The sequence below is a fragment of the Callithrix jacchus genome, chromosome 12, assembly GCF_049354715.1.
Source record: "Callithrix jacchus isolate 240 chromosome 12, calJac240_pri, whole genome shotgun sequence".
NCBI lineage: Eukaryota > Metazoa > Chordata > Mammalia > Primates > Cebidae > Callithrix > Callithrix jacchus.
This window is the reverse complement of record NC_133513.1, coordinates 114,239,946-114,384,124: the sequence shown is the minus strand read 5'-3', so window position 1 is coordinate 114,384,124 and position 144,179 is coordinate 114,239,946. Positions and strand designations below refer to the sequence as shown.

The window sequence follows — 144,179 nt, the reverse complement described above, 5'->3', positions numbered from 1 at the left end:
AGGAAAGGGTGAAGAAGGGCCCAGAAGGGGTCAAAGCCTGTGCTGGCCATGTTTTCTGCTCCTCCTCCTCCTCCTCAGGTTTGGAGGGGCATTGGAAAGGAAATCACTTTCTCACTGTGAGATGCCAGGCTTTGTTCAAGCAGTTGGGAAAACACTGAGGAGACAGCTTATTCACAGCTCCAGGTAAATGATTAACATGAGATAAGAGTGAGGGATGGGCAGGGGCGGGTGGGAGGCAGCAGCAGGTGTCAGAGTCGGATCCCTCAGTGCTGGGGTTGAATGGGGTGGGAGGGGCGTTCCAAAGAGCGGGAAGATGCCCCTGTCACAGCCCTGGCAGAAGGAGGAAGCGTTGCGAAAACCCACGTTCGCAGAGGACCACAGGTGCACGTGGATTTCGTGGTTTACTCACTCAGGTCTCAGGTCGGGCCTAGAAAATAAGCTAATGCTTTCACCTTCCCAGGGAAAGGGGGAGACGGTGGGAGGGATTCAGTTCCCCAGTTCGGTGCCGCCTCGGAGACCACCCCCTCCTTTCTCAGGCTCCCACCCTGAGCTTCAGCAGAAAGCCCCTTCCAGCAAGGAGGGGCCCGGAGCCCCAATGCCATAGCCACCCACGAGCGCCCTGAACCCGTCCAACGTCCATTGGGCCCATCAGCCCCCAGGGGCTGAGCCAGGGCCTCTCGGGTACCCTCTGCACCCCCCTCAGCCTGGTCTCCTCTGGGAGGGTTTAATATTAGCGTTAATGATTAAATGGGCGTTCTCCATTAACCCTGCAGAGGGCCTTTGTCTCTGGCCTGCCTAGGCCTCCTTCTTTGAAATGCCACATAAAAATGATAGATGCCCTTCTCTCCCTGCCGGGATCAGCGGGTCCTGTTTCCCTTTAAAGTTCTTTTTTTTTTTTTTTTTTTTTTTTTGAGACGGAGTTTCGCTCTTGTTGCCCAGGCTGGAGCACAATGGGGCGATCTCGGCTCACCTCAACCTCCCCCTCCTAGGTTCAGGCAATTCTCCTGCCTCAGCCTACTGAGTAGCTGGGATTACAGGCACGCGCCACCATGCCCAGCTAATTTTTTGTATTTTTAGTAGAGACGGGGTTTCACCATGTTGACCAGGATGGTCTTGATCTCTTGACCTCGTGATCCACCTGCCTTGGCCTCCCAAAGTGCTGGGATTACAGGCTTGAGCCACCACGCCTGGCCTCCCTTTGAAGTTGAAGTGGGCAACACAAGGGCGAGCCTTGTTTAAACCCAGAAGCGCGAGGCCGACTTGAGGCTGCGCAGGAACCAGCCAGCCGGGCCGGCGGGCAGAGATAAGCGCGCCGCGGTTGCAGGGACGCGGGGGTCGGCCCGCGGGAGGGACACGGGGACCGCGTGGGCTGCACCCGGGTGGGGGCCTGGCGCTTGGCGCCTGAGAGGATTCAGAGACCGGCGGGATCCATCTCTTTGCCAGGGTTCGCGTTGATGGCGAATAATGGCATCGACTAGGAGAGTGCCGAACCTGTCCACGTGGCGAAAGGAGTTGCAATGGGAAATGAACAAGAAAGGGCGTGGGCGTGGCCTGTGCATTCGGATAGCTGCACATCTGCGCTACTCAACGCGCGGTTGGGCCCTGGCAGCATCAGCACCTCCTGGCGGAGTGCTGGAAAGGCGGGTCTCAGGCGGCGGCATCAGAGCTGCATGTTAATTCAGTTCCTAGGTGACTTGTGTGAGTAGTAGTTTGAGAAGCCGGGTCTACATAACCAGTGGTTCTAGTAACAATAGGAATAATACAGGCTAATATATGTTGAATGCCTAACCTGAGTCCAGCACTGTTTTAAGCATCTTACAAAATGGTCCTATTTAATCCTTATGACATGCCAGGTGCACCATTTTGCAGATGAGAAGGTTGAGGTTGAGGTTTGGTGCTTTGTCAGAGGTTACACAGCTAACGATTAGAAGCCCAGGCTACAATAGGCTCACCAACAAGCACGAGTGCAGAAGCTCCTTGTAGGTTAGCCCTGGTTTGTGTGTGTCACTGCAAGTTGGAGATCATCCTTTGAAATAACCAGGGACCAAATCTTGTCTGCTTAAGGCACACCCAGCTAAGATGGATCAGTAGGACACTCCCTTGGCTCAAGAGAAGACACCCTTCCTGTCTCCCACCTTAGTCTGCTGGAGATAAACATGTGGCATGTCTCCCCTCCACCCTGCAGTGTTTAGAAAGGAATACCAGTCCTGGATGGAACCCACCCCCACCATACATAAACCCTCTGGTCTGCTATCGCCCCATGAAAGGGTTAACTTAGGGCTCCATCACTACATAAATCTGTGTTTATCTGGTGCAAAGTAAGCTATTTAGGTTTCTGATTTACAGTCCTTGGTTTTCATAAAAGTCAGTCATTCCCAGTAAAAGAATGTGGGTTAGATTTATAGGATCTGCGTTAGTCTTTAAAGCCCAAAAGCCGGCCTATGACTCACCCTCCATAATGTTTTTGCTCTAGTCCAGAGATGTTCATGTGTAAAGAGAAAGGGTCAGATCTCTGCTCTGAAAAAGACTTTTGGGGGGAACTAATTATAATGGCGTCAATTGTACTATGCTTGTAAATTTGCCGTCAGCGGGCCCCCCTGGAGCCTGTTTTCCAGGGGTTTTATTCCTCAGTAAAATGTGCTCTGGTTTGCAGCTTGGCATATACGACCTCCACTGGTATGAGCCAATGTTTTTTCCTCCCAAATTATTAGAAATAAACAGCCCACCAGTGGAAAGGCAGAAGAATTATAAGCAAGAAAAATAAATCTTGGAATGTTTGCATTTGGTGATTTTAATAAAGTCAGTCACTTAGCCTAGCAACCCAACTGGCTAAATGGAGCTGGCCTGGTATTTTTATTTTAATTGGAGTTTGTTTTGCCAGTGTGAAATGGGGTCAAGGCAAGATACCATGGAAAAACGCTTTGATGTCTCCTGGAAAAATATTGTGCGCTGTGACTTCATGATATTTAGTGTCCTCTCCCCTTCCCCACCCCCAGCCTCCAGCTTGATGAGCTGGACATCTAACCCATGACCATCACACGTAATAAAATATCGCCATCATCAACAATCCTCTTTCCAACTCCCTCCCCTCCCCCAACGAAGTCAGAATTCAGGGCAGAATGTCTTGCAACGTAAAATGCAAATGCTGATCAAGATAACAGAATATTAAAGGGGACTAAGGAGACCAGCCTTTTAAACTTTTTCCAAAGTAAAGCCAAGGTGAGAGCCCCAAGTGCAAGAGGGGGGAAGGGAGGGAAGGTTGCGTGGATTGGGCTGATGGCCAGTTCAAACAGAACTGGTTTAGGAGGTGAGGATTTAGCAGTGGGTGGACAAATGGAGAGCGATGGGTGAGAAGGATGGCAGAGACCAGTGATCCCAGAATAGAAGCCAGTTCTCCCTCACCAAATGTATGAAAGGGAAAGATGTGATTATATTTGCAAGAGGCTTAGTTTAGTCTCAACAAGAATAATGTGAAAGACTGGCATTTTTGCTCTTGGTTGGGGTCAGGAAATGTTTACTGCAGACCTACAAGGTATAGCTCAAGCCCCAGGACACATAGACTAATGTGACCTACCTTAACTTTTTCCCAGACCAATGAGAAAGCAGATGAGTTGACAGAGGACTTTAGAACAAGTACGCGATGCACACAGAATGATTCAAATCTACCGTGTGTGGCCCATTCATGTTTTAATGTACACAACCAAATCCTGTTGGGCCTTTTAACTCACCTTCCTCTTCACCTCAGTGCGAGGTATTATAGTAGGTAGATCCTTTGGGAGCCCTCAAAGATGAACCACATATACCTGACCCTACTGAGCTCAGTGGGACAAGATATATGCAATACGCCACGTAAAAAATGATAAGCGCAATGCACAGAGAAATTATGTGTGAGTCTGGAGAACAGGGAAGGCTTCAGGGAAGAGATGGTGTTTCTACTGGCTCTCGAAGGCTCAGTAGGAGTTTGACATATAAAGGTGAGGAGCAAAGATAATGCAGAGAAGAATAAATAAAAATGTTTAGAAGTAGGAGGGTGCTGGCTTCTTTAGAAAGCGACAGGAGGACCTCTTTGCGGGTGCTTCATGAGATATGTGAGGAGTCTAGAGGCCAGATAAGGGAATCTAGACCAGATGTGGGTATCCTTGCACCCTTGTTGAGGAATCTAGACTTTATCTTGAGAGTAGCAGGGGCCTTCCCTGACCTACTGAGTCTGGGGTTGGTACCTTCTTTGTGGTCCCAGAGTATACTCACTTCCTCACTCTCTTTCACCCTATAGTACAATGTCATACTTATCTTACCTATTGGATTGTGAGCCCCTGAGAGTCTTGTTCACTCTTATAATACTAGTCCCTAACACCATGCCCAGCACAAATAGATATGCAAGAAACTTCTGATGCGAAATGATGGAAACGAGTTTTCAACATTTCTATGATAATGAATTGAAGGCTTGTAGCAGGGGACAGGTAGCTTGCAGCCAGGGTTCAGAGAACTTGGGCATTGGGTCCAAGGGTAGACCAGAATAGGGAGAGCCAGGAAGCAGAGATTCACTGGCATTGGCAGGCAATAGGGGTTGGGTATATGGTGTTAGATGCCTCACTTCCCATTTGCTAGGAAATGTGAAGGCTGAATTGTGACAGTCCCTGTTAAATGCTGAGCACAGTGCAGCTGCGAGGCTGTGGTTCCAGGAGATGAAAGGGATGTGGATGCCAGAGACCAGGAGGTTCACAGCCAGGGTAAGGGGAAGTGGCAGTGCCGGCATCACAGATAGGGAGGCCAGGGTGCAGAGTAGTTTGGAGATGATGGTGACAAGAGGAGCGTAGTGAATGAAGGAAGGAAGGAGGAGTTCAGTTTGGAATATGCTGCCTTGGAAATGTGCTGTGACTTCCAGCAGAGGGTTTGTAGCAGGTAGAAATATTTAGCACAGAAATGTCTAAGAGTGAGTTCCAAAAGAGACAAGGCAAAGAGAAAGCCAAGGTCAGAGCCCGGGAGGTTGCCTATTTTTAGGAGTTGGAGCATCACACACTAAATCTGAAATTTCCTTTTTTATCATCTCCATCTTCTCTTTCTGTTTTAGTTGAAATCACTTTGGACTCACAGTGGGTCAGCCAATTTTCCTCTGACCTTGTTTTCTTCTTAAAGCCCTATAAATCAGGGGACTCTCTAGGCATGTGAAGGGCGCCCCCCCTCCAGCATACTGAGAAGTAACCCGGCTGGCAGAAACCCTGAACTTCGTGTCACATTGTGATAAGCACTCCTGGACAATGATCCGTCCTCCCCTCTCTACGCTCCACACGTTTGCTTCTTGCAATGACATCCATTGTCTGCTGTGAGAGTGCATAAAAGCAAAAGTGTTCTGCTCTTCGTTGGAGCTGGCTGGGAGGATCCATGGCTGATGGACTGGAACGTAAATGTACAAGTTTTAATTTGAACACCTGTTTTCCATTATATGGGGTATATACCTAGGAGTGGAATTGCTGGATCACATGGCCATTTTACACTGAATTTACTGAGGAACTGCCAAACTATTTTCCACAGCAGCCACACCACTCTACCTTCCTACCTGCAGTGTGTGAAGGTTCCACCCTCTCCACATCCTCACCAACCCACTTGTTGTTTTGTTTTGATTATGGCCATCCTAGAATGTGTGACGTGGTATCTCCTTGTGTTTTGATTTGCATCTCCCTAATGACTAATGATGGGAATATCTTTTCACGTGCTTCTTGGCCATGGGTGTGTCTTCTTTGGAGAAATACCTGTCCAAGGTCTTTGCTCATTTGTTAATTGAATTGTCTGTCTTTTTTGTGTGGTTTTGTAAGAGTTCTTTTTATATTCTAGATACAAGACCCTTGTGAGATCTGTCATTCTATGAATTGTCTTTTGCACTTTCTTGCTAGTGTTCTTTTATGAAAAAGTTTTAAATTTTGATGAAATTCAGTGTCTCTATTTTTTCTTTGGTTGACTGTGCTTTTTTTTGTGTCATATTTAAGAATCCACCCAAGGTCATGAATATTCATCCCTATGTTGTATTCTAGGTGTTTTATAGTTTTAGCTGTTACATTTATGCCAAACAAGAACTTTTACAGAGATGTGTACAGGTTAAAGGAAACTAACAAGGAATGTTGCAGTACCTTGGCCCTAGCCAGGCAGGGAGGCTGTTACCATCCTTAGGCCTGAGGGGCAAGAAATGGAAACAGACCAAGTGGAGCTGGAGCTGTGTAGAAAGGGTTCGCCACCAGGAGTGTGTCCTTTGATAGAGGGATGCATCCGATCTGCAGGCAGGAAACCAGGGACTCCTCTGTTCTCTGATCTTTGCTGGTGCCCCCAATTGGCTAAACCCTACCAGAAGCAAGAAGGCAAGTGAGCTGGTAAATGCAGATCATATAGGTCAGTCCCTCAGGGCACTGAACAGCAGGGAGGAAGTAAAGAGAGTGGATCTAGAGAGGCAGTCAGCTCAACAATAGTCCCTAAAATGCGCAAGTCCTAATACTCAAAATCTGCAAATATGCCACTTTATGGAAAATGGTACTTTGCAGATGGGGAAATTATCCTGTATTATCCAAGTGAGGCCAGAATAATGACAAGACTCCTTAGAGAGGGTCCTGAGAGTCATTTTAAGAAAGTGAGAGATTTGAAGATGCTTACCTACTGGTTTTGATGATGGAGAAAGAGGCCACAAGCCAAAGAATGCAGGCAGCTTCTGCATCTCAGAGCCAAAAATGGCATCTGGGAAGTCAATGAGACTGGAGAAAGTAGATATTTTGGAGGCCAATATTTCTATACAGGGTGATTTTATTTTTCAGAGGAGGATGGAGGGAAAGGAAGAAGAGAGAGAGAGAGAGAGAGAATGGAAGGCCATGAATTGTGAGTCATGTTGGCCAGAGGTATGGCGGAGGCCAGGCGAGAGACCCATTTGAGGGAAGTTGTGTTGAAGATAAGAGGAATGGACAAGGTTTGTAGAAACTACTCGGAGAAAGCAAATTGTTCACTAGCTGAGTTCATCACCTTCCTGGGGTTTCCAGGATGACTTGCTTCATAGTCAAGTGTAATCCTTCAGAGAAAGAGAATTTCAGTGAACTTGAGGTGACATCAGTTCTCTGGGGCTTCTTTTTGACAAACTAATCTGAACAAGCATGGAAAGCACCCAGCAGTGGAGGTTAAATTTCAATCTTTTTGTGCTGTTACATCTTTGTTCCCTTTACCTTCTCCTTGAAATGGAAATGATTGATGCTTAAGTAACTCCAGCTATTGAGTAATGTTTATTCAGACTGCAGGGGAACAAGATAGGGCTTAAAAATAAGGTGGAAATTTTTCCTTCGAAAGGTACAAGTTGAGCCTTTGAGAGTCAAGTGTATTCCCAACTGCACAGTATAATAAAGATAAAGGAGCCAGCAGGCAAAAGGGCTTCTGCAGATGATCAATGTGCAGTAGTTAAGTGGAGCTCAAATAGTCTCATGAAGCCACCTGAGCTAAAGCCCTGGGTTATAAATATTGACTGGGTCTTGGATTGTTTTCAGAACATCTTACGTCTTTCTGTGAGCCCTTTCAACCTGGGACCTGGAGGGCTTTGTAAATAAGCTTCTAAGGCTCTGAAGAAGGAGACAAATCATGTTCCCATATCCCAGCGTCTGTCTAGATAGTGCCAGCCAACCCCTAGAAGGTAAGTGGGGACTGATGAGGAAAAGCAAACATTCCTCCGCCCCACTGGTGATGACCGTTCCTGGAGGGGCCCCAAGGTCCTACCCATTCACTCTCTTGCATGTGGGGGAGTTCACCTATCAGCTCAAGCTGGTCATGTAGCAGTGGCCAACAGGACTCAGACCAATCCAAAACACATGCGAAGATTATTTGATCTTAAAATCTAAAATCATCCAAGTGAGAAACAGAAGAGTAATTATTTCTCTCCGTTTTGCTAGGATACTCTGACAATTGAGTTGGTGATCATTGGAACTGCAGATTGAAGATGGGAGTGAGGGGCTGACAGTGTTCTGTGAAGCAAGAAGTTATGTTTTCTGGGTCCTTTGGCAATGGGTCCATCAAGAAGTGTTGGTGGGGCACCGTAAGGAAATACCCTTCCTTCTCTTGCAGAGGGAAGAATGGGGAATGGAAGGAAGAACTGAGAGTCTTCATAAATGCCCCCCTCCCCCACTCACCAGTGCCTTAGTTCCTGGATCTTCAGGGGAAGAAAGTGGTATTCTATACTGGGAGGACCACCAACCCATTGCCACCCATTCCCTCTAGACCATGACCAGTGAGGGCTCAGGCCCAGCACAAAAGGGAAGGAGAACAGAGGAAATTGTCCAGAGCTTACACCTGGGGACTCCAAGGCCCATTCCCCTAGACTGGGCTGAGGGGGTGGGAACGACATAAGACCCAGAGTTGGCCTGTGCTTGTGGCCACTTCAGTGTAAGGAATATGATCTCCAGAACACTTCCATCTTCTTATATTTTTATTCCCTAACCTCTTTATTTTTTTTCAAGATGGAGTCTTGGCTCTGTTGTCCAGGTTGGAGTGCAGTGGCGTGATCTCAGCTCACTGCAACCTCCGTCCTCTGGGTTCAAGCAATTCTCCTGCCTCAGCCTCTCAAGTAGCTAGGATTATAGGCATGCGCCACCACGCCTGGCTAATTTGTGTATTTTTAGTAGAGATGGGGTTTCATCATGTTGGCAAGGCTGGTCTCAAGCCTCTGACCTCAGGTGATCTGGCCACCTTGGCTTCCCAAAGTGCTAAGGCTACAGGCGTGACCCACCATGCCTGGCCCCTTTAAAAATTTTAATAAAATGATCTTTGAAAGGTCCTAACCATTTCCTTTGAGCTAAGCAACAAGAGAACCTTCCCTTTTCTGGGGCATCAACATCAACAGCAGAGAAGAGAGATGTGGGAGGAGAACAAAGTAAGATCAAACTGACAAGTCTGAGAAGCTGCCTTGGCAATGCCCCTCCGCCCAAGCTAGCAGCCCCTGGGACTCATCCCTTCGCATTCCTCTGAGGTCTTTGGATTTTTTTCAATTTAAGATATAATTTACACGCCACACATTTCACACTTTAAAAGAATATGATTAAAAAAATAAGCAATGTATACAATTCAGTGGTTTTTAGTATATTTACGAAGTTTCACAATCATCACCACTAACCTCAGAAGGAAACCTTATACCCATTAGCTGCCAACCCTCACACCCCCACTCAACCCCTCCATACTCTCCAGTCTCCCAGTTAATTACATAATCACAGATCTACCGTCTATCCCTCTGGGCTTACCTATCTTGGGCATTTAACATAAATAGAATCATATAGTGTTTGGCCACTTGCAACTGTCTTCTTTCCTCTAGCATAACCTCTTCAAGGCTCATCTATGTTGTAGCACAAACCAGTACCTTATTCCTTTCTTTGGCTTAAATAGCATTCCCTTTGTGTTGTTTTTACTTTGGGGCTATTAGAAGTAATGCTGCTATGAAAATCTGTGTATGTTTCTGTGCATTTTTATCCAGGGATTTTCACCCCCTGCCTCAAGGCACCCAAGTTTAGGGTGTACAAGATGCAAAAAAAGTACACCTGGCTGGGCGCAGTGGCTCAAGCCTGTAATCCCAGCACTTTGGGAGGCCGAGGCGGGTGTATCACAAGGTGAATAGATCGAGACCATCCTTGTCAATATGGTGAAACCCCATCGCTACTAAAAATACAAAAAATTAGCTGGGCATGGTGGCGCGTGCCTGTAATCCCAGCTACTCAGGAGGCTGAGGCAGGAGAATTGCCTGAACCCAGGAGGCGGAGGTTGCAGTGAGCCAAGATTGCACCATTGCACTCCAGCCTGGGTAACAAGAGGGAAACTCCATCTCAAAAAAAAAAAAAAAAGTGCATCTGAAAATATGTAATCTGATCGAGTAGCTAAGGGAAAGAGGAGGACCCCTACATTTATTAAGTACATACCATGAGCTGGGTGACATACCTTGACACTGTGTGATAAATGTCCCTTTTACAGATAAGAAGACTTTTACAAACAAAAAGGCAAAAAAGTTTGCCCAAGAATATGTAACTGTCATACTAAAAATGTGGGGCAACTTCCCTGGCACTACATACCATCTGCAGATAACTCACGGAAGACAGTCAAGTGTTGAATAGTAGGCTAGCTCTGCAGAATAGCTGATTCTGAAGCCGGAGGAAGCTTTTATCTATTGATATAAAACTCTGAAACCAAAGATGTGATGTGACTTTCTCAAAATCACACAGCTTGTGAGTGGCAGGGCCAGGGCTGTAACTGGGTCACCACTGGGGAGGAAGGAAAGCTGGATGTGGCCTTCGATGTCCAGTAATGACTTCTGTATTTGTCAGAATTTGCTAAGTCATGCTGCAATAACAAAAACCTCCTAATCATATTGGCTTATAGCAACAATAGCTTCAATCTCACGTGTATTGAGAGCTGCAAGGTGGACGTGATGGCTCCACTCCTTAATGTCTTATCATTCTGGGACACATGCCAAATAAGCGTCCTATAGTTTGGTTACTGTATTCTCTTGGGAAAGGGAAAAGAACAAGAGGCAGAGCCAAGCCATGGAAATGCTCTAGACGCTGCGCAGACGAGGCTTCTATTGTATTCACATTCACACTCCATTGGCCAAAGCCAGTCACGTGGCCAAGCCCGGCAGTGGAGCAGGAAGCAGTTCCTGCAGTCACGGGCCAATGAATGGGATGTGTAATCTTCCTACAGGAAGTGAGTAGGTGGGAACACTAGAGCAATCAGCCACAGCTTCTACAAGGCAAAGTTGCTTGTAATCTGTAAGGCTTTGACTGCTGGCAAACATTCATTCATTTTTATTAAACATCCACACTCGCTCTACAAAGTGCTGAGTTCAAAAGCAAGTATGTATTCTGTTCTCACGGAATTTACTCTTGAAAGGGAAAGGCTGAGATCAATGACAGAGGTACATAAACAATGGTAGAATCCTGACAAACGCCACGAGGGAGAATTGTGTGGTAATTATTTGTGTGTAAAGGTACATAGACCTAGTCAAGGAGATCAGAGACGTCCAGAATAACGGGCACCAACCCAGAGAGAGAACCTGACTTCCTGGGCCCGTGGCGATGCCTGGGCCACACCCAACCTGGTGGCAGTAATTTTGTATCAGTAACTGGGTACCCACAAAGCTGTCCAACAACAGTGTGTGGGAAGAACTACCCCACGGGAGGGCAGGGCAACAACCAGGTGGGAATAACAAGAATTTGGTTTCACCTTTGCTCTCTAAAACCTAGGTCTCTGGCTGTCGGTTTTCTCATCTGCCAAATGGGTGTAATAACACAGCTGACTCAAGTGGCACATTGTCAGGGCATAGAGATGGAGTCATGGCTCCCCCAAAGATGTCTGTATCCTAATCCCTAGAACATGTGAATGTGACTTTCCATGGCAAAAGGGACTTTGCAGGTATGACTAAGTGAAGGGTCCTCAGATGGGAAGATTATCCTGGTGGGTATGCTGTAAACACGAGGGGCCTTGGAAGGCAGAAACAGGAGGGTCAGAGCAGGAGATGGGGACAGAGCAGAGGTCAGAGTGATTCAAGGAAGGGGATCTCCAGCAGCGGAACACAACACCCTCTAGAAGACAGAGGGAAGGGGATCTCCAGCAGCGGAACACAACACCCTCTAGAAGACAGAGAAGTAGAGGAACCCGATTCTCCCCAACAGGCTTCAGGAATAATGTAACCTGCTGACACCTTGATTTTAGTGCCCCAGAACTGTAAGGCAGTAAGTTTGTGTCTCAAGCCATGACTTTGGCAGTAACTTGTTCCATCAGCAATAGAAAACTAATACACAAGATAAAATAAGATCATTGGTGTACACGTTCTCTGAGAAATAAAAAGCACATCTTGGTGGAGATCACAAGTGTCCATAGCAAGTGTTCGGAGGCTAGCAGAGACAGGGCAACTGCTGAGGAATTGACTCCGCAGCCCTGCAGATGGATTGGTCAGACTCACTGTCCGAATCTATAGTTTGGTAAAATTTCCAAGGAGTTGAATGCTAGAAATCACTCTTTCTGCACCCACTGAGGACTGTGTGTATGCCTGCCTGGTAGAGGGAAAGACCTACCCTAGAGCAGAAACAAACGGCCTGTCTGCTCTCTTCCAGCCTGGAGGCTTTGGCCTCAGCCAGTGATTCTTAACCCTGGCATCACATTAAAATCACCAGGAGAGTTTTAAAAAGCTTTCAGTCACCAGGCCCCAATCCCAGCAATTCAGATTTACTGTATCTATAGTGTGGCCCAGTCATCAGCATTTTTTAAATGCTCTCCCAGGAGCATCCAATGTACAATCAGAGCTGGGAGTGGCTGGCCCAGAGGGCCCACCACACAGGTCTATGGGAGAGTCATCCCTCCTCACTTACAGCGTTGCTGGTGTCCAATTTCTTCCAGCCCCTGTAGCCTGGCTGGCGTCAGCCTTGCCCACTAAGCCGGCTCCTCCCAGACAGGCAGACTCAATCATAAATTTTAATTCAAACTGTTTCATTTTATTATTTTCAAATGCTTAAAGCCCTAAACATGATGAGAAAGTTATTCTCACACTGTGAACCACAGATCGGCAAAGTAGAGAGCGTCTCTGCAAGTTCCCTTTAGGGTACATCATATTTCAGCAGCCCTGAGGTCTGACCAGATGTCTCCTATACATGAACACACACACACACACACACACACACACACACACACACACACACACACACTATTAGACTGGTTATTCTTTACATCTGTGGATACTGCTCTATCCAAGAGGAAGGTCAGTGACTTCGTTCTGCTGAACTCTTTGTGTGGCGGCTCCTTCTCTGGGGCCAAATGGAAAGAAAATCCAGATAATCATGGATAATGTAAGTGCTGACAGGTACGGGTGCATGACTCCACCTGTACAGGCGTCCTCCTCTATGAAACACATGTAACTTGCTGCAGCATGAATTACTGCTGCTCGGCGGCGTGAGCTCACCTGCATTCCTGGGTTGTTTTGCTTCTTGACAGTGTGTTTGATGCCCATGTGCCTGAGACTGACTGAGCCCTTTCTGGCTGGCCTCCCACCTAGAATATCAAAAAATCGAAGCTGAAGCTTTGCTCAGAACCTGGAAGGAATTTCTGGTTTTGCTCCTGCCCTGTCCACTGTGGCCTGAACCTGAGAGTGGAGGGTCCATCCTTCAGGTCACAGTGCTCCAGGCAGTGGCCACTGTTGGTCCAGGAATCCTCAGAAAGTCACATCTGGCTCTGGAGAGCTGGCGAAATCTGACTTGGTGGGTCTGGGGTGGGGCCTGGGGTTCTGCATTTCTCACAAGCTCCAGGTGATGGTGATGCTGTGGAGTCCTCAGGCCACACTGTGAGTAGCAAGGCCTGGGGCTTCCAGCTGGCTCTGGAGCTAGATCCAGCCCCATCTCTGGCCTTCATGAAAACATGGCTGGTTTTTAGACAGAAAAGCTACAAAGAAAGGCAGCGGTACACTGGAAGGGTGAAACAGCCGTGTGACCCTGTCATGGCTGTGACCCAGGCTGGAGAGGTGGATCGCTTTTTAGCAGTCAGTGGAAGAAGCCTCTTTTCCTTCCATTTTCTACTCTTCAGCCCAGAAACAAACAGGTATCTTCTTCAGTAGTGCCCATAGACTAGGAGCTGCTCTCCCAAGTGCTCAGGGCGGCATGAAGGTTCCCTGCCTTGAACTGCAATCCGCCTCTCCAGCCTGAGTCCTGCCCAGAACCTCAGTCCCTCCCCACTAAGTCCCCACCGTCTTTCAGGCCTGGTGCCAGGGACACCCATGCCATCGTTGGAGGCATAGCTTGGTGGTCGCCTTCTCCGTGAAGTCTTCCTACCTTCAGGTAGAATTAATCATACATTCTCCAGGCCTCTCCACACTCTGTGCCTTCCCCTGCTCTAGGGAATCTTGTGCAAAAACTATCTCCCCACTGGCCTCTGAGCACCTCAAAACTAGCACCTGTCAGGCGCATGGTAGCCATTCAGTCAATGCCTGTTGAAGATATAAATATGGAAAGTGTTTTGTCTCTCTGGCTTTATCATGTGCCCAGGAGCCATGGTTTCCTAACAATATAACCAAAATGCAGCATGGTTCAGAGCCCAAGGAAGCAGAAAGGGCACTTCTCAGTAAAGGACTGCAATCAGCACAGAGAACTCTTACTCCAGCGTAGGGGGACATGGATGGAGTTCTTTTTCTCCCTCGAATGCTCCTGCTTAATCATCCTTCCTAAAGAAGGAAGCCCAAAGTCTACGGCACCAGCCTCTCCGTGCATGGGCCACTGGGCTTTCTCACCAGGTTTTGACCATGAACCTGGCAGGTGGGTGCAGTTTTGAGGATGAGAGTGCTGAGGATCTCTTTGACAATGAAGTGTTTTCCTGGAGGCATGGGGCTGGCCCCTGACCAGGGCTGTGGTCCCTGTGAGGCCTCAGTGCTCTTGTGACTGGACAGATTCATGTTTCTTTCATCTCTGCAGGTTTCTTTTGGGAGGGGTAGATCTATATTAAGAGGTTTGCAGGCCTCAGGAACTTGATTTTGGGAAATGACTCCCTATTACTCTGATAACCTACCTTTTTTTAGCCTAACTGATTCTCCCTCTCTCGGGTCCTGGCAATAAAAGGACTCATAACTCACTCTCAGAGTGTGGAGCATTCCTTGACTTGCTCGGGTATAAATTATATCAAACAGATGAAAAATGAAAATACATCTTTGGCTAACATGAGGATGGTTTTATGTAATGATTGAAGTAGAGCAACCTTGACTTTCAGAGATAATCCTATGTTTGGAGACATTCACGTCAACATTATTGCAGTTTTATTTTTTCACTTTCTGTCTCCGAGGAAGGCTGAAACCCTTCTGCAGGGTCTTGGGTCTGATAAACCTAGGCAGAGCCACCTGGCAGGGAGGGGGCGTGGGAGTGGCCCAGCTTGGGAGCAGGCAGCACTGCTATTTCTCCCTTTGACTTCTTGGATAGGCATTATTGCCCAGCTAATGAGCTTTCTTTTTGCACTTTGGGAGACTGAGGTGGGTGGATCACGGGGTCTAAAGATTGAAACCATCCTGGCCAACACGATGAAACTCTGTCTCTCCTAAAAATACCAAAATTAGCTGGGCATGGTGGCACACACCTGTAGTCCCAGCTACTCTAGAGGATGAGACAGGAGAATCACTTGAACCTGAAAGGCAGAGGTTACAGTGAGCCGAGATCGTGCCATTGCACTCCAACCTGGCCACAGAGTGAGACTCAGTCTTTAAAAAAAAAAAAAAAAGATTCTTCCTCCAAGCTTCCTCCTCTCCAGGACAGAGTTCCCTCTAGGGTAGAGTCACAGACTGCAAGCTGGAAACTCATTGACAGCCCAAGCCTTAAGCCACCAGGTCGTCTTGAGGACCAAGAAATCAGCTTACAGGTTTGCACTTTTCCTTGAGAGGGACCCTCAAGGCACAATGGTAGTTTCTTCCTTTTGGTGTTGCACAAGCCCAGAGTCCTGTCTAGGGTGCTGGCTGTGCTTAGAGGGAAGCTCCTGCTGCCCAGGGTGACTTCTGCCCAGGAGCCATCCCAGGCCTTACCTCTCCCGGTCCCCTCTCCCCGAGCTGGTACCGGACAGCACCCTTTAACTCTAGGTGCCTTCAATGCCCGGTCCCTGTCCTGTCAGATGCCCCCGGAAACACACCTGCAGCCAGCAGCCTTTTGACCTGGGCTGGGCCGAGCAGGTGCAGTGGCTGCAGCCGCTGCCACTCCACATTCCATGGTGCACCTCACCTCTGGGCCGGTCCAGACAAGCACCAACCCCCAGCCATCTCTGGATGCACAAACAGAGGCAGCGAGAGCTGCTCAGGACTCTCTGTGGCCTCAGCTGGGCCTAATTGCAGCCTAGTTGTGAGAGTCAGGAGGGACTGAGGAGAGCATGTTAACAAGCCAAGAGGCTTCTGTTCTGAATTCTTTGGCAGTCAGGACTCGGGCGCTGAGCTGAGCATGAGGCGAGCCATGGAGACAGTGCAGGGACGGGAGCTAATTAAGCTGTAAGCCATCCCCAGAGCCCTGATTCATTTGTAATTATGCTCTCTGATCTCAGAATCGCCTCAGGCTCTCAGGAGAACTGGGTGGAAAAGGGGGAGCAGGTGATTGAAAAGTTTATCGGGGCTTTTAGAATGGATTTTCATGAAACTGACATTTACGCCACTCTTGGAGAATTTGGCTGCCTGAAAAGAACCATAAACCATGTGTAATTCTGCCACGTGATCCCAGGAGCTCCAATCAGCCGGCCCCAGAGGGTAATGCCTCGTTCTATGTAGGTCAGGTGACCCCCTGCTCCTGCCCAAAGCCATGCCCTCTGGCTAAACTCATCGATGCTGAAATTGAGTAGCCCATTTTGTCCTCTGTGCGTCAACATGGCAAAATCGAAACCTGGGGTATTGCCGTAACAGACACACACCTCCACAGGCAGACGTATGATCCAGTCTCCAGGATGGGAGCTCATTGCTCTATGCCCAACCTGCATTTTTTTTAAGTCAACAAATCAAAACACGACCTAATTTTTCGAACCGATTTTCCAAATGGGTAACCCAAGGGCCAGAAAGGATTAGTGACTTAGTGAAGGTCACGTAGGCAAATGTGGCAGACTGACACCTGCATCCAAGTCCTCTGGCCTCAAATCCAGCAGACTCTGCAGTCTTTAAGTAATGAAGTAAAACACAAAAGCTGGAAAGTCAGGGATTCATCAGGTGTCCTGCGAAAGAGGCTGGTCCTAGGGAAGGTGCCATGTGGAAAGGGTGGGAGCCCAAACTTTGTCCCCATTGTCACCTTTGGTCATTTTTTGATTTGTTGACTGTTAGAAAAATACAAGTTGGGGTAGAGCAATGCTCCAAAGGATAAATTACAAGCAGAAACTCTCACGCCGATGGGCTGACATCTGTTAAGCTCATCTTCATGCAGTAATGGGCCCTGCTGATGACTGAGTCGTTTCTGGGCAGAGGACCTTTTCTCCCAGAAACCCCGTTCCCCAAACAGTCCTGCATAATTGAATAGAAGCAGCTTGTCTTTGCTCAGGCTTTGAAGAAAACCAGGTAACGCAAGGCTCAACACAGTTTAGGCAGTGGCTATTTCTTTTAAAAAGAGAGAAAGAGACCAAAATTCCTGCCTGAATCTGTTAGTCCTGTCCCTGTGGCCAAGCCCCAGGAATTCTGCCCTGGCTGGAAAGACTCAGACCTCAGCACTTTTCTGAGCAGTGGGGACTTGGGCCAGAGTCTCCACCTCTGATTCCGGTTCCCAGAATGGCAGCAAGATGTGTTGGGGGTGGGGGAGCTGGCCTTCAAAGGCCTTCCAAACCTGAGGAATGAGGCTAGGGAATCTTGAGACGTTTTCTATTTTTATTCTTAATAGTGAAATATAAATGATTGTTTCATAGAATTATAATAAAAATCCAAGAGTTAGGGAACTTAGCCCTGTGCCTGGCATAGAGTAAGAACCTTAAATATCTTCACTGTGAAACAATACACTTCGAAGGCAGTTCTTTCATTGTAAACAAATTTAGAAAACACGGAAAAGTACAAAGAAAAAAACTAAATTCATCTATAATCTCAACTCTCAGACATGGTACCTTGCTGATATATATCATTTCAGAATTTTTCTACTTGGAATATATCTAGATTATAAACTAATCTGTTTTATACATCATAAAATACACTGAGCACAAAAATGGGACTATGATGTGTATATTGTTTGACTGTATTTTCACTTTATGTTTTATAAACTTCATGTTAGTAAACATTCATCAGTTCATTTTTGTGGTTTATAGTGTTTCATTAAATTATAAATGAGCATCCTTGCACACAATCATTCACTCATTTGCCTGATAATTTTCTCTGATGAGTTTCCAAAGTTTAACTCCCAACAACAAAAATTTTAGGTGCTCACAGTCCAATTCCCCTTCCAAACAAGTGTACCAGTTTCCATTGTGAGCTCTTCTCTGATATCAAAAATACATATAATTGATCCTCATTGTTCATACATTCCATGTTGGCACATTCTTCTTGATACAATTAATTGTAACCCCCATCAAGGCTTGCTGCATGCTTACGGTCATTCACAGACAGGCTCAGAGCAGTGAAAACATATGTGCATGTTTCTCTCTGAGGTTGAACAAGGAGACTCTACCTTCTTGTTGCAGCTCTCACACTATAAGCAAGTGTCCTTTCCTTCTTTCTCTCTCTTTCTTTCTTTTTTAAATTTTTTTGAGATGGAGTTTCACTATTGTGGCTTAGGCTGGAGTGCAATGGCGCGATCTCGGCTCACCACAACCTCCACCTCCCAGATTCAAGCAGTTCTCCTGCCTCAGTCTCCTGAGTAGCTGGGATTACAGGCATACACCACCACATCCGGCTAATTTTTTGTATTTTTAGTAGAGATGGGGTTTCTCCATGTTGGTCAGGCTGGTCTCAAACTTCTTCCTCAGGTGATCCACCCACGCGGGCTCCCAAAATGCTGGATTACAGGCGTGAGCCACCACACCTGGCAAGCAAGTGTTCTTTCATGCTCTGTTTAGTGCCATATTTTTCCCATTTCTGTGCTTTTTCTTAGTGATTTCACTGCTTAAAATGGTTCCAAAAACAGTGCTGAAGTGCCGTCTGTTGTTCCTAAGTGCAAGAAGACCCTGATGTGCCTTACAGAGAGTGTTTATGTGTTAGACAAGCTTGTTCATGCATAAGTTATAGCGCCATGGACACTGAGTTCAATATCAGTGAATCAATGTACTCATGAAATAAGGGATCTTTAAACAGAAACACACATAAAACATGATTATGCATTGATCTGTTGACAAAAATAGTATGGGCTGGGCATGGTGGCTCATGCCTATAATCCCAGCACTTTGGGAGACCAAGATGGGTGGATCATGAGGTCAAAAGATTGAGAACATCCTGGCCAACATGGTGAATCTCTGTCTCTACTAAGAAAATACAAAAATTAGCCGGGCATGGTGGCACACACCTGTGGTCCCAGCTACTTGGGAGGCTGAGGCAGGAGAATCGCTTGAACCCAGGAGGCAGAGGTTGCAGTGAGCCAAGATTGCACCATTGCACTCCAGTCTGGTGACAGAGCAAGATTCCGTCTTAAAAAAAAAAAATAGTATGATCAGAGGCTCACAGGAACCAAAGCTTGTATTTCCCCTGGGAGCAATGGGTCAGGACGTGCTGATTCAGTGTATAGAGTGTCTGTATTGAACATAACCACCGCAGATGATGTGAACTGACTGTGTATGTCTTAGGTGTATGAATCTTTCAGACTGCAGAAGTCTTGCCTGTGGATTACTGACCTCTTCTATTCATGGACATCCTTTCCAAAAAGCTTTCCAGAAAATCTCTTTGGCAAATAGGATTCAAATTGTATCTTTTAACTGTTAATGCCCTGGTACATAGTAAGTGGTAAACATATTGTATGTTGAATGAGTGGGAAAATTGTTACACACTTTGGATCCTAGTTCAGCATAATGAATTTCTGGTTTCTTCTTTCATTAGCCCTGCCTTTGTCTGGGTTCTTTGTCGACGTCTCTGAGGCATAAGCACCCAGCTCACATGTCCCCTCCCAGAGGAGCAAACTTCTGATGACACCCTTGACCTTCACCACCCACTTAATCTAAAGGCCATTGATGGCATTGAGAAAAGCAGTGACGCGGTATGGAGAATCACATTTCCCACGTCAAAAAGTAGAAAACAAGGATGTTATCTGATTTACAGCTGTATTTATGTGGAAGAAGAAGATTTGCAGAAGAGTAACATTTTGTGAAATTATACAAAGTGAAAGTTAGAGTTCAAATTTCAGTGTTCTTAAATAATTTTATTGGAACATGGCCACACCCATTTATTGGCGATCATCTGTGTCTGATTTGGTGATACTACAGTAGGGCTGAGTGGTCCCTACAGAGACCAGACAGCCCTCAAAAGCCTGAAACATTTACTCTGCAGAAAATGTTTTTTCTGTCCTTTGCAGAAAAAGTTTGCAAATCCTTGGTCTGGAGGTATGAGAAGATATTTGGTCACAATATACTTGTAAGTGTTCATATGTGTGCACATATGTGTGCCTGTAATCCCAGTTAGGAGGCTGAGGCAGGAGAATCGCTTGAACCAGGGAGTCGGAGGTTGCAGTGAGCTGAGATCACGCCACTGCACTCCAGCCTGGGTAACAGAGCAAGACTCCATTTCAAAGAAAAAAAGAAAAGTAGGAAAACAGATATCAAAGAAAAGAAAAAGAAAAGTGGGAAAGCATACCTGCACAGCAACGCACACAAAAATTCTTTTGTTTAGGATAGTGGTTCTGAAACCCTTTGGTCTCCGAGCCCATTTTGAATCTTGAAAATTGAAGAGGACCCAAAAGAGCTTTTTAAAAATACAGATTCTGTTTATTGCCTCTTGCTGTATTTAGAAATTAAAACTATGAACATTTAAAATATTTACCTGATAGGTCGTTGGATGGGGGTCTAAAAAATAAAAATATTAATTTATTTAAGATAACAACCTGTTACATGTTAATATAAATAATGCATTTTGGTGAAAAACAGCTATATTTTTCAAAACAAAAATATCAGCTAAGAAGAGTGGGATTAATTTATGTCTTTGCCAATTTCCTTTAAGTCTGGGCTAACAGAACGCAGGTGTATGTTCACTCTGTTGTGACATTACATGCACAGCCACTGGAGAACGCTACCCTAACTTAATGAGAGAATGAGGGTGAAAAGACAAATAACAGTAATGATACGAAAATAATTTTGACCTAGTGAACCCTCTGGAAGTTTCTTGAAGATGCCTAGAGGTTCCAGAGCCATACTTTGAGAACCACTGGTTTAGAAACACAAGGATCCAAAACATTCCATAGGGCCAGACATGGTAGCTCACGCCTGTAATCCCAGCACTTTGTGAGGCCGAGTCAGGCAGATAGCCTGAGATCAGGAGTTCGAGACCAGCCTGGCCACATGGTGAGGCCCTGTCTCTACTAAAAGTTCAAAAATTAGCCAGGTGTGGTGGCAGTCACCTGTAATGCCAGCTACTCGGGAGGCTGAGACAGGAGAATCACTTGAATCCAGGAGGTGGAGGTTGCAGTGAGCTGAGATTGTGCCACTGCATTCCGGCCTGGGTGACAAGTGTGAAACTCTGTGTCAATCAATCAATCAATAAATTAATAAAAATAAAACATTCATAGGGTGAAGCCTCTAAAAGACAGCTGACTAACCTGGGGCAAAGAGGGCCTCTCCTGCCTCTGCTGCTTTCAGGAAGATAACCAGAGAGTCAGAGATGGAAGAGGTTAGAAAACCTCATTTGTTGTGCAAATCTAGGGTGGGGCCAGTGGCTCCCCTGCAGTCTTGGCAACCAAAGGCTTTGGGGACAAGGTCTGGGAGTGGCGGTTCTTCCCAGGTCCGAGCCTCTCTCCAAGTCTCATCTGTCTTCTATTTCCTCTTCTACTCTCCACCCTCACCCATGAGCTAGGGAAGAGAAGTTACCATGACATGTCACCTTATGTGTCCTTTAGAAGAAGCAGAGCAGTTCTCATTGCATTGCACTTGGCCACATCTGTCTGAAACCCTCCCACTAGCTGGAGGAGCATGTTCCCTGGGAGAGACCATAACTGCACCTGAATGATGCCAAGGGCATTGGTGCACTGGGGACCTGTGGCTGCAAGGGGAGCCCTGGGGGAGCAGTTGGTCAGGCCTCTTTAATTTAGTTTATGAAAATCTCTTATTATTTGATATCAGCTTCTATTGTAGAGCCATTGGGTTGCCAACTACAAAACGAGCAGATAAAAACTCCTATTTATTATATTCTCAACTCATCTGAACTTTGTAGATGTGTGGGAACACACACACACACACACACACACACACACACACACAATGGTGTTTACATATTCTTCTTAGAGTGAAATGCCATATGTTCACCTAGCTCATCAGACATTGGCTTTTAGACCCTCTACACATGATCATAATCCTGAACCCACAAATATATCCCATAATAATCATGTCAAATATCAAGTATTTATTGTGTCTAAGGGAAATGTCCTTTATTGGCCATTGAGAGTCTCATTTTAATTTTTCCTAACATAAAAGTTAGGTAGAATTTTTCCCACTAGCCAAGTGGCTTCTCACACCTGGACCAGCTGAGTGGTGTGCTTTGCAGAAAAGACCCCTCGGCTAGCCTCTCATGAGACCCTTGCCAGCTCCTGCTCCTGCTCTTTGGTTGTGGAGCATATGTATTAGTCAGGCTATGTGAGGCTACACTGCAAAAACTCCTTACCCCTAAAACTTCAGTGTCTTCATGTAACCTGGTATGGGTTACATTGAACATTCGAGAAGCTCATGGAAGTGCAGGGCCTGCAAAGTGAGAATGCAGCCATGTCTCCTACCAAGCTTGCTTTCACCACCACCTGGGAAAAACATCTGCCCCCAGCCAGCTGCCAACAGGGTCTGTGTGGGGAGTTCAGACAGAGATGCTCATGCTGTTTTCAGTAACTTGTTTTCTATCATACATTTATATATTTATTGTGGGAAAAAATGAGCACATAAAAAGAGAAGATTAAAATTATACCCAATTCTCACTAACCCCACTGAAAACTTTTAGTTTTTTTTTTTTTTCAGTCTTTTGCTATATACAATATGTACCTTTTTACATCCAAAGTCTTGCACTTAGCATGACATCACGTTCATGCCACCACATCCTTAAGTATTTAAAAAAATTAGGCCGGGCGTGGTGGCTCAAGCCTGTAATCCCAGCACTTTGGGAGGCCGAGGCAGGTGGATCACGTGGTCAAGAGATCGAGACCATCCTGGTCAACATGGTGAAACCCCATCTCTACTAAAAATACAAAAAATTAGCTGGGCATGGTGGTGCGTGCCTGTAATCCCAGCTACTCAGGAGGCTGCGACAGGAGAATTGCCTGAACCCAGGAGGCGGAGGTTGTGGTGAGCCGAGATCGCGCCATTGCACTCCAGCCTGGGTCACAAGAGCGAAACTCCATCTCAAAAAAAAATAATAATAATAATAATTAATGGCTGCATATTTTTCTAGCATTTGGATGATAGCAATTCTCCTTACTGGTTATATAGTTTATTTCTCAAAATATATAAGTAATCCCCAAAGTGGACATCCTTGAAAATAAGTCTCTGTACTTTTATCTGATTGTAGAGCATTTGTAGAAATAGAAAAAAAAATTACAAAAGAATATGGTCACTTTTAAGGCCCTCAATCAATTACAGAAAGTGTCTGTTGATGGAAACTCCCACCTGCAATGTGTAATGGTGCATATTACATAGGAATTTGATGGGCAAAATGAATTTTTATTTTATTTTTGATATTTGAATATCTTGCTTATTGAATATTTGTATTTTTATTATTTACTTGTGTTCTTTTTTTTTTTAATTTTTTATTGGATTATAGGTTTTGGGGTACATGAGCAGAGCATGCAAGACAGTTGCGTAGGTACACACATGGCAGTGTGCTTTGCTTTTCTTCTCCCCTTCACCCACATTTGGCATTTCTCCCCAGGCTATCCCTCCCCACCTCCCCCTCCCACTGGCCCTCCCCTTTTCCCCCCAATAGACCCCAGTGTTTAGTACTCCCCTTTCTGTGTCCATGTGTTCTCATTTTTCATCACCCACCTATGAGTGAGAATATGCGGTGTTTCATTTTCTGTTCTTGTGTCAGTTTGCTGAGGATGATGTTTTCCAGATTCATCCATGTCCCTACAAACGACACGAACTCATCATTTCTGATTGCTGCATAATATTCCATGGTGTATATGTGCCACATTTTTCCAATCCAGTCTATTATCAATGGGCATTTGGGTTGATTCCAGGTCTTTGCTATTGTAAACAGTGCTGCAATGAACATTCGTGTACATGTGTCCTTATAGTAGAACGATTTATAGTCTTTTGGATATATACCCAGTAATGGGATTGCTGGGTCAAATGGAATTTCTATTTCTAAGGCCTTGAGGAATCGCCACACTGTCTTCCACAATGGTTGAACTAATTTACACTCCCACCAACAGTGTAAAAATGTTCCTTTTTCTCCACATCCTCTCCAGCATCTGTTGTCTCCAGATTTTTTAATGATCGCCATTCTAACTGGCGTGAGATGGTATCTCAATGTGGTTTTGATTTGCATCTCTCTGATGACTAGTGACGATGAGCATTTTTTCATATGATTGTTGGCCTCATATATGTCTTCTTTCGTAAAGTATCTGTTCATATCCTTTGCCCACTTTTGAATGGGCTTGTTTGTTTTTTTCCTGTAAATCTGCTTGAGTTGTTTGTAAATTCTGGATATCAGCCCTTTGTCAGATGGGTAGACTGCGAAAATTTTTTCCCATTCTGTTGGTTGCCGATCCACTCTAGTGACTGTTTCTTTTGCCGTGCAGAAGCTGTGGAGTTTCATTAGGTCCCATTTGTCTATTTTGGCTTTTGTTGCCAATGCTCTTGGTGTTTTGTTCATGAAGTCCTTGCCTACTCCTATGTCCTGGATAGTTTTGCCTAGATTTCCTTCTAGGGTTTTTATGGTGCCAGGTCTTATGTTTAAGTCTTTAATCCATCTGGAGTTAATTTTAGTGTAAGGTGTCAGGAAGGGGTCCAGTTTCTGCTTTCTGCACATGGCCAGCCAGTTTTCCCAACACCATTTGTTAAACATGGAATCCTTGCCCCATTGCTTGTTTTTGTCAGGTTTATCAAAGATTGTATAGTTGTATGTATGTTGTGTTGCCTCCAGTGCCTCTGTTTTGTTCCATTGGTCTATATCTCTGTTTTGGTACCAGTACCATGCTGTTTTGATTACTGTAGCCTTGTAGTATAGTTTGAAATCCGGTAGTGTGATGCCCCCTGCTGTGTTCTTTTTGCTTAGAATTGACTTGGCTATGCGGGCTCTCTTTTGGTTCCATATGAAGTTCATGGTGGTTTTTTCCAGTTCTGTGAAGAAAGTCAATGGTAGCTTGATGGGGATAGCGTTGATTCTGTAAATTACTTTGGGCAGTATAGCCATTTTCACGATATTAATTCTTCCTAACCATGAACATGGAATGTTTCTCCATCTGTTTGTGTCCTCTCTGATTTCGTTGAGCAGTGGTTTGTAGTTCTCCTTGAAGAGGTCCCTTACGTTCCTTGTGAGTTGTATTCCAAGGTATTTTATTCTTTTTGTAGCAATTGCGAATGGCAGTTCGCTCTTGATTTGGCTTTCTTTAAGTCTGTTATTGGTGTAGACGAATGCCTGTGATTTTTGCACATTGATTTTATATCCTGAGACTTTGCTGAAGTTGTTTATCAGTTTCAGGAGTTTTTGGGCTGAGGCGATGGGGTCTTCTAGGTATACTATCATGTCGTCTGCAAATAGAGACAATTTGGCTTCCACCTTTCCTATTTGAATACCCTTTATTTCTTTTTCTTGCCTGATTGCTCTGGCTAGAACTTCCAGTACTATATTGAATAGGAGTGGTGAGAGAGGGCATCCTTGTCTAGTACCAGATTTCAAAGGGAATGCTTCCAGTTTTTGCCCATTCAGTATGATATTGGCTGTTGGTTTGTCATAAATAGCTTTTATTACTTTGAGATACGTTCCATCGATACCGAGTTTATTGAGGGTTTTTAGCATAAAGGGCTGTTGAATTTTGTCAAATGCCTTCTCTGCGTCAATTGAGATAATCATGTGGTTTTTGTTTTTGGTTCTGTTTATGTGGTGAATTACGTTGATAGACTTGCGTATGTTGAACCAGCCTTGCATCCCTGGGATGAATCCTACTTGATCATGATGAATAAGTTTTTTGATTTGCTGTTGCAATCGGCTTGCCAATATTTTATTGAAGATTTTTGTATCTATGTTCATCATGGATATTGGCCTGAAGTTTTCTTTTCTCGTTGGGTCTCTGCCGGGTTTTGGTATCAGGATGATGTTGGTCTCATAAAATGATTTGGGAAGGATTCCCTCTTTTTGGATTGTTTGAAATAGTTTTAGAAGGAATGGTACCAGCTCCTCCTTGTGTGTCTGGTAGAATTCGGCTGTGAACCCATCTGGACCTGGGCTTTTTTTTGTGAGGTAGGCTCTTAATTGCTGCCTCAACTTCAGACCTTGTTATTGGTCTATTCATAGTTTCAGCTTCCTCCTGGTTTAGGCTTGGGAGGACACAGGAGTCCAGGAATTTATCCATTTCTTCCAGGTTTACTAGTTTATGCGCATATAGTTGTTTGTAATATTCTCTGATGATGGTTTGAATTTCTGTGGAATCTGTGGTGATTTCCCCTTTATCATTTTTTATTGCATCTATTTGGTTGTTCTCTCTTTTATTTTTAATCAATCTGGCTAGTGGTCTGTCTATTTTGTTGATCTTTTCAAAAAACCAGCTCTTGGATTTATTGATTTTTTGAAGGGTTTTTCGTGTCTCAATCTCCTTCAGCTCAGCTCTGATCTTAGTAATTTCTTGTCTTCTGCTGGGTTTTGAGTTTTTTTGATCTTGCTCCTCTAGCTCTTTCAATTTTGACGATAGGGTGTCAATTTTGTATCTCTTCATTCTCCTCATATGGGCACTTATTGCTATATACTTTCCTCTAGAGACTGCTTTAAATGTGTCCCAGAGGTTCTGGCACGTTGTGTCTTCGTTCTCATTGGTTTCGAAGAACTTCTTTATTTCTGCCTTCATTTCGTTGTTTACCCAGTCAACATTCAAGAGCCACTTGTTCAGTTTCCATGAAGCTGTGCGGTTCTGGGTCGGTTTCTGAATTCTGAGTTCTAACTTGATTGCACTATGGTCTGAGAGGCTGTTTGTTATGATTTCAGTTGTTTTGCATTTGTTGAGCAGTGCTTTACTTCCAATTATGTGGTCAATTTTAGAGTAGGTGTGATGTGGTGCTGAGAAGAATGTGTATTCTGTGGATTTGGGGTGGAGAGTTCTGTAAATGTCCACCAGGTTTGCTTGCTCCAGGTCTGAGTTCAAGCCCTGGGTATCCTTGTTGATTTTCTGTCTGGTTGATCTGTCTAGTATTGACAGTGGAGTGTTAAAGTCTCCCACTATTATTGTGTGGGAGTCTAAGTCCTTCTGTAAGTCATTAAGAACTTGCCTTATGTATCTGGGTGCTCCTGTGTTGGGTCCATATATGTTTAGGATCGTTAGCTCTTCTTGTTGTATCAATCCTTTTACCATTATGTAATGGCCTTCTTTGTCTCTTTTGATCTTTGTTGCTTTAAAGTCTATTTTATCAGAGATGAGAATTGCAACTCCTGCTTTTTTTTGCTTTCCATTAGCTTGGTAAATCTTCCTCCATCCCTTTATTTTGAGCCTTTGTGTATCCTTGCATGTGAGATGGGTTTCCTGGATACAGCACACTGATGGGTTTTGGCTTTTTATCCAATTTGCCAGTCTGTGTCTTTTGATTGGTGCATTTAGTCCATTTACATTTAGGGTTAATATTGTTATGTGTGAATTTGATACTGCCATTTTGATTCTAAGTGGCTGTTTTGCCTGTTAGTTGTTGTAGACTCTTCATTATGTTGAAGCTCTTTAGCATTCAGTGTGATTTTGGACTGGCTGGTACTGATTGATCCTTTCTATGTGTAGTGCCTCTTTTAGGAGCTCTTGTAAAGCAGGCCTGGTGGTGACAAAATCTCTGAGTACTTGCTTGTTCGCAAAGGATTTTATTCTTCCTTCACTTCTGAAGCTCAGTTTGGCTGGATATGAAATTCTGGGTTGAAAGTTCTTTTCTTTAAGAATGTTGAATATTGGCCCCCACTCTCTTCTGGCTTGTAGTGTTTCTGCCGAGAGATCTGCTGTGAGTCTGATGGGCTTCCCTTTGTGGGTGACCCGACCTTTCTCTCTGGCTGCCCTTAGTATTCTCTCCTTTATTTCAACCCTGTTGAATCTGACGATTATGTGCCTTGGGGTTGCTCTTCTTGCGGAATATCTTTGTGGTGTTCTCTGTATTTCCTGCAATTGAGTGTTGGCTTGTCTTGCTAGGTGGGGGAAATTTTCCTGGATGATGTCCTGAAGAGTATTTTCCAGCTGGGATTCATTCTCTTCGTCCCCTTCTGGTACACCTATCAAACGTAGGTTAGGTCTTTTCACATAGTCCCACATTTCTTGGAGACTTTGTTCATTCCTTTTTGCGCTTTTTTCTCTGATCTTGGTTTCTCATTTTATTTCATTGAGTTGATCTTCGACTTCAGATATTCTTTCTTCTGCTTGGTCAATTCGGCTATTGAAACTTGCGTTTGCTTCGCGAAGTTCTCGTATTGTGTTTTTCAGCTCCTTTAATTCATTCATATTCCTCTCTAAGGTATCCATTCTTGTTATCATTTCCTCGAATCTTTTTTCAAATCTTTTTTCAAGGTTCTTAGTTTCTTTGCATTGATTTAATACATGATCTTTTAGCTCACAAAAGTTTCTCATTATCCATCTTCTGAAGTCTAATTCCGTCATTTCGTCACAGTCATTCTCCGTCCAGCTTTGTTCCCTTGCTGGTGAGGAGTCTTGGTCCTTTCTAGGAGGCGATGTGTTCTGGTTTCGGGTGTTTTCCTCCTTTTTGCGCTGGTTTCTTCCCATCTTTGTGGATTTGTCCGCTGGTCGTCTGCGTAGTTGCTGACTTTTCGTTTGGGTCTCTGAGTGGACACCCAGAATGTTGATGATGAAGTATTTCTGTTGCTTGGTTTTCCTTCTACCAGTCTAGCCCCTTCGCTGTACGACTGTTGAGGTCCGCTCCAGACCCTGCTTGTCTGGGGTGCACCTCTAGTAGCCGTGGCACAGCGAGGTATGCTACCAGTTTCTTTTTCTGCTCTCTTTGTCCCAGGATGATGCCTGCCTAATGACAGTCTTTTGGATATAGAGGGGTCAGGGAGCTGCTTGAGGAGACAGTTTGTACTTTATAGGGGTTTAATTGCTGAGCTGTGCACTCTGTTGTTCATTCAGGGCTGTTAGGCTGCTATGTTTGATTCTGCTGCAACACAGCTCATTAAACAACCCTTTTTTTTTTCTCAAATGCTCTGTGTTGAGGGGTTTGGGCTTTATTTTTGGATGTCCGATCAGGTGTCCTGCCCAGCTCAAAGGCAGACTAGCCACTGTTTGGCTGCCGAGGCTCCGCCCTGCTGTTGTGTAATTCGCGCTGTTCCTGCCGGCTCTGCTGTGGTCTCCGCCACGCCCTGCGGCGGAGTCTCTTCGTTGTAGCGTGTTGCCTCAGCAACGGCAGGCTGCGTCAGCAGTGGGCGTGTATCTCAGTTGGGGCGGGTTGCCTCGGCAACGGCTGGCTGCGTCAGCAGTGGGCGTGTATCTCAGTTGGGGCGGGTTGCCTCGGCAACGGCTGGCTGCCTCAGCAGTGGGCGTGTATATCAGTTGGGGCAGGTTGCCTCCGTAGTGGTGGACGCCCCTCCCCCACAGAGCGTCTCGGACCGTCTGCCCGGGATAGTTTGAAATCGCGGTTTTGTTCGTCCCACTGGGTATCCCAAACGATCTGTCCCTGCAATCCCCTGGGCTGGGCTACTGTGCAAGTCTCGTTCAGTCTCAAGTCCAGCCCTCTCAAGTCTCAGGTTGCCGGTTCAACAAGGCACCCGGACAAGCGCGCCCTGTGGGGATTGCTGGGTAGGGCCGGCCGCCGCCGTCCCGGCTGCCGGCTTCGCCAGGCAGACCTACTGCCTGGCGTCCCGTGTCTTTTTATACTTGGGAGTTTCCCCGTTCTGTGGGCAACAAAGATCAGTCTGGAAATGCAGCACTGACTCACCGTTTGCGAATTCAACGCGGGCTCCAATCCTGGGTTGTTCTCACAGCGCCATCTTGAGTCCCCTCCTCTTTACTTGTGTTCTTTGTCCAATTTAACAGTATTATGGTAGCACTTTTCTCATTGTTTTGCAATAAGCTTTCATATAAAAATAAGATTCGTTCTGATATTTATCCAGACATCTTTCCAGTGTTACCGATATCTAGAAGTTTTAATGTTTCTGACGTCAAACTCAACAATCATTTACATTTTAACCTATTCCTAAGCTTTTGTATCTACAAAGTCCTGCTCTCAAGATCTGAAGTGTACCTGTCTTCTATCTTTATGTTATTTTTGCACATAACTGTTAAATGCATGCAGCATTTACTCTGGTATAGAGATTATCTTTAATTTTTTCCACCTGATTGGTCTTGACATCATTTATCGACTAACCTCCCTTCCCTCACAGATTTCTACCACATACTAATTTTTTTGTCTATATTACCTCTATTAGGGCCTGTGTTTGAGACATTCCGTTATATTGATTCATCTGTTCACAGTTAGATTTGGCTATTGAAGTTTTATAATACCTTCCCTCCACCCTTTTCTCCCCATTGTGATAGAATACTTTTTTTTTTTTTTTTTTTTTTTTTTTGAGATGGAGTCTCATTCTTGTTGCCCAGGCTGGAGTGCAATGGCATGATCTCAGCTCACTGCAACCTCTGCCTCCCAGGTCCAAGCAGTTCTCCTGCCTCAGCCTCCCAAGTAGCTGAAATTACCAGGCACACACCACCACACCCAGCTAATTTTTGTATTTTTAGTAGAGATGGGGTTTCACTATGTTGGCCAGCCTGGTCTCGAATTCCTGACCTCAGGTGATCCACCCAACTCGGCCTCCCAAAATGCTAGGATTACAGCTGTGAGCCACCACGCCTGGCTGATAGAATACTTTTAGTATACTTCTTTCTCAAAATATTCTGGGCTGGATTGTGCCACCAAAAATCTCTAAAAAAGGCACAGTCCAGGCTACTGCAGGCCTGGTGTGTATCTAACTTTGGTCTTCCCCTAAGAGGCCAAGTTTACAACTTTCCTCCAAGAAACTGCTCTTTTGATTTTTCCTGGCTCACAGTGGCCTTCTGCTTTGGAATGGAGAAGCAAGAAGGGCTGAAGAGTGAAGGAACAGCTTGGGCCTTGCTGGGCCATGTTGACAAGAAATCAACATGTGTGGTCACCCTCTTTTTATTAAGAAAATCATGTGCTATTGGCCAGAAAGCAATAACTTGCACTTAGCTGTCTTCACTGGACCCTGGCAGAGGGGCACCCATAAGTGAGACTGGTAGCTGTCCATTAAGAAACACTCAGCAAAGAGTAAAGGCTCTATTTGCAATTTTATCAACGAATTATCGTGGGTATGCTGCTATCACACTGTGGAATTCCGCCATAACTACCCGTGACATCCTTCCAGCTCTAACGTAGGGCAGCCCTATCCAGATCTTGCAATGAAATCCTCAAAGTGTCTGCCTTTGTTTCCTGAAACTAGTGTTTGTCAGAGCTGTTTGACAGTGCTGAATTCAGACACCTTTTCATTTTCCTGAGCCTTCTTGCTTTGTGAATGCTCCTTGCAAGATCCCAGGGGTAAAAGTGTCCCCAAAGCATGAAACAGATAAAAAGCAATCGCTTTTCCACGAGCAGAAGAAACTTGAGTTTTCTTCCCTTCCCTCATTAGTTTAACTTGTAACTGATTTAGACATTTGTTACACTTTCTCTGGAAATGTAAAAGTTTAATTTGGAATGCAGTCACGGAGCAAAAATTCTGCTGAGCATATAATGCAAAAATATGGTTGCTAATGAGTGGCACTGATTTAACAGGAAATAGGGAAGAAAAATACAAATTTTGGAAGAAAATAAGCAATTTTATAATGTTTCCACTTGTTCCGAATCCAACTTCATTGCTTCATGGGGTAGCTTGGAAATTTTTCTCAAGAAAGCACAGTAAATATTCCTGAAGGCGATCTATTTTCTGGCCTGGAAGAAATGGGTAGAAATGACAAATTTCCTACGACAAACTCTGGGAAATTTGTGTTGATGACACCTCTGATTTTAAATTCTCCTTTCTTTCCTCCAGAAAAAAAAAAAAAAAATCAAATTGTGAACAACAAAGAAGAGGGCAGCAAATTCCTGCTTTTTTAATTAAAAAGAAAATCCTTTAAGTCCTTGAGGCTGCCGTGTTTGTGTGTGAATGTGTGTGTGTTTTAAAGACATTTTGAGATAGTTTAGGGAGATAGCACAAAAAAATCTTCTTCCTCCCTTTAGAAATTCTGATTTTGCACCGTTAATTGGCATTTTCAAAACACCAAGCGCCCAGTTTGAAGTCTGCAAATAAAACGCAAGCCCAGATGTTGCAGTTCACCCTAGCATGCGTTTAACACTTCATAAGTAGTTCATTAAACTGATAACGCTTTAAACAGCAACACTGGCTCTTTCAGACTCCCTCGGCTTGTAATTGTCCTGAGGCACCGAATGAACCCTTCCTAGCCTGAGAACCACAGGAATTTACATTCTTGACGTGCGTCTCTTAATTATCGACACTCCGGGGTCCCTGGCTGACTCAGGGAGGGCCGGCTCGGTCCTGCACGCCCCAGTAACCGCTCACAGGGACAGGCCGGAGGGCCGGTGGGCCAGGGACGCCGGGCAGGGACTCAGCCTTGGGACGCACGCAGGGCAGACGTCAGACACGGATCGGAGCGGTGGGAGCCTCCCCGCGTCCTCCAGCACCGCCGCTGGGTTTCCCAAGCAGCTTCTTTCTGACCAGAACACAGTTTTCCAGCAGTGCCTCTCCCCACGTTGAACGGCCTTAGGATGAACGTTCACCTCCCTCTTGCCTTTCCTTCCGAGGGTGGCATTCCCGGCTGCCCAGGCTCTCTCTAGAAAATGGGAGACCTTGGCTCGGGGTGGATCCCGTCTCCCGGGAATAAGCCTCTAGGCCCTGGGGTAACCGTAGTATTGGAGACGCAGCGGAGGCCCTGGGTGTCCTCCTGTCCACCCACGGGACGGGCGCAGAACAAGGGAAGGGACGGGTCGCTCGCGGTGTGCTAGGCACCGCGCGCAGCTCTGCAGGCGTTTCGTTCAGCTCCGCCACACGCCGCCGACGCAGCGAGTACAGGGCAGACCTCGTCCCTCCTGCGGCGATGAGCCCAGGTCCCTTTGCCCGAGCCCACGAGGCTGCAGACCATGCGCCCCGCAGGGCTGAGTGGGCGCGGAGCACCGTGCGTAGGAGCCCTGTGCGGCCCACCTCCTTCAATCCTACCCACCGCTCGGGACCTTTATCGTCTCATTTTGCAAAAGAGGGAGTGATGGCAGAAAGGCGGGCGCCACTGGGACTCGGGTGTGCCCGGCTGCCCTCTGACCGCGGGCGTGGGCCTCTGCACCCCGGCCCCCTCTGCAGACACCGGGTATACGTGGCGAGTTAGAGGGTCTCACAGCCCGGGTCCGGAGAGTTCACCCCAGGCCAGGGAGAACCCGCTCTGTTCGCCCCTGCAGCCGCGTCCAGACCCCGGGTGCCCTGCACTCCCACGCCCCCCGCCCCAGGCATGGTGTCCGGCTCCACGCAACTGATGGGGAACCCATGGGTGACTGAGCGGCTGCTGATTGACCTAGCTGGGCTGCAGCGAGGCCCAAGGCGGCCCGCGAGCTTCCTTCCCAGACAGGGAGCCCCGCGATCGGTCGCACGGAGCCGGGAACCGTAGCCCGAACCCCTGCTCCGAGCCTGGAGCCCGGAGCGGGATCAGAGTGCTAGCGGGAGCCTGACGCGCGGGGGCTCCGCGGTCGGACGCACAGCGCCATCGCGTGGCCATCCCGGGCAGGGCACCCGGGGCCGCGGCTCCGTCCGGAACTAGGACCAGGATGGAGGCGGTGATGGGTGGGACCAAGGCCTCCCTTTAGGATCAACCCCCTGTCTCCAGCTGTGGGCTGGGGGAGGCCCGCGTGGCTGCAGCAACAAAGGCGATGGGCTGGTGGAGTCTTTGCTTAGCCAGACGCCTTGGTCAGCTCTGAACTATTCATACTGTTCTTAGTGGAGGTAGCAAGACCCCCGTCTCTCATGGTGGGCAGCGGGGATGTCGCGGAGACAGAAGCTAAGGTGGCAGTGTGGTGGAGCCTTTTGCACCTTCCAGAACACATGGGTCCATGGACGTGGGCAAGGCCATGTGAAGGCTCATGTTCATTTGTTCGGTTCACTTATTTAATTCATTTGTTCAGTGGTTCCTTCATTAATTCAGTTAACAATATTGTTTAGAGCACTTAGTGTGTGCCAGAACCCAAGGTAGAAAAGTGAACACGGGAGGCAGGAGGATCACTTGAACCGGGGAGGCGGAGGTTGCAGTGAGCCGAGATCGCCACTGTACTCCTGCCTGGGCTACAGAGTCTCCATCAAAAAGAGAGAAAAAGAGAGAGAGAGAAGAAAGAAAAAGAAAGAGAGAAAGAAAGAAAAAGAAAGAAGGAAAGAAGGAAAGAAAATGATGGCTTACAGTCTCCCTTGCCAGTCTCATGACCAGAATATTTGAAAAAGCGTCAATTAAGATACACGGGATTACAAAGCAAACCGATTATACTGACATGGAGTTATAAAATATTTTTCAGTGGTGCTATAGTCATATATCTTCTTTGTTGATAGAGGATGTAACAAGATCTACAGACCAATCTATTCACTGCAGTCATTTCAAAATAGTGATGAGCCCAACTGATATTTTGAGATAACTGCATCAACTACGATGTGATAGGAAAATGGCTATGATTTCCGTCGGAGACAAGTCACAGACACTGCTATACACGGCGTCATGCTGCCTGTTTTCACAGTTGAGTAAAATGTTAAATCTCAGTTAGAGGTTAGTGAAAATAATGATATAAATGTTTCCCTGTCCAAGGTGATGGATCCCCCTCCTCCAGCTTTCATGCACAGGCCCCTTGGTTAGGAAGCCAGGTCGGTGAGCAGAAATAAACAGGGCGAGTGTGGACAGTGATGAGTGCTTGGAGGAAATCAACGAGGAGAGGGACTAACAATAAAACTGGAAGGGAAGCCCTGTGTGGGAGGCGATGGTCGGGAAGGCCTGGATGCTCATTTTAAGAGCCCCATACAGAGGTAGGAAATGGCCACCAGGGACTCTGATTTCACCCGTAAATCTGCACAGTCTTTTTGAAAATTTGGATCTGGTGTTCAGGCCTGGAATCACCTTTTGACTACAAGCCCTCCCACTCCCTAGAGTCCAGGTCAGCCATGGGCATCCAGAGATTTCACCCCAGGGCACTGAAGGGGAAAGCCCTGGCTGGGCCTGTAGGCACCTGATTTTGCAACTTTGCCACCTAAAGTTTCCTGGGTCACTCGTGGGGCAACCCATCCAGGGCAAGAGCAGTTTGCACGGCAAATGGAACGTCCCAAAGTTTAACCTGAAGAAGATGTTCAGCATCTGTGTCCTATTTAGAAACCAGAGTCCTTCCAGCTTACGGGTCCCCTGAATCTTCCAGATATTTATCCACCTGTCATTCAAGCTGTGATTCCCAGGGGCCTCTTCTAAGCCAGCAGCTGTGTGACATCTCTATTCTCCTCCATGCATTTCCAGGCAGCAGCGCGTTGGGGGTGGTTAGGGAGTGTAGTGCTGGGTCGCAGGCAGCCTTTGTGGCTGAGTATGAACCAGTGTAGCAAGCTTGTAGGATGATGTCAGAGCTGGCACCGGCAAAGAACAACTTTGTTGACAAGAAGATTAATTAGACAAATGTAGTGCCCATCAGCTATTGCCACCGCCTCCTCAGGGGTCAGCTCTAGTGAGGCCTTTGCTAGAGATTTTTTTTTTTTCATCTTTTTAGAGAAAGCTTAATCTCCTAACAAGGCAGCCAAGAAATGGTTCATGGCGTGCCAGAAGAGCAAGTGCATACAAGCATGCTCTGAAACGAGGGTGCCTGCAAACCGCCAGGCCGCAGGGCCGGGGCTGGCCCGGCCTTGCAGCCAACTGGGCCTCTTCCTTCTACCTGTACAGACCCAGCCCCAGGAAGCGTGTTGAGCCCTGAATCCTTCCTCACAAGGGAAGACACCCATTTGTGAGCAATCTTGGCCCCTCTTTCTCTCTTGCCTTCCTGGAGAGCTGCTCCTTTCTTGAAGGGGCGGGCAGACAGCCATGCGGGGTCTTCAGAGCTTGGAGGCTTCCGCCGCCTACATCTTCCCTCTTTCTCCAAAAGGCACCTGCCCCATTGTCCCACTGTGGGAAGAGGCGATGAATGATCTGCTGCTGAGTGGTAGTGGCCTCATTCACCATTCATCAAATACTCTGTAGGTTTATAGGCAAATTATATCCCAGCAACACTGCAGTAAAGGAATCAGTCCCACACATCAGGCCCTGGCCCTGGCCCTGGGAAGAGGGTATATTCTAGAGGTGGGGGCATGGCCATGAGTAAAATAAATATTCCAAGAAGCTCACCTGTATCTGTGGTAAAGGCCAAGAAGGAGCTAGGAGCAGGGATGTGGTGGTGAGGGCTGGGAGATGGCAGCTATTTTAGAAAAGGTGCCCCTGAGGAAGTGAAATTAGAATTGAGACCTGAGGAGGGAGAGCCTCTGTGCGGAAGGCTCCCTGTTGGCTGCAGGGGACAGGAATCAGACGGTGCCACGGGAGGGGAGTTTCTGTGGATATCTGTTGACTGGGTGAATAAAACAAAATGTTTCCAAGCTGTGCTTCTCACACTTTAGTGTGTGTTAGAATCCTTCGGAAGGAGAGCCTTGTTAAAACATATATTTCCAGCTCCACTGATTCAGAAGGGCTGGTGCAGGGCCCAGAGAGCTACATTTTAACAGCCCTCCCTCCATGCAACCCTCCCAGCCCCTCCTGGAGCCCCATCTCCAGGCAGGCGCTCAGCCCAGGATTGCAGCCCTGTCTGTCTGTGAGGCCTGCCTAAGGTTTGAGAAAGGCCTCACAGCCAGGCTCCCAGGGGCCCAAAGCCAATGTGGCTTCAGCAGGACCAGCCAGACAGCTCCAAGTCCTCCACCTGCCACTGGGCAGCAAGGAGCCTCAGCGGGCCGGGGCAGGGCCTGCTCTGTCTCATCAGGCCATGCTCTATCCAGGGCGAGGGGTCCCTGGGGCTGGGGATGGGCCTCCCTGGATCCTGTGACCTGCCTTTTAGAGACATGGATACCCGGAACCCTGAGCCAACCTCCAGGTCTGTGTGCGCCTCTCTCCGGGGGTCCGTCATTCTTCTGTGGGTAATGGCTTGGCTGGAACTGGGTGGGGATGTGGACATGTGGGACTGGTGGGTGTACACACCTGCGCATACACACAGTCTCACACACACGTGTGTGCACTAAAGGCCAAGTGGAGTGAGGCGTGACAGGGATAGGCTGCAGCCTGGCTCTGTGCTGCCTTTTTCCTAGGGCGACTCCTCAGAATTCTAAATTCAAACCTCGCCTTCTTGATGTGTAGATGTATTTATCTACATCTACAATAATAATGTGTTTTATCTTCTAACAACTGATTGGATTGATAACTTTTTTTTTAATATACAGAGTCTCACTCTGTTGCCCAGGCTGGAGTGCAGTGGCATGATCTCAGCTCACTGCAACCTCCGCCTCCTGGGTTCAGGTGATTCTCCTGTCTCAGCCTCCTGAGTAGCTGGGAATACAGGTGCATGCCATTGCCATCATGCCCAGCTTTTTAAAAATTTTATTTTAATAGAGACTGGGTTTCACCATGTTGCCCAGTCTGGTCTCGAAATGCTGAGCTCAGGCAATCCACCCACCTCGGTGCTAGCATTACAGACCCCAGATTGATAACTTTTAAAAAATTGACACGTGGTATGGGACCTTCATTTTTATTCTCTTCTTGGGCCCCCAGAATGTTAGGATGACTGGAGACAGTTGCAGGGAATGTACCGGAACCAAGGAATTCTCCCTGTGGATGAGGAGTAGGATGCTAAGAATGGAGACCCAGCCCCAGGAAGTGGGAACCCCAGAATTCCCAGTGTTGCTTGCCGCCTATTTTTTCATCTTCACCACCTGGGCTTTACCTCCAGGTCAGAGATTGCCCAGGTCTGATCGGGCAAACCACCCTCAGTGCCTGTTTAGCATGTGGATCCCAGGACCACATCCAAACTGGATGAAGGGGGTCCCTGGAGGAGGGGTTTGGGAGGCAGAATTTTCTGCCCCTCGTGGTGACTCAGAGGCACCAAGAAATGTGAAATCCACAGCGGGGCAGAGAGGTGTGGGCCCTTCATTCTGATGGATCCACATTTGGAAACTAGGAGGGGGATCGAGCTTGAAGACCAGCTGGAGAGGCACCGTCTGGGGATTATCTGCTGTCTCTGAATAGATGTTTGGGGACTCCAGGGTCACATGTTTGCAGGGGACTTTTCCAACTCCATGCAGAAGGAGTTCCAAATGTCGCAGGCCCTGCTTGGGAAACCTCTGAAGTCCTTCCCACACTCAGGAGTCCCTGGGGTCCCTCTTGCCCCCCATCACCATGAAGGAAAGCTGCCCTCAACGTCCACTCGCCAATTCTTTTGTAGGAGAGAATGTAAAACTCAGCTTGGGACACAGTGGAAAGGCCCATGTGTGGTCCTGAACCCACCACCAGCCACTGGCTCGCCCTCCACTCCCTGGGCAGGATGCAGAAGGGCTTTCAAGATGATCCAAGTATCTAACTCTAAGAAATACCTTTCAGTGTAAGGCATCACTTCACTTGTCTTAGTCATTGGAGAGCAAAGGGATGAGGAGGTATATTGCTTCTTTGGCTAACGGTTTTGGAGTGCTGAAAGACAGTTCAGAGAACTCAGTCCACCGGTGGGAGAAGCTGCCTGCCGGGGCGCTATTTCCTGATCTCTGCTGCCCTCTGCTGCCCAGCGCTGGCTGGGACACACCGAGGCGACGCAGGGTCCACAGCATCACAGAGCCACATCCTAAGAGGTTCTGTTTACCAACAAGGAATCCGAGGCTCAGAATGGGCGGCGACTTCCTCCAGGCCACGCAGCAGGTCACCAGAGCTCCTGCCTCCCCAGCAGTCGGGCACAGTCACGGAGTCTCCAAGCGTGGTCGCCAGACCGGCAGCATCAACATCACCTGGGAACTTGTCTTTTGGGCTCGCATCTCAGACCTCCTGAATAATAAACTCTGTGTGAGGCTCAGCGCTCAGCATTCTAATAAACTCTCCAAGTAGTCTGAGAACCTTTGCTATCTCTTTGGAAATGGAAATCCAGCAGAGAAACAGATTTTCTTATCATATTGTTCATCTTTAAAACTGAAATAAGACATGAAAAAAATGCAGGAGTTTGATTATTCATTTTCAAGTTCATGTTCAGAAAGGTCAGTGCTGTGAGAATATTCAGATTTCCGCAGCTCACAGGTATCTGAATCCGAACTTTTCAGCGGAGACTTCTCAGGGAAGATCCTTAGAAAGTCTCTGTGGTCAGGTGATGTCTATGGAACTCCAGTGAGTGACAACATGCCTCTGCTCTTGAGTGAGCATTCTGCATTTTGGGGACACACATCTGATGGCAGACATAATCAAGGGCAGGGATTTCAATTTTCAGAGACAGTCCTGTTTTGAATTAATTAATTCATTCGTTCATTCATTTGTTCATTTAGCAACTGTTGATCGACCATTGACTATGAATCATAAAGACTATGTCAGCGATTAGGTAGATGATCCCTACCCTTATTGAAAGTACGGCTGGGAGAAGACAGAGAGCAGGCCAAAAATTGCATATAAAATGGTTTAGCTGAAATTAATTAGTCACAATGTTTAATGAGTGAGGGCTTTAGTGAAGACATTTTGGGTGCTCCCATAGGTAGGGGCGAGCAGGGAGAGGAAGGATTATGAAATCCACCTCATAAGATGAGGTGACTCATCTTCTGAAGGAGGCAGTCCCAGGGGCTATGGGAGAGAGAAGGATGCCTCAGGCACACCTCAGGTGAAGCTGCAGATGGAGCTTGGAGGAAACCTTTCACAGAGGCTGGGGATTTATGGGCAGAGTCTTTTCACAATGAGAATCAAGCAGAATTTTTATTTTTTATTGTGGAATATTGCTGTTGTTAACATTTATTAAAAGTTGATTCAGTTTGGGTACCCTGGCTCATACCTGTAATCCCAACACTTTGAGAGCCAAGGTGGGAGAATTGCCTGAGGCCAGGTGCAAATGATTTGGAGAGGAGCAAAGAGGGATGTCTGGAGGCCCATTAGGAGGCTTTGAGGAAGTCCAGGGAAGAGGTGACAGTTCCAAATACAAAATGTACATGTGCCTCAGTGTTGTTAACCCTAGGATTTATGGGAAGTAGGAAAGTTCCTCTTCAAAGTTTCCTTTCTTGTTTAAGAAAAATCATAAGTGTTAGAAATAATAGTTTCTTTAAAACACTTTCTTCAAAGCCTTCCTGCTTTCTGCTAGTAGCTCTTTGTTAAGCCTATCCTATGTAGCTGTTAGACGTGCTTCCAGGCACGTAGTACATTCTGTCTCTACAGATAAATAAATAAGCAAGTAAAATAAAAATAAAATGTATTTAAAATCTGGGAAATATAATACAGAGAAGGTGAACATTTGAAACCATCTATAATCCCGCCATCTATACTTAACCACTGACAAGAGCTTGTGGCAGAGTCTTCTGGATTTTTTTTTTTTTTTTGAGACGGAGTCTTGTTCTGTCACCCAGGCTGGAGTGCAGTGGGCAATCTGGGCTCATTATAACCTCCGTCTCCTGGGTTCAAGCAATTCCCCTGACTCAGTCTCCCGAATAGCTGCGATTACAGGTACACACCACCACGTTCAGCTAATTTTTTGTATTTTAGTAGAGACCGGGTTTCACTGTGTTGCCCAGGCTGGTCTTGAACTCCACCCACAATCCACCCTCTTTGGCCTCCTGAAGTGCTAGGATTACAGGCGTGGGCCACCACGCCCAGCTGTCTTCTGGAGTTTTTCATATTAATCTGTGCACTATTATTAGATTGCATCATACTGTTATGCTCTATATACCAGCATACCGTTTTGTAGTTTGCTTTGTAAATTACCATGTAGCACGGGCATCCTTACATGTTTATTGCGCACCTCCTCTGTGTGAGGCGTACTAACTCTTCAGTGCTGGATGTACCCTGTAAACAAAGCCCACCAGGATGATGTCCTTAAGGATTTCCTGGGTGTAATACATGGAAAAGGGAAAACAGAAAGAACAAGGTACAGTGAGGAATAATAGCAGCGACCCCATTTGAACAGAAGGGTTAAGGGAAGCCTCTCTGAGAAATGAAGGATGCAGAGAAGTTACCCCTAGTGCCAGTAAAGGGAAGCAGATTGGTGCAGGGAACAGCATGTCCAAAGTCCAGAGATGGGGCAGGGCTAGGCTCACCCCAGGGCACTGATAGAAGGCGAATGTGGCCAGAGTAGGTGTCCTCCTGTACGACCTCCAGTTAGACAAACGCCTGGTTACAGAGCACACATCACTGATGATGTACAGCTTGGGGAGGGAATTCACGAGCTCATCTAATTACAATGGAAATGCCTTACGGGGCTTTAAACTGCCCAACGGCATGATTCAGGCTATTTTTCACCCAATACCAGGTGCAAATGATTTGGAGAGGAGCAAAGAGGGATGTCTGGAGGCCCATTAGGAGGCTTTGAGGAAGTCCAGGGGAGAGGTGACAGTTCCAAATACAAAATGTTCATGTGCCTCAGTGTTGTTAACCCTAGGATTTATGGGAAGTAGGAAAGTTCCTCTTCAAAGTTTCCTTTCTTAAGAAAGATCATAAGTGTTAGAAATAATAGTTTCTTTTAAACACTTTCTTCAAAGCCTTCCTGCTTTCTGCTAGTAGCTCTTTGTTAAGCCCTATCCTATGTAGCTGTTAGACGTGCTTCCAGGCACGTAGTACATTCTACGTCCTTATACTTTAACCAAGATATCCGTCCTGGACATTCTCACAGGCATGTCCCAGCTTGCAGCCTATGCCCCTTCCTTATTTGGATTTCCTTTTTGTTCTCCATTGCTTTTACCTGTGAAGAAAAGTTTTAAGTTGTTAGCCAATCGGGTTTTAGTTTAGATGGTGAGGTGTGACTCCAGCCAACGAGATCAGATGCAGCAGTGAGCATGACCTCAAGTGCGTAAGTGATAAATATGTCTGCTTTCCTTTGTTCATTGTACTCTTGTGGCGAGATTGCTAACAAAGGTACCCTTTCTGCAGGAAGTAAACGGAATTGCTTTGCTGAGAGATCCTTTGTCCCAGTACTGATTTTTTTCTTTGTAGCACCAAACATTTACATATAACAGGATTCCACTGTATGAATGCACTAAGATTGCATTAAGCAGCACTGGGGTGTTTCAGATTGCTGCAAATACATCTCTGCAGCTGAATTTTTCCACCCATTTGTGTTTTCCTGGCAAAATGTCTACAAGTGGAATTTCTTAGTCACTTTAAAGATTTTAATTGTCTCACCAAATGATGCTACGGAAAAATCGAATCAAATCGCGTTTCCAGTAGGCGGGTGTCAAGGGTTTCCTCTGGATGAATGAGGAGTTCCTGAACCACCCAAGGAGCAGAGGGGCACTTCAGCAGCAGAAGCTGCTACCTGGGATGAATGGGGCCCAGGGTGGGGTGGAGCTGAGAGGCTGAGCCCCAAGAAGAGTCTGGTGGGAGGGAGTGCCAGGCCAAGATGGGGGCATCATTCTGAAGATGGGAGGGAGGCATCCAAGGGCTGGGGCAGCAGATGAGGCAAGCTCTCATCTGTGATCCAGAGACACCCCCTGGCCATCCCAGAAGTGTGGAGGACAACTTTTGGGCACCTTGATTGGCTGGGTGATGGGTGGAGCCATTAATTAGGGAAAAAGAACAAGCAGGGAAGGGGGAGCTAGAAAGGCATGTGCATCCAGAGCCCACTTGATTCTTATCCCCTCAGGGATTATCCTCAGCCCCCAAGTATACACTGCACCATGTCTGATCACTCGGAGGGACCTCTCTTCATGAAAATATGGCTACTTTTAGAAGACAGTGGTAGTGTTCCAGGGCTTCCTGTGTGAAAAAAATCATGACAGGATGCAGAGATACTGATGTCCCAACAGCCAGGAGGGCATGCTGTTGGAATCTGGGAGCTCAGGGCGGGAGGAAGAGGGGTGGGGCAGTGAGTCTCTGCTCAGACAGAGCCTTAGAGGGGAGCAGAAGAGACAGAACGGGGGCACGCTGGGCAAGCCAGAGTGGGCCAGAGCCTGAGAGGGGAGCAGAGGGGCAGAACTAGGGCGCTCATGGCCCACATGCCTCTCTGAAGGGACTGACATCAGTAACAGGGACCAAGGTCTCCTTTCCACAGTCTGAGCCAATAAGTGTGGGAAGGCACGTCCCAGCCCTGTGTCCTAGACCAGGCATAACTCCAGAGCGAAATCTCTGCGGTGGCAGAGTTCACCTTTGCAAAGGTTTTGGTGACACCGAGGCAGGAGGGTGTCCCTGAGGACAGTGAGCTCAGGCCACTCTAGGTTCGCTGGGATATGCTTCTCCACTTAACATTCTGATGACTCTAAGTGGCTTCACATGGTCTAATTCACACCCAGCAAGACTCAGCCAGCCTCACTAGGAGTGGCCAAGTTGGTCAGGGTAGGAAAGGAAGAGGGGAGGAGGAGATGAGAGAAGGGGGTGGGCCCGGGGGCAAATGCAAGGAAACGAAGCAACCTCTCTGGATCTTTCTCTCTCTCTCTCTCTTTTTTTTTTTTTAAGACAGAGTTTCACTCTTGTTGCCCAGGCTGGAGTGCAGTGGTGCGATCTCAGCTCACCACAAGCCCCCCACCTCCCGGGTTCAAGTGATTTTCCTGCCTTAGCCTTCTGAGTAGCTGCGTTTACAGGCATGTGCCACCACACCTGGCTAATTTTGTATTTTTAGTAGAGACGAGGTTGGTCAGGCTGGTCTAGAACTCTGGACCTCAGGTGATCAGCCTGCCTCGGCCTCCCAAAGGGCTGGGATTACAGGTGTGAGCCACTACACCCGGCCTCTGGAGCTTTCTTAAAGTTTCACGCCCCTGCACGTGCGGGCAACATCCTGACTGCTTATGAAATCTTAACAGTCACAATGCTTCCACCTGTAAGCAGTGTTGCAGCTTTACTTAAACCTCATTGGAAGTTTATTTAGTTAATTTATTGAATCTGATCCCACCAGGATTCCTGAGTAGACCAAACAGTGGAAGGTGACCCTGAGCATGAGACCGTCTGAGACCAGGGTTGGAATGACTAGTGGCCACTGTGACCCTGTCCTTATGAAGAACGACCCTGGTGACATTGTCAGGAGTGAGTGCTGTCTTTTGCTGGCCTCGTAATTAAAAACAGAGCCACATCCAAGGTAACAGAAAAAGAATCCTGGTTCCAAAGCCCAGATGCTATAAACTGATGTTTTGGTTTTCAGCCAACAAGTACGGTTTCAGTTCCCCTAAAGCATCTGGAAAATAAGAACAGAAGAAGCAGCAATGGCCTTTTTGGGTAGTTTTTGTATGAAAGGAGAGCACCCCAAACCAAATGCTATAATTTGGTCCAGTTTTGCAAATAAATTTACTTGGAATGTCCAGTCCACCATGCAAAAAAGTTCAAAAATATTTTGAAAACTGCATTCTTTCCAACAGAGCATGGCTAAGAAGACAATCCTTTCATTCTGGCCCCTGCTGGCTTCTGGCCTTTCCTGTCTCATTTGCTGACGGAACTCAGCCTCCCCTCCTGCAGGAAGAGAGCACTTGGGATTCCAGCACCACTGGGGATCAGATCCTTCTAAATTCTCCCTCCTTTGGAAAGCTGGTTAGAGTGGAAGCAGCTCAGACCAGGGCTGTGTCTTGCATCCCAAATTTGTCATGTAATAGCCACACGACCAGCTGTCCCCATTTGCCCAGCACTGTCCTAGTTGAAAGTCTGTTGTGCTGGGAAACTCTTCCTTTTAGGGCAATCCAGAATGGTTGGTCACCCTGGTTTTCCTAACCTCTCTGAGCCTAGTTCACTCTTCTGTGAAGTGGGGTGATTGTGGCTACCCTGAAGCTGTGAGGATTCACACTTGGTTTGGCAAGGGTGAATCAATGGAAGCTTCACTCGCTGAGAGTATACGATGGAGGTTCCCAGCAGGGCACCCACTCATGGGTGCTGTCCCACCAGGGTCAATTGGATGTTCTCCATCTGTGATGTACTTTTACCCAGCCCAATATCCTTTCCATCCCGCTGTCCCTCACCTGCTGTCTAGCTGCTTCCAGTGGGGCACCTCTGTACATCCCTGAGAGAGACAGGCAGGGCACTGCCAAGGAACTGAGTTTGTGGGCTGGGGGACTAGGGGTGCCTCCAGATGTCTCCAGGGTCATCTCCAGTGAGAGGCACCAGGGTCCTAAGGAATTCCACCTGGGACACTGCTCCTTTACCAGGTGCCAAGATTTGAAAGCAGATGGTGAATGAATTTAGGAGATGCCCCTGCATCACTGGCAGCCACACAGGTTCCTGCAGGAGGAAAAGAGGGTGATGAGCCACACAACCAGGCCACGTCCAGTCTCTGGATAAGCCTTAGTGAATCTGAAAACGAGGTTCAGACTGAGGACCTGAGCTTTCCGCACAAGAACTGACCACAAGGGATGGGCAGAGTAGTGCCCAGTGTCCTGATCTTTCCCTGGCCCTTTTCTCCTGGTGCCATGGCCGTGCCTTTGAGACATGGCTGCCCGATATAAGTCCAAGGGTTGATGCCCAGGCTGGGTTCACAGACCTGTATGTACTTGGTGGAGAATCCAGAAAAGACAGCACGGCTGAATGTCCCAAGTCATCACAGTTTAGAAAAGAATGGCCTCAAACCCTCAGCAACCCTACGGGGTAGGTACAGTGTGTGATCCTCCATTTGGCAGGTGAGTAAACTGAGGCACAGAGCAGTGTGGCACGCTGCTCACTTGTACATAGCCCATAAGTGATGGAGCTGGGGTTCCGACTCAGGAGGTCTATTTCAGAATCCAGACCTTCAATGCCTACGCTAGACAACCGTCTAACATGGGGGAATCTCTGGAGTCATCTTGCTGTTATCTAAAGCACATTCTGGTGATGGAAGCTAAGAGGTAGTGAGCAGCCCATCATGAGAGGTGTGTAAGCAGAGACAGGATGCCACTGGAAGGGACCATGGCAAAGCTGAGTCCTTGTATCCCAGGAATCCTAAGAAACAACAGAAAAGGAAAGTCGTGGTTGCATGAATTATTCAGAAGCTGTAAAAGGCTCAGATATCTCATTAGTGTGTTTCTGTTCTCAGGGTTCCTTTGGTTTTGGCTTGGTTTGATTTGGCTTGCATGTTTTTGTTTTCTTCCCCATGAAACTTGTAGGCTTGGAAAGACTTGTTTGATGGTCTCTCAGCTTCCTATATAGAAAAGATTACGTTTCTCTCTGGGGAAAGACATGAAATCCTTTTGCGTCAACTCAGGTGAGATCAGTTGAAAGGGAGCCCCCCCCCCCCCCCCATGGCTGTGCTCCGGAGAGAAGCCACCTGTCTTCATGGTTTAGGTGCCAGGCTCCTGCAAGGCTTGGCCCCCGTGTCATCCCTGGTACTGCCATGCTGGGCCTTCCGGAAATCCTGCTGAGAGAGTGGCATCGTTGCCCTGTTGGCTGCTTAGAAAGGCTTTCTACAGAATACTCAGCAAGGTTCTTGCTTCTCCAGCAACTGTGCCCACTCCTAATCCAGCATGGATTCCATGGGGCATTCACAGCATGGGCAGAAGGGAGGGAGGGTGGGAGGGAAAGCAAAGAGGGGAGAAGGAAATTCCTCATCAAATGTGTTTAGCTAGTGTTGGCTGGAACACATTTAAGCAGGTTTCTTTACTGCGGGCCTTCTCAGAGCCTTTGAAGTACTAACGTGCACTGTGTCGGAGGGGACACATCTGAATGGCACATTTTCCCAACTCAGTTTCCTTTTTCTCCCGTTTCCTTTTTCTGAGGAATATCTTGTGGGACTAGTGTTTCCCAGCATTTCCTTTTGAAATGTTGAGCAAATAATATTTTAACCTTAAATGGTCACCTCTGGGTTCTGATCTTCCCTCTGCACAGATACTCACTTCCACAAACATGGAGCACTTGTTGTGAGCCTACCAGGAGCCTGAACAGGGATCTTGGGAGATCTCGGAAGGGACCTGTTTCTCCAATTGGTTTACAGAGCTCCATGCGGACAAGAAGTAGGGCTTTTACAGCACAAATAGTGACAACCAACATTTTTCTGCCAAGCTGTGTTCTAAGAGCTTTATAACTGCACGAGGGAAGCACTGTCATTAAGCTAATTTTGCAGGTGGGGAAACTGAGGCATGGCAAATGGCAATGCTGGTAATCAGCTCTGGGGGTGCAGCTCCAGGGCTGAGCTCTTCCCTGCCTGGGGAGCCGCAGCTCAGGCACTTGTAGGGCTGCCAAGGGGACACGTTTGGGCAGAGCGAGCAGGCTGAGGACTCAGGCTGGTGCTAGCTGGTCTCACCTGGTTCCCCAGTGCCCTCCAGAGGCCCCAGCTCTCAGCAGCCAGGTGCAGACAAACCCTTCCTGGGCCAGACCGGTGTGACCCTATCAGTGACCCTTTCCTTGGGGACCTAAATGTGTGGCTGCTCCCTTCATCATGCGGGCTGAGGCTGTTTTAATCTTGATTCAACAGTCAGCCCCCTCTCTGGTTTTTCCCCTAAACCGAATCACATTAAGCATAAGGCGGATTTCGTAATTTCACTAAGTCTGGGCACAGTCCCGAGAAAGGCATACGGCAGTCTGTGGATTCCTGAGAAAGATCCCTGTTACTGTGCGTCTCCTCCCAAGGCAGCTCAGTGTCATCACAGCATCTCAGTGTGCTGATCACCGGCAGAGCAGGGCAAGCGCCAAGCACTGACAACACGCTGGAGGCTGTGGGCAGCTCCTCTCCACTCTCCCACCCCAGCAGGCTGAGATGTTTATAAACGAGCCCTACAATCTAAAACCGGTGGTGAAGAATCACTTTCCTGCTGCAGCTGCTGCTGAACCGCAGGGAGCTTCCAGGACTCCCCTCGGTTCTGATCTTTTCTTTCCCCTCCCTGAGCCTCCCTCTGCCTGCCGTGGTTGTTGCTTTCCTGGGCTCCTGGGGCTCTTTGGACCACACTGAGGCTGGTTTCTCTGCAGGAGGGACCCTGGCTGGAGCCCCTCGCTGAGCTCACACCGGGCTCTCAAGAGGTATGCGCCCTCCTGCCTGCTCACCTCTGCCCCACTGTCCACACTACCTGCAGGGGTCTCTTCTCCTGCTGCCCACCTCTGGCCAGCCCCTTCCTCCGGGGCTGCTCCCTGGTCACTTATCTGCATTTCCTCCCACCTCCCCAGAACAGCTGCCCTCCCCACTCAGTCTCCATCCAAGCCCCAACACCAGTATTCCCAATGACCCCAGCCAGCTGCTCTCCACTGCTACCAGTGCCCCCACAGGGATGGCGAGTCTCTGGAAGAAAGTGGTGGCTCAGTAAGTACTTGGAGCTTGGTAGTTCCCATGGGTGGGATGGGACAGGGAGGTTCAGGGGATACAGAGATCAGGGGCTTGAGGCAGCAAAAGAATTGGAGTGACTTTGATTCTCAGGCAGGAGGAGACTTGCAGAGTGTGAGATTCTCAGGGTTGGAACTGCCAGAAGCATACAGGGTCTGTTTCCAGAGCTGCCTCCAGGAGAGAAGGTAACCCACCTGGCTCCCGATCAAGTCCTATCTTCTCAAAACAAGCTTTCTGCACTTGGAGGGTGGGTGAGTTTAGAGATTTTGAGACTCAATCTTTGCTCCTTTTCTCTCTCTCTCCTTCTCAGTCCCACCCATTCTAATCCCAGCTCCAGCTTGTCTAAGCCCCTCAAGCAAGACTCTTTTAGTGAATGAAAGCTGACAATGTCTCAGCCTCCTTCCCAAGAGCAGCTAAGCTGACAGATCCTTGATTCTGACAAGCCCTCGCAGCTCCCTCCTCTGTCTCTCAGCCACCCTGAAAGGGAGGCCCTATTATCATCAGTTCACAAATGAGACTCAGCTGTTCCCAGCCCCGCTACTTCCACGCTGTTCCACATCTCTGGTCCTTGTGTTTAGAACCATTCCTGAGTGGGTTTGCCACAGGCAAAAAGCAAAAACCAAGGCTTGGCTGCCAGTCACTGAGGCCCTGTGAAATGTGCAGTGGTGATTCCAGAAACACAAGCTCAGATCAGATCCTCAGCGCTCAGATGAACTCATGTCGGGCTTGCTACATACTATCTGCTGGAACGGCGTTCTAATTCCTTAACGGGATGGGGTATATTTTCCTTGGCCTATTCTAGGCAAAGATCAGCAGCTTCAAATAAGGGCTGCTCTTCATTTAAATTCCTGATCAACATACATTTTTGAAAAACACTGGGAAGTAAAAACCTGGAGGACTAAATTGTGTTGTTGGGAAGACAGTTCCTAAGAAAATGATCTGAGTCATGCCTTCCCAAATCAGCCTTAAGAAACCCCCTTTTTAGGATTCCCTCTCGTCCTTCCATCATATACCTGTGCAAACTTAATGGTTTGCCAACTTCCTTCTTGAATTGTGTCCATTGGATTATATTACAGACACGTCAATTTCTCACTCCTGATGATTGTTCCACTTCCTGGCCCAGCTCTATGGGATTATTTGAAGCCCCAGTCATTGGACCTGCAGGATTCCCTGACCGGAGATTCTCTTCCCAAGCGGGACATACGTGGGTTCCTGCACCCCATGGGTTCTCTTCTACAATACGATTGCATGCCACTTATTTGGAACATAAATATTTCCCCATCTTCTGGCCTGCCTGAAGTATTTTGGCTTAAAAATGATGGTAGAATGCAGAAGATTGTAATAAAGCAACAATCTCATAGAAGAACATGTTCAGAAGTATCTGGAGTAAAATGGAGATTTGCTTAAAAATATTTGGCCGTGGGCTGGGCGGTGGCTCACACCTGTAATCCCAGCACTTTGAGAGGCCGAAGCGGGTGGATCAGGAGGTCAGGAGTTTGAGACCAGCCTGGCCAATATGATGAAACCTCATCTCTTCTTAAAAAAATACAAAAATTCGCTGGGCATGGTGGTGCACACCTGTAGTCCCAGCTACTCAGGAGGTTGAGGCAGAAGAATCGCTTGAACCCGGGAGGCAGAGGTAACAGTCAGCTGAGATCGCACCACTGCACTCCAGCCTGGGTGACAGAGCAAGACTCTTGTCTCAAAAAAAAAAGAAGAAAAAAAATTTGATAATGAAATGGTACTGGCAGTTATGCCTTTTACCTCAGAATTATCAACAATAAGACTTAGGTCAGCCTGGCTGATAAACCTTGGAGTCTCTTGGGCCCATTCTCATGGCAACTTGGGCCTCTGAAGAAGCCAGATGGGATGGAGCTTATAACGACATCCTTCTAAGGAGGTAGGTTCTAATGCACCTAGTTGTAGAAAAATTGCAAAGGACCTCATACCAGTCTAAACAACACGGCAGTAGACAGCTGATATTTCATCACCAGGAAGCATTTCGACCCTAGAGAAGGAGTTAGTGAACTTCTTTTTTCTGTAAAGGACCAGAGAGTAAATATTTTAGGCTTTCAGGCCACTTGCTTCCCTTCTAACTTTTCAACCTTGTCATTGAAAACAGCCGAGGATGACGAACAGGTTGGGCACAGTTTTGTTGAAGTGACACCTTGTTTACTGAGATAGGCAGGGATTCAGGCTGTCAGCTGTGGATGGCTGACCCTAAATCTGCAACTGACCAGGGACAGGGACAGCTGAGGCCCCTTTGTGTGCAGCTTCCTCTCTCCGTCTCCACGTTGGCTGTCTGGCTTCAAGCCACGGCTCACGCCTGTAATCCTAGCACTTTGGGAGGCCAAGGCGGGTGGATCACAAGGTAGAAGATCGAGACCATCCTGGCCAACAGGTGAAACCTCGTCTCTACTAAAATTACAAAAAATTTAGCTGGGTGTGGTGGCACGTGTCTGTAGTCCCAGCTACTCGGGAGGCTGAGGCAGGAGAATTGCTTGAACCCAGGAGGCGGAAGTTGTAGTGAGCTGAGATTGCACCACTGCACTGCAGCCTGGCAACAGAGTGAGACTCCGTCTCAAAACAAAGAACAACAACAACAACAACAACAACAAAACCTTAACTGCAAAAAGAAAATTGACCCCTCTGGTTACCATTTTTCTTTTTTTTTTTTTTTTTGAGACAGAGTCTTGCTCTGTTGCCAGGCTGGAGTGCAGTGGCTCGATCTCAGCTCACTGCAACCTCTGACTCCCTGTTCAAGCGATTCTCCTGCCTCAACCTCCCAAGTAGCTGGGATTACAGGCATGCACCACCATACCCAGGTAATTTTTGTATTTTTAGTAGAGACATGGTTTCACCATGTTGGTCAGGCTGGTCTTGATCTCCTGACCTTGTGATCTGCCTGCCTCAGCCTCCCAAAGTCTGGTTACATTTCTAAGGCAGTGACTGAGGAATGTCTTTTTCTCTTTTCTTAAATTCTCAATGATTTGTTTGAATCTTGTCTTTCTGAAGCAGCCCATCGGAGCATCTTTTTTCTTTTTTTTTGAAATGGAGTTTTGTTCTTGTTGCCCAGACTGGAGTGCAATGGCACAATCTCAGCTCACTGCAACCTCCTCCTGCCAGATTCAAGCAGTTCTCCTGCCTCAGCCTCCCAAATGGCTGGGATTACAAGTGCCCACCACCATGCCCGGCTAATTTGAGCATCTTTAATTGTCCTTGGCTTTGCTCACTGTAAATATGGAAGATAGGAAAGCTAAAAATCATTGCCAGGTCACCTGTGGAACCCAGAATGTCCTTCTTTCTTTCATACTTAGGACATAGTTTAAGTCATATTTCACAATGTTTTTGAAAGAAAAGAAGGTGGGGGTGGTGGTTATTTGGCATTTTTAGGCTTGAGCTACCCACAGGGACTTCTTGTGAGAGCCTGAGTCACTTGCATCCTGAGCAGGAGAAAAGTGGGGCTTTCCCATGTTAATTTGAATGTGTGCTGTGCTAATGACCAAACAGATGCGGAAGAAAAGGAAACATGCAGGACCCTTGCAGGAAACACAAGGCAGGGAGGCGGTAGTCTGCTCTTCGGATTTCCTTAGACCAGCCATCTCACTGGAGTCCAGCAGTTTTCAGAAGTGCCTTCCAAAAGCCCAGCTCCTCTTTCCTTCTTTTAAGGCCGCAGCAACAAGTAATCGATTAAAACTGCTGTTACATTTTAATTAAAAGGGTTCTTTCATTCACAAGTCATTTTGAGTCAGTCAAAATGATCTTGAGCAGGCTCCCAGAGAAACAGCCCCATTGCCTAGAACATTCTTCCTGTGTGCCATTCCTGCGGGGCCCTCTATTTCAGCAGCACAATTACAAGTCTGTGCCTGAATGCTTTACTTCAGTCATCCTGTTGCTGAGAATGGAGTATCCAGGGTAGTCAGAGCGCAGGATTCACTGAAACCTAACACCATCCTCATGTAGGAGGAAGCCTCCAGGAAACAAATAGATGAGAGAGAAATTGTTTTTTTATTTAACTGTGTCTATATGTTGAGACTTTCTGATCAGGTACCTGTGTGAGAGGGACACGAGGTTTGTATGAATCTGCTCCGTTACCTATTTTGAAAGAACGAAATGTCCTGCGACCATGTCCAAAGCAATGATTAGACCTAGAACAGGATGGTGGTGGGGCAGCCAGACACATTTGGCAGAGAATTTCATTAGCAACAGAGCAGGAAAAAAGTAACAGCAAACAGCTCCCAGACCAGCCAAGAGGAAGCACCCACCACCCACCACCCACCACCCACCACCACACCACCCACCACCCAGCCTTCTTCCTGAAGAAGCCCCCACCTCCAGAACAGCTCCTCCACCCCCACCCGGGCTTTGTGACAAAGGGAAGGGCCCAGGCTGGCCCAGCAGCTTCTGTGGGGGCTGGCACTGGGGTGGGGGGCTGCTGCCCTGAAGTCATTCTCAGTCTTATTCTGCATTTCAGCTGCTTGTTTCAGCCTGCGAAGCCACCTCATTAGTGCACTGACTACAGACGTTCTTAACAACCTTTCATGAAAAGATATTTAGAAAGGCTAACTGTGAAAACGATCCACACTTGTTAAGCTCTTGCTTTCTAATGCTTGATGGAGGTAAGTATGGCAGTTTTCAGCTCTGTGACCATGAATAACACCGGACAGATCACATGTTCTAAGGGGACTTTCAGTTGTCTCAATATAGGCTTGGTCTCTGTGTCCCCATGGGAGTCCTAACTGCTACGCTAGCCAGCTGGCCCGACACAAACTCAGGCTCTGGGCCTTGACTGATCACCGTGTTCACACCCAGCTGCTGTGCCCAGCCCCGCTTCGCTCCCACAATCAGGTAATGCCTTATTACCTATTCCTTGGCTTTAAATCCAAAGCATATTCATTTTTCAGAATGTACTCCTCTGGCATAAAGTTTCTTCTTTCTCTCTGCTTACTAAGTCTGGTAATTCAGATGTTGAAGCCTTACCCTCCAGTGTGATGGTATTTGAGGATTCTGCCTTTTGGAGCTAACTAGGTTGAGGTTGACCCCATGATGGGATTAGGGCCCTTATAAGGGGAAGAGAGAGAGCACCTTTGCTTCATGTGAACACAAAGAGGAAAGGCCACATGAGAACACAGTGGGAAGGCAGCACTCTACAAGCCAGAAAGTTCCTCACTGGGAACAAATCTGCCAGCACCTTTGTCTCAGACCTCCAGCCTCTCGAACTATGAGAGATAAATGTCTGTTGTTCAGGGCACTCAGTCTATGCATTTGGTTATAACAGCCCAAGCTAAGACAATGGTTGAATAAAGAAATCTGGACACATAATAAACAATGTAAAGAAAGCTGTGTTTGCCGTGGCCCTAAGGAAGTCTACTGCAGCATGACTAGGCAAAGAAAGGGCAGGTAACATGAGCCAGGACAGGACCAATAATGGATCCTGGATTTCTTCTAGAACTGCTCGCAGAAGCACTGAGCTAGGAACAAATATTCCTGGGACAGGCCTTCCTTTCCATGGAGTTCAGTTCCTTGGCAGAGGGTGTTAGACTGGTTGGTCTAAGGGTAGAAAGAGGCTATGCTTCTCTTTAAAAATTGTACCTCTTGGTGGGTATGATGTATCACCCAGCTGGCTCAGGAGGAGAAAGACGGAAATGCTCACTCCCTCATCTCCAAGAGCCATGCACTAAACCACGTTCCCACTCAGAGACTCAGAGGTAGACTAGTTCGAGGTGCGGGTGTCCTTCATGCCCTGTGTTGCACCCATGGATTCCCACACACAGGCTTCTCTGGATACAGCAGGAGCAGCCAGACTTTGAAGGCTGGGTGACCAGACGACTCCTGACGAGCCAGCATATCACCCGGCCTCATGCACAGCAACGCAGAGAACACAAAGGCCTGGAGGGAATTTTGTATTTATTCATCATTTTTGTAAGTTACAGACATTTACGTTTTCAGCAATAATTTATAATAGTTACATCTCATATTTCAACTATTAGAACAGAGAGAACATTAAAGTACAAAGACTTCAAAAATGAGGTTATTGTGATGTATCATAAAAGGAGTTAAAAGTCAAAATATCAAAGACCTCACCTACTGAACTAGACAGAAACCTTAAAACCTCTTATGAGCCTCTGAGCCTGAAATTACAAAACTTTGCAACTGCTTAAAACAAGGAATTAACAGTTCTGTGTTTTCAAGGTAAGAAAACAAAAACTTGCTTTGGTAAGCTATCTTTATTGTTAAATTAACTGTTTCTGCCCTGTTTGTATCTTGACTGTATGTAAGTTCAGGTGCAGCATAGATTTGAGAAAACGTCTCACAATTTCATTTACTACAGGTTTCTCAAACATTTACATTTAGTCAATGAGAAAAGTGATTCCATCTCTTGAATTTTAAGTTTAAAAAAATTAAAAAGTATTTCCAGGGACTCGGAAAGCTCTCTCCAAAAGTATAAAATATTATGGACTTTCAAAATCGTAAGCATTCACATTCTTTCTGAGACCAACGGAGGGTACAAAGCTTACCCCCAACACAGATGCTCACATGCATGTGCGCACACATAGCCCTAGAAAAGTGGTGAGACAGCTCACAGGATCCCATACTCCTCGTCATCCCGGGCTGTGACGGTGACCGCAGCCAGACCACGCCCCCTTCCCATCTGCCTTCCACATCAGATTCCCTGGCATTTATTGAGCTGTCAGTCTTGGCTGGGTTCTTCCTTGGAGGACTCAAGCTCATTCAGTAAGTCTTTTCCAGCTGCTCCAGCTTTTGAAGCAAAGAGAACTGCTCCCTGCTTAAAACCAAGGTTCTTCAAACTCCGGGCATAATCTGCATATATAGCAGTGATGAGTTTCTGTAAACCACAGTTAAGGAAAAGAAGAATAAAAAGGCTGTGATGAGGCTTCCCCACGGGCTCCCAGAGGCAGGGAAGATGAGTCGCCTCTGCTCTGCTGGCTGCTCAGAAGGGACCTGGCGTCCACAGCGGGCAGCACAGGATGAACACAGCAGCCTCTTCGCGGGCGGAGGGTGATTCCAGCTCTAGGAGACCATGCCTCAGTGTGTGCCATTATCACCTTTCACACCCGCTGAGTCCACAGCTTCTCCTTCCAGAGAACCCAACCAACATCCTCACATAACCTGTACTCAACTAAAGACTGGAAGACGAATGATAAGAGAAACTTAACCTGCATATATCCTCATTCCATTTGAAAGTCTGAGAGGCTGGCAGTTTGGGGGCAGATATTTATTTTTCAAAGTTCCATATATGTGGATGTTGCATTTTAGAAAGCCCTGTCCTATTGTTTAATTATTATAATTTTTTTAAACAGCCTATTGGGTACTCTGTGCTGATGCTTTGATCTTCAAAACGGATACACTGAACCAGTCACCTTCCCAATGACTAGGTATACATGATCTTGAGTAGGCGCAGGCTCTAATTTTTAAAAACTTTTAGTGTAGGGCTGGGTGGCTCATGGCGGTAATCCCAGTACTTTGGGAGGCCAAGGTGGCAGGATCACTTGAGCCAGGAGTTCAAGATCAGCTTGGGCAACACAATAAGACCCTGTCTCTACCAAAGAATAAAACAGCCAGGCATGGTCGTGTGCACGTGTAATCCCAGCTACTTGGGAGGCTGAGGCGGGAGGACTGCTTGAGCCCAAGAAGTTGAGGCTGGAGTGAGCCATGATCAAGCCACTGCACTCCAGCCTGGGCAGAAGAGTGAGACCTTGCCTCAAAAAAAGAAAAACAAATGTTTTTAGTTTAGTTTTAGTTTAATTTTTTTAAAAAAAAATTATAAACACACACACAGAGTGAGTGAGAGAGAGAGAGAGAGGGAGAGAACCAAGTACTTGCCACGTAGACATGAGAGCTTAAAACCAAGGCTCCTGGAAGCGAAGTGCAGTGAGCAGCAGCAGGGCGCCACGAGCACTGCCCCAGGAGCGGCATTCTCAAGTTCATTCTTTTCAAAGAAACTGATGTTGCTCAAGTGACATTTAGAAGAAATAAAATATCCTGGCTGATCTGGTGGGTGGATCAGAGTGGCTGGCCTGAGCAATATCCCTCTTCAAGTGCTGTAATTTTGTTCCGTTTTATATTGTCACTAGGGGTGATCATGGGAGTCTTTTTTTAGTTATTCCAGTATATTTTTTCTAGATAAATATATACAATTTATTCTATGAAATGCCTGGTCTTGAACAAGTATTATTTGAAAGTAACAGGTCCTTCTACCTGTTTCCCCAATCACCCCTTCATCTTCTTTTTAAGTTCAAACAAGACTTGGGGGCCCTGTTCTCTACAGTCCTTCCTGCTTCCCTCCATCCTAGTCAGAGATGATGCCGATGGTGCAGCCACCTTCTTTTCTGATTCTTTCTCCTCCAGTTTCTCCCTCTTTCCTGGCTTTGGCGAATCAGAAAATCAGAACACGGATCTTTCACAATATAATATAGCTCCTGTCCAGGCAGTGCAACTAAGAGAAATTCCAAAACCCATGCATGCCACTTTTTTCCTCGTCACTACAAACAGCCTCGCAAAGGATATCTGTGTCCTCAGTGACTTCAAATGCTCCATACTTAAGGCAAGCTTCCACAAATAAGGCTGCTCTGTCAAAGTATCTCATGCTGCTCAACAGAACAAAACAAGAGTTACGCTTTGTGATTTATGTCACGGGTGGGCAGCACCACTGAAGGGTATATTTCTGTATAAAGACATTTACACATTTTCCCTGCGTAAGATACACGTACTGCATAAGATACAAGCACTTTTCTAAGCCCTGGTTTATTAAAAAAAGGAGGGAAGAATACTCACATCTTCAAACCCAAGCTTTAAAACATTAATACTTAAAAGTATTGGGCAATAGTTTAAATACACAAAAGTCTACAGAGATATGACAAGTGCCCATGTACCCACTGTCCACAGTTGACAAGTAATCTTTTGTCATATTTCCTCAACCTACCTCCCTTAGTTTGAATAAATGAAATGCCCCACACTTAGCGATGGTTGCTCCTCTTCCAGATTTTCAGACGGGTCATCTGCCCCCATCATGCCTTCTGTCACCTCTCCCCCTGCTCCCTGGGCCTCCTCTCAGTTGCTCCAGTCAAAGCAAAATGGACCCCAATTCTCTGAAGACTTTAAATTCCTTTTCACTAGCTGCCAGTTAGCTTTGACCAGTATATTAGTAGGAGACGATCAGAGCTCCTAGACCATGTAATGAACGTGGACAGTTCCATTCTCCTTTGGGTTTTCTGACCAACCTGAAACACATACTTCTCCTGTCACTTCACACATTGAGTACCATCACCTGCTAGAACCAACCGCTAGAGAACACAGAGTGACTGCTCACGGGCAGTCCCGAGCAGCCCGTGTGTACTCTTGGTTTACCTGTGAAGTGTCTCTGCCACACTGAAAAAGCAGCCCAGAGAGAGGAGGACCAGGAGAGCCTTTGATTTCTGATTGACTTGTGGAGAACAAAGGTGGTCAACCCACCGCTTTAAAACATCAGCACACTCCTCAGGATTCAAACGGACCTGAGAAAGACGCCCGTGTTAGCAACAAAAACATCCTGTGCGCTATAAAGAAAAAATAATCGTTCAGTTGAAGTGAGATTTGTTCCTAGGAAATAAAGGCTAGGCTCTGTTTGACTAGCACACTGACCTGAAGCGGCTGCATACCATGAATGGTAACAGGCTGAGCCTACAGGACTCAGGGCCTGGTACACCTTTGGAATGTAGTTTAGGCTCAGACCCCAGCAGGAAAAGGAGGCAGCTGCTTTTACTTAATTGCTACCAATGCGAGATCCATTTTTAAATAAGTAAAGCAATTTACACTCATAAAGAACAGGAAGATGATGACGGCTGCAAGAAAATATTTGCAAAGCAGCTTTGCAGGCCAAAAAATGCTTCTAAGTCGTAAGTCCAAAGGTCAATACTGAGCTTTCTATCCCAAATGTTGAGGGCACCTACTGAAACCTGGAACCACCTACTTTCGCCAGCCACGCGGCCCGATTCCATTCGCCGTACGTCTGCAGGTAGCGGCAGGCGTCTGCGGCCTTGTCTATCAGGCAGAGCAGCTGAACACCCTCTGAAAGACAAAAGTGCACCCCTCAAGTGACACTGCAGTTCCTTCTCTGAGAAGTCATTAAAAGATTAAATCCCATTTGACTTCATCTAGTCTTGCACATTTATACCTACTGAAGACATTCTTGACTTAAATTTTAAAACATAGTATTAAGAGTTTTTTGTTACTTGTTATTACTCAATTAACCAGGGTAGGAAGCACAATACAGTCTGGAGAATAGCAGGGAGAGCACAGCTCTGTCACACGTTTTACTGCTCCGGTTTGCCTAGTCGTCGGAGTTACGCCTATGATCTCAGCAATGAACAGCGCCCTCTTTCACTCTGAAAAGCGTGAACAATTGGTTCTGGTTTTATAGTCATCTGATATATATAGGTAGCAAGAATTTTTCTTCAGCACATGTGAAAAAGAAAGAAATGTCCCTGCTAATCAAATACTTTGCTGGGAACAAGGTCTTATTTTTCAGAAAGATGACAAATATACCAAGTGTGCCTTACCTGCCAATTTTCCATTGGCAATCATATTCGTTGCCACCAACTTAATGGTGCTCTGAGAGGGGCCTGACGAGGTGACAGTGGTGACCAAACAGGCTTTCAGTGAATCACAGTAATAATGCTGGTTATCGGCACTTGTTTCCAACAGCAGCTGCACAGCTCTGTCTGTCTAATCAGAGAAACGGTTTTTCTAATTATGAGAACGTTTTCCTTCAACATAACTTTTAAAAATTCATAATGTGGAAAACTAAAGGAAGACACTCATTTTCAAAAAATGCAATTGAATATTTTGTTTATAAATACAAACATTAAACAGAAGTGCTGCACTACTCTTGAGACAAACATAAAGCCAGAGTCTGATGTATCTAGGTGCTTGAGTAATTTGCACCAGTCACTTCAGATGCAGAAACAAAACAAAGCAAATAGCTGGGCTTCACTGACGGAGGCCTGAATTACAAGCTGGTTAACCTTATGTTTTTACTTTCTTATTAGGCTTATTGGTATTATTTTGAAAGAAAGCCTAAACTGACTATAGGGAAAGAGGTACATTCGAGAGGAAAATATTATGATGTACACATAGAGATACATTGCTCTGAAATACTGATTAACTAGCAATTTCACGAAGCAGAAAAGAGTTATAAAAACTGAACATACCTGACCCAAGAGTAGTAGCTGGTCTGTACATTTCCTTGTATGATCATAGGTTGACCGTTTCACTTCCTGTAGATTAACCCTTTCCAGCTGAAATTTCTAGAATCGGAAAAGAAGAAAAATGTAGCCTGGATTATAAGACTTTGGAATTATTTAAATTTTACTGTACTTAATGAGACCATTTAATAAAATGATCTTTGACTTTTCGGGTTATTAGATAATCAAGTTTATAGAACTCTAAAAATTTAATAAGAATTTGAAAAGAAAAAATGTTGATGGATATTAACACTTGCATGCATACCTGCCTGCGTACAGAAACTGGCACTTAAGTAGAACTGGATAAAGAAACCTATGTGCATTGAAGTATTCTGCAGGAGGTTAAAGAAATTATGATGTGAATGGCAAATTCAAATCAAGTGGATAAGCTATATGTCATTTATAGAAAATTAATGACAATTAAAATGAACCTAAGTTAAAAATGTAAGACAAATTAAAAAATTAAGACTGTTTAAAAATAAACTTTAATGTTTGGCAAAAAACTCAGTAATTGTTTATGAGCTTTTCAAATCTAGAATCAGGCTTTTTTTAATGCAAATGTATCAAGGGCTTCTTTTCCTTCTTTCTTCTTTTTTTGAGACAGAGTCTTGCTCTCTTGGCCAGGCTGGAGTGCAGTGGTGCAATCTCGGCTCACTGCAACCACAGCCTTCTGGGTTCAAGGGATTCTCCTGCCTCAGCTTCCTGAGTAGCTGGGACTACAGGCATGTACCACCACGCTCAGCTAATTTTCAAGGGCTTATTTCTATTACTGAACAGTAACTTAGTTTGAAAGTTTCCCAAGTTTAAGATACTGACAAAGATATAAGTAATCAAGATGACAGCTTGAAAGGTTTTGCTATGTGAAGTGGACTACCTGAAAGTAGGCATTTTCGCAGAGCACATCATAGCATATATCCAGTGGGTTGCTCAATTTGTCCCGAGGAGCAGCTTCTTTAAAAGGGGCTGTGCTAGCTGACTTTTCCTGGGATAAGCTGTGCAGGTAGTGGGCAGCAACAGTCCAGAAGTGCAGCTCCGATTCATCACCATAGAGCCTGGCAAGGATGAAGCAAAGTTTCGACTGCACTCACAGAACACCTGGGCCTGGATGGCTTCCTAGAGTAGACTGAGGGACTGGAAGAGTGCTGTCACATATCCAATGGGACACTGGCATGGAGCCTGGCAGGGTGAAAGGGGGAGGCAGCAAGTTTTCCAGCCTGCTACTGGGTCTCCAACAGTACAGGGGCCTGATTGCACAGGACCCCTTCAGACCCCAACATCTTTCTATTCTGTGTTAAGAACAATTGTTTACCTGGTTTGACATTAGCACACCTTTCAATGTGGGCCAGTGATTCACATTAGTAAGAAGTTCCTCTGGGATAACTGGCTAGATAAGGTATGAAAGTAATGTGCTACTTATTCTGTGGGGAGTGGAGTCTTCTTTATAAGTGGCAAACTCTACTGTAAGTGAGAATACACAGGTTGTCACTTTTAATATAATTTATTGGTATATTTAAATATATGCAGTTTGCATCTGCTTTTTTAAAACACATATTTTCAAAAGCTGTAGACGGAAGTGCTTTCCAGAGAGAAAGCCTAGATCTCACATTTAAAATGCAATTTGATTTTTTCCCAATTTGTTATCACTACTCTCAAAATTATTTTAAGTTACATCTAAAAAATGAACTGATACAATTTTCTAAACTCTTAAGTGTTTGTAACTAAAAACCCTTAAAAGGAATAAGTTAACTTGAAATCCTGTCTCTTATACAGAATACATCAAACAATATTACCTTGAAACAAGCAGGCACCTCTGTAAGAGAGTGAATTCCGGATCAAGCAATAGTTTCTTTATGTCACTGCGGAAGGAAACCAGACAAAAGTTTTGAATCAAACAATAAAGCATGGAGGTTGATCAATATACTCTTGAAATGAAAAATTCCAGTCAAATAATATGTTTTATATAAATATAGAGAATTTACACAAGATGAGGGACTCGACCCTGAAATTAGAAAAGCTGAGGGGCTGAGAGTGTGCTGGAGGCCTGGAGAAGTAGCAGCTGTCAGCCACCACAGGGAGCTGCAGGGCTCTGATTTCCGGTTTCTAGGCTTGCAGCAGTTTTTGAAAGTCTCAGGTGCCTAACTACTGGAACAGGAATGCCATTGTTGACAAAACCATTTCGCTAATCATCAAGAACAGTAAATAAAGAAGATGGCATTCGTAATTTATTCTGAAACGATTTAAAAAATAAAGTAAGGATGAATTGCCAGTGCTTTTATAAATTGATTTTTCTAAAATAGTTGAATGCTGAATATTCACAAGTCAGGCAGGAAGATATTCTTTAAATCTAGTTTTCCATTTAAATATAAATATTAATTTTTGCATAGCAAAAACTATTTTAAATTTTCCCTCAATAAAACATCTTATGCTTAATTTGTTAAACACTGTAATTACTTATAACAGATTCTAGATTGCAGAAACATGTTATGCTTTCCCTAAGAACTCCTTATGGACCCATATTCTTTCCTCTCTTATTCCAAGTACTTTCTGTCAAATGCCCTTGGCTCCAGGGAGCACATTCATTTCTTAGCCAGACTTGTGTACACCAGCACCTGACACAGAGAACTCATTTTAGAAGTGGGAAGCAGACCCAGAATTGCCCTGTGATTTGTCTTCCACTGTGCCCTGATGTGAGACCAGAGCAGCTGGTACTCATGAACTTGGTAAAGGCAGATGCTCTGTCACTGTAACTACTGCATAAGTACTTTTTCTGCAAAACACAGGCTCTAAAGGGAAGAAAACCTCTGCAAACAGAATAGTCTCTTCTTGGGCCACTAATATTTTCTAAAACATAACCTATTTTAATTTTGAAAAGTCTAATTATATTTTTCTTTCTCATATTACTATCTTCCAATAAAACATGGAATGCTTACTTAGACAATGAATTCAGCTGTTCTTGGAGGAGGTTCTTTATCTCTTCATTTTCTGGATAGTCACTGTACAGAAAAGATTTTGAATGAGTTCATTATCTCTTCACTTAAAACCATGTATTTCTTGACCTGAAAAACGTCGTGTTAATACAGAGATAATCTTCTTTGTAGTTTTTGGTTAAAAACCTGGTTATAGACCAAAATAACAAAAGTCTACACAGGACGCCACTAATCACCTTTAGTATCTGCTTTTATCTGAGTCAATAATAACAAAATAAGTAAAAAGAGTCTCCTCAGCTTTCAAGAAACCAGGAAATTTATTAGCAGGCTTTAAAATCTATCAGGTTTAGATTTCTTTGAATGAAGGACTTAGCAATTGCTAAAGAGACCTGCTCATTCACTGAGCTCTGCAGAATGAATATTCTGAGGAGACAGTGCTTGGAGAACAGACACTTGCCGGCATTATCTTTAAACCCCCAATCCACGCTGCACACGGCAGGAGTTCAGTAATATTTGTGAATTTAATTAATAATCACTAATAATAGTTTCTGTGAATTTTTTTGCAATGAGTCAAATATTGAGATTTGTAAGACACAGCATACCCCTGAAGCTAATTATGCTGCTTTTTATTTATTATTATTATACTTTAAGTTCTGGGGTACATGGGTAGAACATGCAGGTTTGTTACATAGGTATACACGTGCCATGGTGGTTTGCTGCACCCATCATCCCATCGTCTACATTAGGTATTTCTTCTAATGCTATCCCTCCCCTAGCCTCCTACTCCCGATAGGCCCCAGGTGTGTGATGTTCCCCTCCTTGAGTCCATGTGTTCTCATCATTCAACTTCCAGTTATGAGTGAGAATATGTGGTATTTGGTTTTCTGTTCTTGTGTTAGTTTGCTAAGAATGATGGTTCCCAGTTTCATCCATGTCCCTACGTAGGACATGAATTCATCCTTTTTTACAGCTGCATAGTATTCCATAGTATATATGTGCCACATTTTCTTTATCCGATCTATCACTGATGGACATTTGGGTTGGTTCCAAGACTTTGCAATTGGGAACAGTGCTACAATAAACATACTTGTGCATGTGTCTTTATAGTAGAATAATTTATAATCCTTTAGGTATATACCCAGTAATGGGATTGCTGGGTCAAATGGTATTTCTAGTTCTAGATCCTTGAAGAATCACCACACTGTCTTCCACAATGGTTGATGCTGCTTTTGAAAAGCACGGGCCTGGCTCCAAATTCCCCTGGCTTCCATTGCCCTCTTCACATGCATCCTTTTTGTCATCATGACACATCCATGTTCAGACCATAAGACAAGCACACAGCCACTGGAGAGCAATACATGCCCTCACAGCTCCTCACTGACCCACACTTTCACAAAGGCCCCTGAGAGATGGAAGCCAGAGGTAGCCTAGCAATTCTGTAGTGTCTCTTGGCTTTAAAGGCTCCATTTCCTTTAAATTCTGGAGTATAGGCCATGGCTGACTTTCATGGGTGTCCTTCAACCCCAAGTAAATTATGAAAGAAAAAGAAAAATGAAAAAACTCACACATGAGAAATGTCCAAAGAATACTGTCCATTCCAAGGCTGGTGTAATAAGAAGGCTTTCAAGGCAAGGGAGGCCCTTGGTACAAGGAGATATGGGCACCACACAGGCTCTAGACAACAAAGAAAGGTTCTTAAAAATAAAATGAAGTTTCATACTACAATGAAGCTTTGCCTATAAACCATTTACAGAGTAGTCAGCAGAGAGCAACAGGTAAATCTGGTGCAACTGAGAGAGTGTATTCAATGTAGTCACTGCTCAGGAAGCACAAGCCAAGAGCAGAGTCTGCATTCAAATCTGATCTACATAGTCTTCTTTTCCCCTTTTAAACTTAAGTATCCTGTGTGGTATACAACTCTGGTTCTACTTGAATAAAGGATTCAGTGTAGACTCAACAAATAGCAATAAAGTTAATTATTTTAAAATGTTAAAAATAAATAATAAACAAGATTTAAAAATAACTAATAACAAGATTTGCCTAGTTGTCAACATGTTCCAGTGCAAAGAAGCAGAAGACCTAAAGGCTGCAATGCCCAGCAGCTCTGCTCTGACCACACTACATTCTGTTGGACTCTTGACCTTAGCTCCAATTTTCTGGGGGTGCCCTGGCTTTTATAGCTCGGCCTTATTACCAATTCCCCTCCAGAATCCTGCAGAGCCTTTATTCATGGATCCCTTGAATAGATACAATTATGCAACATGACATAAACCTATAAATGGTATTGGCTTATTTAGGTGACTGTATTTTCATGCTGTTGTAAAGAACTACCTGAGACTGAGTAATTTATAAAGAAAAGAGGTTTGGCCGGGCACGGTGGCTCAAGCCTGTGTAATACCAGCACTTTGGGAGGCCGAGGCGGGTGGATCGCGAGGTCAAGAGATTGAGACCATCCTGGTCAACATGGTGAAACCCCGTCTCTACTAAAAACACAAAAAATTAGCTGGGCATGGTGGCGTGTGCCTGTAATCCCAGCTACTCAGGAGGCTGAGGCAGGAGAGTTGCCTGAACCCAGGAGGCGGAGATTGCGGTGAGCCGAGATCGTACCATTGCACTCCAGCCTGGGTAACAAGAGCGAAACTCCGCCTCAAAAAAAAAAAAAAGAGGTTTAATTGACTCACAGTTCCATATGGCTGGGGAGGCAAACTTACAATCATGGCAGAAGGTGAAGGGGAAGCAAGGTACGTCTCACATGGCAAGCAGGAGAGAGAGCAAGGGGGCCAGTGCCACATTTTAAAGCCATCAGATCTCCTAAGAACTCACTATCATGAGAACAGTAAGGGGGAAATCCGCCCCCACGATCCAATCACCCCCTGCCAGCTGTCTCCCCTGACTTGTGGGGATTACAATTTGACATGAGATTTGGTTGGAGACACAGAGCCAAATCATATCAGTGATCCATATCAACTTTGGACTGTGCTATTATCCAGCATGATATCCAATATGATAGTCACTTAAAATATTGCTAGTATAATGAAGGAAATGAATGTCTATCTTAGTTAATTTAAACTTAAAAAGTGATTATTGATTCAGTCATTGGATAACTCTTAAGTATGTTTGAAACAATTTGAATACATAACTACTTTGTCAACTGAAAATTTTACAAAATCTAAATAGACATTTACTGTTTCTGCTGAAAATCTGTCCTCTAAATTTAGAGGGCAGTTCAAGTTATTTTATAATAAATGTAAAAACTCACTGAATTTTGAAGAATGAATACTTTTAAAAAAAGTAAAATGTCTCACTAGTAACTTTTAATACTGATTATATGTTGAAATACAACTTTGGATATATTGGCTTAAATAAAATTTAATTAAAATTAATTTCATCTCTTTTTACTTTTTAAAAGGTGGATTCTATAATTTAAACTTACATATGTGGCTCACATTATGTTTCTATTGGAAAGCTCTGCTTTACAGAACTTCATTCTATGTAGTTAAATAAAAATTAAATTATACATAAAATACTTTATGTGGACTTCTCAATTTAAAAGCCAGAAAGTGACTGGAAATATTTTTAATAATGTTTTTTTACACCCAAGAATTTTAATATTGATTCAGTAAATTCAGTTAAAATGTAGTCCAAATTCAAAAGTTCCTTGTTATTCCCCAAATGTCCTGACAACTGTATTATTTTAAACAATCTGCGGTCCAGTCAAGGCCAGTACACTGCGCTGTTGCGTCTTGTTGGTCTACTCCAATCTAGAATGGTCCTCCCACTTTTTGGTTTTGGTCTTACACGACCTTTCCATTTTTGAAGAGTCCTGGTCAGCTGCTGTGGAGAATGTCCTATGTTCTAACTTGTCTGTTTTTTGATTATCAGACTCAGGTTAAACATTTTTGGCAGAGTCTGAACAAAGGATGCTGTGCATTTTTCAATGCATTGCATGTGCCAGAAGGAACACATTAGCTGTCTGGTTATAGGAAACACTAAATCTGATCATCTAGCTAAGGGGTATTCACCAGAGCTCTCTCTTATCAGGGCACCTTCCCCCCTGCATAATTAATTAATAACTATCATGCGGGGAAAATACTGTCAGACTGAATTTCATATCCCCAAACATCCTTTTCCTCAGTGATTTGACATCCACAAGTGATCCTTGCTTGAATTAATTATCGTATCGGGGTTGCAAACTGGTGATTTTCTAATATTATTCTTTCTGCATTTGTCAGCTGGCATTCTTCTGCCCACCTGAGCTTTCACTTCTTACCCACTCCCCCTTTTCTTACTGTGACTATTACTATGGAAAGAGGGTTTTTTGGCATTCTGCACTTACATCAATACCACTATTGTTTTTCGTGATGCTCAGACTGCCCCTGATTTGACAGAAGCCTTTCATAACCATTTATCTCTTACATCAGGTCATCCTTGGTTTTTCAGTTCCTTACTTGGGTTCTGGCACTATAAGATGCCCTAGACCCCTCTTGCATCTTCTGTGCCTCTATCCTGAAATAAACTTTTTGCCCAAGGAGCCCTGGCTCCTTTTAGCCTGGGAATGGAATTTACAAAGTAAAATCTGGTGCCATTGAGTGTCAATGTAACAACACTGTGAGCAGAGCTGGGGAATACACATTTTCAAGAAGTCATGATTTTTTATCAATCCAAATCCACCCCTGGAATGTTTCTTCCCACCTCGCCACTTCACATCTCTATCTCCCTTTCTATCAGCACAGACCCTGGTTCTGCAATTTGGTTACTAAATTATTCTAGACTATAAAATGTACAAAACAGTTTCAGAATTACTAGTGCCACTGTCAACTACTCTGGAAAAGTTCAACATTCCTTAGCAACTCTCTGTCGTTAGAATATAAACCACTAAAGGTAGGCGGTGAGTGAGAAGTTCAGTGTTGCAGTTATTTGAACTGTTTTTTGTGTGTGTGTGTAATTATGTTACCAATGTTGCTGCTACACAGTTTGGTTCAACTGTTTCTTGCATTCAATTTTAGGGTTTGGTTTTTCTTTCATCCTTTTTGTCACTGTATATTTTGAATATGTAAAATACATGAATGGTTCAAAACTTGAAACTATATAACAAAGATAGAAGAGCTTCACTGCTATCCCCACATTCTCCATTTTTCCATCTATATCCTCTTAACTATTCTCATCGGCTTCTGGATTATTCTGTGTATGTGTGTGTGTTTTAGTAAGCAAACATATGTGTACATGCAACTATGTGTAAAATTCACCTTTGTACACAAGCAGGCTATAAGCACTCTTTTATGCTTGCATTTTTCATTTACACATATTCTAGATATCACTCTACATCAGGTCATAGAGCTATTCCTCCCTATTTTACAGCTGCATAGATTATTCTATTCTGCAGATGTCCCCAAATTTATTCAAGCAATCTCCTATGGCTAAGGCTCTTTCCAAAATTTCACTATGAATAACTGTGTGCATTTTGGTCGCATGTATGATTGTACATCTTAAGATAAATTCTCAGCACTGAGACTGCTGGGTAAAAAGGTAAACGTGCATGTAGCTCTGCTATAGGAAGGTAAATTCCTTCCTATAGATCTCACTGTAAGCAATGGATGAGAGTGCTCGTTTCCTCGTAGCCTTGCCAACAGTATATTTTCTTTCTTTCTTTTTTTTTTTTTTTTTGAGACAGAGTTTTGCTCTTGTTACCCAGGCTGGAGTGCAATGGCACGATCTCGGCTCGCCGCAACCTCTGCCTTCTGGGTTCAGGCAATTCTCCTGCCTCAGCCTCCTGACTAGCTGGGATTACAGGCACACGCCACCGTGCCCAGCTAATTTTTTGTATTTTTAGTAGAGACGGGGTTTCACCATGTTGACCAGGATGGTCTCGATATCTTGACCTCGTGATCCACCCACCTTGGCCTCCCAAAGTGCTGGGGTTACACGCTTGAGCCACTGCACCCGGCCCAACAGTATATTTTCAAGCTTTTGAATTGTTCATCTGATAGGTAAGAAATGATTTTTTAGTGTAGTTTTAATTTATATTTTTCTCTTTTTAAAAACGTATTTAAAAACATTCTTTTTCTTCTTTTATCCTTACTAGCAGGAAGTCAAGTATTTTTCTTATTATGAATAAAGTTGAGCATATTTTCATATGTTGAAGGGTCATTTGTTTATCTTTTTTCCCCTCCGTAGACAGTCTGTGACTTGGAAATTTCCCCCAGATAATCATTTATATTTGGCTTTGCTTATTGACCACTTTATTTTATTCCTTATTAAAGCTTTTCTTTTGCTTTGAATTTTTTTTTTTTTTTAATTTCCACTTAGTCATCTCTTCCTTTACATCTAGGCTGTAAAGGAAGGACTGTATCTTGGAAAAATGAGGCTTATCTAACCACCTACAAAGCCACTGAAAACTTAGCACTGAAAGGGATGCAGGTGGCTAGCTTAACTTACTTTCTATTCGTCCCCCATAGATGACAATCTATATAATTCTCAAATTTTCAAGTCAGCCCCTTTCATGTTCAGACAGTGGTTATTGGTATTACGTCATGGTATGTGGTAAATGTCAGGGGAAAAAATTAACAATACATGATACGGCCGGGAGCGGTGGCTCACGCCTATAATCCCAGCACTTTGGGAGGCTGAGGCGGGTGGATCACGAGGTCAAGAGATCAAAACCATCCTGGTCAACATGGTGAAACCCCATCTCTACTAAAAATACAAAAAATTAGCTGGGCATGGTGGTGCATGCCTGTAGTCCCAGCTACTCAGGAGGCTGAGGCAGGAGAATTGCTTGAACCCAGGAGATGGAGGTTGCAGTGAGCTGAGATTGTGCCATTGCACCCCACCCTGGGTAATAAGAGTGAAACTCTGTCTCAAAACAAAAACAAAAACCAAAAAAACCCAATACATAATAATATCGGAATGGTTCAAGGAAGTTGCCATACGGTGTGGTAATTTCTTAATCAATTAACAAATGAAAAGATATAAGAGAATCCACGTAGGAAGCAGCATCCAGAGTGTTTACATAATGTAAGCAAGACAACATTTACCAAGTCTGAGTAAAAAGAGGAAAATATCTTATTTTTAAAAACAAATACATGTTATTTCTCCAAAAGCAAAATATTGTTGAGAGCATCCCAATGAGGATGAACAAACTGAAAGTGACCTTTACTACTTCCCTCCTTCAAATGAATTTAAGGCTTTCTTCTGAAGGGTAGAGAGCACACACGAAAAAGTAATAGGTGATCATCTCACAGCTGGAGAAACTCACCTGCAAGAGCTCATTCATCTCTGGAAATTACACAATTAGAGTGCAAAAGCAGTTAGCATCATTGCTGTTTGTCATAGATTCTGTTCCGTTTGGGCTAAAGTTATGTGAGGTGTTAATCATAACACCCAGGTTTTTAGCTACCTACATGACAGGAATGCAGAAAATCAGTAACCGAAGAGCCAAGAAGAAAAGCAGTAGAAAAAGTTACTCCTCCATCACTTGGAAATGGCAACATCAAGGTGAGCTGGAAATCTGGGAAGGAAAGGACTCTCTTTTGTGATTTTATTCAGTATGACTCAATGGGGGGGGGGGGAAGAGAGCTACGGGATACTACTGGCATTTGGGGCAGGACAATTCTTCATTGTGCCAGACCGTTCCAGGTTGTTTAGCATATCTGGACCTCCCCACACTGCAAGTCATTGTGATATATTTCTGAATGCCTCAAGATTACTGAAAATGACTATGGGAAGATGAGGCAGATGAAGAGAAAAGGTCTGTGCATAAACCTGATTATGGAAAGCTTCTTTCCAAATATGCTTACTCAGGAAAATGTGCTTAGCAGCGGCCTTTAACACTGAGGAGGAAATTTCCCTGATACCAAGTAAATACTGTTTAAGAAGTACAGAAACTGCATGATACCAGAATGCTATTAAACAAATCTGATACTCTTACATTCCTTTTAGATGCTGCCAAAATGACTATAAAGATTTATTTTTATGGCACTTTATGGTCCTGACAAATTAGGTAGCAGACAAGAAAGGTTCTCCAACTCAAACACAGGAATTCTAATCTTATTTGTCTGATGACCTCTCTTTATTGGAGGAAGAAGAGGCCAATCTAAGCTGCTCTAAAAAAATGGACAGACATGAATCAATATTTTATGACGTTCTCTACTTGTTATCAAGGAGAATTGAAGAATACATAGGAAATACTGATGTATTAATGCCTATGACCTAAAATAATTCTATTTTTATCCCATATCAGTAAGCCCAAATATACTTCTAATTTCTCAGAATAGCAATCTATTATATCAAACTTTTTTCCTCAAGACCAAATCAGCTGTGTATCTGGAGGTAAACACACAGATGTTTCTTCCTTCACTCCTCATTTACACTACCACCAGATTTCTTTCTTTAAGAAATCCCTTGACTTGGAGCTTTTTAGATTCGAATTTTATGTTAAAAGTGAAGGAAAAGCTCTTCAAACATTTCAATTGCAGCTCCACACTTCTTTACCTAAAATTAGTAACTGATTTTTTCAAAAATCACCCTTGAAGTTCTTTCAATTTCTTCAGTACTTTTAGGTTTAAATGAATACCAGTGCTTGCCCTTTCCGAGAAGGCCATCCTGATGCTTCTGCAGAGCTGGCAAATGACTCAAGGACAGACACGGGAATGCAGGGGTCTTGAATTCTGGCTTCACCTGATGGCAGTCAGTTACACAGTAAGAAGTGGTGGTGCCCAAATGCGGTGGGCAGGCGTGGCCAGTAAAAACCAAAGCACATCTGACGTAAGTTAAAGGCAGCCCCATTAACATTAGCATCAACTGGGTAGTGCCTCAACCATGAACATAAAGTGAAAAGCCAGGATTTTAAAACCTTACTGTCTCTGAAATGCCAAATATTGACCCTATGAAGGTTTAGAAAAGTTTCATGAAATTTTCTACATATCAGCCTGGAGTGTGTACCAAAGTTTTGCTGGGAGAATACTCAGGCAAGACGTTCCTTCCTCTGCTCCGATGAGGATCAAATATCTTCCAAGGATGAAAACTGTATTTCATCAGCCAAAAACTGCCTTTTAACTGATAAATAGATGCATTCACAATAGTCCCATTCTTTTTTTAGAAGTCACATATGGGGTATACTCTACTAAAATGTTTTTTTTATTCTGGTAAAAAGCAATGTCAAAACAACCATACAAAACAGAGCAAGATACTGCAATCTCCTAATTTGCTGTGACTGGTCACGCTAGTCACAGATTGGCATCAAAATTCACAATAGTCAGAACACTTTCCAAAGTGACTTTTCAATGATATATGGTTGTAAAAGATATAAGGCCATTATTAACAAGCCAGCAGCCTTATCTCTAGATTCATGTCCTCTGATGAGTTCACCTAAATTCTGAGTAAGCCATTTTTATGAATGTAAACATCTTTTATCTTGTTAACAAACCAAAGAGCCAAAAAAGGGGCATTTATAAAACCTGAGTTGGGAATGATTGACACCTATAGTTAGGAAGATTGCAGCATCTCAGCAGTAAAAACACTCAAACTTCAAGTTAATATGTTTTCTTAAACTCAGATTCTAAGAAAATAAGGCTAAAATGAAACAGAAGCAGCAGCTCTCTCCCCAAAATATAGCAGCATGCAAGCAAAGTAAAGACAGGTTTCAAAGCACCCTATCATTAGGATTCCATACCAGTTAACTCTTGTTCATCCATTCTAAAGCACGCAGACTTCATAGACATCTCTAGGACTCTGATGCATCCATCATCTGAGGCCAAGATCACTTTATCTGATGTACACCAGTCCACATCCAATATACGAAAGGTCACATTTCTCCCACTTCTTAAACTGCTCACCATCTGAACCTTCAAGATTGAATCTGGGTGTCAGTTCCGGACAGAAAAGGAAGACGTTTATCATTCTAGATTAAATGGTCAAGGAAGACAGTCTGTGGCAAAGGCCCAGTGCTAGTTTAGAATTGGACAGCCTCTGGCAAATCTGTCTTCCATAAATAGGCAGCATGTTAGAGGTCTCAAAGACAATGATAACATTAAAGAATAAATAAATCTTCAGTTATTACCTTTAGAACATAAAGTTTTTAAAAGAAAATAATTTGTTATGAGAAACTTGACAAACTCATTAAGTAGTTTTCATTTTTAAATCAGAAAGAAGTTTTTTAAAAAAGCACAGTTCCTATGGCTAACAATTCATTTACATTTTATCCTCATGGAGAGGGCCTACCTCTTTAGTATCCCACACTTCAGCTCCATCATTGTACATTGCTATTAATTTTTGATTTCCTTTACCAGGAGCAAAACGAATCTTCCTCACCCAACTTCGGTGTGTAGGTATTCCTCTGAAGACAAAGAAACAAAAACACCAATACAATGTGGAGCAAGATCTAGTCACCAGAAACTGTATTCAATGTCTCTCACTATTTTCAATTCTGACAGGTCTGATGATGGGTGAACCCTTTACCTGCTGAGACTGGGAGCCACATGTGATACAAAGGGCCTGCCCTTTAAGGTCAGCTAAGCCTTCTGCAGGGGCCGCTTGCAGATAACAGTTTCCTATGAATGCTTGGCTTGAGGCCCATCCTCCCAAGTTTAGGTGACAAGATACCCAAGGGTCCAAGCTACACCTCCACGAGTTTATTGATCCTGCTTGCCAAGTCACAAGCCTCTAATGGAATCATATCAAGAAGTCACATTTTTTAAAAACTAAATAACAAGGTTTCATTATTGGCTCCTACCTGGAGACTCTGCCTTTCAAGTCCCAAAAATTTAAATTTCCATCCATATCTCCAAGCACTAATGTATCACCTTTCCATGCGATGCAGGTAATACTACCCATGCTTCCCTAGAAAACAATAGCAACAAACACATAGAAATTTTACTATGCTGTAAAAGGCATCATAATAAAGAAATACTTTAATGAAACTTAATTTAAAAGGTTGTGCTTTAGTATACTTTAGCCACCAAACCCTAAAACAGATTTCAGACACTAACAAAGAGCTACATTGCCTATTAATTGCAACTGTGAAGAAACAGGAGATTTCAACCTGATAGACATTAAGTAGTTACCTGAGCTAGATTTAAAGAGAGGGGATATCTTTTGAGGAACAAATACTTCAAAAAAAAGGAAATTAAGAAAAAAAGAGAAGTAAAGGGAACGTTTTCCAGAGAACTGACTCAAACTTCTCTCTCACTGGAAAAGGATAACTAAATCCATTCCAAGGAAAACTGAAAGCTCTTTTATAACTAATTGTGCAGTAATTTTTCTGTTAAAAAAAGGATCCACAGCTTCACTGATACCTTTTGGAACATTGTGGAATCATTGAAGGTATTGTAGAGATTCTGTTTACTAATAGCATGTGCAGTTTAAATTCACAGAAAGCTTTGCACAAAAGTTACATATAGCAGCACCATGTAAGAATGAAATGCTACTATAATCAATCTAACTTGGAGGAAGAAAGGAACCCGCAGTTCTAACAGATGCTCAGAGGTGGTATCATGGAAGGCTCAGTAGCCTGAGCTCTGGAGTCAGACTGCCTGGGCTTGAGTCCCAGCTTGAAACTGCTATGTGATTTGAGGCATGTTTAGTTAACCTTACTGTGTCTTGGATTTATTGTCAATAAAGTAGGGTAAGTTCGTGAAACTTGAGTTGTTGCTAGTATTAATAAATTTATAAAGGCAAAGGCCTTAAAGCAATGCCTGCCATGCAATAAATAGTTAATACATGTTAGCTATTAAATAATATTACTGCTCAATTACTTCTCTATTTATTAAAAGAAATCTTGTTTTTGCATTTATTGTGTAATATAAGAATTCAAATGGTATCCACAGTAAAAAATAAGAAAACTCCAGTGTTTTGAATAATTGGCCATTAGCAGACTAGCATACACACCGACGACTGCATAAACCCTGCTAACAGTAAATAAACAAAAACTGGATTTAAAAATCAATATTATAATCAAGTCAATTAATAAAACAACATAGTTATATTAAAGAAATGTAATTCTGTGTAATATGAAGCAGCACTTTATGATATCTGCTTTCCTAACCACATCATAGAACGTTTAATTAAGAAGTTGCCTTTGAAGAGACTTCTGAAACTAGGTCATCATGGACTCTGCAACTTCCTTTTTGCTTTCTCAGATCCCTTGCTCTAGGGGAGGCCAGTTGTCATGTGGTGAGGACACTCAAGCAGCCTTATGGAAGGATTCACATGAGGAAGAACTGAGCTCCCTTGTCAACAGCCAGCATTAATGTACAATAGCCTTGTGAGTCAGCCATCTTGGAAATAGATCCTTCTGCCCTATTACACTTCAAAAGACTGCAGCCACAGCCAACATTTAGATTGTAACTTTATGAGACCCCAAAGCCACCTATAAAATTATGAGGGGTTGGCATTCTACTAGGGCATTCCATTTTTAGATGGCAATTTAAAATAAATATACCTATTTTAAAAAATCCCCTCATGCCTTCATTTAACCATTATAATAGCCTGTGTTAGTTAACATAAACATTTTCATGATCCATCTATTAAAAACAATCTATGAGATGCATGCTGACACAAATGATTAATGACAAAACTTTAGTTACAGATTCCACAAGGCCTTAAGAAGGATATATGTAAGTTAGTAAATGGTAATAATACTATTACACTTACAACCTCATTACTGTTATCCAAAAATAATACTAGATTCTAAGTCAAATCCTTCAAGGTAATGCCTGAAATGGAAAGAAGACAGATACTGAAATCAGACAGACCTGAGTTTAAAATACTGCTCTGCCATATAAGTAAGCTGGGTAACCTTGGGAAAGTTACTTATTCTTCCTTAGTTTTGTTACAGGTAAAATGGAGATAACTCCTCATGGATTATTATGGAAATAAAAATGAGTAGCATACAGTAAACATTTAATCTAAATAGTTACAGCGTTATTCTGTAGCAGTAAGGAACAAGTTTAATCAATTTTATTATCTCCTTAAATAAAGTTAATTTACATTAGGCTTTTCTGAAGCTTTCCAACTTAACGATTCCTTCACTGGATATGAAACCAACAAAACAAAATCTTCTTGATGAAGGTTTAATCAAGGTTTTACTCACATCTGGCGGAATCCGAGCACTATCTTTTACTGAGTTTCCTTCAACAGTGAGATGATAAACTTGGCCATCATTATCAGTAAATACAAAATGTTCCCGGGCAGAGATGTTCTGACTAAGTTCAGATTTACTTTCTGCCTCCTGCAGCAAGCTTTGGGATGGTAAAAAATAAGATAAAGATATTTCTTTTTCCTAGAGTGATACCCATAATTAATTGACTTGCCTGAATACAGATGCATTAAGAGATCCAAAACTATTTTTTTAAAAGTCTGAAACTAATATTTGCTCAGCTAATCATGGGTAAACATGAATCACTCCTAAACAGTCATACCATCAGAGGAAGTTTACTCTGGGCAGAGCAACATGGTGATCTAAGCTTAATACAAGAAAAACAATAAACTTCATGGCTGTTTTTGCTATAGAATTCTCCTCGACAGAAGGGAGGCTATACAGTGACTCATCCTTTTATCTGTAAGATTGGTATGGAAGTTTTATCTGTAAGATTGGTATGGATGGGGATGAAATTTAGAATTCTCAACACATTTTCTTTGGTGTGCATAAATGATAATATGACCTATCTGTATGTCTATGCTATATTCACTTGAATTTCAGAAGCTGAAGTTTATGAAGTGATCACATTTACTAACAGATGCTGATGGGTGAATATTACTGCCTATGTGACTAGCTACAATAAACAGTATAATACAATAATAAAAATGATAAAATCAACTTTTTCATAATCTGGATATGTACTGAAAGATGAAACCAAGTTTGTTCAAAAGCAGAGTCCCTTCTGAGGACACTTGTCCAATTCCCATGATGCTAACAGCACAAATGACTGTCCTGTACCTGATCACAGATGATTCAACAATACTCAGCTCTGTGTCTGAGACGACGGTCTGGCGGGCCATGGCCTCTCGAGTAGCAAGTTGTTTCTTCCTCAGGCTCTTCAAGTTATGAGATGGTGACCACTCCTGTAAAGCAAAGGCAGACAGAACTACATGTATTAGGTTTCCTTCTGTCAAAGAATCCTCCAGAACAGCTGGGCACACACACCACTGGCCAACATCATTTATTATTACTGCACATGAATCCACAATGTGTTTTTCAGAGTCTACCTTCTTACACAAAGGCTGAATGAATGCATTTTAACTAGAGCTTTTATGGCAAACTTACAAACGGTCTGACCTTTTGATGTTTGTTAAAAAAATTTACAAAATGAAAATAATGAATTCAATTATAGTATCGCCTATTCCTCACCACCCCCCGCCCTCTGAGACGATCACAGTTCTCCAATCAGGGCCCTTATCATCCATTGATCCCTCTAAAACCACTTGTTTTATTTATATATTCTTTTATGTTCTACCTATTGTAAAGCCTTCAGTCCAATATCCTCACATATGTATAAGTTCTTAACATGTAGTTATTTCACATGTACTTCTAATTTACATAAATAGTACTATGTTTCTATATGTGTGTGTGAGTGTGTGTGTGTGTGTGTGTGTCTGTGTGTGTATATATATATATATTTCATCCTGTTTCTTACTCTTTCCACTGTTTTTATGTCCTATTCCTCCTGTTTCTGCATGGTACGTAACACTCCATGGGTGCATCAGCCAATTGCTAATCTGTCTCCTCTCTCAGTAAAAAACACAGATGGTCTCCAAACTCAGATCATGACAAACACCACCACAGTCAATATCTTTGCAAAAGTTCCTTTATGACCAAGAGCTCGACAGACACAGAGGATATCTGTGTTTGCCCAAGTGCTGCCAGTTTGCTTCACAGAATGGCTGCATTGGTCTACATTCCTACCAGCAATTGCACAAGGATTCCCAGACCCTATATTCCACCCATACTTGACACTACATGGCTTTCTAGCTTTCATTAGTCTAAAAGGTAGAGCCATACCACGGTTTGAATATCTCTGAAAACTGATGAGTCTGAATATTCCTTTATATGGCTTGCTGGCCTTTTAGGTTTCTCTGTCTCCCATTAGCTCTTCACAGATATTGTTCATTTTTCCACTACGGTTCCTGCTTTTTCTCATCGTTGACTTGCAGGAGTTTCTAGTTAAATTTAGACACTGGAAAATTTGTTTTCTATATTTAACTTTTACAGTGATATTCTTCATCAAACAAAAAGCATTAATGTTGATTAATTAAATGCATTACGTTTCTTTTTCTTTTTTTGCCCTTTTGGTTTGAGCTTCTGATGGCTCTTCCTGCCCCTAGGTCACAAAAATATTTTGTATTTTGTTATATTCAATTTTGTGGCTTTACGTTTTTACATTTAGGTCTTTAGTCCTGTGACACTTCTGTATATGGTATTAAGAAGAGATCAAGTATTTTTATCCATAAAGTGAGATCGTTTTCCCAACACCGTCTACTACACAGTTCATCCATCCTCTTTGATTTGTGCTACTTTACTACATATTAAGTCCCCAAATATTCACGGGTCTGTTTCTGAGCTCTTTATTAGGTTGACCTACCTCCTATTCTCGTGACAATACAATACTGATCTTATTTCTGTGGTTTTATAAGACGTACTACTATCAGGTAGGAAGGGGCCAACCGCCCCCCCACCCCACATTTTAGTCCTCTTTATTCAAGGATGACTTAGCTATTTAGGACCTTTATTCTTTCATAAACATTTTAGAATATGTTTATCAGATTCCTCAAAATATCCAAATGAAACTTTAATTGGAATTGCACTAATGTAATACTAGGTTGATCCATCCAAGAAAATAAGAGTTATTTCCATTTATTGAGATCATCTTCTCTGAAAACATATTTTTAACAAGAAAATATAATTTTGCCAGTATTGATTTTGATTCAAGCCTAAGCAAAACATTCACCACATACACACTTACCTAAACAAACAATTTACTTCTTAAAGTGTAACTTACCAAAGCAGTTATTGCAGGGAAGTTTTTGGACATTTCTCTAAGAAGGGTACAAGTTCTAATATCCCATAACTCTAGGGGTTTATCTTTGAATACAACTGCCAAATACTGCCTAAAATAAACAAAATTACCAAATAAGCCCCTTTTTGCAAAAATTTCACCATGAATTAGACCAAATAAAAAGTTCAGTAAACTGAAAAACTCAGCTGATACATTCTAAATATAGACAATTTAAACTACCATTTTAGCCCCCAAGATTAACAATCATAAGAAGGAAAAGCTCTAAGATGACCTGTGAGAGCACATACAGTCTCACACAATTAGGTAAGGAGTCCAACTCGGAAGAAAGAGTGACGCAGATTCAAACCCTGACGCCACAACTTATGTTAACCCTCCTGAGGCTCAATGTCTCACACATGACATGAAAATCCCATCATGTACCTCAATTAATTGATATACAGATTATGGTAAACATTCAATGAAAAAGTATGTAAAGTTTCTATCATCCTACTATAGTTGGTATTCAACAAATGCCACTTATTCACTCTCTCTTAAGCCTGGAAGAAGTACTGAATGATGTCAAAGAGTGTGATTCAACAAACATAACTTGAGCACTGATTACTCAATAAGCACTATGAGGAACTAAAATATTATCAGCAAATGATGGCTGAATAGAGGAAATGTGACAGAGTAGGAAGATCCCTGTATTCCCTGTATCAAAGGACCGAGATTCTTCCACTCTAGACCATGTGTGACCCCAACGGAAAATAGAAATTTATAGAAAGATACCTGGCAAAACATCCAAATAGTCTGAAGAAATATACCTCTGAATAACACCCCGTGGTAATTTTAAAAGATGATAAAGTGACTTAAAATGAAAGCCTATTAACATATCAAAAATTGTAGAATACAGGAAAAGTAGTGCTTGTATAGCATTAAATGTTTACATTACATTTTAGAGAATCATCTTAATTCAATTATTTAAGTTTCTATTTTAGAAAACTATGTTAAAAAAGAAGAGCATATTTAAAAAGTAAGAAGAACAAAAGACAAGCATGACAGTCAATGAAATCGAAAACAGAAAAATCATAGAGAATAATCAAATGAACCAAAAGTAGTTTCTTGGAAAAACTCAATAAATAAAATTGGTTGATAAAATTTACTGATATTAGGATTGGGAGAGAGAATCACTGACATGATGAACAAGCTTATTTCAATAAATTAATAAACTCAGCAACTTCAACAAAATGGACAGGTTACTTGAAAGATACCAATTACCAAAGCTCAAAAGAGGATAATCTAAATAGTCCTTTATTTATGAAAAAAAAAAAATCGAATTTGTATTTAAAAACTTTTCCACAAAGAAAATTTTAGGTTCAGATGGATTTCCTAATGAATTGTTACTACTCAGTAAAAAATAATAACAATTCTACAAACTCATTCAAAAAAAAAGGAGAGCGAATACTTTCCAACACATTCTGCAAAGTCAGTATCACCCTAATACCAAAATGAAGGATATTACATAGAAACAAGACCAATATCCTTCATGAACATAGAAGCAAAAACTCTTAATATCAGTAAATTGATCCAGCAATAGGTCAAAATAGTAATACATCATGACCAACTAGAGTTTATGCCAGGAATGTCATGTTGGTTTAACATCTGAAAATCAATCGATGTAATTCACCATATTAGTGGATTTCAAAACAAAAACAAAATAACACACACATCCCATATGATGATGTCAATATATGCAGAAAAAGCATTTGACAAATTCAACACCTACTCATGATACAAAGGCTCAGCAAACTAGAAATCAAACTTTTTCAACTTGATAAAGGTAATATACAAAAAATCTACAGCTAATTATCAAACTTAATGTTGAAAGACTGAAAGCTTTCTTCATAAGATCCAGGATCAGAGCAAAGACATCAGCTCTTAGCTGAGACCCAAGTTCTAATCAACACTGTACAGGAGATCCTAATCCGTGCAGCAAAGCAAAATATAAAAGGCCTATAGATCAAAAAGATAAGATGTAAAGGTGTTTTTACTGGCAAAAGAGACTGTCTCTATAGACAATCCTAAAGAATCAAAAAAAGTACCTATACTAGATGTAGTAACTAAGCTTAGCATGTCTCAAAGCACAAGGTCAATATCGAAAAAATTAACTGTATTTTAGTATACAAATAATAAATAATTGAAACTTGAAATTTAAAAATGTCATTTATAAAAGCATCAAACAAAACACACAAAAAAATTAACAAATAATATGTAAGACTTATACTCTGAAAACTATAAAATATTGCTGAGAGAAATTTTAAAAGCCCTAAATAAGTTAAGAGATATACCACGTTCATGAATTACAAAACTTTTTAAGATACCAATTCTTCCCCACATTGATTATGGGTTCAATGCAAACCCAATCAAAATCTCAGGGAATATTTTTTGGTAAAACTGATAGGCTGATTCTAAACTTTATGTGGACATGCAAAGAACTTAGAAGAGCCAAAACAATTTTGAAAACTATTTTAGAAAGCTTACTCTTTCTTTGTAATTTTGATTGATTTTCATTCAGTTTCTATTTTTAATAATCCTGCGTAACATGCTATTTTCCCCTGAAAAAAAAATTTCTGGAAGCAAAATGGGTTTAAATTATACATAAAGAAAATGTGTTCTTTCACTCAATGACTTGATGGGTAGATGGGAAGTACAAAAGAACTTCATCTGAAAGTAAATAATGATTCATGAAAAAGTTATCTTTTAGAGGTGGAGAATGAAAAGTGATAGCAACTTAATTTTGTAATAAAAATATGTTCTTTGGGTTGCATACCACCATTTGCTACCACTAAAACGATGCTATATGCATTCCAGCACCTTCCCATTTTCTTAAAGCTTAAAGAAATCCATGAGATTTCATTGTGATAACACCAGATTTTTCTTTTAGGTTGACACTTACTTCAAATGAGATACTTTAATCATTTCGATGGGAGATTCATCATTGCCTCTTTCACCACGAAAAGCAATGCTTCTACCTTTAATTGCAAATATTTAAAAAAGTGAGAATAGTGCATAAAACATGTATGAAACAAGAAGCCACCCCAATGTATTTGATCAGTCCTACCCACTTTCCTACTATTCATTCTTCCATTTGCTTCTAAGCTGTTTCTGTTTTTTCTTTTTCTTTTTTTGAGATCGAGTCTCACTTTCTCACCCAGGCTGGAGTGTGGTAGCACGATCTTGGCTCACTGCAATCTCCACCTCCCAGGTTCAAGTGATTCTCATGCCTTAGCCTCCCGAGTAGCTGGGCTTCCAGGAGCTTGCCTCCACACTGGCTAATTTTTGCATTTTTGGTAGAGATGTGGTTTCACTACGTTGGCCAGGCTGGTCTCGGTCTCCTAACCTCCAGTGATCCACCTGCCTCAGCCTCCCAAAGTGCTGGGATGACAGGCATGTACTACCTCACCCAGTTACTTCTAAGCTGTTTTTAATAAACTAAATTCAAAAAAATTCTCAAAAGTGTTAGAAATTAATGATCAATAACATATCACACATTCAGACATTTTGTAAAAAGGCATTTTCATTTGTTACACAGTTTTTGAATTCTGTAATTCAATTTTAGAAATTAAAAAAAATGTTGTTTTAAGAATCTATTTTGCAGCAATTGGCTGTTGTGAAAACTACTTATTTACAGTAATATATTTAATATAAACATTCCCATATTTCCAAATACTAACTAGTGGTGGTGGGGGGGAACTCTTGAAACATGTATTTAAGATTTTCTTGTTCCAGGTGCAAAATACTAGTTAAATATTTTGAACTTTCAAAACATCTTTATAAACTGGAAATTAGGGAATAACTACAGTTTTCATATATGCTATAAAAGAATGAGTTACTCAAAGGAAGCTACCTGATTTTCTGTGAATAAAAAAAGTATAAATTCTACCTTGTATATTTTGGTATCTTGTGTTAGATTTTTATCTATATTAAACAAAAGAGAAAACATAATCAATTCAAGACCAACTGAAGGCCTAGTTGCCTTCCTGCTCTTCAATAAGATTCTGTGAATCTTATTGGAATCTCACTATGCTCACTATTATTATACCCCAAACAGCTCATGTCCTTTCCTGACTGCACTGGTCTCCTGCCCTCCTTAGAAAACCAGGCTATAAAAGTCTACAATCTATGAATTCAAATATCCCATTTAAGAAAATCAGTAACTGTGACTGTAGATGTTTGTTCCTTTAAAATACATCTGTGACAAGCAGATTTTAAGTTATCTAACAGTACTGAACTTGAGCTGACCAAAATGAATGAATAGGGATTTTTTCTTTCTTTTAGTCAATGATACTAGACAACAACATTTTATCTCTGGGATTAGAAGAGAGAGAGCCAGTACCACTTTGTTGGCAAATTAGAAATTTGGGGATGAGAGTCAATGGGCAGGTCACTTCCAATGAGACTAGAGCAACACTGGACTAAGATGGGGATCATTCTTTGAAGTTCAGTAACATACCCTGAGAGGTAAGAACGACTGTATTTTTGAGAGCTTGAAAATAATTATGGAGAATATAAAAAAGCAACCATGTACTTCATTTGTTTACAACTTACTTGATTTACAACCATTTATTTGATTTATTCATTTTACACATGCATACACATGCTCTCATTGGTTACAACCATCTACATATGATTCATGTTGCTATACCATTTTAAAGAAACTCATCACAATTTTGTTTAAAAAATCCTCTTTGAAACTACTGCATGCACTAGAAAATAATTTAAAACTCCTTCCTTATTATATCTTCAAATTCTTGATTTTGAAATTCACTGACTTTAGGCTTTTAACAATTCTGAACAAGTTACCTCATTGGGATGTTTCCGACTGTAGAACTTTAAACTCCAAATTAAGTTTCTCTGTTCATTCAGCCAGAGACTATCTATCACAAGGTTTAAATGTGAGCATTTAAAAACAACCCTTAACCTATAAATTTTCTAAGTGCTTCCTATAAAGGCCAAAATTTTAGGCAGACTCTAATAAAGTCCATTGACAGAGTTATTTTTAAATTGGGCTTTTAAAGTTGGTTATATATAACAATGCACTTAAAAGTAGAACTGGTATCCTATTTTTTAATGAATCTGCCTGTTCAGGCTAATGGTCCTCCATATTACCACGTATTTGTGTTAAGGAAATTTCCATGCAAACAATGATAAGACCTTTCTAGGGCAATTATTAGAGAATAGAAGAATAAATATAAAAACATGAAATATAAGAAAACATTCCAAGGTGAAAAAAGTACTTCCAAACATGTTCTATACATAGCAGCATCTTTGTTCAATATGACAAACTACTTTGAATCTTTAAAAACAAACCTGTTGGAAGATCAACCAGTTGAAGTTCATTTCTCACTAATCCCATATTGTTTGGTGTTGAGGTAGCAAAAGAAAGAAAACTAGTCAAACTTGTCCATTCAATACCCCTATAATAAGAAATGAAATAAAGGTTAAATACTTTTTTATTTGAAAGGTTCATTTATTTGAAAAATAAGTTTTCCAAAGACCTAAATTTTATTACACAAGTTAATTAAAAAGTAAGCATGATCTTTTATCTTAACATGACGTTTTGGGACTATATTACCATACCTAGCACATACAAAATTATTTCTAACTAAAACTTTATCTACAAATGTAATGACAAGATAGTTTAGTTATCAGGAGTCATATCAGTATTAATATGACTATTAAAATCTGGCTAGGGAGAGAGTCATATTACAGTAGTTTCCAAGAATTCCAACTGTTTAAAAAGAAGTGGTATAGAGACATTCTCAGCAGAATGCTTAAAGTCAGTACGCTTAAATTTCCTTTATTAAAACTTTATCAAAATTTCCACATGGTTACAAAGCAGAAATTCCTGAAATGAAGAACAGATTTGGAAGTGGTTGAAAGTTCCAAACGATATATCAGAGAAAATCAGAAAAGAAAAATCTAAAAAAAAAAAAACAACAACAAAACAAACCATGTGTGACAAGCAACCTATAACCCTAATGCCTTGAGAGTCTTGTTTATATGGCTGCCCAGGAGGTGATTACATGTTTTTCCTACTAACATAACTGGACAGTGTGCACCATCATGATATGCAGAGAATGGGGGAGAGAAGGGGTCACTGGAACAAGCCAATTTATCAGTCATGAGAAAGATGTGCATTGATCACAAGGTGATGGAGGACGGATGGGAGGGAAGTCTAAACCTGTTCTATGTGCAGTTGCTCATCACATTTATGGGACAGCCATTTTTAAAAACAATATATGATCTATGGCAGCTCTCACAATACAATAGCAGAGTTGAGTAGTTGTGAAAGAGGTTTTATGGGTTAAAATAATCCTAAACCTAATCTGGTCCTTTACAGAAAATGTTTACCAATCCCTGATCTAGTTTATCAATTTCTATATCAACTTGAATGCTATTGCTAGGTTTACATGAAACTCTGCTTTTAACATGTTTCTTATTTGCCCAAGAAGGTACAATGGCTTCTTGCATCGTATCCAAACTCCTCTATATGGCTTTCAAGGTCATTTAGCCATTTCTCTCATCCTGTCTAACCAAGTTTACCTCTCAATCATCTGAACCTTATCTGTTATTTTAACTAGAGTAAAATAACCCCATTGATGTTGGTGTACCTTCCTACTTGTACTTTCTCCGAGGGGCAAGCACAGTTCAAAGAGAACTAAAAATAATTTGCAATAGCAGGGAATTACTATTGTTATCGAGGATTATAACTCTTTAAGCATAAAGTTGCATTGAAACACTGAGATAAGCCTTCTTAAAACTGGGTACCTTTAGGAATTTCCATGCCTGGAATGACCTCTCTCCTTTCCTCTTCAAATACTACTGCTATTCAAGTCCTGGCTCCAGCTCTTAATAGCTCAGTGTACCTCAGTTTCCTCATTTGTGATGCAGGATTAATAATACTGAGTGCATGAAGAAGGCCTGGCACATAATAAGCACCATAGGTATTGGCGATTATCGTCATCACTATTACTCTCATTTCAAGATTTAATTCTTGAAATGAGCTCTATTTTCTTCATGAGGCCTTAATTTGGCTAGTCATGGGAAAAGCCCGTCTTTATTTCTCCTTTCTTTTGCCTAATAGTGACAGTATTCATCAATTTTTCTACTTAAAGCGAATCAAAGAACAAAAGAAGAGAGGAATCATTTCGGATATATTTTGTTCTCTAAGTCTGGTAGCTTGAATCAGACCTCTTTCTCCACAGGAACCCTAAGACTCACCTTCCAAGTTTTGCTGCTAGCAATCTGAACTATTTATACACTGGTATAGTGATGCCATTATCTCTGAACTGTAGGAATTCCAGTCCTCCCACTTCTTATTCATTTTTAAAAATAAATTTGTTAAGTACTCAGTATATGCTAGTAGTGGCTATGCCAGGCACTAAGAATGCAGACGTGAATGAGGCAGATACAACTGCTGTCCTGCTGGAGCTTACAATCTAGCAGAAAATAAGTGCATTCTGTATTACCTATGATTAAATTAAGTGGCGCAGGGTTCAGCATGACCGGGTAACGTCAAATGTAATCTGGTCTCAGGAGCCAGGCAGGGCTTCCTGTCGGACTATTAAAGCTCAGACCCAGAGAGCAAATAGGGCTTTATCTAAGCCTGAATAACTGAGAAATACGTGACTGGCTGAAAAACACTGCTAGACTATACTCTTTTTGAAGGGAGGTACCATGTCATGTCTCTCCAGGCACAGGATAGGTGCTCAGAAAATTTCGTTAGATTAAATGAATGATGTCCAAGAGAAGCCTAGCATTCCTTATGTTTATCAGTGTCACGCATATTCAGACGGTGTTTTTCCCTGGTTTACAAGATGTCCCAGTGTATAGGGTAGTTCAGAACATGGGGGAGCAGCTTATTTGTAATCCAATAGTGTGAGCATGTTGTACATCCAATTACAGCAGCAACTTGTATATTCAATTCCTACTGAAGAAAATAAAAATCAAGTTTAATTTCAAAATGGATTATATAAGGAGGGGATTATGTCTCAGAAGAAAAGAATGAAACTCTTATCAAACACAGCTGAGTGCCACACTGCCCTCAGGATTAGAATACTGTCAATTAGGTTTAACTACATACTGAGGTCTAAAAAAAAAAGAAACTAAAAAGCATAGCAGCCCGTTTTCTGACTCAAATCTAACTTTTTTTGTATGTAAGATTTGTAACTACTTAACAATTGTAACCTTAGAATCTAGTAGCAATTTGGGGTTCTGACTCCTACAGGTCCTCATCTACTAGGGGTACTACAAAGGCTACTTCTCAACACTGGGTGGCTAGGGGAGCAAACACTTTCAGAGAGAACTTGACATTCCAAGATTTTTTTGTAAATTTACAGACAGACAAAATAGAGATCAGGCCCAGCTTGGTGGCTCACACCTGTAATCCCAGCACTTTGGGAGGGCAAGGCGGGTGGATCACCTGAGATCAGGAGTTCAAGACCAGCCTGGCCAACATGGTGAAACCCTAGCTCTACTAAAAAATATGAAAATTAGCTGGGTGTGGTGGTGGGCACCTGTAATCCCAGCTACTTGGGAGGCTGGGGCAGAAGAATCACTTGAAACCGGGAGGTGGAGGTTGCAGTGAGCAAAGATGGTGCCATTGCACTCCAACCTGGGCAACAAGAGCAAAACTCCACGTCAAAAATAAAAAAACAAAGAAACAAAACGAGATCATTTTACTTTCCACAAATCACTCAATTTACTCAAAGCAATATTGATTCAATCAATGTTCTAATATACATATATGCTGTTGTAATTATTTTTGGCATTCAAAACAGTACCAGGGCATGTTAAAAATTGAGCAGCCCTAATCCCAAAATCCAAAATCCAATTTTCGAGTGTCAACATGACATCTTTGCTTTCTGATGGTTCAATGTAAACAGTTTTATGCATAAAACTATCTTTGAAACATTGTATAAAATTATCTTCAGGCTACATGTATAATGTTTACTTAAACATAAATGATCTTTGTGTTTAGACTCAGGTCCTATCTCTAAGATATCTCATTATATATATGCAAATATTCCAAAACCCCCCAAAAATTTGAGTCAGAAACACTTCTGGTCCTAAGCATTTCAGATAAGGGATATTCAACCAGTATCATAAACTCAGCCTACCAGACAAAGACACAAACTAATCATGTAAGAAAATCTATATGTACCTTTCTATTTTGTTTTTCTAAGTATCTTCCACTAAACTACAAGATTCAAAGGCTTTGTCTATTTACAAGCAAATAGAAGATACTCAACAGGTATTTGTAAGGCATCACTAGTTAAAACACGGTTTTAAAAACACACACACAGGCAACTATCTGCTGTCATGTAGTCCCTGGCACAGTATACACAACCTTCAAGTGCTTAAGATTATGATTTTTAAAAAGGTAGAAAAACAAACGTTCTAAAAGCCTTAATTGCACATGAAAATTGAAAATGTTTTTAATTTACTGCTAATAAGTTCCGACATTTTTATAATACATACGTGAAGTTTTGTTTTGTGACAGGGTCTCACTCTGTCACCCAAGCTGGAGTTCAGTGGCATGATCTCAACTCACTGCAACCTCTGCCTCCCAGGCTCAGGAGATCTTCCCACCTCAGGCTCCCAAATAGCTGAGCCTACAGGTGTGTGCCACCACACTCAACTAATTTTTTATTTCTGTGAAATTTTCTTAATGGCTTTTAATTATAATACTAAAATTGCATTAATTGCAATTTTACAAAAACAGCAGGATTTTAGCATCCTCTTGGGCATTATCTTTGAATATAAAATACAAATTATCTTCAAAATGGCAATGAAGAAGAAAAATTCATGTAAAAATGGAATATCTTTGTATGATCATTCATAACATTTACCTGAGTAGGATATCCCTCAGAGTTACTCCACATCCCAAGTAACACCTATAATCAATTTCAATGTTACTCAACTGTAAATATTATCTTAGCCGGTATAAGTCAAGTATTTAGTGACATCTATAACCTGACTAATCCAGGATAATAAAACCTTACTTAAAATTAATACCTCTCTGATTAATTAGCTATTAAAACTTTCTGTGTTTGAAAAAGAATTACAACATATTTCATCTTTCAGAAGCATGTGTGAAATTCTTAGCACAAATCTTGGTTCACCCAGTATTTTAGTTTTACTGCCAACATGATTCCTACTAATCTATGTGCATATTTCAGCAGGAGATGTAGCATATGTACTGTAAGTGTAAGTGAGAAGCTCAGGCTCTGAGGCTCGAAAGGCCTGGAGTGAATTCCATCTAGCTGCTTCACAGATTACTCTAATTTTCAATTTCTTTCTCTGTAGATTGGAAATGCAATACCTGCCCCATAAGACTGTAGTAGGAATTCAATGAAATGATGCACACAAAGTATTAACACTTAACATAATCCTTAGAATAAATGCTGATTAAATGGAGAGTTTTGACTGGTTAGTGTTGACCATAAAAGGAAACACCAGACACAAAAGGGAAGGGTGAAAGGAAATGACAAGAGAAGTGTAGATGGGAAAGAAACAGAGAGAAGATAGCAGCAGTGTAAGCAGAGACTACTAGAAGAAGTGCCAGAAAGGCAAGCTACAAACACTGCAACAGAAAAGAACAGATGAATAACAGACTGAAAGAGGCCAAACAGGCACCTGTGTCACTGCAGCTCAAAAGCCCAAAGCTTTTGAAAACATTATTATTCCACATAAATGTATTTGGGGAGTGCTGTACAGGAACAATGTAAGATGGCAATAGACAGTCAGCTGGGCTGTACCACACAACAATGCACTTGAAACAATAAGACAATACAAATTTTCAGAGATTTCCATCACCATCAGAAGCTGTGACATTTAAAAGGTTAATCTGACTGGGTGTAGTGGCTTATGCCTGTAATCCCAGCACTTTGTGAGGCCAAGGCGGGTAGATCACTTGAGGTCAGGAGTTTGAGACCGGCCTGACCAACATGGTGAAATCCCATCTCTACTAAAAAATACAAAAATTAGCTGGGCGTGGTAGCATACACCTGTAATCTCAGCTACTCGGGAGGGAGAGGTTGCAGTGAGCCAAGATTGTACCATTGCACTCTAACCTGGGCAATAGGAGAGAAACTCCATCTCAAAATAAAATTTAAAAAAAAAAGGTTAACTTTACTCCATTAAGAAAATGCATTTACTCAGGATAATGTGTTCACTAAGGGTTCACTGAGAATTTTTATACATAAGACCTACAATTATTTAATGTACAGAAAATGACCTTTCTTATGCTTTCACTGAAAGATCATCAAAAAATACTGGAAACTGGCCGGGCTCAAGCCTATAATCCCAGCACTTTGGGAGGCTGAGGTAGGTGGATCACTTGAGGTCAGGAGTTCAAGACCAGCCTGGCCAACATGGTAAAATCCTATTTCTACTAAAAATACAAAAATTAGCTGGGCATGGTGGCACGTGCCTGTAGTCCCAGGTACTCAAGAGGCTGAGGCATGAGAATCACTGGAACCTGGGAGGCAGAGGTTATAGTGAGCTGAGATTATGCCCCTGCACTCCAGCCTGGGTGACAGAGCAAGACTCTGTCTCAAAAAAAAACCAAAAAACAAAAAACTCCAAAACAGGAAATTCATATTTTATATGTGAAAATCTACAATCTATCATTGGTAGGACATGAAAGGAAAACAGCCTTGCATTCAGCAAAATAGCAAAATAATGCTATGGACAGTGTAGTTATGCATTTTGGGACAGAAAGCAAGGAGCACTCTTCTGTCAATTTACCCTTCCCTCAGACATCTCTGCATACACAGAACTCATAAGCAGATCATGTCTTAAAATCAACAAATAAATGCTATGCAGCGTTTTGATAGTAAACAAAGAATAAATAAAACTAATTAACAAATTAAAATGACTTTATTTGAATTTGTCATGAGCAGTCCTACTGACAGATCATATAGAAATGAAAAATAGGCAGCTATTTTTCACATAGAAATGAAAAATATGAAAAAGAATGAGTTCACGTCCTTTGCAGGGACATGGATGAAACTGGAAGACATCACTCTCAGCAAACTAACACAGGAACATAAAACCAAACACCAAATGTTCTCCGTCATAAGTGGGAGTTGAACAATGAGAACACAAAGACACAAAGAGAGGAACATGACACACCAGGGACTGTTGAGAAGGGGACAAGGGGAGGGAGAGCATTAGGACAAATAGCTAATGCATGTGGGGCTTAAAACCTAAGTGATAGGTTGACAGGTGCAGCAAACTACCATGGCACACATATACCTATGTAACAAATCTGTACCTTCTGCACATGTATCCCAGAACTTAAAGTAAAAAAAATTAAAAAATAATAAAAAATAATAATTTTGAGCAAAAAAAAAAAAGAAAAAGAAGTGAAAAATAAAATAAACCTGAATAAGGCAACATAGGAACATTCAGTGAGAAAACAGCATGGACCTTAGGTGAAATAAATGAGATGCAACAATACTAGTTGGCACACAAATAATTATGGTTTTTGCCATTAAAATTGCAAAAAACCACAATTACTTTTGCACCAACCCAATAAAAGAGAAAACATTCTCTACTGCTTATGTTCTTTAGATAGCAAACCATTAGTAATCATCCTTGATTCACATAGCCCTTAGTTGGATGTGAATATTATTCAAACTTTTCAAAATATCACCACTGCAGATATCATTATAGAGTACTCAATGTAGAAAAGTCTAGGAGAGTTTTTTCCTGATACTATGGCGGTGATGTCACCACCACCATGACATACTTACTTGACTTCACATGAGTGGATGCTTAACTCCTTGTGTAGCAGACCACTGGTGAGATGGTACACCAGGACAGAACCGTTACTTGTACCTTTCAAAATGACATAACAGAAGAGCATTAATTCAGTGGGAGTTCCAGCACTTGGCAGGAAAAGTCTTTTCTCAAGACTTTACTCATTTAACAACATTTATCTTTTATAAAACAGACCCAAGCTATGTGCTTTAAAAAAAAAAAAAAAGAATGATTTCTCTGGTCCACTTCCCTGTAAAAAATGGGCCTAACCTCATATGCTCAAAAACTTCACCTAATTCCAGGGATAGATTTTTCACAGAAAGACTTTAAAACCTAAATTAATACATATACAATTTGAAGAAACACTTTCCTAAGCTTTTGTATACATGGGAATTTATGCTTTTTGAGATTCAGAAGATTTATTATGGCTGGTCCTCAAATAAGCAATCTGGCAGAGCTCATTAACCAGGGTTATCCATTTTTCTTTACAAAGTTTTGTTTTCGTTTTTTCTCTTATATTAAATAAATCCTGACAAGAGAGTAAAGTATGATGGTTAACTGGTTTCTGCAATTAAAGAAACCTGGGCTCAAGCCCTGCCTCTTCTTATACTCTTGGATGACTTACTTGCCCACACTAAATCTGTGTTTTCATCTCTTTAAAATGGGAAGAGCAGAAAATCTATTTGTTGCAGATTAAATAAAGTAAGCACCTGGTTAACTATTAGTATCCTGTCATCAATATAATTAATAGTTTACAGTTATCATTCCTAAAGTTTTTCATGGTGCCAGGTCGTATGTCTAAAGTTTAAATGGAAGGGACATGGACACACATGAGAAAGTAAAGCTTCAGTCTCTATACTGTTTTAATAAGTTAAACAAGAAAAGTGAACAGTCTATATGGACAATCACCTTTGCACTGCACATGATTTAAAGATTAATTCATACAAAGCAACAGAGTGGAAGTAAAAATCCTGGGCAAATTCCAATATTATCTTATTTGCTGAATAAAACTCCAGAAATCTTTGCAAAACTATTCTAGTAAAACACATTGTACAACTGTTTACGTTTATCGTCTATTTCATAAGACCTTCTGGCACCGAAAAAGTAACTAAATCACTAAAATTTTTCAATTAACAGAACTTCATAATAATCAAATGATTTCTACAATCTTAAAGTTTTAACGATGCTGAACCTATGAGCTAATGCACTATGGGCACCATAAGGATAATTCATTCCATAGTTGAACTCTGTTTATATTTCTTAGTGACACCTCTAGACAAACCTTTAGGCGCTTATTTTATATTTTTACTTTGTTATAATAAACTCAGTAAATGATAACACTCACTACATACCTATATAGCTTATTCTACAATGGAAATCTCAGACCCTGCCACAGCTCTTATTATACAGTTAGCCCAAGAAGTGATTTTCCCCAAGAAATTGACAAAATCCTAATTGACAAATCAGGAACACTGACATAATACATACGTAAGAAGCACACCGATGAATCCTAATTAAATCTATTCAAGTTGAAATATTAATCAAGTTTCTAAAACAAAAATTAAACATTTATCTGTATCATATAACTATATAAATCTGGACACATATATAGACAATTGAATCATAAAAATTAAATCATTTTCAAAAGATAGGCACAGAAAAAAACAGGAGAGGAGTACTACCAAACAGTAATACCTAAATGAGTCTTTAGTACTGAGAAGTCAGCCATTAAGCTGAGACATGTTGGCCACAGAACAAACGTGGTAAAGTTTTCACTACAAATCACTTGTTAATAGACTGGAGAAGAAAGCCAGAAGTCAGCAAATAGCATCTTAAGAAGAAATGTTGAGCTTCAAACAGAACTGAGGCCTCAGAAATAACGCCACACATCTACAACCATCTGATCTTTGACAAACCTGACAAAAACAAGCAATGGGGAAAGGATTCCCTATTTAATAAATGGTGCTGGGAAAACCGGCTAGCCATATGCAGAAAACTGAAAAACTGGACCTCTTCCTTCCTTATATCTTATTCAAAAATTAACTCAAGATGGATTAAAGACTTAAATGTAAGATATAAAACCCTAAAAGAAAACCCAGTAATACCATTTAGGACATAGACGTGGGCAAAGACTTCATGACTACAACACTGAAAGCAATGGCAACAAAAGCCAAAATTGACAAATGGGATCTAATTAAAGAGTTTCTGCATGGCAAAAGAAACTATCATCAGAGTGAACTGGCAACCTACAGAATGGGAGAACATTTTTGCAATCTATCCATGTGACAAAGGGCTAATATCCAGAATCTACAAGGAACTTAAACAAATTTATAAGAAAAAAATAACCCCATCAAAAAGTGGGCCAAGGATATGGACAGACACTTCTCAAAAGAAGACATTTATGCAGCTAACAAACATATGAAAAAAAGCACATTACCACTGGTCATTAGAGAAATGCAAATCAAAACCACAATGAGATACCATCTCATGCCGGTTAGAATGATGATCATTAAAAGTCAGGAGACAACAGATGCTAGAGAGGATGTAGAGAAATAGGAATGATTTTACACTGTCGGTAGGAGTGTAAATTAGTTCAACCACTGTGGAAGACAGTGTGGCAATTCCTCAAGGATCTAGAACCAGAAATACCATTTGACTCAGCAATCCCCATTACCGGCTATAGACCCAACGGATTATAAATCATTCTACTATAAAGACACATGCACACGTATGCACAAATGTTTATTACAGCACTATTCACAATAGCAAAGACTTGGAACCAACTCAAATGCCCATCAATGAGAGAATGGATAAAGAAAATGTGGCACATATACATCATGGAATACTATGCAGCCATAAAAGAGGATGAGTTCATGTCCTTTACAGGGACACAGATGAAGTTGGAAACCATCTTTCTCAGCAAACTAACACAGGAACAGAAAACCAAACACTGCATGTTTTCACTCATAAGTGGAAGTTGAACAATGAGAACACATGGATACAGGGAGTGGAAACATCACACACTGGGCCTGTCAGCAGATGGGGGGATAGGGGAAGGACAGAATTAGGAGAAATACCTAATGCAGATGATGGGTTGATAGGTGCGGCAAACCACCATGGCACGTGTATACATATGTAACAAACCTGCATGTTCTGCACATGTATCCTAGAACTTAAAAATATTAAAAAAAAGGAGAAAAAAGTTTTGGAGAAATGTATTTTAACCATGCATACTTAATAGCAAACTAAATTTTGTTTTTTTCTCTATGCTGTAAAGAAAATTAGGTTCATCACATTACTATGAAATTAATGTGGCAGCAAGTTGAAATCCAGATAAATTTTTCTATCTATAACATAAAAATATGCAATTTCAAACCAAAAGGCAAATCTTAGTTTATAGGGACCAGAGCCACTTTAAAGAATATTTAATATATAACTCTTAGCAAAAGAAGAACCCTGCTATTAGACTATTAACCTTGTCTATATTTTTAGTCAATAAAGACCTAATGAACTGACATGACAGAAAGACTGGGGAGGTCCAATTACAGACAAGGGGCCCAGGATTCAGCTCTGCAGGGGTGTGCCTCCTAATATTTCAGAGATGAATGGACAGTGTCAAGAGACTCGACTGTCCAGCCTCAAGTGGATGAGACTTAGCGTTCCAATTCAGTATAAGACGGCTGGAGTAAAAGTACAGAAACAAATTTTTTTTAAGTTCCAAGATGAGTATCTACACTGTTTCCCTTAGCCGCTATCTCCTTTCGAAGCATCCTCAAAGAGAATAAAGGATCTTCTAGAAACTAGGAAACCTGAACATCTTCTAAAGTGAGTTAAAAAAAAAGACCAGGTCAAATACTCACCAACAGCCAGCAGTGGCTGATACGTCTTGATGTTTTTTGTGGTCAGTGGTGGACACATGCGGGTAGCAAACGGTGGGGCGGGCAGTCCTGAAAGCAGTCCTGTCAGCAGGAACTTGAGGTGCACTTCTCGCAGAACTGAACCTTTGGGATGTTCTTCCCCAGCAATTGCACTTTGCCCTGATTTGTAATAAAAATAACAAATATATTAACTATCATGTACGCTGATCTTGAAAATCTAAAGAAAAATTTCAGTAGAAATGCTCTTCAGGTCTAAAAGTATAATGTAGTACACTTAGCGGCTACAGTTATTAGGGACACAATGACTCTGTACCTGGCTATAGGACTTAAATTGCATCGACTAACACCTCAAAGGATAGACTACTCCCGAGTACTGCTGTCCAGAATACAGGGACCTATGTCTTCTAAGAAACATTGTTTTGGTCAGTGTTCCTGGTATTAAAGCACTAAACAGCCTTCAGAACGAAGCAAGACAACCTGGATGAGAGAACAGTTCCCGCAGAGTGAACTGCTGTACCACATTCTCATTTTACTGGCTTTTGAGAGGATTACTTTTCAATCTGATGTACTTTGTAAAGTACATATAAAATTGGTATTCATGAAAACCAGGTTTAAATAACCATTAATAATTTCTAACAAGAAATCTTAATGTGTCAGTGTAATTATAAAATATAAGCCTTATAAGTAAATATAAATACAAATATATGTTCATAAATCACATGTATAATATATAAGCCATCACTGTCAATAGTTAAGTCTTTTCACATACACCATTTGTGCTTAGGTTACCAAGTCTGAAACTAAAAAAATGATTCCAATAAAAATTATTCTAATAAAATGTAAATGTAAACAATACAACAAAATCAAGACTGTTTAAAAAGGGTATACAAATGTCCTTCCTATAAACTACTCTATAATATTGGGATTAACTTGCCAAAAATATAAAGAGTATGTGTCAGTGTATACATATATGTCTACATACACATAAACACAAACATATATACTGTGCGAAAGGAAAAATGTAAATAATTACTAAGAGTGGATGATGAATATAACTTATTGAGGCTTTAAAGTTGTTTTAATAATGTTATTTTTTAAATCCCTAAAATATATACAATAAAATAGCCAGCACTATAATCCTATTCAAATGATCCCTTAGGATTAGCCACATACCCAGTATCAATCTCTCTGGCTAAACCTTGGTTAAAAAAAGATGGAATGTGAAGGAATCCACACATACATATATTGGCTTTGAGTTGATTCCCAGGGAATGCCACATTTTTCTTCAAGTATTTTCCATAAGAAGCAATTTACAATGTAGGGCAGATTAGGCCTTAATAAGTATCATCAGCATTGATCCAGTGAATATAAATCAGCCCCTGTATTTAACTGAATTGCTTTTAATTATCACTAAGAACACAGTGAATTTCAAATTAAAAGTTTAAACTAAAATGTTTTCAAGTACGAAGCTTTAAGACTTTAAAAACTACATTGTCAAGAAATGCTATACAATCTGTACCCTTTTGTCTCTTAAACACGGTAATTTATATCACTTAGATACCTAAACAGCAGAAAATTTTGAACTACTGTGGCCTCCATATAACTGATTAGTTATGTGTATGTGTTTTTAATTCTTTTCACTAAGTTTTCATATTAAGAGTAGACAAGGTGAATTAACTAAAAAAAAATTGTGTTACTGATAAAATAAATTTTGCAAAACAAGATGTGTTCAGGCTTCCTCATATGGATTTATTTATATCTGGTAGAATAGATAGTGAAGAGAAAGAATTTTAAATATAATAGTAAGTATCACTGAACAAAAGAATTTCATAACTGGCAGAAATTGTGAAAAAACTGAGGCCTAGAGATGGATGATGGTCTTGCCCAAGATGACAGTGGAGCTGTCAGGACTGGAGGCCACTGCTCAGGAGCAGGCTCTGGAGCCAGGATTACCTGGGTCACACTTTGGCTATTCCATTGTGTGACTGTGTGACTGTGTGGTTTAAAGATTTAATCTCTCTGGGCCTGAGTTCTCATTTATATCAAATGGAGACAGTATTACTTATCTTGCAAAGTTGTAGCAAAGTAATATGTAGAATATTTAGCACAGCACTTAAAACAGTATTAAGAAACAAATCAACGCGATCTGATTAATATAATTAATAAGGTAACGCTCTTTCTTTTTTCTTTTTTTTTTGAGATGGAGTCTCACTCTGTCACCAGGCACCAGGCACCAGGCTGGAGTGCTGTGGTGATCTCGGATCACTGCAACCTCCGCCTCCTGGGTTCAAGCAATTCTTCTGCCTCAGCCTCCCAAGTAGCTGGGACCACAGGCACATGCCACCATGCCCAGCTAATTCTTGTATTTTTAGTAGAAACAAGATTTCACTATATTGGCCAAGCTGGTCTCAAACTCCTGACCTCAAGTGATCCACCGGCCTTGGCCTCCCAAAGTGCTCAGATTACAGGCGTGAGCCACTGTGCCCAGTCAATGCTCTTTCTAGTACATCACCTATCTAGTGATTCAACAACAACAACAAAACCCTCCTAAATAATATCTGTTTTCAATTACATTATGGTAGAATAAATAATGAAATAGAAAATCCTTTATAAACTACAGTCACAATTTTAAAAGAATTAAATGTCCAAATTGCTTGGCATATTTACAAAGTCTTAATAATTTCAAGTAGCATAAAATCTGAAATCACAAATTCTCATTTTTCCTTTAATATATATTGGCCTTATAATGATTAAAGCACTTTGAACATTTTTATCTCCAAAAATGATTGGTTGAAAGAATCCCCAATGTAAAAATAATTCATGTCAAAAAGTTAAAATAATATTTTCTAACACTGCTCGGTTACTTTATTCCTTCAGTAAATATTTACTACAAAACAGGCATGCACAAGGTACTGTGCTGAGTGCTGGGAAATACAAAATTGAATCAAACACCGCTCCACCCTTGTGATGCTTATAATTGATTAGATGAAACAGAAGTTAAAACACACACACACACAATACAATACAGCTGATAACTGTTAAAAAAAAACAAAAGAAGAACATTTAAATCAGACTTGGGAGATTAACGAAAGCAACACCTGAGTTGAATTTTGAATTAGGAGTAGCAGAGAGAAAGGAAGCATGTACTTCATTCCAAGCTAGGGACCAGCAAACGGGAAGGCCCTGAGTTGGCATGGCATCACTCAGCATTGGCTCTAGGTCCAAAACCCAGATGCCTAATGTCATTGCTTTCATTTACATCAGTCTCTCATGAATGAATACTTTCTATTTCCAAGAACCATAATGCACACCTATGCTACTTCAGGCACTTTTCTACTTAAGTATTTTATACCCCTCTGATTTATTTAAGAAAGAATGATTGCATGTTCTAGTTTTCTCAAGTATTAACTTTTTTGACTTTAAAATAATTACAAGTGAGTGACTATTAATTTTGCCCTTCAGAAAGAATACTTAACATGGAGTTAGAGGGGAAAAAAAAGCTTACCGATCATGTTATCTAAGGAAAGGTCTGGAAGTTTATTCTGTAGTACTCCTACAGGAATTCCACAGAAAGACACTGGTGAATACAAAGGTGACACACCAGAACTACTGCAAAGACATAATAATTAGAAGGTTTTACATATTTAAAATCTGCATTACGTATTAGGAATTCAAATTATCAAGTCCAGATCACGGCATTCTATTTTTATATTATTTATTCATCTTACCCACAGGTGAAATAGCTCTAGCAGATTTACCTAATGCCCTAATAATCTAAAGCCTTAATTATGACCTTAAAAATATTTTTATAGACAACCAGCCCCCCTATTTTCATGACTATGAACATTTTTTTTAAAAAGGAAACAGAAAACAAAAAACAAAACCATGATCCTGTAGATTCAATTACCTGTTTCGTGAATTCCGATTACACACTGCAGACTTGAGTTCCCATATCATGACCCTGCCATCACTCACTACGAGGGCAGCTGCATTCTCATTGACAGGACAGCACACCATACTGAAGGGACGGACGGTTTTTGTCACCCTGATTGCATCGCACTGGCTTCGTAAATCATAGGTAAGCTCCTGAACTGGATCTGGATCTTCACATAAAATTGTTTTAAGTATCAGAAAGCAACTATATCAATACCACTACTATTTGTTTCACTTGAAATAAAACCTCAACTAAATTTGGGCATCACTCCTTCACAAATGCAAATTCTGTCAAGAAGGGCTTCACTTTTTACAATTACTACCAAATTTTTTCCGAATATAAAGATAATTCACTTAATGACTGTACTAAGTTTAATCTACAAAATAACAACTATAATCAAGATATCTTGTTTTTTAATATTTTTAAAGACAGTGCTTTGAAAAAGGATCAACAGTGACATATAATTAATGAATAAATTTCCATCATAATTTGCAGTAGTCTACAAGCCTGAAAATAGCTCTACTTTTCAAAAGATGTGAAAATCACTTTAATCTTTACTTAGTACATCATTTCACAAAAACTATTTCTACTCTCCAATATAAGACTGACTTGACAACTAAGTGCTGTGGAGACTTAGTAATCTTTGTCACTTTACAATGGAAGTTCTTTTTTTTTTTGAGACGGAGTTTCGCTCGTTACCCAGGCTGGAGTGCAATGGCACGATCTCAGCTCACCGCAACCTCCGCCTCCTGGGTTCAGGCAATTCTCCTGTCTCAGCCTCCTGAGTAGCTGGGATTACAGGCACGTGCCACCATGCCCAGCTAATTTTTTGTATTTTCAGTAAAGACGGGGTTTCACCATGTTGACCAGGATGGTCTTGATTTCTTGACCTCAGGATCCACCCGCCTCGGCCTCCCAAAGTGCTGGGATTACAGGCGTGATACAACGGAAGTTCTTACAGCAGAGAAGCCACGGGGGCTTAACAACAAAGGCACACAGGTTGGACTTGTACTGAAAAAAATTGCAAAAGGTAACATCTACTTGGCGTGTGGAATGATCAAGAAAAAACAAAAAATTTTACTCTCTTTGATGTGTCCATGAGGTCCACTGTTATAACATCAAGAGATTAATTTTGGGCTTATACTTTTTTATGCCTCTTATTATACTACTTTAAACTTCCTCAAGGCAAGGAGTATCATTAACTCTATTCCTCGGCTGGTATTTGCCACATGAAGCTTTATAAAATAATTTTGAAGAAAAATAGAGTACATATTACTGTGAGACAGAGACTCACCTGGTTCCTCACTTGAAGTGGTAAAAATGTTATTATAAGATCTCCGAACACGTAAAGTTATACAACCATTTTCATGTAGACAAAATAAACCATCACGCTGAAAGCAGGGTATTACCTTTAAACAGAGGATATATTTATGTTTTAAATACAATAGATTAATAAAGTAAAATACAATAGATTAATAAATAATAAATAAAATAAATTAATATAATAGTTTTTTTTTTTTTTTTTGAGACGGAGTTTTGCTCTTGTTACCCAGTTTAGAGTGCAATGGTGCGATCTCGGCTCACCGCAACCTCCGCCTCCTGGGTTCAGGCAATTCTCCTGCCTCAGCCTCCTGAGTAGCTGGGATTACAGGCACGTGCCACCACGCCCAGCTAATTTTTTGTATTTTTAGTAGAGACAGGGTTTCACCATGTTGACCAGGATGGTCTCGATCTCTTGACCTCATGATCCACCCGCCTTGGCCTCCCAAAGTGCTGGGATTACAGGCTTGAGCCACCGTGTATAATAGATTAATAAAGTATATACTGTGAAACTCAAACTCATAGAGAATATGAGCAAAAGAAAAACAAAAGAAACCAAAATACACAAATTTCCAAACTTTAAAACTAAATGTACATTTAAAATATCCATTTATAATCCTAAAAAAATTTGTCTTTATCCATGCAACTTAAACAGTTCAATAAATATCTCAGGATCAGTCACAATTTCTAGGGTCAATCAAACCAATCAAAAGTCCAAGAAAAAAATCAACCTAAAATAGTGTTGTTAGTCTTTCAATAAACCGAAAAGAGAAAGTGGAGAACTGAAGACTTATGCAAGATTATGGCCTTTTTAATATAACTGTCTTAATAATTTTGGGGAATATAATGTATGAATCATAGATACCTGCAAAAATGGAACTCCTGTGCGTTCTATTGCAATCACACCCACTGTCTGATTCACCTCAAGGTCAAGGATTAGAATCTCTCGAGGATAGAGCAACAACATGTGATTTCTTTTTGAAGGCAGGTATGCCAGTTGAAGGCAATCATTGAGAGTCATGAATTCAGCACTGAGAAAAGTAAACATTTACTTGGGTCAAAGACTTCATTTACATCAAAGCTAATAAAAGATTTAATTTTGTACTTTACATATAAAAAACAACAATAAGAATGTACAATTCTTCCCTCAAATGACCAACACGGGTTGGCATCCAAAACTGAGACCTCTACTAGGTAACAAAATCCAAGCTATAATAATATTGTATAGGATAAGTAGAAATGTCAGTGTCTCTAAGTTTTGGAAATATTAAGTAGTAGAATATTATTAATATGTCCATAACAAGACATGGTAAATGATGATATAACAGCTGGCACGCACAAGATAGCTTTATTTTACTTTTACTTTGTTATTAAAAGTACTAGACAAACTGCTAAAATCAAGACTCAGGATTAAAACAGAAACATTTAGGGTAATTAGGGCTCCTGGACCAGGAGTTACTGGACTATCTGTATGGCTTTGGGCAAGTAACTTCCTCTTGGGTGCTTTCATTCACTTTTAAGCTGTCTTAAATCTTTTTTGAAACAAAGTTTCACTTAGATTATAGCATTTTCTCCTGTGTAAATAAAACAGATCAAACCATAAGGATTTTAAAAGACTGTCAGAGTCTGAAAAATCATTTTAATAATTTGTGATTGTTCCATACATTGAACCACCTTTTCTATAAGAAATACATTTCAATAGGAATAGACATACAATTATGTACTATTTTCATTTTACAGACTAATTCAATTAAAAGGCTTTGACATTTAAAATAAAGTTAGTTTATAGGACTAGAAAGAGGACTTTTTATTGAATTAAAATCCTGACTGCCATGTCTTAGTGGGGTGAGCTTGAGTAACTTTATTTAAAATGGTATGGGACTCAGTTTTCCTTATCTATTAAATGGGAATATTACTACTGCCAGAATTGTAGTAGGAGTACATTAATTAATAGATGTGAAAGCACCCAGAGCAGTTCTACTTGAAGAAATAATGTATTTCCCCAATACTCAAGATATACATATAATTCATATGAGAGAAAAGAGATACAAATCGTAACTTATAAAACTATTCAGACTGCCAAATACTTTCTCGCTTATGAGAGGGGATACATAAAAAATAGAAAGTTCTCTTAAGATACTTAAGAAGCAATCTTAAGTCATCTTGGCACCGGGTGAGAGCTAAATTAACTAGTGAACTTAACCAGTCGATGGTTTAATATATAAAAGTGATACTTACACACAAGTGCAAAATGTATTTGTAGAGCAATTTATATTTTTACCACATATTTTTCAAGTACTCACCAAGCCTAGATAATCTCAGCATATTAAAAATAAAAGCTTTCTGAAAATAAATGCCAAAACAAACAGACCAAAAAACCTGCCAAAGCAATAATATACAGAATATAGCTACAGGAAAAAGAAGGAAATCTATTTCTAATACATCCAAAGACTTAAACTTTTATTCAATTGTAACTTTTTAAACAATAACAGCCAACAGCTTCTAAATAAATGGTTACTAAGTATCAATGACTACATTGTATGTTTTACTTACATTATTGGATCTATTAATCTTTAAAACAATCCTATGAAATACTTTAAAACGCTATTTTAGAGACTGGGAGAGAGAAATTTGAGTAAGATTAAAGAAGTTTCTCAAAGTCATATAACTACAGCTTCCCCCAGAACCTTGGCTCTTCAGCAGGATGGGAGACATCTTCACCTGTATAAGACAAACACTCCGATTTTACTGATTAATGAGAAGGCACAGCATCTAAGTCAGGAAAATGTATTTAAAATGAGCATCCAGCTTTTGCGCCCAAATTTTTAATGCACTCAATAACCAGAACTTTAGGATCATCGTGTATTTTCAAAAGTAAAAATCAGAATTCAAAAATTTTAATCTATAAAAGTCAGTGGGGAAGTTTAGCCCAGCTAGTGGAAACAAATGCAATGTTAAATGCTGAATCTCCTCTTAGGGCAGGGGGCAAAATAAGGATTTTCTCCTACAATAAATTCAAAATTAGAAATGAGAAAAAGTAAGATTAAGAAAAACATCAGTCTTTGTACATCTCCAAAAATGATGCTTTCATATAGGATAAGTACACAAATGTTGCTAATTTTACACTTGTAACTTACCTAGGTTTCTCTTGAGTAATTAAAATTTTTACTTTATTTAGTGCTTTCTTGGCACCTGTGGCTGTTGCCAGCTTGTTATGAGCTGGGCTAGAGTGTGGGCTGGATATGTACACTTTTTTCCCAGGGCCTGAGGGAGGCTTGGATGGGGAGAAGTCTGAGATGAAAACAATACCCTCGCTGGTGAGCACTATATTGAGAAAGCAAAATTCTGATTAAAGTTTCATCAAGTTTAGCATACAGTTTTATTCCAGTACAATTTTGAGAGCATATAATAATTTTAATAATATATAACTGGCAATGTTATGCAGTCATAAGATAATGAGAACGTTCTCCAAGTTGAAGAGAAACAGGTGGTCTATTACAATTCATCAGAGGCCTCCAAGCTTGGCATTCTAAATTATGCCTTATATTAAAAAGATAACATAAGGTTATTGGCTGAAAGTACAAATGTTTGTTCTTCTAAATAAATTCAGTTCACGAACTTTCATTAGAAATCTTTCCTTACTATCCAGCACTTTGGGAGGCCAAGGTGGGTGGATCATAAAGTCAGGAGTTCAAGACGAGCCTGACCAACATGGTGAAACCCTGTCTCTACTAAAAATACAAAAATTAGCCAGGTGTGGTGGCATATGCCTGTAATCCCAGCTACTCAGAAGGCTGGGGCAGGAGAATCGCTTAAACTGGGAGTTGGAGGTTGCAGTGAGCCGAGATTGTGCCACTGTTCTCCAGCCCAAGTGACAGAGTAAGACTCCTTCTCAAAAAAAAAAAAAAAATCCCTTATTATATTCTAGTAACTTCAAAATTAAAATACTTTTCAATAAGATTCACACAGGAAGAAAAAATACCATACTTAAGAGGCTCTGCATATCACAATTATCTAAGTTCAAATATTTGATTTGATGACACCAAAGTTTTATTATGAGCTACTCAGTCTAAATATATTTTCTTTTTTTCCTAAGCATCAGACTGAACCTTAAGATGACTAAAGAATATTATTTTCACTTAATATTTAGGAAAAAAAGCAGTGGGTCCACAGTGGCTTACTAAGTGTACATGAAACAAAAATAGTCAAAGAAGGAGTATCATATTTAGCAATACAAATTATGCCTTTTTATGACTGAAAAAATAATCTCCCTCAACAATGGGGTTAATACTGGAAGATGGGAGCAGAAAAATCTTCCTCCTCTGGGTCCCAGCCCTCAGTGAGGCTGCTCTAAGCACAGGGAACAAGGATGCATTCAAGAGTTATGACAACCCTAGCAGACATTCAATATGAGTACCTCAAAGATGTTAGGTCAACTGATACTCTGAAAAGTACAGTGCTCTCACCAACCAAATTACAGCCATGTAAAGAGCTGATGTAATCAAGTTAACAAAAGGCCTCGTCTCCTTTTCAGGGTCAGAACTCATCCTTCAAGGGCCCGCCCCTCTGCTTCCCTTCTTTTGTGATGATGGCTCCTTCCCTGAGTCTGCCACCTGGGCCAGCCCTCCTAGGTGTTTCCCCAGCACTGCACCTATGTGAGTAAACTGGTGAGCGAGTGAGTATATGTATGCATATGTTCATATACAAACATTTATATACATAATAGGCTAAACACACTGTACTGTATTTATATAGCCACATTTCCCATGTTACAATAGTTGCAACTTGTCTGCCTTTCCCTTCCTCCTTTAACACATGCAGACACACACACACCCCTCAACAGAAGTCGATGGGTAAAAGTTAGAATTTTTAATCATTCAAATCTAGGAAAAGCATTCCTTACCATAGCTAATTCCCGTACCTCCTTCACATTTCTGATTATTATTAGAGTGAAGCCTACTTTGACCACTTTGTCTAATACAACTTTCATGCCCTCACCCCGCTTTCTTCTGCATCCCCTTTATCCTGTCTTTATACCACCTGTCACCTCTTACGATACTAGAATTTATCAATTCAGCGTTCATAGTTTATGATATACTTCTTCTCACTAGAATGCAAACTCTGAAGGCTCCTACCTTCTGGGAACAAAGATGTCTTGGTTCCCAGAAAAGCAGTAATAGCTCAAGAAATAGATCTGTTGGATGACTGAATATTTTCTAAACAATTTAGCCACAAAAAGATCTAAAGCAAATCTCATTTTTAGATCATTAGCTCAGAAAACATTAAAAGCATATTGGCAAAAACTATCTGCAAGAAAAAATTTGCTTAGGCTTATTTCTTCTATATGCATCTGTTTATGGCACTCAAAACAAATGACATGAATTAGGACAATTTTTTAAAAAGCAAGAATTAACTTGGCCACAGACTAAATGAAGTCCTTGATTCAAGTTATTTAAATGTTCTTAGAAAAACAAAAATTTTTTTTTTTTTTTGAGATGGAGTTTCGCTCTTGTTACCCAGGCTGGAGTGCGATGGCACGATCTCGGCTCACCGCAACCTCCACCTCCTGGGTTCAGGCAATTCTCCTGCCTCAGCCTCCTGAGTAGCTAAGATTACAGGCACACACCACCATGCCTGGCTAATTTTTTATATTTTTAGTAGAGACGGGGTTTCACCATGTTGACCAGGATGGTCTTGATCTCTTGACCTCGTGATCCACCCGCCTTGGCCTCCCAAAGTGCTGGGATTACAGGCTTGAGCCACCGCGCCCGGCAGAAAAACAAATTTAATTAAGTTTGAACTGGAATGTCAAAGTAACTCTGTCCCTGGCTAGTCTAATACTATTCACAAATTTAACACAGTGAAGGTGTATAGCTTGCTGATTTATATTTTTAATTATCATATTTGCAAATGATATAAACTTATGATTATGTGTATTAGCTGCAGATATATGGACTAGATATGCTTATCCACTCTGCTCAGTCATTATAACATTATAGATGTATAATGTGTATGTATTTATATATCATGTACATAGCATCATTATAAATATCTCACTTAACTCATTTTCCACAAGCAACTATTACTCACAAGTTAAATGTGAGGGATCAAAAGGGTCAAAAGAAAAAGAAAGAATGTTATCTGCATAGCTCTTCTTCCAGAGTTTGGTGCCAGTGTCTGCATTCCAGAGCACAATATAATTTGGTGGATGGATAGCAAGCAGTAAATCGCGGGAAGCATCTTGATTCCATAACCACTGAACATCTGGAAAGACCCAATAAATAAAGGCAAAATTCAGAAACGATCCTCTTCAAAACACTTGGCTAACTTTTCCTTGATGTATAGTTTTTAAATTATAATCCTTAAAAACTTAACCATCAGCCCCAAATGTGGTGTGTGTGTGTGTGTGTGTGTGTGTGTGTGTGTGTGAAGATTCCAGAGAAGCTAATTTTATATAAAAATAAATTGTCTGGTTAAAATCTCAAGGTCGAAATTTTGAAGTGATATGAAATATCACTTCAAAGAAAATAAAAGGCAATTTGCACTGATCATTACTTAAAACTATAAAATCAATATGAAACTCTACTAGCCACAAGCAAGATGTCAGACTTCCCTAATGCTTCAGTGGAATTACTTAATGGAACTTTACAGTTTTTCATGGTTTTTCAAAATATAAACAGAATATGTAAAGACCTAGTTCAGTACCTAGAACACAGTAAGTAGTTAATAAACATTTTTTAAATAGTCATTTAAAAAATTCATTCAGTCAAGAGGGCCACTGGAAGACTTGAGTCTAAGAATTCTATATTGGTTTTAGGTCAGTAACATCAAATAAGCAAACAAGCAATGAGAATGAAAATGAGAATAAAACTTTGTTCATCTCTATTAAAGAACAAATTACTTAATGTAGAGTAAGCACTGATGGCTAGTTCCTAACAGCAGTGACCAACTTTCCTTATATTGTAGCTTAGATTATAAGACTGCAACACTTAATTTTTCCTATGATGCTTGACTGAGCTGATATTGAAATTAATGAGTTTTACCAAAGCACAGATCAGTTGAGATTTGAAGAAATATGCCTAGAAGTGTATCAATAAGGAAAGAAACAGAGATTCAGATCAGTAGAAAACGCAAAACACAGTCAAGAGTTAACTTGAAATTGGCAAAATTAAATGAATGGGAAAAAACCCTAAAACCAAAAAACCCACTCCAAGAGTAAGTGTATCAATATACACACTTAGCTGAGCAGACTTTCCTCACCCTGGATAGGCTTGGCATGTTCTTGGATCTCACACTGAGCTATTCCTGCTGCTACATCCCAGATGATGATCTTTCCATTGACATCAGCAGAAGCTAAGCGCAAGTAATATGGTGAGCCAATGTTATGGTGATAGTTTTCCCTGGCCCATTTAACCTAGTATCAAGAAGAAATCAGATCAAGTTCATACTTGCACTGAATGAAACAGAACATAATTTCACAAAACATCAACCAGAACCCATCCTACATTTATATTACAAAAACATTAACAAGAATAAACAGAAACTGCTTTTCACTTTGAAAGCAGCATTTTTGTTACTTTGGTATATATTTTTAATTGTAGTTAAAATATTTTTTTAACATATCACAATGCTCCTGCTTTACAATATGAAAAATGATTCACAGCCTTAATATTTTGGGAAATTTAGGTTAAAACCCGAGGATGCCTTGCAAATTCGTTTTCCTAAACTCTAATTTATGACAAAATACCTAAAATCATAAATTGCTAAACAAAATGTTTTTTCTGTATTCTAGTCTCCTAACTAAAAGGAGACAACTTAAAAACACAAAAATCTTGCAGAGGGAAAATTAGGAGAAAGCAAAGGCAAACAAAAAACTCTAGCTATCTACCACTTCCAAAAAACATTAAGTTTTTTCCCTTAAAAAAAAATTTAAAAACACAAGAATTCCAGAGCAAATCTGATTAAATTCCTGCACAATGAATACTGACAGAGTAAGAGATACATTTCATAGTCCTCACCAGGAGTCAGGCCTTCCCTGGTCACTACCACTCCTCTCTTCTATCTCAGTATCTTGCTTATTTTCTTCAAAGCATTAACTATACAATTTGTATTTATTTTATTTACAATCTTTTTGACTCTTCATGAATCCATCAACTGTAAGTTCCATAGGTCAGATCATGTAGTCTTTGTTCACGTTTCTGACTTAGTACAGTGTCCAAAGCTGTTTTTAATAAGTAGATTTAAATATCACAGAATTTTCAAATATATAAAATATAAAAATATAGGTATAGCTATACATGTGTATAAATATAAATACACTCATATATAATGCTAAGGAAGGAAAGTAAGCCAACCAATTGCAATAGTATTCATGAAAAAGATGGAAACACAACATTTTCTGAAAATGAGTGTTAATAAGCCTTAAGGTTTTCCTGTAATAGATCTTTTGCTCAAGCAAAAATTTTTAAATGAAGTCTGTATGTGTATATATGCATATGTATGTATGCTTATGCATATTTGTATGTATATATGTTTGAATGTGTATGTTTATATGTATAGAATGTGTATGACTAGAATATATATAATGTATATATGTATATACAGTCAATTCTAGTCATTTATAGATTCTGTATTTGTCAATTTATCTACCCACTAAAATTTGAACCTCAAAATGAACACTTGCAGTGCTTTTGTGGACAAGTGCAGAATAGTGAAAAAAATGTCATCCAACATACATGGGTGTTCCCAGCTACGGTCAAACACGAATTCTTGCTTTAGCTTTTACAATGCAAAACAAATGTTCATTTCACGATTTATTTAGTACCACATTTTTCACATTTTTGTTCTTTTTGTTGGTGATTTCACTGTTTAAATAGGTCCCCAAGCATAGTGCTTCTACTATTTTCTAAGTACAAGAAGTGTTGCAGTGAGCTGAGATTGTGCCATTGCACTCCAGCCTGGGGAGGGGGTGTGTGTGTGTGTGTGTGTGTGTGTGTGTGAGAGAGAGAGAGAGAGAGAGAGAGAGAGAGAGAGAGAGAGAAGCTTTGCTCAGGCATGTGTTGTTGGCTACGAGTTTAACGTTAATGGATCGACTGATATAGTAAATAAGATGTCTTTAAACGGAAACACATATAAAGCAAGGTTACGTATTGATCAGCTGATGAAAATGTTGTGACCAGAGCCTCACAAGTACCTAACCCCTAGGAGCAAACAAAGTTTCAGTATTCACTAATTCAGTGTATGCAACAACTTTACAGAATATAGCTACCATGAATAACAAGAAATGATTGTTTCTATGTGTATATATGTTTCTATATGTGTATATATATGTGTATGTTGAATTCTATTTAGGTAAACTCCAAGCCATGTACATATATATATATATAAATCAACTAGACACATCATAATCAAACTACTGAAAACCAAGGTTAAGAAAATCTTGAAGGTAATCAGAGGAAAAAAGATATAACACAGAGAAACAAAGACAAAAATTTTTCATCAGAAACTATGTAAGCTGGAAGATAGCTAAGTGACTTTTTTTTTTTTTTGAGATGAGTCTCACTCTGTTGCCCAGGCTGGAGTGCAGTGGCACCGTCTTGGCTCACTGCAACCTCCACCTCCTCGGTTCAAGTGATTCTCCTGCCTTAGCCTCCCAAGTAGCTGGGACTACAGGTGCACACCACCATGCCTGGGTAATTTTTGTATTTTTAGTAGAGACAAGGTTTTGCCTGTTGGCCAGGCTGGTTGGTCTCAAACTCCTGACTCTGGTGATCCACACACTTCAGCCTCGCAAAGTGCTGGGATTACAGTCGTGAGCCATCAACCGTGGCCAGTGAAATGATGGTTTTAAAGTATAACTAGAAAAAAAAATTGTAAACCTAGAATTCTATATTCTTTGAAAATTGTCTTTCAAAAACAAAGGTGAAATGCTTTCTCAGACAAATAAAAGCTGAGAAAATCAACCTGTATTAGACAGGCACTTCAAGAACTTACAGTAAATTCTGTCAATGGGAATATAATACCAGACTGACGCCTGGATTTACATAAAGAAATAAACCCTCCAGAAATGCCAAGGGCAGAGTGTAGGGGAAAGGAAACAGAGATCTATCCTGATTATCAGATCAACTGATATCTCAGTGCTATGTTCAAGTAACCCTTATTTTACTTTATAATGGCCCCAAAGTGGAAGAGTAGTAATGCTGATGTACTGTTAGAATTGTTCTACTTTATTATTATTATTGTGAAGCTCCTTCTACGCCTAATTTATAAACTTTATCACTGGTAAGTATGCATGAGACAAAACACAGTATATACAGGGTTCGGTTTATAAACTTTATCGTTAAGTACATACAAGAAAAAATACAAGATATATAGGGTTCAGTACTATCCAGGGTTTCAGGCATCCACTGGGGTCTTGGAACATTTCCCTTCTGGATAGGGAAGTATATAAAGAACACTTACAACTCAATTATAAAAAGATAAATAATAGAATTTTAAAATGGGCAAAGGATCTGCACAGACATTTCTCCAAAGAAGATATACAAATGGTCAATAACACATGAAAAGATACTGCACACCTTTAGTCATCAGGGAAATAAAAACCAAAGCCACAATGAGAATTAATTCATACCCATTAGGATGGTTATAATCAAAAGAACAGAGACTAGCAAGTGTTGGTGAGAATCTGGACAAATTGGACTCCTCATACACTATTAATGAGGATGTTAATTTGGAAAACAGTCCAGCAGTTCCTCAAAAAGTTAAAAACAGAGTTACCCCATGAGTCAATAATTCCACTCCTAGAAGTATACTCAAGAGAAATGAAAACACAGGTTCACACAAAAACTTGTACATGAATGTGCAAAGCTGTACTATTCGTAACAGTCAAAAACTACAAAATATCCAAATACCCATCAATAAAATAAATGTGATATATCCTTACAGTGGAATATTATTCATCAGTAACAAGGAACAGAGTATTGATATATGTATATGTATACATATATCATGAAAATATGCTAAGTGAACAAAGTCAGGCACAAAAGACCACAAATTATATGATTCAATTTATATAAAATGTCCAGAATGGGCCAGTCTACAGATACAGAAAGTCGATCAGTGGTTGCCAAAGGATGAGGGAAATGAGAGAAATGGAATGTGACTGCTAATGGGTATGGGGTTTCTTTTTGAGGTAATAAAATTCATTGTAATTGTAGCTGTATAAATGAATATACTAAAAGCTGCAGAATTGTGCATTTTAAATGAGCACATTTTATGGTATGAGTATCTTTAAAAAGCTATTTTAAAACAAAGAAAAAGAAAAAAGACTCCGGATCTCTCTCTCAAATCCTGAGGTCTCTCCTAAAGCTCAGATCACTACAATGCAATATATTACAGCCATTTCAGACTTTGCATGTTAAAATCACTAACTTCATAGATGCTTATCTCTGATAACTGGCAACACTGTCATCGACCACACCAAAAGAAACCTTGGAGTGACTTTATTCTCTTACTCTCCTTTATACTGATCACTCTAACGGCCATCAGGTTTACCTCTTATGCAGCTCCTAAAATTTCAGGCCTTTAGAATTTCCCGTGAAAATTACTGCAAAAGTCTCCTAAATCATCTTACTCCAGTCTTGCATTTCTCCAGCAGATCCTCCACTGCTGACAGAGTTTTTCTAAAATCCAAATATGGTTACATCAATCTCCTACTTAAAAATCCAAACTCTTTCGTAATCTTATAAAACTTTCAGGACAGACAGCTGAATCTCTCTGGCTGCCTCCTTTTTCATCACTCCTACAAGTGTCCCACCTTTTAGCCAACTTTATGGCAGGCTACTTACTTCTGTGCATTCTTGCTTTTCTCTGCAATGCTCCTTGTCAATTTATTTTGCTAACTACTGTTTACTAGTCTTGAAAGTGAAAAGACTTCTGTGACTCTCCCACAACTAGGTAATACGTAGGAAAACTCCTTTGTTTTCTCACAGCATGTTAAGCAAGTCTCACTTATCACACTATCACACTGTGAGTCTTCCTTACAAGAAAGAATTATATGAGGCCTTTCATCTCTATATCCATAGCACATGGTAAGTGCTCAAAACTAAGGAATGACTGTATGGTCTTGTAAATGACAGAACTGGCAGCTTCTACCATTTGTCTCTCATCTGCCTTAAAATGATCTAAGAACCAGCATTTAATAACTCATCCTATATTGACATTTAGTCATACATGGAAGTTCTAGGCTGCCCCAAATAGATTATATTTAAAAGCTATTCAACACTTACACATGAGATTTAATGAGAGCCTAGTGATAAACAGTATTAAACTTTAAACAACATGTTAGGGTCAAACTGGGATTTCACTTACCTTGACAACATCAGCTTTATGCTTTTCTAAAACTTGAAGCGTCTGGGCAGTAATGGAATCAATCACTACCACAAGTGAATGACATCCATAAGCAATTAAACCTTGCCAGCCCCTAGCAAAATAGTAATGTTAAATTTTAAGTACAGCACAAAGCAGGAAAACTTATTTCTGGCCAACCCTAAGTAAATGATAAATCTAATTCATATGTACCACCCTTAATAAAATCATTTAAATCCAAAGGGCAATATTTATCATTACCCTATTTAAATAAAAGATCTGGCTAAGATTAAATTGCTTGTTGAAATCCACTTTTCATTCGGATAAAGAAAAGTTCTAAAAAACATGAGTTCTAAAAGAGCCCCAAGGACATAAAAAGCAACTGTAGCCTCTGATAGTTGTTGTGGGCATATGTCTTTCGCTTATCCGATTCCCAATCCTTAGTATCCACCGTGTGACTGGGGCATCTGAGACTAATCCCAGTCCCTCCAACTAGATAAAAACAAACAAACACTGGACAAGACATTTCAGTCCTCCTAACAACATCCCACAGCTACAGAATTGTGCTTTACGTTTGTCTAATGAGTAGTTTTCAGAGTGGCAGTGGTAATTTATAGTGAAAAGATAGAGTAATGCAGACACCTGTTGAAGACAGGAATATCCTACACAGGAGGAGCCTGAAAAGAGAAGGTGAAAAGGACAGGTGAGAGAACAGGTTCCTAGCGCAGGGCCTGGCACACTGTTGAAGGAAAACAGGAATACAAGAGAAAGAAAAAGAAGACAGGATGGGGAAGAGAAAGTGGACAGGGTATTAATGGTGGAGAGAGAGAAGCCTGGAAGCTGGAAAAGAGATAAAGAGAGGAGAATGGAATGACAAAAGGACGAGGTGCAGAGAAAACAGCAGATAAACGGGCGAGGAAAAGGAGGAATGTATTTGCACTGGGGAATTTCCCACACGGAACTATTATCATTTCTGTAACAACAAAAAAATCCACCAACTAAAAGCAAATCTCATTGTGTGAGGGCGGCTCCCTGCCTTGGTGAGGCCAAACTAACCAGCAGGTGAAACCTCTTGTTCTTCCCCTTTCCCCTCACATATTCCCGGCCGATCCTGGCGACCTGGAAGCCCGGCGCCCTCACCAGTCCACCGCCGCCTTGTTGTGGGCGTTGAGGGCCCCCGTGAGGGTGCGCGCCGACACCTTGAAGTTCACTGTGTAGGGCAGCATCGCGGCGGCCAGCCCAGGCCCTCGGCGCCGACCGGCAACCAGGAAGCAGTGGACACTGTGCTTCCGTTCCAAACAGTGTCCGGGTGGCCCCTGGGCGCCGCTGTCAGGTTCCGCGGGATTCAAAGTTCCTGGTTCCACCGCTCCCGGATTCCATCGCCCCCAGGTTCCGTGCCTTCAGTTTCCTCGCATCCCAGGTTCCGCTGTCTCCAGGGTTCCGCCCCTTAGGTGGTTGCTCTAATCCGCCTCAGCCGGGGACTATACTTGGAAGAAGAGGCGCTGCCTCCAGTCAAGTTTGTTTTTTTCAGGTCGGGGCTGTAGGCCTCTGTACCCTGCTGGAAATCGTGAAAAGCAAGAGAGAAAAGTCCCAGTTATCCTTTCTGCCTTTGATAAGTGAATTTAGTGCAACTACGAGTGCATGAGGGATCTACAGATGAAGACGACACGAAGTCTCCGCTCTCACGGCCTTTACAGAGAACAATGAATGACATTAATTAAGGAATGAATGAGATTAATTGAATAAAATTGCCAGAGCGAATGAAACGAATGGCCCGAATAGAAACAATTTCCAAATATAGATAACACTGCATATCTGGTGTTGGCAATATTCCCTTTGCACTTGAGGAAGAAGCACTATGCCTGGGGTCCAGTGTGACCCTTGGTCTGTTGTTGGGGTGCCTTTCATTTTGCACTTTCTCCTCTGCTGCTCTCCAGGTCAGACCTAATCCTTCCCTCCTTTGTGCTCAGGGTTGGGTTTATAAGCTTTAACTATAGCACTTAAGGCAATAGTATCTTTTCAGCAATGATATTTGCAGATATGTGTTTCTCTCCCCAATACACTGTTAGCTCCTTGATCAACAAAAGGGACAACATATTGATTTTTCATCACAGGTTTTTGTGTCTACGTTATCACTCTTGTAAAACAGCTTTCTCAAAGATCACCTATGTCCTCTTAGTTGTTCAAACCAATCATCAGGTTTTGACTTTTGTTTGATCATGTTTTGTTGAGGTTTCCCTTCCTTTCCTTTGTGTCTTACCTTTCCTTACCCCACACCCTAACCTACTGATGCTTTGGGGGCCACCAGATGTGCCCATAACCGCAGATCAAAATGTATCACTCTCTTATTAAAAATCTTTGATGCCTCCACTGAGAAGATTGCCAGTTGGCTCCCCAAACTCATTCCCCCTTGTTTTCTTAGGGATAGAACTTACGTTTATATCTAGGTACATATCCCCTCCATTAAATGAGTACATTCCCCCACTCCATTTATAACTAGACCCAGCCATGAGACTAAATTTCTGGCCAATAAATGAAAATGGAAGTGTTGCATAGTGACCTCTGAGAAGTCACTTTGCTGTTCTGTGCAATTTCAGTAGTTATACCTTACATTATTTTTATCTTCAGATGTATCTTGTCTCAAAGGGGAGGCCAACACCTTTTAAAGTAACCATAATACAGGAAAAAGTATATATACCCTAGTAGACTTAGAGTTCCTCTCATAAAGAAACAAAATCCTAACCTACCTTTCTTTCCTTCTTTCCTTCCTTCCTCCCTCCCTCCCTCCCTCCCTCCTTTCTTTCTTCTTTCTTTCTTTCTTTCTTTCTTTCTTTCTTTCTTTCTTTCTTTCTTTCTTTCTTTTCTTTCTTTCTTTTCTTTCGAGCTTCACTCTCATTACCCCGGCTGGAGTGCAATGGCACAATCTCAACTCACTGCCACCTCTGCCTCCTGAGTTCAAGCAATTCTCCTGCCTCAGCCTCCCAAGTAGCTATGATTAAAGACACCCTCCACCATACCCAGATAATTTGTATTTTAAGTAGAAATGGGGTTTCGCCCTATTGGTCAGGCTGGTCTCAAACTCCTGACCTCAGGTGGTCTGCCCAGCTTGGCCTTTCAAAGTGCTAGGATTACAGGCTTGAGCCATCACACCCAGCCCATAGTCTTCCTTTCACCTCAATGTCTAGCACCTTCCCTGGCATACAGTTGGTCTTCCAGAAATGATTGACAGTGCAGGAGTTTCAAATGCCCACTAAGCATAAAGTAAAACAGGCACAAGGTGAATCAGCCATCAGCTCAGTAGCTCACAGATGGGGGCAGGCAGCAGGTAACAAAACCTCCCATCCCCCTGGTAAGAAAAAGCCTCTTGGAGAAAGAGAGATTAATTAGTTTAAATCTATAAGCTACCTTGAAGATGTGGATGTTGAATATTTAGGGCAAGTACCAGCTGGGTTTGGGACAGTAATACATCTCCCATGATACAAGAGTGTACAATTAAGTATGTTAATGGATTTTTATGGCCTTCTCTGTAGTATCTGTCTTGGCCAGTGTGGAAGATAGAATATTGGAAACACTGGACAATTGATCTCTTTAATAGGACAGAACTTATGGTCCTCTTTTATGCCTAAAAAAACTAGCATTTCACTCCATGCCTGATGACATAAACTCCAAAGCCTGCTAATGTACACTCAGGGTATCCTGCCACTGCTAAATCATTTGCATCCCTAAACTAGGACAACTTTTTTACCCTTTTCTTTTGAAGTTGCTAGAGATAAATGTATGTGAACTTCTGATTTCTATTTTGATTTGGTGATGGAAACAAAGAAATGGAGGAAGACAGAAATAATAGGTAATGTAATAAATCACTTATTTCATAAGTGTCATAGGTGAGAAAGTCAGTAGCTTCCTTCTGAGCACTCGCAAAGTGAGTACTGTGATCAACCCTTTACCTGCATCTTCTCATTTCATCTGCACAAAGCCACAAAGGCTGTATTATCACAAATATTTTCACGGGTTCACAGAATTGTCCAAGTTTATACAGACAATAAAAGGCAGAGCCAGCATTGGAGGTCAGGGAAATCTGATTCTGAAACACGTGCCTTTAACCACATTGTCCCCATGTCATGATCTACTCCACAGCCCAGTTGGATGAAACTCCAGCTGCCTGGGAGGCATGAGATTTAAAAAAAAACAACAGCTTTACGAAGATATAAGTTACATATCATACAATTTATCCATCTAAATGTACAATTTGCTGTGTTTTAGTATATTCACAGAGTTTAGCAATCATCACCATAATTAATTTCAGGACAGTTTATCACTTCTGTACTTATTAGCAGTTGCTCACCATGTCCCCACTTGCCTCCCCTCAACTCTAGCAACTGCTCATGTACTTTCTGTCTATATACATTTGCCTGTTCTGAATGGTTGGTTCATATGAAGGAAACCACAAAGTATGTAGTATTTTATGCCTGGCTTGCCACTTACCATAACATTTTCAAGATTTGTCTATGTTGTATCATATATCAGTACTTTATTCCTTTTCACTGTTGAGTAATATTTCATTATATGGATGTACCATATTTTATTTATTCAGTCATCAGCAGATAAGCATTTGGTATATTTCTACTTTCTAGCTATTTCAAATAATGTTGCTATGGACATTCCTGTATGTATTTTTGTGTAAATATGTGTTTTCAATTCTCTTAGGTATATACTGAGTAGTACAATTGCTGGCTCCTGTAGAAACTATTTAACTTTTTGAGGAATCTGTAGACTGTTTTCCAGAGACTGCACCATATTGCATTTCTCTTAGCAGTGTGTGACAATTCCAATTTCTCCAAATCCTGGCCAACATTCATTATCATCTGTCTTCTTTATAATAGCCATCCTAGTGGGTATGAAACAGTTCTCACTGTGGTTTTGATTGACACTCTTCTGATGGCTAATGACGTTGAGCATCTTTTCAAGTGCTTACCGACCATTTATATCTTCTCTGAATACATATTCAGATCCCTTGCTTATCATCATATTGAGGTATCTCTCTTTTAACTACTGAGTTATAAGAGTTCTTCATATATTCTAGAAACAGTGTCTCCTTTCTTTTTCTATTTTTTTTTTTTTTGAGACAAGGTCTCACTGTCACCCAGGCTGGAGAGCAGTGGTATGATCATAGCTCACTGTAGCCTCAAATTCCTGGGCTCAAGGGATCCTCCTGTCTCAGCGTCCTGGGTAGCTGGGATTACAGGCAGGAGCCACAGTGCCTGGTTGAGTCTCTTATCAGATACATAATTTGTCAAAATTTTCTCACATTCTGTAGGTGGCAGCATGGACTTTGAGCCACTTAGCTGAGCAACACATTCCCAGTGAGGCAAAGGGCTGTGGTCAAGGTCTTGTTTCCAAAACCAAGCAATGGCCTGGTTGTGATCTGATTGTGGAAAGGAAAGGGAACACAATTGTGACAATGAGAATTGTGTATGTAAGCACAAGGTGCACTACTCTCAGGAATAACTGAATGAGTCAAAGGAAAGATGTGTGACTTTTCTTTTTTATATGTTTTATTATTTGTGTAGCTTTTATTTGCATTTGTTTTATGTTATGTGAAATGGCAAGATAATGAGCAACTTTAGGCACACTGGTGGTGGTCCTACACAGTATCTTCTAGTGCCATGTGCTTCTATGTGCACAAGTCCATAAAGTCCATGCATTCGGTGTGTTTCTTTAAAGGCTTTCAAATGCCCTTCTATTACTAATGCCAGATATCATTTGTCGAGCATTTAATCGTGTGCTAGGAGGCAAACTAAGGACTTTCTATGTGAGCTAAGCCTTTTCCACTTTTTAACCCCTCACACTGGATTTTCTTCTGGGCCTGGAGAGTCATGGAAGGTTAGCATTAGTAATAGGAGGGTGTTGATTGGGACTTTGGGCAGATAACTTGACCTCATTAAGCCTCCTTTTCTCCTTCTGTTATTTGTGGGGGAGGAGAATAACTATTCCTGGATGATGAAAAACACAAAATTGATAACATATTAAAAGAGCCCAAAACAGCACATAGCTTTCAACAGTACCTTATTATTTGCTAACAGTGCTGAAGCGTGGATCTAGGTCTCGTTTCCTTTCTCTTTCCTTTTTTCTTCTTCCCTTCTTTCTTCTTTCTTTCTCTCTCTCTCTCTCTCTCTCTCTTTCTTTCTTTCTTTCTCTCTCTTTCTTCTTTCCTTTTTTCTTTCTTTTTTCTTTTTAGACATGTTCTCACTCTATCTCCCAGGCTGGAGTGTAGTAGCATGATCTTGGCTCACTACAACCTCAGGTTCAAATGATTCTCATGCCTCAGCCTCCCAAGTAGCTGGGATTACAGGCATAAGCCTCCACGCCTGAATATTTTTTTGTATTTTCTGGTAGAGATGGGGTTTCACCATATTGATCAGGCTGGTCTCAAACTCCTGGCCTCAAGTGATCAGTCAGCCTCAGCCTCTCAGAGTGTTAGCCACTCTGCCCAGCTGAGGCCTCCTGTTTTCAGTGACAACACTGACCCCTCTAAGCTATACTATCTTGAAATTGAAGAGAGATATTTATATTTTCTCCTTAAGGTGTGGCTTGCAGGAGAAGAAATAATAAGGATTTTGGTAAAGATGGAGTTGAATTTGCTGTCAGTCACCAGGACACCAAAACTGCAGCAAGTTTTCTCTTTTTAAAAAAAGTTGCAGCCAGGCACGGTGGCTCATGCCTGTAATCCCAGCACTTTGGGAAGCTGAGGTGGTGGATCACAAGGTCAGGAGATCAAGACCATCCCGGCCAACATGGTGAAAACCCATCTCTACTAAAATCCAAAAAAAAAAAACCCCAAAAAACAAAAAAATTAGCCAGGTGTGGTGGCACACGCCTGTAATCCCAGCTATTCAGGAGGCTGAGTCAGGAGAACTGCTTGAAGCTGGGAGGTGGAGATTACAGTGAGCCAAGATCATGCCACTGCACTCCAGCCTGGCAACAGAGCAAAACTCCATCTGAAAAAAAATAAGTTACTCTATTATTCAAAGAGTAGAACGAAATTGTCCTGAGGCACTTTCAGTATAGGTGAGGGCTCTATGAACCCCTGCTTTGGCTGTTGCTGGCACCCAGGTCTTTCAATTCAGTCTGTCCACACTCAAGGCTGTTTTAGGGCGGACTTTGATTTACAAGTCAGTCTGACCCTAAGTAGAAATGCAAGTATGACACACAGAAATTCAAAAACACAGTGGCAAATAGTTCCAGACTAGCTCTAGAACTAAAACAAGGGCCTTAAAGGGTCATAACAGTGAATCAGGCAGCATTTGGAAAATCACTGCTGAAGTGAACTTAGAGGGGCTAACTCCACTCTTTCTAAAGGGTCAGGCTGTCTTTACACACAGCTAAAGACACAGCTGTTTGAGCTGCCAGCCATGCCCCACCTCATGCTCTCCAAGAGCTGTGGGCAGGGACCGCCACTCTGCAAGTCACAGGCTGCTTACTAGGCAGAGGCTGCTCAGGGCTTGCCTCTGGCGACTGCGTGAGTTACGTGTTAAAGGAGAGGGCTATGTACCTTTAGGTATGATGTTGCCTCCAGTCTCCTCCTGGTTTGACCTGCACTGAGCCTCCCTTTTCAGTCCTGCTCTCTACTCAGAATGCTTCCCTGGTGCTTGACTGTTCCAACTCCCACCAACTCCCATCAAAATGTGCCAAGACCTTTACTGCATTTGTTGGATTATTTTTTCTTATAACATTGGTTCTCTAAATCAGCTAATCCTTTGTTACTTAACCAAAAGCACTTGAATTTCCAGCCAACCTTAGTTTGGGCATCACCAATCCCATCTTCTAAATGAAGGAAGTCAACCTTAGAAAGGTTAAGCCATGCCTGAGGTGGGGCATGGCTGCTTACTCAAGATCATGTATCTAGCTGAGGACAGAAATGAACCTTGACCAGTTTTTCTCACTTCCAAGCCAGGGCTCTGCCCAGGATATAGAGCTGCTTCGTGTGAGATTTAGGAGTGTTTGTGACATTCTCATGGGGGATGAATAGGGACCAGAAGGGCACACTTTGCACAGCAAGACATTTTAAAGAAACATCACCTGGTAACACGGAAGACAAAGTTAGCAGCAGAGTGGGTGACTGGCTGAGTAGGGGGAGCACTAAATCGACAGCTCAGATCTGGCATCGACTTATCTTTTCTCCTTAAACACTCCTCACTTCGTTGTGGGTAATCATCAGTCTGATGTATTGTTTGACTACCCTTGTTATTAATCTCCTTTTGTGACTCTACATATTATGGGTGATAATCACAGTACAATGGATTAATCGCTGCACTTTATGACATGGTAATTAAGGTTTATTAGACTGAAGCATGTTTCTGAGAAGAGCTGTTGTGATGAAATGCATTTATCCTTAGCAGCCCGTGTGGGGGATATGCTCCTCTAACACCCTTGGCACAAGGAGAGGCAGCTGGGTGTTGCTGGAAACAGTGAGGGCTTTGCTGTTTTAGGCAGATAGACAGACAAGAGTCCTACCCTGTTCCTGCCACCTCCTAGTTCTATAACTTTAGGAAAGTGTAGAGGATAAAAATAATATGTAATCGTACTTCATAATAATTAAATGAAATCATATAGGTAAGGTACCAAGATAAAGTCACTAATTGATAAATTACAGTTAATATAATATATAGGGGAAAATACCAGGTGAGGAGCTAGGTGATTTGGGCACCAGGCCCAGGGGGTTCATCACTTGCTGTGTGAACTTAGAAAAATAATCTTGCCTCAGTTTCCTCATCTGAACAATGGGACTAATAGTAACCCACCTGGGAAAGTTGTTATGATGATAAAATGAGGTCATGTATGTAGTAAAGGCAGTGGGCAGGTGCTCAGTCAGTGCTTTTACTGTGGTCATGAGTGCAGAGCCCAGCCCTGAACTTCAGGTAATTTTGCTAAACCCCTGGCCTGCTCTCTGTATGAGGGCTGAGCCCTGCTCCCTCAATCATGAGTGGATCCCAGTATGTCTCATTTCTGGGACTATGTAGATCCTGTCCATGTGTGTCTTTCCAGTGATTGGCTGTTTTTAAAGAAACAATAAGCTAGAGGACTTTCTTATTTGCTTTAATCAGAATTTTGTTAGTTCAAATAGTGTCTGAACATTGTGCTCATGGAAGACCATTTCATACATTACATTAAAATAACAAGGGGGGTCATATCTGGTGTGTGATCATGATTTCTGGGGGAAAAAAATCTATTGCTTTCTCATTCTTAACGAGCTGAGCCTTGGTGGAGACTGTCTGTGAGATGCTTTAATAAGTTGAAGAATTTCATAATTTTAGCTGGTCTTTCTCAGAGTCCTTCAATTGTTGCAATTAAAAGTAAATGCCAATTTACTACTGTTTCTTTGGATCTCTGAATATATAACTGTGTTTCTACCCAGGATAATACTAACTTGTAAATCAGAGTCTTCTCTATAACAGCCTTGAGTGTTGGTCTGGTTTGGATGTTTGCCCCCTTGAAATCTCCTGTTGAAATGTGATCTTCAATGTTGGAGAAGAGGCCTGGTGGGAGGTATTTGGATCATGGGGGTGGATCCTTCGTGAATGGCTTGGTGTTCTCCTAGTAGTCATGGGCTCTCCTTCTATTAGTTCATTGGAGATCTGGTTCTTTAAAAATCCTGCCACCTCCTCCCTTTTCTCTCTTACTCCCCGTCTCGCCATGAGACACGCTTGCTCCCCTTCACCTTCTGCCATGATTGTAAGATTCCCGAGGCTCTCACCAAAAGCCAAGCGGACATTGTTGCCATGCTTGTACAGCCTGCAGAACTGTGAGCCAAAATACACCTCTTCGTAAATTACCCAGTCTCAGGTATTCCTTTATGGCAACACAAATGGGCTGATACCAGTGTGGGCAGATTAAACAGAGAGGCCTGGTTGTCAGCTCATGGTGTCCTAACCTATAATCAAAGTGCCTCGGGATGATCTCATCCTACTTTTTTGAAACATGAACAATGATATAACAACTATTTTAAAAAGACAAAAATGCATCCATAATCTTCATTTGCTAATGTGATTATTTTTATATTTACACATTTCCCCCTGGTTATTGCCCAAATTATATTTTTTACATACTTACATAATATGCATGTATCTTGTTAATCTTTTCTGTGAACATTCTATCCTAATCATATTCATAATCTTTGTAATCATAATTACCATTTGAATGATTTTATCGCATTTGTTAGTGTGCATATACAATACTCCTTTAGCTCTTCCACTGTGACCTGACACTTAAGTTACTTCCAATTTTATAATAACAAAGATAAACTTAAAGTAGGCATCTTTATGCTTCTGTTTGGTTGAATTATTTTCTCAAGATAATCATCAGAAGTAAGTAGAACTTTGTTTACTATTAAAAATGTCTATATTTAAGAATAAATACTTATTGTTGAAAATATAGGTCTCAGAAATTCATACACACAAAAATTATCACTAGCAAGAATGTCTTCTTTTAACATGCATATATACATTATTTTTATGAAATTGAGGTCGGTATATAAAGCACTAGTTTTCTGTGTAAATCTGTATGTGCTTTACTCATACAGATAATCTCATAAAAAGAGACTAACAACGAGGGTAGTCAAATAACACAACGAGCTGATGATTATCCACAACAAATCTGAAGAGTTTTACTCTTCTGTGTAAATTCTGTATGAGAGCTGAGCCCTCATACAGAGAGTAGGCCAGGGGTTTACTATTTTACTCTTTTCTTTCCATTCTTGACATGCATTCGGATGTAAGCATTTGCAATATTTTCCTAATTTATCATGTCTTCTATTTTCTGAATCTTTGAGATACAGAAATTCAACATTTGTAATGGAACAAAATACACACACTGATCTTTTATTTAGCGTGTCTTTCATTGCCTGAATGCCAGACTGTCCTTTAACAATATAGTGTTCTATATTTGCGATAACACATCTGACTACAGGCCGAAAAAAACAAATAAATAAACTTTATCTGAAGGTTCAGTTGTTTCCAAATATGGAGCCAGATTTGGAAGGAGGCATTATCCCTTTTTCCCCCTCACCCTGCTCCACTCTCTGGCCTGCAGGGAGCCAGGCTTCCCAGCTTTACCTTGCCTTCACTAGTTCCTGGGTACCCTGATGTAGCTCAACAGGTGGGAGGCTGGGTCCAGGTGGCTGGAGACAGCAACCAGACCCACATACCTGTCTCAAGCTAGACATGCTCAGTGGTGGCAGAACAAGCCCATCACTGAGAATTTGGCTCCTACCTTTGAAGGATGCTGTTTAGAGGAGGACCTGTAATACCCAGGGGTTTCCAGCCAAAGTAATTAGATAAGTCATACCTGGCTTTGCTCTGTGCCAAGTTTCTCCCATTTCTTTCATTTGCATGGAGAGTTTCAATAGGAAGTGGAGAAGGAAAACAGTAATTAATCCTCCTCATGGCAGAATGTAGTGATTATAAAAATTAATCCCCTGTAGGAATCAAGGTTAAATTCACTTACATTTTTAAAAGGGAAAACACTAGAATTCTTGCATAATTGTAGAAAGGGACATGCTATAAAACTTGGTGAGCTGAATAACAATGCCATTTATTGAGAAGCAGCACAGGAAGTCGAATTTTATTTGTGATTTTATATTATATGCAGTACTTAATATAGATCTTACATATGTACATAGACGTGTATATTTTACATAAGAGAACTTCAAAAAGATTATGGAAAATGGAATTAAAAGATAAAAATGTAAGCCCGATTTCTCAACATAAGCTCCATCAAGTTCAAGACACTTTGGTAAGTAATGATGCGAGCCATTCAGCCTATCCATAAGGAACTAAGGGCCTAGGAAATTTAACCATGTCAATGCAGTCTTTTAAAATTATTAACACAATAAAAAGGTGCACATTTTTTTTAAGATTAGGAAATGAAAAAGAAGTCAGGAGAAGCCAAATCAGGACTGCGAAGTGGGTGCCTAATGATTTCCCATCAAAACTTTTGCAAAATTGCAATTGTTTGATCAGAGGAATGAGCAGGAGTATTGTCATGGTGGAAAAGGACCCTCTGGTGAAGCCTTCCCAGGTGTTTTTCTACTCAAGTTTTCGCTAACTTTCTTAAAATAAGCAGATGTTATTATTCTTTGGTTCTCCAGAAAGTCAGCAAGCAAAAATGCTTTCCTCATCCCAAAAACCATTGCCATGACCTTTGCTCTTGCCTGGTCTGCATTTGCTTTGAATAAACTACCTCCACCTTCTGGGAATCATTCCTTTGATTATTCTTTGTCTTCAGGATTGTACTGGTAAAACCATGTTTCATCTTCTGTGAAAATTCTTCACAGAAATGCTTCAGGATCTTAATCCCAATTGTTTAAAATTCCCATTGAAGGCGTTGTCTGTAGCTGATCTGGATCCAGCAGTTTTGGTGCCCATTGAGAGGAAAGTTTGCTCAGCTTTAATTTTGTAGTCAAAATTGTGTAAGCTGAACCACTTGAGGTGCCTATGGTGCTGGGTATTGTTCTTGCTGTCAATCATCAGTTCTCCTCAATCGGGGCACAAATGAGGTAAATGTTTTCCTAGCAAATGGATGTGGATGATCGGCCGCTGTGGGTTTCATCGTCAACATCGTCTCATTCCTTCTTAAAATGAATTACCTATTTGTAAACTGCATATTCTTTTGGGGGTATTTTTCCCATGAACTTTTCATAAAGCATCAATGATTTCACCATTTTTCCACCCCAGTTTCAAAGTAAATATGATGTTCATTTTTCCTTCAATTTGAGCAGAATTCACATTGCTCTGATAGTGGCTCTTTTCACACTGATGTCTCATCCTTCTTAGTGACTCAAACCAAATCCTGTTCAGACATGTTATATAGCAAGTCAGTACAAATTTATTTTGGTACCAAAAAAATGAAATCCATGTATATTTTTTTCATAATGCATATTTTCCATGAACTTTTGAAGACTCCTTGTATATATGTGTGCATATGTATGTATGTGGAGATATATATATATATATATATATATATAAATCACAAATATAAAAATTATATATACTTACATTTTGTATATACACTATTTTAGTTCCTACCATGACTTGCCACTCATCTGGTAAAATGACAGCGAGCTTCAAAGATTCTCATTTGGAGTCTTGCTTTTCCTAGCCGAGCACCCTCTGGGGGCTCTGCAGTAGAGGATCTGAGTACTGTGAGTTACTACTGAGAGCCAGGGCAGAACAGGCCAACAAAACAGCCATTCTCAAAGACAGTTATGGTGTCTGTGATTAAGGAATCCATTGGTTCTCTGCTGCGGTTAGTCCATAAGAACAGTCTTTCCATGGTAATGTGTTCCTATTAGAGTTATATTGGCATTGCAGAATTTGCATTAGGGTCCATTAATCTACACAGAGAGGTAGTAAGTGCCTTAACATGGTATAGGTAGTAGGTGATTCAAAGAGGTGATAATAATGGAACATCAATTCTAAACAGTGGGGAAATTGTCCATCCCTAAACAGTACCTATTCTTCTAACACACAGAGCTGGGTGCAGTAAAATTTTCTTTCATTTCTAAAAGTGAAATTTCTAAAGGGCTCCCAATGGCCTTCAGGGAAATGGTGCTCTGCCCCTACCCCATCCCTCTTCATTCATGTTTGCACATATTCATGGAGCACCTGTTAAGTCTAGCCCTGCAGGCTTAACCGTAGAACATATACCAATCAACGATAGTCGTGCAGTCAGCAGATGTGGAGACAGGCTTCAGGGAGCTCACATTCAGCCAGGACGATGCCGCCTTTCTCCCATTGCTGGGCCCTGTTTATTGTGCTTCCTTTCCTGAAACATCCTTTTGTGTTTCTTTGACTTACTTTTCCTCCATGAAAACCCAGATTTTCTGAGAGGTCTTTCTAGAATCTCCAGATTGTGAAGCTGAATACCATTACTTCTAATGCTGCCATGTTCTTTTTTTTTTTAAAAAAAGTATATTTTCTCTATTTTTCCAACTTTAGTATGCATTCACGAATGAAATATCGGTAAATTTTCAGAATGTATCATGGAAGCAGGATGCAGTGGCTCATGCCTTTAATCTCAACACTTTGGGAGGCTGAGGTGGGAGGATAGCTTGAGCTCAGTAGTTTGAGACGAGCCTGGGCAATACAGCAAAACTTAATCTCTGCTAAAAATAAAAAAAAAAACATTTCTAGACATGGTGGTAAACACCTACAGGTGCTAGACTCTTTACTCCACAGCAGCCAACACACACACACACACACACACACACACACACACACACACAAAACTCTGACTGCCTCATTCCTTTGAGGTTCAAAGTCCCAGACAGGAAGCATGAGCTTGAAATTCTGACAACATAGAAAATATGTCTGGATTCTCCATGTGAAAAATGAGAAATATCTACCATGGTCTATTCTTTTGGGGGCCCATTTATGCTTCTTCCTATGTTTATGCATCCAAATATCACTCTTGCCTAGCAGCTTGATTACCTTCCATGACTCAAGATGCAGTAGTCTGTTCTCCTAGGAGAGCCTCACCAAAATCCCACTAGTTACTGAGTTGCGTCATATGAAATGGTCATTTTTATAGGTTAGAAAAGGATTGAATATCATCAATTTCATAGGGTTAAACCTAACAGTATCCCCTGCTCCAATTTATTTAATCTAGCAAAACACAGGGTTGTGGATGGGACAATGGGGCTCCTTAGCCCAGTGCCTTTTAGGGACACTTCTCTCACAATGAATGAAGTTTCTCGAACAGAAGGGATGCTGTGTGGGCTACTATGATGTATCCAGTAAGTCCTGGAGGATGGTGCTTACAAAAGTGTCATGGGCAGAAACGACACATCTCAGTCCAGATAAGAGGGCCTATTCCAGTGAGGAAAAAGCTCTGCCCTTCCATGGTGAAAAGCACCTGGTGTAATCAAGCTACTGCCAGATTATTACACCATATTGGGGTTTTAGGTTTGGTTGTTGCTGCTATCAAATTGTGCAGTCCGCTGTGGCACTGCCAACCTGATCTTTAGAGAGAAGTCCATGTTGTGGAGCCCAGGCCCTGCCTCTGCTTCATGAGCAAGCTCTGGGCTGGCCGGGGAAGAAGGTTGACCAACATCCACACAGTGGCTATCTTTTCAGGGAAATTCTCATGAGTCACAAATATTCTCGAAGTCTGAGTCCAGGCACAGAGATCTACCCACATACCTCTTCCGCATTCCTCCTTGTGATATCATCTCAACAGCCATTAACAAAACGAGTGAACTACATTTTCTCCCATACACTAGCAAGAAACAGCTTTCAACACAGAATGAGGAAGCCAAAGATGAAAGTGGAATTGAATTTTTTTTTTTTTTTTTTTTTTGAGACGGAGTTTTGCTCTTGTTACCCAGGCTGGAGTGCAATGGCGTGATCTCAGCTCACCACAACCTCTGCCTCCTGGGTTCAGGCAATTCTCCTGCCTCAGCCTCCTGAGTAGCTGGGATTACAGGCACGCGCCACCATGCCCAGCTAATTTTTTGTATTTTTAGTAGAGACGGGGTTTTACCATGTTGACCAGGATGGTCTCAATCTCTTGACCTCGTGATCCACCTGCCTTGGCCTCCCAAAGTGCTGGGATTACCGGTGTGAGCCACCGCGCCCGGCCTGAATTGAACTTTTATTAACTAGCACATGCTTTGTCTCCTTCCCTCATTTTTCTGCCTAATTCTCCTATCAGTCTTTCAGACTTGCCTGAAGAAACATTTTCTCCAGGAAGTTGTGCATGTTGTAGGTTAGCCTTCTCTGAAGCAGGTGCCAAGATGGGGTTTGGGATGCCAACTACCAAAAGGATGGTCTCACTCCCATAATGACCTCACAACAGCATCAAGTTTATTTCCAGGCATCCAATGAGCAGGGCTGAAAACTTGCCCCAGGCTACAAGCCTCCCAGCTGAGAAGGCAAGCCAACTCACAGCTCCTCAGCTGTCCCATGGATCCTGCAGCAACATTCCACTGCCGTCAAAGTGTTTGTGGATTCTCTCAGCTTTCCTGGTAGGTTCCTGCAGTAGTTCTTAGAGCAAAAGTTCACGATGTGAATCTCCACATGTTGCTCTGTCTGTCTGAGTGGGAGCCGCAAGTCAGTCCTGCCCCCCTATCTGCCATTTTGGCCCCCAGTGGACTTTCATCCATAGGCTTGGACAAGATTAAGGACACACTTGCTCAGAGAGGTCTCCCATCATCCGGAAGTCAAGCCCGTTACTTGCCATTGTCTCTCCACAACTCTTATCACTGCTGGCGCTTTAGTGTAAGTTTGTTCATCTTTTCACCATTTACTTCTTCATTGAGCGTCTCCCCACTTCAATTATAAGAGAACCTGCCTCTTGTATTCACAGATATTTTCCAGGGGCCAGGTCAGTGATAGGCACATGATAGGTGTTCAACAAAAAATTTTTTTTATGGTTGTAAGATCCCTGCAAACAGAAACCTGTCTCAGGCATCTTTGTATCTCTGCTCTCCAGTAGGCAACCAGGATTTTGTTGAATTCATTATATGAGCACCTGTCTCTTCTGTTTTTGCCCTTGAAATTCACCTTCTGTTGTAACCTTGAAATTCTGTTGAATTTCAACCACCTTGAAATTCAGCTTCTTACCTCAGGAAAAAATGGGGAGTTCCTATGTGGTAATGTCTATATATACATTTTTTCCAAATATTCATGTAATTTTTTTTTTGAGATGGAGTCTTGCTTTGCCTCTTAGGCTGGAGTGCAGTGGCATAGTGTCAGCTCACTGAAGCGTCTGTCTCCTGGATTCAAGAGATTCTCCTACCTCAGCTTCCCAAGTAGCTGGGATTACAGGTGCACACCATCACACCCATCTAAGTTTTGTATTTTTAGTAGAGATGGGGTTTCACCATGTTGGCCAGGCTAGTCTCGAACTCCTGACTTCAAGTGATCTGTTCTCCTCAGACTCCCAGAGTGCTGGCATTGCAGGTGTGAGCCACCATGCCTGATCATATTCAGGTAATTTTATCAAACTATGAGGAGACCTCATGGCTGATTTGAAGTACTATGAGTCAGTGCTGAACATGGAATCCACTCCCAAGTCTGGCATGCATGGAGTGTGACCATCTGCATCCTTTGTATGTTGTATGGTTTCATGGTCCACTGTGGAGCTCAGAGTTTAGTGTTCCTCAGAATATCTCTTAAGATTTATCATTTGAATAACACTTTATTGAGATATAATTCACATATAAAATTTTTGAAGTGTATTTAATATACTGACATATGATATGAGAGGCAGACAATGTAGGTGTCCTGCCCATCTGACACCTTTACCATTTTTGTGGACAGTGGCTCCTGATAAAGGCTGTCTACTCCCAGTTGCCAGCAGCCTGGGGTGCTTAACCAATGATCAGAGTTTACAGGGTGAGGTGGAGTTTAACTATCCCAGCTCCCTTCTCTGCAGACTGGGACAACACTTCCTCCACGGTTTCCAGAGCTTCTCCGTGGAACTGAGACATAGGTTTGCCTCCATGGTACTTCACTAATATTGCAGACTACCTTAGCTTCCTTCCCTTTCTGGTCTCACTTCCCATTTACTAACTGTTTTTCCAGGAACATTTTCTAGTTAATCACTGTCATGAAAAACCCTTACCTCTGGGTGTGCTTGTGGGGGCTCCAACCTAACACAACACATGGCTCGTGGCCATTGTTTCTCTGTGTGATCTAAAGAAAACCTGCATCTCAATCTCACACCAGATTTGTTCAATACAGATTCCTGACTCTCATGGAAACACAACGAGTCAGAATTTCTAGGACTGGGGCTCAGAGAGCTGCATTTTGGACAAAGCTGATCCTCCATCCCAAGATTCTTCTGCACCCTGGAGTGTGGGAACTGTGGCTCTGGACATTAAGATGTTGCAAATGCTCTTACCTAGATGAAGACTTTACCATACTACATTAAGGGTCTGCAAGAGAAAACCCGGCAAGGATTCTCAGAACAATCTGAGCAATTTTCCTATCCTGTCTCTCCTGATGAAGGCTCCTACTGCTTCCTATGAGGTGAGGAATATGGAGGTGGGAGTTGAAGAATTGTATTGCAAAGTGTATTTGTGTTGAAACCACAATTTGAAAAGGTAAGTGGGTTATCCAGACTTCAAGCTAGTTAGCACTATTGGATGCCTGTCTGCTTTCCACCTCTTGTCTAATAGACGCTAGTCTTGATTCCACTATCTACCCTTTCCCAAATAATCCATATATCTCTCCTGGCTCCATAGAGCTTGAGTGATGGTCCTGTTTGTTCAAAGGGGTGTTCCTCCCTCTTTATCAGGGACTGGTTCAGGAATTGGCATGCAATATGCAGCTGGTTAATGATATATGAGAATTGTTTTGCTGGAAATTTCTGGAAACATACTTCTTTGACCCTCTGAAAGTCTTCCATAAGCAACTCACCCTTTCTCCTTTTGGAAGTGAACAAGTGGGTCCGCCCAGTTGCTGCTAGAAGCCACTCTATGACCAAGAGGATGCTTTAGGATGCAGCTGAGCCTGGACAGAAGAGTAGCGTCCTGGAAACAACCTGGGTCTTGATTATATCATGAGCCTGATTCTGTCAATCAAACAAAAACCAACCCTATCTTTTAATGTCCTCTTCGTTAAGCAATGGATCTCCAAATTGTTTAATCAATTTGAGTTGGTTTTCTATTACCACAGCTTAAGCATCCAGATTGACATACTTTGACACCGAAAATAATATACCCTTCAAACATCGAACTGTGGTATAAATATTGGTGTAAGCAGTGTCTGAGACCTTCTTTGATGAGAGCCAGCGAGCAGTTCACACTCCTTATCAGTGGATGACATCAGATGCAGAAGGCACACTTGCCTTCTATCAGAAAGCATCGGGCTCCTCTGAAGGCAGGAAGCATCCAGCTCCTGCGAAGTCAGGAGGCATTGCATGCGAAGGCAGCTCCCACGTGTTACTGCAGCATCGGAGCTAGGCAGGTCTTGTTTTTGACCAGCATTGCAGCCACCCAGTTGTAGCCAGGACACTCAGCCTTGAGTTGCTCCACCACTTTTCTTAGGATCTCATTCTGTTCTTGATTTCTCCACTGCTATCCCAACAGGCAGGGCAGGGCAGAAGTCACTGACTTGAGTGGTGTTTTCATTTACACTCAGGATTAATTTGTGGAGACCCAAATGAAAAGCTGTTGCCTGGGAAATAAGATTCTTTTGGAACTTTCTGAGAAACACTGAGTTTTTGATGTTTCACACACAAAAAAACTCTGCTTCATCTAAGAGCTGAGCACCAAGGAAACCCTGCTCTGCCAGGCTAGAATGCAGGACTTCAAAGCCTAAAGTCATTGTTGTCCTTTTACTCTGCCTAAATGTTTTCAAACTGGCTTGAGAGAAAATTTACACTCTCCTCTGAAAGTTAGATCTACCCCGTAATAAACTCTATACTGACTGCAAATTACTAACAGCAGCAGATTTGGGGGGATCCCAGCCAGCTTTGCCTTTCTATCCTCCCTGGCTGGTGTTGGCTTACTCTATGGCATGTTCCTCTTTTTTGAGCCCTCACAGAGAGGATGTCTGTGGGACCTGGAAAGGATAGGATTATACACCATGGAGGAACTCCATTTTCCCCTTTGTTAAGAGCTTGTTGCAACAGAAGCTAAATTTCAAAGGTAGCATAACAGTAGGTTTAATAAAATATTAAAAATCATGCCATCCCAGATGAACATAGGGATGTTTAGATCAAAATGAAAAGATTCTCCAAATCAGAATTTTTGGTTGCAGGGGACAGAAAACCAACTCAAAGTAACTTTGACAAAAAGAGAATTCTTTGGTTCACAGAATCCAAGAAAGGAAACATCTGAAGTGCAGAAAGGAGAGGAGCACAGGCGAGACAGTCAGAACTAGGCAATCAAGTACAGACTAGACTCTCCCTGCATCTCTCCTTTCTGCTTCTCTTTCAGTGGCATCGGCCTTTTTCTCTCTCGCTTCAGACTATTTTTCACCAGATGGCTGGCAAGGTGACTGTCAGCAGGTTTTGGGCTGTATCTCACTGCTTCCTATAGCTCTTTCCCAATTCCAGAACAACTCATGAAGAACAACTTGAACTCACCCATTTGGATCAGGTACTTGGAAGAATCCTCTCTGGCAAGGAAGAGCCAGAGATCCCATATAGCCATGTGGTTGGTAAATGTTTCTGGAAGAAGGAAAGGGTTCAGTAAACAATCCCTGAAAGGCTCACTCTACAGAGCCTTGGCGACATAGAAGAATCAGTCAGCAAACATCACAGCTGGAATTCACTGTGAGGATCACCTGGTCCAGGTAACCAGGAATCAGACTGACCAAGGGAATATCAATAGTCACACAACACATTAGAGGGAGAGGAAAGACTTGAACCTAGGTCTATTGGAGTTGTATTTTTGGATTTTTTTCTCTAAATACTAGCAATTCGGTAAAGAAAAATTGAGTGTGTTTGTCCTCAAAAGAAATGTACTTCTCAAGTTCTTATGAATCTCATGACATACAGAAATGTGTCGACTGTGGTGGATTGTTATTGTTATTCCTGTTGAAAGAGGAATTGAGAATCTCTACCTTCTTCTGTGTTGGAAAGGAGGAGGGGGTGGGGGACACTCCCATGAGCCAGGTGCTGTACTCAGGGCTTCACATTCATCATCCCATTTAATTCTCATAGCACGCTATGAGCAGGCATCCACATTTTACAGATGAGGAAACTGAGGCTTGGTAAAATAAGGTAACTTGCCTAACACCTCCTAGTGAGTAATGGCTGGGGCATGCTGGCAGGCAGCAGGTTAGAGATCCTCTCCATGGACCCCCTATGTGTGTGGGGTCGGGTAGAGGCAGTTGGCTGAGAATCAGTTCTGATGTGGCTCTGCCATCCCTGCTAGAGACTCCTCATGAATCTCTGAGGGATGTTTATTATTAAGAGTTGGCTGTCCTCTATTCTCCCTGTCCCAGCAGGAAAGACAGTAGCCCTGGGAAGAGACAGATACCTGAGTTCAGGTAACTAGAAGTCCCCTTCAGTCTAGGGTCCAGAATCGGCCTGAGGAGACCCTTAGCACACCTACCACATTGCCCGTGCCTTGAGCTCAGCAATGTCAACACACCATTGTTTGGAAGGTTATCTATATTTTCTCTCTTAACAAGGAGTAGGTCAAATCCCTTTTTTTTTTCTTCTTCAAAATTCAGATATTTGACTTTCAACCATAAGCACACCATAATGAAAGTGGTGGGTTATCCAGATGGAGCCTTATTGCAGTTTTCCCAATTATATTACAATATGTATTTATTCCCTTAATAGTCTACAAAGACGCTAAATTATTTCATTTCACCTTGTGACAAAGCTGACGATGCTAATGAAATAACTCTTCTGTTGCCCTCTCCTCCAGAGCAGTCATATCTAATCATCTAATCTCAGAAACTCTTCACACAAAATCACTTGAAGTGCTTTGGGGAATTGTATTGCAAGGAAAAATTTGTGCCATGAGTGTGAAATTCAATTTATATGTTTTCACCTGGTTGTCCAAGTATAAGAAGGCTTTTCCAGTGTTGAATGGAGCTGCTTATCTGTAAATATAAGCACTAACGCAATGTGACTTGCAGGGGTCTGGAAGGTGCCCTTTTTATCTGGCATGAGTGCCCAGTAAACAAATAAGAGGGCTCTGGAATCAGGCAGAATTGCAAATTGCCTCTTTTATCATGGAGAGGGTGAATCTCCAGGGAACCATAGAAATGACCCTGACTGTACAATCTCATTGTCAAGGCACTTTCACTTCTAGTCTAGAACATTCTCTTCTGAATTCTGGTTTTGTGCTTCCAAATTCTGGCAATAGAAGCCCTTTAAGATCAAGAATGTCTGGAATTTAGACTGACAGGAGAGCTGTAAGCCCTGGCCAGGATAATAGCTCTACCTAGTAATCCCATAGAAATTATGCTGCTGCTGTTATTATTGCATCAATTTCTTACGTAGAAATTTGCAAACTGCTTTACAATTATTTCATGCAAAAAAAAAGTGCTGACTATTGTTAAAGAAGGTTCCAAATTGCTGACAACCAAAGAAACACTCCGATGAGGAAATAAATAACTGAAGTAATAATCAAGGCTAATTATAGGAATCTGAGAAGAGATGATATTGCACAGAATAATAATGGTCACCAGTACATAGTACCATTATGACTACATAGTGTAAACTATGTGTTAAGTGGTATATATTATAATGGTAATGGTGCCAGTACCATTACCTGAAGAGGCAGGTATTACTATGATTCTCATTTTACAGATGAGGAAACTGAGGCATAGAGACTTATTCAAGGTGACACAGCTATTTATGAAACCTCTGTTGTTTTTGCCTGGTCAATACCCAGGTCTGCTTTTGGCATGAATGCCACATTTATCTCTGAAGAAACCACTCACCCACCCCCACTGTCATTGCCTTGGTTTGCCTGGGATCACAACTCCCTCTCTCCCTCTCTTCCAGGGCTACTGCCGTGTTGTGTGACTTGGGTCTAGGCCATCTGCATATTCCACCCACTCTGGCCACAGTGAATGACTCAGGGATAGCCAGGACACAGTCGAGCTGCAAACTTATGTAAAATGTTAAGAAAAGTGAATTTCTCTTTGGGCTGATCCATTGTCATGAGATTTACAACTATGTTTTCTTTTAAGAGCTTTATATTTAGCTCTTACATTTACATCTTTGACTTATTTTGAACACATTTTTACATATGATATAAGGTAGGGGTCCCAGTTCATTATTTATATGCGTACATCTAGTTATTCTAGCACTATTTGTTGAGAAGACTATTCTTTCCTCCCCCATTGAATTGTCTTAGCACTTTTGTTAAAAAAAAAAAAAATCCAATGACCATAAATGTGAGGGTTTATTTCTGAGCTCTCAGTTCTACCCTGTTTATGTGTCTGTCTATCTGTATGCCTGTACAACACTGTCTTGATTAATGTAGATTTATAATTTTTGAAAATGGAAAGTGTAAGTCTTCAAAATTTGTTCTTCTTTTGAGAGTGTTTTGGCTATTTTGAGTCCCTTCAACTTCCATATTAATTTTAGAATGAGCTTTTCAATTTCTGCAAAGAAACCAGCTCAGATTTTGATAAGAGTTGTATTGAATCTGTAGATCAAATTGGGGGATATTGCCATTTTAACAATGCTAAGTCTTCCAGTCCCTAAATATGCATGATATGTCTTTCAATTCATTTAGGTTTTTAATTTATTTCAACAATGTTTTTAGTTTTTAATGTACAAGTCTTTTTTTTAACTCTTTTGTTATATTTCATAAGTATTTTATTCTTTTTGATACTTTGACAAAATAAGTTTCTTATTTTCATTTTTCATTGTTCATTGTAAGCATATAGAAATACATCTTAGGTTTATATATTAGTCACATATCTTACAAACTCACTTATTTATGAGCTCTGATAGTATTTTTGTGTGGGTTTCTTAAGGTTTTCTATTTACATCATTATGTCATCTGGAAATAGATTCAGTTTTACTTCTTCCTTTCCAATCTGGATGTCTCTTATTTCTTTTTTCTAACTGATATGCCTGGATTGAAATCCCCATTCCTCCACTTATTGTCTCTGTGTCTCTGACAAGTCATTCAGCTTTGCTGAGTTTTCTCATCAGCAAAATGCAGATAGTAATTATTTTTAGTCTAGGAAGGATTAAATAAGGGGTGTTTCTAGAAAACGTGGAGCATACCACTGGTAAATTTAGCTGAGATGATTCTAGTTGGTACACATACATTATTAAATAACATTGCATTTCAGTGAGAAGATAATTTCCCTTTAAACTTTCTTTCCTATGTTTTTAGAATTTAGGAGAGAATTTCAGTTTGTTCTACACAGATCTTCTCCAACTCTATCAATGTCTTTATAGATACAGAGAGAACAGATCTGGGATCAGAGTTTTTGGCAGGCGGCAATATCCACTTGCTACTTTCTTTATGGACGCCTGTTACAGATAGCAAGTTACGTTGATTTTCCTGTTATCATTTTTTATACAAATTTAATTAAGCTGAAAATGTGGAACAATGTTGATTCCTCATTGATACGGCAGAGATGGTACCAAAATGAAATAATTCTGGGAAACATTTAAATTAATTAATATATGAAAAAAGATGGCCAAATGGCAGTTGCCCAGTAAAAGTCTTTTGACTCTAAACTTATCATGTGTCTCAACTTCTCTACATGGAGAAGACCATGGATCAAGAAATCATATTAACAAGGCATGGCCAAGTCATTGATGTAACTCATAGATTTAAAATAGAATCATGATTTAGGCTCATGCTTCAGGTCTGTATCTTTTTGGCTTCCATTCCTGCCTTGGGCAAATGTTTGTCTTTATGAAGATCTCCTCTCTACTGAGGATAACTCATATTCACAGATATCTACTTTGTTACATATAAATGTGATTAGAAATCAGAGTGTCAACTCTGAAAGTGGCAATAAAAGATGGAGGGTGATATGTGACTCTGACGGTGGGTAGGATCTTGCCACCCCTGTGGTCAAGATTGCCACTGAATTCCCAACCCAAAGCCTCTACCATCATTCCTGCAATTACTGATGGGTATAGAGTCCTTAGGCTGCCACCTCTGCCCTTGGGTGTGCTGATTCCATATAATCCGAATCAATTTAGCATTTAGTTCTGGTTTAATGTTTTATGATTTTTTTCCTTAAACTCCATTCACACAAAAAAACTTGCTGGTAGAATCAACTTGACTGATAAGATGAGGAGGAGATAAAGGAGGTAATATTGTAACCCCACTAACAGCTCCAACATTTACACCAATCTTCTCTGCTCTGAAAATGGTCCCCACTCACCACAGGACTCTATTGTGGCTCTCCCTCCCCCTACTGGTCCCAGCCTCATCTTACTGGCTTCACCCATACCTCTGCTCCTTTTCTCTGTCCCTCTCTCTTCTTTTTCTGTATCTCAGCTTGCTTCTCCCCACAGAAGCCCCAAAAGTAGTCAATGGTGTAACTCTGAGTTCAACAGTGAAGACATGAGAACTCAGGTTTTGGAGTTGGGGGGAGGCACTGGTGCAAGGGCCAGAGTCCAAGGACTCGATAATCTGGAGTTCTGATTTTGAAGACGGGAGAAGTGTGTAAAGGCTCTAGAGAGAGAGAGCTAGAAGTTGCCTTCTTCCCACCTTTTCATTCCATCCAGGGCCCTAGCTAATTGGATGGTGCCTGCCCACACGACAGGTGGATATTCCCCACTCACTTCTCCAACTCACATATCAATCGCCTCTGCAAATACCCCTACAGACACACCTGGGGCAGCCTAATTATTCAAACCAAATGCCAAACCACCTAGGTTTTCCTTTTAGCAGAAGAGAGAGAGAGACTTAGTGCCTACTGAAGCATTGGGAATACTTAATGCAATGACTAAGAATAAATAATGCTTTACGAGCTATCTGGATATATCCCCTAATCCAGTCAAAGTGACACCCCAAGTCAATCATCACACTTGGGATTTTTAAAAAATCCAGTTTACAGATGAGGAAACTGAGGTTCAGAAAAAACCAAGTAACTTGCACAAAGTCATACAGTCGGGAAGTGACAGGGCCACATTCAAACATAAACTTGTCTAACTAAATCTTGAGCTCACGGCCACCAGCTCATTCTTTCAAACGCTAAAGGTAAGCGTTTCTCACTCCCTCATTTTGGGTGCTATTTCAGGCACCATCGCTGCCTGACGTCGAATCGACTCAGATTCGTTCATCAACTCCTGCTTGTACAAAGCACTAAAATGGTGGTTGTTACACAGGGACTGTTTTACCTCCTAAAGACATTTGACAATGTCTGGAAATGCATTTGGTTGTCACAAATTGGGAGAGAGTGAGGAGGTGCTGCTGGCCTCTAGCAGGTGGAGGCTGGGGATGATGCTAAACCTCTTACAATGCACAGGATGCCCGCCCGTGCCCCCACCACCCACCACCGAAGAATTATCCAGTCCCAACGTCAATAGTGCTGAGGTTGAGAACCCCTGTAGTTCATAAACAGCACTCGGATTCTACGTAAAAATAGAGCGATCATACTACTATTTTGCCCCCTCTTGATGTAGTGTGGAAACAAAGTACAGTCTTGGAGCCAGACAAGAGATTATGACTCTAAAATGGGATGCAAGGCTGGTTCAACATATGCAAGTCTATAAACATAATTCACCATGTAACCAGAACCAAAGACAAAAACCACATGATTATCTCGATTGATGCAGAGAAGGCCTTTGACAAAATTCAACAGTCCTTTATGCTAAAAACCCTCAATAAACTAGGTATTGATGGAATGTATCTCAAAATAATAAAAGCTATTTATGACAAACAGAATATCATGCCGAATGGGCAAAAACTGGAAGCATTCCCCTTGAAATCTGGCACTAGAAAAGGATGCACTCTCTCACCACTCCTATTCAATATAGTATTGGAAGCTCTAGCCAGAGCAATCGGGCAAGAAAAACAAATAAAGGGTATTCAATTAGGAAAGGAGGAAGTCAAATTGTCTCTATTTGCAGATGACATGATTGTATATTTAGAAGACCCCATCGTCTCAGCCCAAAATCTCCTGAAACTGATAAGCAACTTCACTGAAGTCTCAGGATACAAAATCAATGTGCAAAAATCACAAGCATTCCTGTACACCAATAACAGACTGAGCCAAATCAAGAACGAACTGCCATTCACAATTGCTACAAAGAGAATAAAATACCTAGGAATACAACTCACAAGGAATGTAAAGGACCTCTTCAAGGAGAACTACAAATCACTGCTCAATGAAGTAAGAGAGGACACAAACAGATGGAGAAAATTTCCATGTTCATGGTTAGGAAGAATCAATATCGTGAAAATGGCCATACTGCCCAAAGTAATTTACAGAATCAACGCTATCCCATCAAGCTACCAATGACCTTCTTCACAAAACTGGAAAAACCCACCTTAAACTTCATATGGAACCAAAAGAGATCCCACATAGCCAAGTCAATTCTAAGCAAAAAGAACAAAGCGGGAGGCATCACACTACTGGACTTCAAACTAAAATGAATGGCTTTTTAAAGATTTCACTGGGTGGCTGGACCAGATATTTTAATCCACAAACCAGGACACTGTGAATGGAGACATTAATTATAATTACTCCATGACAACAGGAATAAACCTGGAAGAATGCCCTCCCCTCAACCTGAGTTTCACTGATGAAAACATGTTAATTGCAGAAGCCAGTTCAGCAGAAGAGATCCAGAGCTGCAGCATGTGTCTCGGCAATGTCTTCAAACTCTCCCAATTTAAAGGTGCATTGTCCCACCAAGAACTCAAAACCAGGTTAGATTTCCAAAGACTTTTCCGAGGTCCCTCTCTCTCCACAGGGTGACACTTAGCGCCATCTGTTGGTGCTGGGCAGAGCTGAAAAGCTTTTGCTCTGCAGCCAGTTTGCTGCTATTTTTGAAAGTTCATCATTTAAATGTTGGCAAGTCAAGGATCTTCTATAGTTCAATTTGTCTTGGCAAACACCCTGCCAGGGAAGTCATGTGTCACGGTTGTTTTGAATAGCAAAGCAAGTGTGCAGGTCTGAAATCTGAGTCTTTAGGTGCATTAATGAGCCCAGTTATTCTTTCTCTCATAAGAAGAGGTAAGTGGCATCACATGGTAAATACATCCCCATGGGTATAACTAGATTTCAAGAAAAACTTGAAAACATTTTTTTACTACAACTGTATATAACAACCATAATTAGGTAGTTAGGTGACTGAGGTGTGTGCCAACTGTACTCCACCCACTTCTTCCACTCAAGAGGGCGTATCCAAATGGAAATGAGCAGAAGCAATTTTATTATCAGGATACCCTTGGATACACTCTATGATAAAGAGATTTATTCACAGACTTTAATTAGTAATAGCAGTTGCCTGTGACCTGCCTCATAATCTGCCATAACTCACCAGTGTATTGGACACCAGGCTAGGGAATGGGGCTCCCCTCCACAGTGCTGTGTCTCTGGGGAAAAAAATACAAACAGCAAGAAGTAAAATAGAGCACTCCCTGTACTCCGGGTCTTCTAATTGTTTTTCTTGTTTTAAATTTAAAGTCAGATATCCTGGTTAAAGGTCATGAGTTTTAGGAAGACAACAGAAGATACTTTGGGCAGTAGGGAGATCTGAAGTGGCCACGTGCAAACCAATCACGGAAAGATGGACTGGTGGACAGGATGTGCACATGAAGGATAAAGAGGCCACAACAGGGGGTGAAGTCTTTTGCAAAGGAGCAGGCTCCTGCTCCCGTCTCCCATCTGGAGGACATTACACTGATACAGTAAAAAGTGAGGCTTAGAGGTTGATGCCAGGCTTTCATTCTACAATTAACAGAGGGAAAGAAGCGTGCTGTGTTTCTTTCCTTTAGAGAGATGGTGGCAGCTGTAAGCAGAGTGGCCCACTGACAACCAGAAGAGAAAGACGAATGATCCTGGCTCCTCAGAGAATTTCTAATGGAGTTTTCTCCTCCACTGAATTCCATTTTTCCTTGTCACAGTTCCTTGCTGGCTGAAATACATTCCTTTCTTTTGGCAGACACGAATTTGACAGTGTGGTGAGCTGTGGACCGTGATTCAACCTGATAGGCACCCAGGGTTCTGAAAGAAAGCCAGGAATGGCTGGGGCAGGAGTGCAAACCATGGAGCTGGGGTGGCCTCCTGGAGTTCCAGAGGGACCCAGCAGCCTCCACAGGGCTGGACTGTACTTGGCTATCTTCCTCTTGTTTCCCATCCATTGGGCTTCTGTTTTCTTTTTATCCCACTCCCATCCTTGCTTAATCTCCCCCTCACCATTCACAGCACAGCTGTAGCACTTCAGGAATCCCCTCAACTGACTTCTGATTGGGGTTAGGACAAGACATGTCTCTCTCCATAGCAACTGTTGCTCAGCTAAGGCAAGGAAGCTCGGACAAGAAATGAGTCTGGAGACGTCAGCCTGTTTGACCTCAGCTTGCAGTTAAAAACATATCTTGTCTGAATCAATGAATGCGTCGTGGGTATGAGTATTACCGTACATCTGTGCAAGTGAGAAATGTCAGAGTGTTTTTATTTTTCTGAATAAACTTTAATCTGTTCTGAGCTCCCACCAACCAGACTCATTGGAAACTTAGTCTTGGTCACAAGATAGGGGTTTTTCTTCTCTGCTTCTGAGTTGTACACAAGTCTAGAAAATATGGCAGAGTCCAGGACATTTACAGAAGGCTCCTCCCATCTGTGGCTCATATTCCTTGTTTAAGAAGTACAGCCCAGTGTCCTGAAGGCAGGTAGCTTCAGGGATTCCTTGGCAGCTTCATGTGGGATCTTTTCAGGGCCTGGGAGGCTCACTCCTGACTCATTTCATAGGAAGTCCTATCAAGGCCTCATCCACAGTCCCAATCTCAGTGTGCTTCCTGGTAACAGGACGTGGGTTCCTACTATCCACACAAGGCCTCTTGAAGCCTGGGGAAGCTTTAAGTGACCTAGTTCCCTCTCTGTGGCTTCAGCATCACCTTACTCCTCAAATTTTACCTGAACCCTTCCCTTGTCTGTGACCGTCCAGCATAATTACTGTGTGAGTCCAGATTTTTTGTTAAAGATCAAACTGTCTGCAAAGTTAGTTCCTCCTGAGGGCTGTGAGGGAGAATGTGACCATGCTTGTCCCCTGGCCTCTGCTGGTTTGCCAGCAATTGTTGGTGGTCCCTAGCTGGGATTACATCATCCTGACTTCTGCCTTCATCTTCAGGTAGCCTTCTCCCCTTGTGCTTGTGTGTGTCCAAATCTCACCTTTTTATAAGGATACTGATCATCGCGGATGAGGGGCCTACCCTACTCTAGTATGACCTCATCTTAACTAGCAAAGTTTATCTGCAATGACCCTATTTCCAAATAAAGTCTTAGGTATTGGGAGTTGGGGCTTCAGCATATGAATTTTGAGGTGGGGGTGGACACAGAAATTGATCACTGCAACAGTGATCAGTTTTCCCCAATTTGTCTGAGACTGTCTTTGCTTTAGAACTGAAAGTCCCATGTCCCTGGAAGCTTCCTCAGTCCCAAGCAGACCAGGACATCTTAGTTGGGGACAATGCCAAAATAGTAACGAAAAAATATGTAATTCTTGGTGACCTTCTGCTGTATAGATTTCTTGGGAACTTCAAATGAAAGGCTGGCCAGGGACACACACATTTGGGTGTTCCTGGGTTCTTAGACGAACGTCACTTCTTAACCTCTTGATACCCTGCAGATGTTCACTAAGCACTGATGGAAATGGAGAGAAGTTTCAAAGAGAAGAGAGCTCAGGTTTGGGCTATGGAACAAATGTGGAGGCAGGGAGAAGGAAATGAAAGCTGGAGTGTGGAGAGATTGAGGACTCTTGGAAAGGAAGACCTGAGGGAGATAAGGTGACGTGTCTACCTGAGATATCAGAGTGCAGAGGGAATGGCCTGTGAGGCACTTGCACCTGAGGCCCCCTTCTCCATGGGTGGCAAATCCTCACCTATTGAGTCAGCCTCATGCCCAGGAAGCCCAGCATCCAGTGGTTCCAATTTCTCTGCTATGCTTTTTAGTAGCTACCACTTCAAAAGAATGAAGAGTCATTTCAACTCTTTAATTCTCCGATATATTGAAGACAATGACCATAGTGTGTTTAGAAAGCTATGTTTAGCACTTTGGGAGGCCGAGGTGGGTGGATCACGAGGTCAACAGATCGAGACCATCCTGGTCAACATGGCGAAACCCCGTCTCTACTAAAAATACAAAAAATTAGCTGGGCATGGTGGCGCATGCCTATAATCCCAGCTACTCAGGAGACTGAGGCAGAAGAATTGCCTGAACCCAGGAGGTGGAGGTTGCGATGAGCCGAGATCACGCCATTGCACTCCAGCTTGGGTAACAAGAGCGAAACTCCGTCTCAAAAAAAAAAAAAAAAAAAAAAGAAAAAGAAAAGAAAGCTATGTTTAGGCTGGGTGCAGTGGCTCATCCCTGTAATCCCAGCACTTTGGGAGGCTGAAGTGGGAGGATCACTTGAGCCCAGGAGTTCAAGATCAAACAAGTCAATATAGCAAGATCCTACATCTACAAAAAAAAAAAAAAAAAAAAAATTAGCTGGCCTTGGTGGCATGTGCCTGTGGTCCCAGCTACTCAGGAGGCTGAGGTGGGAAGATAGCTTGAACCCAGGAGATCGAGGGTGTCATGAGCTGTGACCATGTCACTGCACTCCAGTTTGGGAAACAGAGCAAGACTCTGTCTCTAAAAAAAAAAAAAAAAAGAAAAGTTATATTTAAATCATGCTTAAAACACACGTATCCTGCAGTTTTGGTACAAGTCTACAACCAGGACTGATTAATTATGGTGAAGACAGGGATAACTGAATTTTTAGTAGGAAACCCATTTTACAGGTACAGAACCTTATGGTCAGAGAATGGTCCCACCACACCCACTGTGTTTAGCTGTTGCTGCTGTTTAGAAATTAGATTTTAGGAAGCTAATGCAGATGACTCCCAAAGGATCCCTGTGTGATATGACATGATCTTGGCAGGATTCCCTCAAAGCAGG

At 41.7% G+C, this 144,179-nt stretch overlaps 1 protein-coding gene across 4 annotated transcripts; it reads right to left on the bottom strand.

Moving 5' to 3' along the window:
- Positions 1 to 54,022: 54,022 nt before the first annotated feature.
- On the bottom strand, positions 54,023 to 113,886 carry WDR11 (WD repeat domain 11). Of its 4 annotated transcripts, none has more exons than XM_035269279.3 (29): positions 113,677 to 113,886; positions 112,624 to 112,735; positions 107,515 to 107,668; positions 106,345 to 106,518; positions 103,392 to 103,578; positions 101,120 to 101,285; positions 100,229 to 100,343; positions 98,908 to 99,103; positions 98,506 to 98,609; positions 94,983 to 95,159; positions 91,116 to 91,200; positions 83,662 to 83,768; positions 81,248 to 81,323; positions 78,295 to 78,403; positions 76,236 to 76,360; positions 75,390 to 75,537; positions 73,032 to 73,138; positions 72,521 to 72,635; positions 71,973 to 72,144; positions 63,868 to 63,976; positions 62,306 to 62,368; positions 61,166 to 61,231; positions 60,250 to 60,427; positions 59,343 to 59,438; positions 58,692 to 58,857; positions 58,103 to 58,200; positions 57,502 to 57,647; positions 56,662 to 56,741; positions 54,023 to 54,981 (listed from the first exon to the last, which is right to left on the bottom strand). In XM_035269279.3, the coding sequence occupies exons 6-29, from the start codon at positions 101,273 to 101,275 to the stop codon at positions 54,824 to 54,826; spliced, it is 2,952 nt and encodes a 983-aa protein (XP_035125170.1). In that variant the 5' UTR covers positions 101,276 to 101,285; positions 103,392 to 103,578; positions 106,345 to 106,518; positions 107,515 to 107,668; positions 112,624 to 112,735; positions 113,677 to 113,886; the 3' UTR covers positions 54,023 to 54,823. The 4 variants fall into 4 exon arrangements, with proteins under 4 accessions (XP_035125170.1, XP_078200209.1, XP_002756713.2 ...); XM_078344083.1 differs by having other exon boundaries at positions 113,740 to 113,886; XM_002756667.7 differs by having other exon boundaries at positions 113,761 to 113,886.
- Between the last annotated feature and the right edge of the window lie 30,293 nt (positions 113,887 to 144,179).

What these genes read in the sequence shown, in the direction of transcription:
- WDR11 (XM_002756667.7), bottom strand. Translation starts at nt 113,846, where the DNA reads ATGCTGCCCTACACAGTGAACTTCAAGGTGTCGGCGCGCACCCTCACG. An exon ending in ATCCACTCATGTGAAGTCAA is followed by an intron (nt 83,769 to 91,115) that starts GTAAGTATGTCA and finishes TTCTTATTATAG; the next exon opens with GGGTATTGAATGGACAAGTT. An exon ending in GTTGAATCATCTGTGATCAG is followed by an intron (nt 75,538 to 76,235) that starts GTACAGGACAGT and finishes ACCATCCCAAAG; the next exon opens with CTTGCTGCAGGAGGCAGAAA.